The 143,863-nt window shown below is 47.3% G+C and overlaps 2 protein-coding genes across 7 annotated transcripts in view; one reads left to right on the forward strand and one right to left on the reverse strand.

Annotated features, from left to right (window-relative positions):
- The first annotated feature begins 429 nt into the window (after positions 1–429).
- On the forward strand, positions 430–114,176 carry rassf8b (Ras association domain family member 8b). Of its 6 annotated transcripts, XM_072562324.1 has the most exons (7): positions 430–913; positions 6,940–7,100; positions 8,279–8,365; positions 84,526–84,695; positions 102,476–103,347; positions 107,196–107,337; positions 112,362–114,176. In XM_072562324.1, the coding sequence occupies exons 4-7, from the start codon at positions 84,593–84,595 to the stop codon at positions 112,481–112,483; spliced, it is 1,239 nt and encodes a 412-aa protein (XP_072418425.1). In that variant the 5' UTR covers positions 430–913; positions 6,940–7,100; positions 8,279–8,365; positions 84,526–84,592; the 3' UTR covers positions 112,484–114,176. The 6 variants fall into 6 exon arrangements, with proteins under 6 accessions (XP_072418425.1, XP_072418423.1, XP_072418428.1 ...); XM_072562322.1 differs by lacking the exon at positions 6,940–7,100; XM_072562327.1 differs by lacking the exons at positions 6,940–7,100; positions 8,279–8,365.
- A 25,282-nt stretch (positions 114,177–139,458) lies between these two features.
- Positions 139,459–143,863, reverse strand: part of bhlhe41 (basic helix-loop-helix family, member e41) — a 4,883-nt gene continuing 478 nt past the window's right edge. The window contains exons 2-5 of the mRNA XM_072562328.1: positions 143,861–143,863; positions 143,515–143,622; positions 143,046–143,157; positions 139,459–141,576 (exon numbers count right to left, since the gene is read on the reverse strand). The exon at positions 143,861–143,863 is cut by the window's right edge and continues 52 nt beyond it. Of these exons, the coding sequence (XP_072418429.1) occupies positions 140,717–141,576; positions 143,046–143,157; positions 143,515–143,622; positions 143,861–143,863 (1,083 nt within the window). The 3' untranslated portion in view covers positions 139,459–140,716. The remainder of the gene's footprint in view (positions 141,577–143,045; positions 143,158–143,514; positions 143,623–143,860) is intronic.

Genomic DNA, 143,863 nt, shown 5'->3' on the forward strand with positions numbered 1-143,863 from the left:
TGTTTCCAGATAATCAATGGGAGGGGAAGAGTTTGTGTGCTGTGAACAAGGTGAACGTGTCATTGGATAGAAACATGTTAGAATTACGTCCAGAGACGGTTGGCAGAAATCTGAGCAAGGAATGTTGTTTTGCATCTCAGGCTCTTCCAAATGGTGTTTCCTCCCTTCCCTCCCTCCCTCCCCCGTACTGCCCTCCCTCCCACTTGCTTCCTGCAGTGATTTGTTTGTGTTTTCTACTGTGTTCCTGACTGGCCATCCTTCTTGTACTCAGAGTAACACATCTGCCTCACAATTCAGCAGAGAAGTTACCGATTTAAGAACTCCACATCCAAAACTCCCATTCCCATAAGGATTGCTGATCGAGATGTGCCCCTGGAGGATGGGGGGGGGGAGGGGGGTGGTCCTGACTTTGCAGGCATTCCTTCAGACTGCTGTCGATCAGCAGAGTCGTGGTGTTAGGAGTTCAAGGAGCTCACCTCGCTCCCACCACCAATAGATTTTGTAGACCTTGGCTGCAAAACAGGGGAGAATGTGAATCAAAGCCCGTAGTGGCTGAAGGGAGTTCAGAATGCACTATGTCGACATTTTGCTGCTGTAATAGTACTCTGGCACTCTGCACAAACTTCAGGGAGGAAGTTACTGCAACATGACACCCATGTACAATCCACCGTAGCAACTCAGGCAGCAGACAGAGCCAATAGAAGAGGCATGTCCGTTTGTTGTATAATGAGTCGTGTCGGGACAGGACACGCTGAACTTCACTTGGAGAGGAGACAAACGCGGGAAGGCAAACTTCATCCTTCTTAAGTGCAAAATCATTTCGAAAGCGTTTCCAAGGTTTGCTGAAGGACTGCTGAAGATTAATGTTGACTGCTGACCTGCTGAGCGAAATGGGATCACTCTGAATACACCGGTTAGTGCTGTGAAACAGAGAGAGTGTGTGTATATGTCATTCACTCCTGATGGGAAATAACTTCCTTGCGAAACCTCTGAGGGACATCAGAGAGCCAGCATTGCTGGTGTCAGCGTTTTGAGGACTGGAGCTTCCCTCACCCCCCCACCCCCCCACCTTGCCTCCTCTATGTGACACTTCCTGTCACCACTGCCAGTTATTTTGTGGCAGGAATGGTTTTTCCACCAGAATGACTCACAGCACTGGTGGGCGTTTGAATGGCCATGCTAAACGGATGTTTCCTTGGGAACTGGGGACAAGTGAGTGCCTTTGATACATAGGAGCAGGAGCTGGCCATTCGGCCCTTCAAGCCTGCTCTGCCATTCAATGAGACCATCGCTGGTCATCCCACTTTCCCCCCATACCCTTTGAATCTCTTTAGCGCTAAGAACTATATCTAACTCCTTCTTGAAAACATTCAATGTTTTGGCCTCGGGCACTTTTTTTTGTGGAAGAGAATTCCACAGCCTCTGGGTGAAGAAATTTCTCCTCAGCTCAGTCCTTACCCTGTATCCTTCGACTGTGATCCCCGGTCCTGGACTCCCCAGTCATGAGGAACATCCTTCCTGCATTTACCCTGTCTAGTCCTGTTAAAATGTCGTAAGTTTCTATGAGCTGTCCCCTCATTCTTCGAAACCCCACTGAATCTCGTCCTTATTGGTCTATTCTTTCTTCGTATGTCAATCCTACCATCCCATGAATCAGTCTGGGAAACCTTTGTTGCACTCCCTCCATAGCCAGACTATCATTCCTCAGGTAAGGAGACCAAAACTGCACACTGTACTCCAGGTGTGGTCTCACCAAGGCCCTGTACAACTGCAACAAGACATCCCAGCTCCTGTACTCAAATCCTGTCACCATGAAGGTTAATGTTCCACTGCCTTCTTCACTGCCTGCTGCTTCCTTTCAGCAACTGTTGTAATCTCTTTTCCAACCCATCACCATTCAGATGATGATCTGCCTTCCTGTTTTTGCTACTGAAATAGAACATCCACAGTATACTTCATCTGCCATGCATTTTCCTGCTTGTCCAACTTGGCTAACTCACACTGAAATTTCTCTGCATCATCAGCCACCCCCAGCTTTGTGAATGAGATGATTGAGATTGAGGACTGTGACTGTCTCTGCTGGCCAGAGAGTTGGTGACCAGATGGCACAAATTTAAGATAATTGACAAAAGAAGCAGAGGGGAGTTAAGAGGTTTTTTTTGGACATGGATGTGGTTGTGAACTGGAACATACTGCCTCTCAAGAACAGTGAAAGTAGATTCAGTCATTAAAAATGGAATTGGTTCAGTTTGAAAAGGAGTATGTTTCTATAAGACCATAAGACCATAAGACATAGGAGTGGAAATAAGGCCATTCGGCCCATCGGGTCCACTCCGCCATTCAATCATGGCTGATGGGCATTTCAACTCCACTTACCCGCATTCTCCCCATAGCCCTTAATTCCTCGAGACAACAAGAATCTATCAATCTCTGCCTTGAAGACATTTAGCTTCCGGCCTCCACTGCACTCTGTGGCAATGAATTCCACAGGCCCACCACTCTCTGGCTGAAGAAATGTCTCCGCATTTCTGTTCTGAATTGACCCCCTCTAATTCTAGGGCTGTGTCCACGGGTCCTAGTCTCCTCACCTAACGGAAACAATTTCCTAGCGTCCACCCTTTCCAAGCCATGTATTATCTTGTAAGTTTCTATTAGATCTCCCCTTAATCTTCTAAACTCCAATGAATACAATCCCAGGATCCTCAGCCGTTCCTCATATGTTAGACCTACCATTCCAGGGATCATCCGTGTGAATCTCCGCTGGACACGCTCCAGTGCCAGTGTGTCCTTCCTGAGGTGTGGGGACCAAAACTGGACACAGTACTCCAAAAGGGGCCTAACCAGAGCTTTATAAAGTCTCAGTAGCACATCGCTGCTTTTATATTCCAACCCTCTTGAGATAATTGACAACATTGCATTCGCTTTCTTAATCACGGACTCAACCTGCACGTTTACCTTTATCCTCAACTAGCACTCCCAGATCCCTCTGTACTTTGGCTTTACGAATTTTCTCACCGTTTAGAAAGTAGTCCATGCTTGTATTCTTTTTTTCCAAAGTGCAAGTCCTCGCATTTGCTCACATTGAACTTCATCAGCCATTTCCTGGACCACTCCCCCAAACTGTCTGGATCATTCTGCAGCCTCCCCACTTCCTCAGTACTACCTGCCTGTCCACCTAACTTTGTATCATTGGCAAACTTCGCTAAAATGCCCCCAGTCCCTTCATCCAGATCATTAATATATAACGTGAACAGCTGCAGCCCCAACACTGAACCCTGTGGGACACCGCTTGTCACCGGCTGCCATTCCGAAAAAGAACCTTTTATCCCAACTCTCTGCCTTCTGTCAGACATCCAATCCTCAATCCATATCAGTAGCTCACCTTGAACACTATGGGCCCTCACCTTGCTCAGCAGCCTCCCATGTGGCACCTTATCAAAGGCCTTTTGGAAGTCTAGGTAGATAACATCCACTGGGTTTCCCTGGTCTAACCTACTTGTCACCTCTTCAAAGAACTCCAACAGATTTGTCAGGCACGAACTCCCCTTACTAAATCCATGTTGACTTGTTCTAATCCGACCCTGCTCTTCCAAAAATTTAGAAACCTCATTCTTAATGATGGATTCTAGAATTTTACCAACAACCGAGGTTAGGCTAATTGGCCTATAATTTTCCATCTTTTGCCTTGAAGATATGAGACAGTGAGACTAATTAAATGGTTCCTTCAAAGAGTTGGCACAAACACCATGTTCCTTCTGTGCTGTCAATGCTTGTCAGTGCAGGCTAATATCCACCTGGGATTGTGAGATATATAAAGGTTCATGTGGTAGATTGGTTTGAAAACATCTTTCGTTGACTATGAAAATGAAATATTTCATATTGCCAACAGGAAGCAAGGGTAAAAGCCCCAGGTCTGGGCTCCAGCCCCCTTATAATTCTGTGACTTGAGTTTACAGTGAAATGCCTTTTCTGAATTTATCAATGCCCTTTCTTCCAATATCAGAAAGGCTCTGTCATTTCTTGTAGTTTGGGGGTACCACTCTCATCTTATTTCAAAAAATGTGCGTTTGACCCACAAAGGCAGCTTTAATATAATACTGAATGAGAGTTCAACTGTCGAAGATTGCATTTGTCAGTTGAAGTGTAGAGGTAAACCCCAGTCTGTCTCCCTCGTGGGCACATGTGAAGGATTCTGTGACACTGTTTTTAAAGACAGCCGGGCAAAATGGGAAGCCAGCTGAAACAGCAGTGTCACAACGACCAAATAATCTGTTTGTTCAATAATAGAGCATTAAATATTGGCCAGGTTGTTGTATGAATTCTCTGCCCTTCTTCAAATCAATGCAATAGAATCTTTTACATCAATTTAAAAACGGTTGTTGTTGGGACCGCATGGTGGCTTAGTGGTTAGCACTGCTGCCTCACAGAGCTGGGGACCTGGGTTCGATTCCAGCCTCAGGTGACTGTGTGGAGTTTGCACATTCTGTCCATGCCTGCGTGGGTTACCTCTGAGTGCTCTGGTTTCCTCCCACAGTCCAAAGATGTGCAGGTTAGGTGGATTGGCCTAATATAGGGTACAGTGGGTAATTGTAAACTCAATGGGCTTCAGCACTCTAGGGATCCTTTGAACATTGCAAGGCTCAAGAGAGTGCCTGTGATAGAGTAGCACTCACTCAGTCGTGTCCTTGAATGTCATTCAGTGGTGTGCTCTGGGATTTGAACCTGTGACCTTTTGATTTTGACTCAACTTTGCTGCTAATGAGACATGATTTCAATATTGTTGAGGTGTGTTTGAGCATAAGTTTGAAAATCCAATCTGCTTGTGGGAATAAAAATTCTACAAAACCAATAATGTCACCTTGCTCTCGTATTTGTCTATTGTTAGTGCTGGTTGCCACTCTAATCTCTTGATGACGAAATACTGTGTGTATCTTCAAGATGTGCTGTCCTTTGGAGATTCGTAAAACATTTGCACAGCACAAATTCACGCACCTACTTATCGAGATAGATGTTGAAACCTAAAGAAGTGAGGAATGGTTGAAGGTGCTCAGAAAGATTGTTTTGAAGACAGGAGACTATTGGCTTTTGAAATAGCTCTAAGGGAAGGCCAGGAACAGACCTTGGAGTACGACAGACTGCCTAACCCAGCTGTGATCTCTCTCCATAGTTGCCACTATTTCCTTAAAGCCACATGCTTAAATGCCCCTGTCAAGTTTCTGTCCTCTACAGCTATCAATGTGTGTAGGTCAAGCTGTTACAGTATATTGAGACTCACATTACTGGGTCCTCATAGGACCCAAGTACAAAATCATCTACTGGAAGTTGAAAGGGACATTTAATTTAGTTCATCTTGATGTAAATTTTCTTAGCCCTGACTCAGTGATTCATAGTCCGGAATTTTTGGAAGTTGGGAATACTGATGCCTTGGTTTGGTGGAAAGTTCAAGTGAACACTTTGCTCGCTTTGGCTGTTGGCTGAGTTTGTCAACTCTCCAGGATTGTGCTGGAGCCTCCTGGGATAAAAGGACATTGCCAGCAGCAAACAGGAAGAAACCCCAGCAGGGGGAGAGAAATATAGTGCAGTTTCTTTTTTTAAACATCATGGAATATATGGGCTCAGAATGGGTGACTGGCCAGGGCAGTTGGAGTGGAAAGTTGCTTGATAATACTTCAAGGAGTATATCCAACCAGAGGCGACAACGTACTGTTGGGATATGCTGGGTTGGCTTGGCCTGCTTGACTTTGATTTCTTTTTTAAGGCACAGCAAGCCGTGATTAGATGGGCCAAGGATCAGCAGATGAAGTTTAAATTAGATAAACATGAGGTGTTGCATTTTGATACAGCAAATCAGGACAGTTAACGGGAAGGTCCTGGGGAGCATTGCCAAACAAAGGGACCTTTGGGTGCAGGTTCATAACTCCTTGAAAGTGGAGTCGTGAGTAGACAGGGTGGTGAAGAAGGCTAGGAGAAAGCTGATGAAGAGCTTATGCTCGAGACGTCGACTCTCCTGCTCCTCGGAGCCTGACTGGCTGTGCTTTTCCAGCACCACACCTTTTGACTGATGAAGAAAACCATTGGTATGCTTTCCTTTATTGGTCAGTGCATTGAGTATAAGAGTTGGGAGGCTATGTTGTGGCTGTACAGGATACTGGTCAGGCTACTTTTGGAATACTCTGTTCAGTTCTTGTCTCCCTGTTATAGAAAAGATTTGCGAAACTTGAAAGGGTGCAGAAAAGATTTGCCAGGGTTGGAAGGTATGATCTATAGGGAGAGGCTGAATAGACTGGGACTGTTCTCCCTGGAGCATCAGATGCTGACGGGTGACCTTATAGAGGTTTATAAAATTGTGAAGGTCATGGATAGAGTGAATATTCAAGGTCTTTTCTCTGATGTAGGGGGGGGGGGTCTAAGACTAAAGGGCATAGGTTCAAGGTGAGGGGGAAAGACTTAAAAGGGACTTGGGCAACGTTTTCATGCAGAGGGTGGTGCGAGTATGGAACGAGCTGCTAAAGGAAGTGGTGGAGGTGTATACAAATACAATATTTAAAAGGCATCTGGATGGGTACATTAATAGGAAGGGTTTCGAGGAATATGGGCCAAATGCTGGCAAATGGGGACTAGGTTAATTTCAGATATCTGGTCAGCATGGACACGTTGGACTGATGGTTCTGTTTCTGTGCTGTACAGTGCCTCAATGACTGTAAGCATCCTGTGAATGAATGGGTTTAAATTGACATTTGAAACTTAGCTTTGCAATCCCAGTAACTTGAAACTGTAAGTCCATATCAATGGAATACAATGGGTGGTTGCCATTTTGAGCGTGATACTCTTAAAGCATCAGGAAGCAAGCAGTACATTTACCGCACAAAGATTTTAGTGTTGACAGGAAGCTCCTTCAGATATGAACTGATAATAGCCCTTTTTACAACTTCATTGCAGCTCAAAGCCCTTCAGCGCCAACGTGGCACTTTTGCTGAATTTATGGATTGGAAACCAAGCACCAAGGCTTGACCATTCTATCTGGAAGCATCACGGCTTGGTACGGCAACTGCTCTGCCCGGGACCATAAGAAACTGCAGAGAGTTGTAAACACACATCAGGCAAGCCAACCTTCTATCCATTGATTCCATCTACACTTCCCACTGCCTCAGGAAGGCAGCCAACATCATCAAAGACTCTTCCCACCCCAGTCATAATCCCTTCCAACCTCATCCGTCAGGCAGAACATACAAAAGCTTAAACACACATACAGACAGATTCAAGAACAGCTTCTTCCTTGCTGTTATTAGATTTCTGAGCAGACCTCTCAAATTTTAAATTGAATATTGATCTCACTCCCTGTACACCTTCTCTGCAGCCATAACATTGTATTCCTCATTCTGTCCTATGACCCGAATGCACTTTATATGGTGTGATCTGTCTGTACTGCATGCAAAACAGAACTTTTCACTGCAGAGAAAGTGAGGACTGCAAATGCTGGAGGTCAGAGTCGAGAGAGTGGTGCTGGAAAAACACAGTAGGTCAGGCAGCATCCGAAGAGTAGGAGAGTCAACGTTTTGGGTATAAACCCTTCATTAGGAATGAGGCTTGCAGGCCGGGACGGTGGGGGGGGATGCTGAGAGATAAATGGGAGGGGGCTGGGAATGTGATAGGTAGGTGAAGGTGGGGGAGAAGGTGATAGGTCGGAGGGGAGGGTGGAGCGGATAGATGGGAAAGGCAATGGACCAGTCAAGGAGGCAGTGCCGAGTTGGAGGCTTGGGACTGCTAGTAGGCACATGTGACATTAGTAAATCAAATCAATGACTGTAATATGAAATGGAGCGCTAAACCACCTGCCAGATATTTAGTTCCTCTGTGCTGTGACTGATCATGGCCTGACTCCAAAGTCCAGTTGTGTCCACCTCAAATCTCCAGCACCAATGACAAATGGAATCAAAATTAATTCTAGGTGCAGTGTAAGTTACCTTTTCCACTTACTTACCCATTCCTATTTAACAGTAGCTAGGAAGTCCCATTTTCCTTACGTCATTTCTCCCGCAATGTAGAAACTTTGCTGAAATTGAAGAAGACAAGGAATTAGTGTGAATTAATCAATCATGGCATCAAACAGCTTTGGAATAAGACTGGATTGATAGTTTGCTGTTATTCAGATGCACTGCATTGTTAAGACCCTCCCCCAACACAAACGTAATCACTGTCAATCTGTATTTAGTAAGGAATGTGAAACCTGTTTTACTGAAAAAAATTGTAATCATACACTATCTTATTTTACTTTTAGATGGTCTTGAAACTTCAGATCCAATAAATTATATGTTTTGTTGAGCCAGCACTATTCTTATGCACCTAAACATCACAACAGTATTATGTAAGTAATGTCTTGTATGTTTCAGCCTCTTGTACAGTTAATTTGCCTTGTCACACCAGTGGAAAATATTTCATTGTGGTATCAAATAGTATCAAATCTTTGCATTGACAGTAGGGATGGGATTGAGACTGAGGTATGTATTTTATCCAGTATCACAGGGAAGCAAGGGTTCTTATGTGGTACTGTCCCTACCTCTGGGTCTGAAGACCCGCTTTCAAGTCCCACCTGATCCAGAGGTGTGGCATAACCTGTTGGAACGGGTTGAATTAAAATGATCAAAGACATGGTTGTAATGTCACTGAGCCAGTAATCGAGCACCCATTTAAATATCAATTCCAACCACGCTATGGCAGATGGTGAAACTTGATTCAATAAAATGGAGAAGCTAGTCTGATTGTCATAAAAACCCATCTGGTTCACTAATGCCCTGTAGGCAGGGAAATGGCCATCCTTACCTGGTCTGGCCTACATTTGACTCTAGACCCACGGCAATGTAGTTGACTCTTAACTGCCCTGTGAAATGGACTACAGAGCCGATTAGTTTAGGGGCAGCTAAAGAAGTACAATAAAGGACGGCAACCCTCACTTCTCAGACAAAGAATTTAAAAAATACATGCACCTTTCTTCACATGAAATCCAAGTGGGTGTCAGAACTGAATACACAATTCACAAATCCATGGATATGGGGGAAAACAAAGAAAGACTTAAATTTATGTGGCACCTTTCACAACTTCAGAGAACTCCCTCTGTTCTTCAAACTGGCGTCGTTGAATCTTTGACATGGATTGAAAATGGCAGACAGAGCCTTGGCTGAAAGTGCCTTTTGAAGTGCAGTTGTTATTGTAAAGTAGGAAAGGAAGCAGCCGATTTGCGGATGGGCATTTTTAAACACGGGGTTTGGATACACCTCCAAGGCAGATGAGACTTGAAACCTGGACCTTATGGGACAGAGGCAGAGACGCTATCACTATACCGCAAGGTTCTTGTATAACTTCACGAGCCTAACATCATTTGAGTGAGTAGCTTTCTGACTGTGAGCCGCATGTGTTACCCTTTGCGCCTCAAACCCAGCCAGCCACTTTGCAGGTGACAAGGTCCTGTAAGTAATAATGTGACAATGACCAGGAACATTTCATAAAGCATAGAACATTACAGCGCAGTAAAGGCCCTTCGTCCCTTGATGTTGCACTGACCTATGAAACCAATCTGAAGCCCATCTATCCTACACTATTCCATTGTCATCCATATGTTTATCCAATGACCATGTAAATGCCCTTAAAGTTGGCGAGTCTACTACTGTTGCAGGCAGGGCGTTCCACATCCCTACTACTCTCTGAGTAAAGAACCTACCTCTGACATCTGTCCTATATCTATCACCCCCTCAATTTAAAGCTATGTCCCTCACCATCAGAGGAAAAAGGCTCTCACTGTCCACCCTATCTAACCCTCTGATTATCTTATATGCTCAATTAAGTCAGCTGTCAATCTTGTTCTCTCCAATGAAAACAGCCTCATGTCCTCCAGCCTTTCCTTGTAAGACCTTCCCTCCATAGCAGGCAACATCCTGGTAAATCTCCTCTGAACCCTTTCTGAAACATTTCTTTTAAGGGGATGCTAATTGGAGGATAAGTTGCTCCCTTTCATTTTATTTGAACTTGGGCCCTGGGACCTTGCCCATCTGACTGGGAAAGCAGACCAGTCCACGGTTTGACATCATATCCAAAAGCTGGCAGTTTCACGCATTCCCTCGATGCTGCACTCGTCTCAGCCAAAACGTTTTGTACCCCAGACTGTTGGCTGGGAGTTTTGCCTCTGAGTCAGACCGTTCCACAGCTTCCACCTGAACCCTGGCTCTCACTATTATCACCCCACTCTTTATCTGCAATCTTCTATCAATTCGGGATGATAGCTTACGGTCTGTCCCCTGCAATTTCAAATCCTCTGTTTAAAAATCAACATTGAAACTTTATTACAACAACTATCCAGTGTTCTGACTTGCATAAGATGCATGTTGCTGGGCTGTAGAGGAAGCATATTGGGGGTGTCACGTTTCTGCGTACACTGGACTGAGCTACAGATACTGATGCTTTTGAGGCAGGTGGAAGTTTTGAGTCATTAGGTTCCCGATTGTCCCCTTCAGACTGTTACAGAATGTCACAGGTGCTGTTATCTTGCCTGGCAAGTTTAAAAACCAGTCAGTCTTCAGCTTTGTAAGGAAATGCAGACATTGGAAATCTGAAACAAAACCGGAAATTGCTGGAGAAACTCAGCAGATCTGGCTTTGTGTCTGTGGAGAGAAAGCAAAGTCAATGCTTCAAGTCCAGTGACTCTTCCTCAGATTGGGTTCTGGACTCAAAGTGTTAACTCTGCTTTCTCCCCACTGATGCTGCCAAACCTGCAGATTTTCTCCAGCAATTTCTGTGTTTGATCTCGTAAATGTTGAGGGTGAAGGAGGGTGAAAGTGTTGTCTGCCTTTATTATTCAAGCCACTCCATCCCATCTGATAATACAAAAACAGAGTATGGATATGACAGAGTAAGGAAAGGATTCCCCTCTTTAGCTCAGCCTTACTCACCAAGTGGCTTTTTTCACCCTGACAAACTACAGTTTCCTTGTGTGATCAGTGGAGCACACATTCCTTCAGCCTTTCCGAATAGTTTTATTTTTAGTCAACTTGGCCAATTGTGTGGCAACTACAGAGGTCAGTGATTTGTAGCCAAAGAGAGTTAGACACTCCTACTGATTGGTGAGCAGTGAAGTTATTAACTTTATTTGGCTAACACTAAACATAATGCTGTAATTGTCCTGTCCTGTGCACTGCCCAAATGATTTGATCATTTCTTTTCCTGAGGACAGGGAGTTAGTGTTCCATAATAGACAGTGCAATCAGCAAAGAATGGTATTTTTAATGACTCACCATAACCCTTGATAACAATTCAATGAATCCAAGCAGCTGAAATAAAAATGAGTGTTTGTTTACTGCATCGGACTGAATTTTACCATTTTTAGTTGAAGCCATTTTCATAGCCTTGACTCTGCCCCAGCCTGGAGGGAAGTTTCCTGCACAGACTTTCAAGAAAATTTGCAGTGAGCAAGACCTCAACGCTCAGCACAGGCCAGGGCTCTGAGCAGCTCACATCTCAAACACCCTACACATAGTGCTGGTCCCTAATGTTTGAAGAAGGTTTCCTAAGAAAGGCAAGCTCATTGTGCCCTCCATGCCCATCACCATACCAACCAAGTCCCCTTCGCACATCCAGTGGTCCCTTGTACCTCCACACGCCCTTCTGCCCCCACCACCACCATCACCGTACCACCCAGCCTCATGCCCTTTCACTTGGTAGACACTATGTATTCAACCAATGAGCCACCTGATTACAATAGCAAGTCTTCCCACAATTTTGCCCATGGCTTTAATTACTGTTGTGAGGTTAACATCCTAGAATTCCACCTCCTAGGCAGTATTGTGGCTATCTCTACACCCCAGCAAGGACAACAGTTTAGACCCAGCACTTTCTCAAGGACATTGAGGAGTGAACAATAAATGCCTCCCTAGATGGCAGGAGCTTATTCACTTAATGGTAAGGTCTTGGGGAATGTTGCTGAACAAACAGACCTAGGAGTGTAGGTTCATAATTCATTGAAAGTACAATTGCAGTTAGACAGAGTAGTCAAGAAGGCATTTGGTTATCTTGCCTTTATTGGTCAGAGCATTGAGTATAGGAGTTGGGAGGCCATGTTGCAGCTGTGCAGGGCATTGGTTGGGCCACTTTTGGAATACTGCAGTCAATTCTGGGTTTCCCTTCTTAAAAAAAAGGATATTACGAACCTTGAAAAGGTGCAGAAAAGATTTACAAGGATGTTGCCAGGGTTGGAGGACTTGAGCTATGGAGAGAGGCCAAATAGCCTGGGGCTGTTTTCCCTGGAGCTTTAGAGTCTGAGGGGTGACCTTATGGAAGTTTATAAAATCATGAGGGGAATGGTTACAGTGAATAGGTCTCTTCCCAGGGTAGGGGAGTCCAAAGTTCGAGGATATAGTTTTAAGGTGAGAGGGGAAACATTTAAAAGGGAGCTGAGGGGCAAATTTGTCACGCAGAAGGTGGTGTGTATATGGATTGAGCTACCGGAGGAAGTGGTGGAGGCTAGTACAATTACAACATTTAACAGGCATCTGGCTAGGTACATGAATCGGAAGCGTTTAGAGGGATATGGGCCAAATCTTGGCAAATAGGACTAGCTTAGGTTGGGATATCGACAAGTTGGACCGAAGGGTCTGTTTCCGCGCTGTATAACTCTATGACTTTAGACCCCAATGCCCACATCCCATGAGCAATAAACAAGTGCCAATTGCTGCAGTGTATAAAACTATCCGTGCTGCAGCTATCCAAACATGCTATCACCAAAGGAAAGAGATTACATCTGTTAGAAGCACAAAAAGCTACCTCTGGAAACCCCAGATCCACTGACTTAAATTTTCCAGGGTAGTGTCTTCCAATTCTTGGCTAACACTGCATCCTAATACTTGCAGCTGGCAGTTTCCCTTGTTCCAGGCATTTGATCTCTAATGACCCTCAGACTCTTGAGGTAAGTCTGCCTGAAAAAATGGACAATAGGAGGCTGGAGGAACGTAGCAAGCCAGGCACCAGGAGGCGGAGAATCAATGTTTCGGGACTCACCCTTCTTCAGGAATGACAGTCAGTTCAAACACAAACCACGATCCTACACTGGGGTTCTCAGAGAGACATCTGTGCAGCACAGCAGTCCCTTTAGGTGCGGTCATGTAACCAAGCTCCTCCATGGAAAAGTCTTGCTTCCAAAAACTGGGAGGAATGTACAGTGCAGGGCGGCACAGTAGCTCAGTGGTTAGCACTACTGCCTCATAGTGCCAGGGACCCGGGTTCGATTCCAATTTTGGGTGACTGTCTGTGTGGAGTTTGCACATACTCCCTGTGTCTGGTTTCCTCCGTGTGCTCCGGTCTCCTTCCACAGTCCAAAGATGTGCAGATGAGGTAAATTGGCCATATTAAATTGCCCATAGTGTTCAGCGGTGTGTAGGTTAGATGATGCATTAGTCAGGGGGAATTGTAGGGGAATGGGTCTGGGTGGGTTACTCTTCGGAGGGTCGGTGTGGACTTGTTGGGCTGAATGGCCTGTTTCCACCCTGTAGGGATTCTAATTCTAAGAAAATACAGTCTGGCTGTCCTTTGTCAACCAATTAGCAGCTGTCTTTTTTTAACCCGTTGTCACACAGGAAGCAGGATGTGTTTTCCTGCTGACCTCATCTTGTACTTCCTTACTCCTCAAAACCTGGGGCCAAACTCCACGTTCCTGCCTTTTCCCCATAACTCTTGATTCTGTTACTGATTAAAGGTCTGCCCACCTCAGCCTTGAATGTACTGAATGACCCAGACTCAACAAAAATAGAGCTGAAAATGTGTTGCTGGAAAAGCGCAGCAGGTCAGGCAGCATCCAAGGAGCAGGAGAATCAATGTTTCGGACATAAGCCCTTCTTCGAAACATCGATTCTCCTGCTCCTTGGATGCTGCCTTCCTCTCAACAGAAATAGAATTAGAATTAGCTTTGTTGTAATATGTACTCACATGGAAAGTTAATAAGTCACCACTTACAGCGCCATCTCAGGTACAAAGGTACCTAGGTACAAATTCTTAAGTATAGACCCTTAGAGGAAAAGCAATGAGAAATATGAAGAAATAAAATGTCCAACATTACAGGTCGGACGAATAAATAAGAAAATAGGGAAATTAAATGTTCAGAGTAACAGTCCATCCGACCCAGACCACGCTGGGCCTTGACTCCAGACTACGTGGGCTTCACCTCAAGGCTCTTGAGGCCAGGAGACCCGTCTGCGACCATCTCAAGGGGGGACGTCCACGCTGAGCCCACACTGGACTGGGAGACCACCACACCGGGCCACACTCAGGCTGAGAATCTAAGTCCATGCTGAGGCCACGTGTTCAGGACATCGCCAAGAAGAAAGAAGGATTTTTAAAAAAACACACAAGGGGGGAAAAAGAAAGAAAAGAAATGACAGACTGGATGATCTCCAGCTGAGCAGTCTGATTCCACTGCCATCTTGGATCTCTAGCCCTGTCCAGTAACGAATTCACAGTTTCACTCCCCTCTGAGAGAGGAAATAGCTCCTCATCTGCTCTTGAGTGGGTGATCGCTTTTTTCTGAGATTACACCCTCTTTCTGCGCAAGGGGAAGCAACATTTTTCACAGAGTCATTGGGATATACAGCATGAAAACAGACTCTTTGGTCCAACTTGTCCATGCTGCCCAGATATTCTAACCTAATCTAGTCCCATTTACCAGCATTTGGCTCCTATCCCTCTAAACCCTTCCAATTTCTATACCCATCCAGGTGCCTTCTAAATGCTGTAACTGTATTAGCCTCTATCACTTCCTCTGGCAGATGATTCCATACAAGCACCACTCTGTGTGAAAAAGTTGCCTCTTAGGTTCCTTTTTATATCTTTCCTCTCTCGCCCTGAACCTATGCCCTCCACTTCTGGGCTCCCTCACCCCAGGGAAAAGATCTTGTCTGTTTATCCTATCCATGACCCTCATGATTTTGTAAACCTCTATAAGGTCACCCCTCAGCCTCCGACGCTCCAGGGAAAACAGCCCCAGCCTATTCAACCTCTCCCTGTAGCTCAAATTCTCCAAAACTGGCAACATCCTTGTAAATCTTTTCTGAACCCTTTCAAGTTTCACAACATCTTTCCGATAGGAAAGAGACCAGAACTGCGCACAATATTCCAAAAGTGGCCTAACCAATGTCCTGTACAGCCACAATATGACCTCCCAACTCCTGTACTCAATACTCTGACCAATAAAGGAAAGCATACCAAACGCCTTCTTCACTATCCTATCTACCTGCGACTCCACTTTCAAGGAGCTATGAACCTTCACTCCAAGGTCTCTTTGTTCAGTAACACTCCCGAAGATGTTACCATTAAATGTATAATTCCTGCTCTGATTTGCTTTCCAAAAATGCAGCACCAAACATTTATCTAAATTAAACTCCAGCTGCCACTCCTCAGCCCATTGGCCCATCTGATAAAGATCCCGTTGTAATCTGAGGTAACCTTCTTTGCTGTCCACTACACCTCCAATTTTGGTATCTTACCCTGTCAAGTCCTCTTTTAAAAAAAAATCTTGTGTATCTCAAAGAGGCTGTTTCTCATTCTGCTAAATTCCAGTGAGTACAAGCCAAATTTACTGAGCATCTCATCAGACAGACCCTCCATACGCAGGGCCAGCCTAGTGAACCTTTCTCTGGACTGTCTCCAATGCAAGTATATCTTTCCTTAGATAAAGGGCCCAAAACTGTTTGCAGTATTCCAGGTTTGGCCTGGCTCGTACCTTGTATAGTTTAAGCATATTTTTATACTCCAAGTATCTTGGGAAATTTCATTCTGTAAAGGCACTACATAAATACACAATGTTGTTCTTGTAGGAAATACATACATTAAAGAAATCCGGGAGATGGGTTAGGTGTTGGCAAATGTACAGATTTAGATTGGATTTAGATTTAGGTTTTATTATCACGTGCACTTGAGTATGGGGTGCAAGAATACAGTGAAAAGTGTACAGTGCTGCCACACATGGCCCCATCCTGGGTACAAAGGTTCCTCAGTACAAAATCTTACTCACAGAAGTAAAGAAATAAGTTAAAAAGTTCATCCTTCTTAGCATGAAAGTAGCAAAATAAAGAAATAAAGTTAAAATGACAATCATTTCAGTTCTTTCTTGAGCCAGAGACCCGCAGATGGTCCAAGCTGGCCTTCCCTAGGAGGGCTTGCTGTCCTCCACACTGGGTTAAGACCCACCCAACAAAGCACACCAGGCTTCTTCACTGCTCGCAAGGCCTCAGGCTCAACCGCCGCTGCAGCGGGGTGAATATCCTCCTGAGATTGCAGACGGGCCCCCACTTCAAGATATCACTGACATTTCCAGCTGTGTAGCACTCCATCAGCGATGAAGTGAAGAACGAGTGAGTGTGGAATTACTTTGGGATCCTGCGGTGGGAGAGTGCGACCAGTGCAGGATGTTTGGATAGATGGGACACAGGCTCTGCCCCAGCTAAATGCGCATTCCCCCAGCTCTCCATGTTCGGGATGCGGGCAAAACTGTATTCATTGGCCACCCTGAGAGACCCTGACCAGCTGCTGAGTTTTCAGGGAAATGCTGAAATCCCCAGGAATTCCGGGAATATTGACTCAGCGACGATAGAGAAACTGTGAAACACGACCAATACAGATGCATCACAGAAAACTTTGGAGTGTTTTTAATTATCATGGCTCTTCATGATGGGACATAATTACAGAGAGATTTTTTTCTAGTGCAAGTTGGTTATGTAATGAGGGGTTCCAACAGAGTAAGTAGAAAGGAACTGTCTCCACAGGCAGGGAAATTGGTGATAAGAAAACGCACATTGAAGATAATTGGTGAAAGAGGGTTGAGGAGTTTTTCTTTAATTGTTGTGATCTGGAAGACAGTGCCTGCAGGATGGTGAAAGCTGATTCCATGACTCTCAATGCTGAATGTTTCCAAGAAGGGGATAGTTATATTTCTTAGGGCCAATGGGGAGAAAGCGGGAACAGGACACTGAGTTGGGTGATCAGCCATGATAATATCGAAAGACGTAGGGGCTTGAAGGGCTGATTGGCCGACTCCTGCTCCTATTTTCTAGGTTTCTAAAAAAAGAATTGGAATACCATACTCTCCAGTTTTTATCTTGCATTGATGAGTGTAGCTCCAACAATGCTCAAGAAGCTTGACAACAAAGCAGCCCGTGTGACTGGCCTGACATCCACAAGCATCCACTCCCTCCATCACCGACGCTCAGTATCATCTACAAGATGCACTGCAGAAGTTCACCAAAGATCCTCAGACAGCACCTTCCAAACCCATAACCACTTCCATCTAGAAAGACAAGTGCAGCAACTACTTGGGAACACCACCCCCTTGCAAGCTTCCCTCTATGCCATTCACCATCCTGACTTGGAAAAGTATCAACCATTCCTTCACTGTCACTGGGTTAACATCCTGGAGCTTGCTCCAAAAGGGTACGGTGGGTCAACCTACACCACTTGGACAGCCGGGGTACAAAAAGGGAGATAAACAGTACCATCTCCAGGGCAGTTAGAGATGGGCAATAAAGACTTGCAACAATAACCAGCAACACCCAGATCCTGTGAATGAAAACAATAATTTGCAGGGCAGGGGAGAAAGGTTGGGTAAGTGGGCGTTATTGAATAGTATTTTCAAAGAGCAGGCACAGTGAGCTAAATGGTCTCCCTCTGTACTGTAAGAGTTTATTTTTTTCATACCTTTTCATAGTCACAGTCCTATCTCATGGGTCTGCTCAGTAGGTGTATATTTTCAAATCATCCTATTCCAAGATTTTATGACACACCTCTGGGGAGCAGGTGGGACTTGAACCCAGGCCTCCTGGCTCACATCATTTTACACTGACGAGAAAGATCTAACTGGCAGCTGTGAATAAGGCACTGTCATAACTGGGAGCTAAAGCAGGTCAATTCCTCATGGATGGTTGAGCATTATTTACACTCGGAATGCTGGCACCTGATGTGAAAGTCCTTGTGTGCTAGATCATTGCACTTTCGTGAGTGGTAAAAGTTGGCCTTGAGTTGAAGCCCACCCAGGAGGTTTTGGCTGTTAACTTGTCCAGAGCATTACAAAAGGCCTGATTTACACACAGTGCTGATATAAAAGTGTTTCAGTAATTAGCTTTAGTAGCATGACGAATATGCATCAAGGTTCAAAGGGCAGACTCTTGACTTGCTGTGTGCTTCTCAATGAACTTTAGCAAAAGGCATCCTCTTGGATACAGACTGTTCAGTTCCTGGAATCGCCAGTGTTTCGTTGATAATTTCACACATCAAGTGGATGCATCGCGCCTTGCAGCAGTTTGCAAGATGTGCTTGTCCCTTACAGAAGACTTAAGAAACCAGTTGCTGAAAAGGAGGGTTCTGGCAAATTATCCACCGTGGTATTCAAAACGCACAAGATAAGTGGGTTAGAATGTTTTCAGTATTTTATAATGCCTGACCTTGTGCAAGGGTTCCTGACAAAGTGGCTCTTTGTCTTGCGGTTGGACTTACATGCGAGGGTGCTAGTTTTGTAACTATTTTTAAAGATTTGGTCTCAGGATCAACTTTGGAAAAGAATTACTTCCGGAATTTTAAAAATGGCATTGAAATTGTCAATCAGTAGGGTTTGACCTTGTAATCTCTTGTATGGGACGTATACACTGCCGAACAAGTTTACTTCTTGGTTTTTGGGATGCACCATCTACTTGAGCTCCCCAGGAGTTAATTTTCTGAGCAGAGTCAGCTCGGTGTGCAGTAATAGGATTGATAGATGGCACACAGCAACAAAGAGCTTGGCTAGAGTCAAAGGTCAAGGCCTTGGGCTTCTGGTCCAGCCGGGAATCAATAAGGATAAAAGAACGCACTGTTCAGAGAGACAGTCTGGTGAGGGAGACGGATAGCAAGTGACAATCCGACTGCTGTCTTCGCTGGGAATACCGACCCATTTCTGAGGAATTACGGTTCAGTGGTTTTATAGTTAACTCTGCTAACAGGGATAGCATAGCAAACTTATTACTTTCTGCATTGTAACTCGTTTTACTGAATTAACAGCAAGCAAACAGTGCAGGGGTTACTGTCCTCAACTATTTACGGTTTGTGAAAGAAATCTGCTCTAATTTACAATTAGACCGCCAGTACTGGAAACACTCAGCAGATCTGACAGCGTCTATGGAGAGAGCAACAGTTAACTTTTATGGTTGATGATCTTTCATCAGAATCTACGACATTAATGTTGTTTCTCTCTCCACTCTTGTTCTGAGTATTTTCAGGATTGTCTATTTTTGTTTTAGATTTCCAGAATCCGTGGTATCCTACATATTTGTAGGTGTGTCACTGGATTTATAAAGTCTGCCTTTCAGTACATTTGAGAAAGACATGGGATGTCTTGGACAAAGTTTTCACTTCAGGGAATTTCCCTTGTGTCGTACTGTTGTAAACCTGGACAGTGCATGGTAATAGTGAACTCCTGGTAGTGAGGAATGTGAGGTCCTTTTAACAGGGAGCCCAGTGAACCAAACAGGACATTTTAGTGTCAATTTGAAACTTGCAAAACAAGAGGTCCAAAACCAGAGGTAGCAACAGATGGAGGGAATGGGAAGCAATGAAAAAGGAGTTGTTCAGAGGTCTGTTTTTAAAACAAAAGGCAACAGCTAGAGATAAGGAAAATGATTTTTCTCAGCCTCGAAAGATTGGTCCCAAGACACTGTTGAAGTCTTGAATTGATTATGCGCAGAAATTCGCCTCATTTAAAAATTGAGATAACAGATTGTACATTGCTTTTCCGATCAAATTGAAGGATCACTGAATGCTCCAGGAGGCTTTGGGCAGGTAGGTGACACTTAAGGCTCAAGGAAAGAAACTGATATGCAAGAAAGAACAAGGAGCTGAGATATCCTTTAAATGTTAATTCTTTTTCTTTATTTGGAGTCATAGAGCTTGGAAAAAGACCCTTTGGTCCAACTTGTCCATGCTGGCCAGGTATCACAGCCTAATCTAGTCCCATTTGCCAGTTTGTGGAATGTGGCATCACAGGCTGGACCAGCATTTATTCCCCGTCCCTAGTTGCCCCTGAGAAGGTGATGGTGAGCTGCCCTCTTGAACCGCTGCAGTCCACCTGCTGTGGGTTGGGCCAAAATACCGTTAAAGGAGGGAATTCCAGGATTTTGACAACAATTCTGAAGGAATGGTGATCTATTTCCAAGTCAAGATGGTGAGTGGCTAGGATGGGAACTCACAGGTGGTTGTGTTCCCATGTATCTGCTGTCCTTGTCCTACAAGATGGAAGTGGTCATGGGTTTGGATAAATCTTTATTTTGCGTAGAAGAGAAGTGGCTTTATTGTATAGGAGCTCAGTTTAATTAAGGATAATAAAAGAGGATGTAAGATGAGGTCAGTTGCTAGTGTTGCACTGAAAGAATCAAAGTAAGAAGTGGTTTTGAGCTCCTAAAACACTACTCTGTTTTAATAATATGTTGGTTGAAGGATAGATATTAGTTGGGACACTGGGGCATCTTTCCTGCTCTATGTGGTCATTTTTACATGAACTGAGGACAGGAGAAACCTTGAATTAATATAAGTCAGGAGTATGACGGAATACTCTCCACTTGCTTGGATGGGTGCAGCTCCAACAACACTCGAGAAGCTTGACACCATCCAGGACAAAGCCTCCCGCTTGATTGGTACCACATCCACAAGCATCCACTCCCTCCACCACCAATGCTCAGTAGCAGCGGTCTGTACCATCTACAAGCTACACTGCAGAAATTCACCAAAGATCCTTGGACAACACCTTCCAAACCCATGACAACTTCCATCTAGAAGGACAAGGGCAGCAGATACATGGGAACACCACCCCCTTGCAACTTCCCCTCCAAGCCACTCGCCATCCTGCCTTGGAAATACATCATCATTCCTTCAAAGTTGCTGAGTCTGGAATTCCCTCTTCAGGGTCGACCCACAGCAGGTGGACTGCAGCAGTTCAAGAAAGCAGTTCACCACCACCTTCTCGAGGGGCAATTAATGCTTGACGCAGCCAGCAACGCCCACGTCCTCTGAATGATTAAAAACCAGGGCCTCAATTGAAAGACTTTGCACCTACAGCAGTGTAGCATTCCCTCAGAAGTGGAATGTCAGTCTCGAGGATGTGCTTTAGGCTCTGTCGTGGGGTTGGAAGCTCTGATCTTTAGCTGATAATTTAACTGTTCATGCACAAGGAGAAACATTGATGCGCATTAGGTACGCTTGAGGAGAACATCCTGTAGTGGGTATGTTGAGATGTTTAGATCTCCTATTTATGAGTGCCCATAAATTCTGTGTGCATTGCTCATATAGGAAGTTGCTTGATGCCAGTTAGGTTTCGAACAGTTCATCCTCGGGTTTTATTTATAGTCCCAGCTCACAATTCATGGAGCCACATTCTCAATAACAGCAGGACTTTTAAAAGGGTCAGTATATCTTTCTGCTGACAGGTTTCAGGATCGTAGAATCCGAAATGTGAAGTGCTTACATTCTTTCAATCTGTCCTTTGTCCCAGTAAAATTGGACCCTGTTGGGTGTTGGCATTGCCACGCTAATGACTAAAGGTGGCTTTGGCTTGGTGCATGTTCATGCTGCTATGTGTTAACTGTGTTCATTGTCTTATTCAAGAAACTCCAACCACCCAGTGCATTACTTGGCAGTTGCTTCATGTGAGTTAAAAGTTGCAATGTTCAGTTGTTTGGAAATAGGAACGGTAGCATTTGTATTATTGGGCATCAACTATCAAGCTTCACTAACTCTGATTCTCTGATATCCCCCCCAACTCAGTATCACAGCTGCCAGATGAAACACTGATGTTGTCAGTCAGGCTTCAGCCTAACATCAGTACTCACACAGCTATAGAATCAGAGAGGTGGAGCATGGAAACAGACCCTTCAGTCCAACTCATCCATGCCGACCAGGATATCCTAACCTAATCTAGTCCCATTTGTTAGCACTTGGCAATTATCCCTCAAAAACCCTTCCTTATTCATATACCCATCCAGGTACCTTTTAAACGATGTAATTGTACCAGTCTCCACCACTTCCTCTGGCAGCTCATTCCTCAAGTGAAAGGCAGTATGCTTCTGGTGGATAGCAAGGGAGAGTCCATGGGGCAAGGTACCATCACCCTTATTCACAAGCGGAAAGGGAAGAGGGAGGGAATTAGACATTAGTGGCCAATTTATAGACTCATAGATTCATACAGAACAGAAAAGACCCTTCAGCCCATTGAGTCTGTACTGACATAACTGCCACTAAAAGTGCGCTAATCCCAATTTCCTGCACTTGTCCCATACCCTTGAATGCTGTGATATTTGAAATGCTCATCCAAATATTTTTTTTAAAGGTTGTAAGGTTTCCAGCATCCTCTACCTTCCCAGGCACTGCACTTCACACTTCTACCACCATTGAGTAAAAAAGGCTTTTCCCCAATTCCCCTCTCAATCTCCTGCCCCTTTAACCCAAAACAATGCCTTCTCATGGTTGACCCCCTCAACCAGCTGCTCTCTAATCACCCCGTCCTGAATCCTATACTCCTTAATCATGTCCCCCCTCAATGTGGTCTGCTCTAAAGTAAACAGTCCAAGCCTTTCTGGTTTCTAGAGCTCAGTTTCTCCATCCCTGGAAACATCCCGGTGAACTTCCTCTGTACCCCCCTTCAGAGAATGCTATCACATTGTTCCTGCAGTGAGGTGACCAGAACTGCACACCATACTCCAGCTGTGGCCTGACCAACGCTGTGTCCAACTCCATCATGACCTCCTTGCTCTTATACTCCGTGCTGTGACTGATGAAAGCAAGTATCCCACATGCCATCTTAACCATCCTATTCACGTGCTCTGCCGACATCAGGGATCTGTGAATAATTATACCCCAAGAAAGCTCTGTTCTTCCAAGCTACCCAGTGCCTTCGATTCATTAAATACACCTCATATAGTTTGTTCTTGCAAAGTGCATCACCTCATACTTATCAGGGTGAAATACCGTTTGCCACTGATTTGCCCATCTGACCCACCCATTGATATCTTCCTGTAACCTACAACCATCCACCTTGCTATTAACCACTCCTGGTGACATCTGCAAGTTTGCTTAACATTCCCCTATGTTTTCATCTATATCATTTATATATATAAAACCTACAATAAGGGTCCCAGTACTAATCCTCGTGGTACACCACTGGATACCAGCCTCCAGTAACTCAAAACAGCCTTCCACCACTAACCTTTGTGTTCTGTTACTAAACAGTTTCTGATCCATCTTGCCAAGTTTCCCTTATTTCCATGTGTTTGAACCTTCTGTCAGTCTCCCATGTGAGACTTTGTCAAAAGCTTTGCTAAATTCAGCACAGACCACATCAACTGAACTTCCCTCATCCACACACTTGATCACATTTTATAAAAAATTTTAACAAATTTGTTAGGCATGATCTGTCTCTGACAAAGCCATGTTGACTATCCTTAATTAACTAGGAGAAAGTGAGGACTGCAGATGCTGGAGATCAGAGCTGAAAAATGTGTTGCTGGAAAAACGCAGCGGGTCAGGCAGCATCCAAGGAGCAGGAAAATCAATGTTTCGGGCATAAGCCCTTCTTCAGGAATGAGGAAGGTGTGCCAAGCAGGCTAAGATAAAAGGTAGGGAGGAGGGACTTGGGGAGGGGCGTTGGGAATGCGATAGATGGAAGGAGGTTAAGGTGAGGGTGATAGGCCGGAGTGGGGGTGGGGGCAGAGAGGTCAGGAAGAAGATTGCAGGTCAAGAAGGCGGTGTTGAGTCCAAGGGTTGGGACTGAGATAAGGTGGGGGGAGGGGAAATGAGGAAGCTGGAGAAATCTGCATTCATCCCTTGTGGTTGGAGGGTCCCTAGGCGAAAGATGAGGCGGGCTCTTCCTCCAGGCGTCGTGTTGCCATGGTCAGGCGATGGAGGAGGCCAAGGACCTGCATGTCCTTGGTGGAGTGGGAGGGGGAGTTGAAGTGTTGAGCCACGGGGTGGTTGAATTGGTTGGTCCGGGTGTCCCAGAGGTGTTCTCTGAAACATTCCGCAAGTAGGAGGCCCGTCTCCCCAATTTAGAGGAGGCCATATCGGGTGCAGCAGATGCAGTAAATGATGTGTGTGGAGGTGCAGGTGAATTTGTGACAGATATGGAAGGATCCTTGGGGCCTTGGAGGGAAGTGAGCAGGGAGGTGTGGGCGCAAGTTTTGTATTTCTTGCGGTTGCAGGGGAAGGTGCTGGGAGTGGAGGCTGGGTTGGTGGGGGTTGGGGACCTGATGAGGGATTCGCGGAGGGAGTGGTCTTTCCAAAACGCTGATAGGGAAGGGGAGGGAAATATATCCCTGGTGGTCAGGTCTGTTTGGAGCTGGCAGAAATGATGAAGGATGATACAATGTATCTGGAGGTTAGTGGGGTGGTAGGTGAGGACCAGTGGGGTTCTGTCCTGGTGGCGATTGGAGGGGCGGAGCTCAAGGGTGGAGGAGCAGGAAGTGGAGGAGATGTGGTGGAGAGCATCATCAACCACGTCTGAGGGGAAATTGCGGTCTTTGAAGAAGGAGGCCATCTGGGTTGTTCGGTATTGGAATTGGTCCTCCTGGGAGCAGATGCGGCAGAGGCGAAGGAATTGGGAATATGGGATGGCGTTTTTACAGGGGGCAGGGTGGGACAAGGTGTAGTCTAGGTAGCTGTGGGAGTCGGTCGGTTTATAGTAAATGTCCGTGTTGAGTCGGTCGCCCGAGAAAGAAATGGAGAGGTCTAGGAAGGGGAGGGAGGAGTCTGAGATGGTCCAGTGTTAGTAAAATGGACTCCCTGTGCCTTTCCAAGTGGGTATTAATTTGCTCCTTCATAAATTTCTCCAATAGTTTTCATACCATTGACGTGAGACTCACTGGTCTGTAATCTCACTGCTGAATGCTGATTACAGAATCCTGCCTGAGGTCATCACCAACCTGGTCAGGTGTGCTCTGGGATTCACCCTGACCAGACCTGTGCTGTACCGAGCAGGATGATCTCTGAGAGCCTCCCCTTCCTCAGGGATATACGATGACCTATGTGCAGTACATGGGGGTGGGTGCCTGCATCAACATCCTGGATCAGGAGAAGGCCGTTGATGGGATATCTCACACCTACATGTCGGACGTACTCTCCAAAATGGGCTTTGGGGAGGGAAGGCCCAACTGGATCCAACTGCTCTACACCGACATCGTTAGTACAGTCTCAGTCAGTGAGTGGGAATCAGAAAGCTTCCCGGTCAGATCCAGAATCCGGCACGGCTCCCCACTCTCTCCTGTTGTGTGTGTGTGTGTGTGTGTGTGTGTGTGTGTGTGTGTGTGTGTGTGTTGTATAGAGCCTTTTGCTGAGTCCATCAGGAAGGATGTGAGCCTGAGAGGGGTGACTAATCCAGGCAGTGGGGACCTGCAGGTCAAAGCCCCCCTGTACATGGACGATGTCAGCATTTTCTATTCAGATCCGCTGTCAGTGCACAGACTCATGAGCATCTATGACCTGTTCAAACTAGCCTTGGGTAAATCAAGGTAAGAGTGAGGCCGCGTTCTTTGGGAGCTGGGCTGACCAATCCTTTATCCCCTTCACCGTCAGGACAGATTACCTGAAGGTGCTGGGAATATGGTTTGGAGGGGTTGGGGTGTGTGCAAAAACGTGGGAGGAGCACAGTGCCAAGGTGAGGCAGAAAGTGCTCTTTTAGGAGCACCACTCCCTCTGCATTGTGGGTAAAAACCTGGTCATTGGATGTGAGGCACTGTGTTGTACATGGCACAGGTCTGGCCCATTCCCTGAACCTGTGCCACTGCAGACACCTGAGCCATCTTCCACTTCACCTGGAGGTCTAAGGTGGACCATGTCCACAGGAACACCATGTACAAGGATAAGGGGGAGAGAAGAATGTACCCAGTGTCACCCTCACCCTGATGGCCACCTTTATGTGCGGCTGCATCAAGCTGTGTGTAGACCCTGGGTAGGCAAACACCAAATGTCACTACGTATTGTGGTTCCCCCTCTCCCTGGTGTTGCGAGGGATGGGTCTGGCCTCACTGCTGCGGAACGCTCAACATTGTTGGACTGTTCCGTATCACCTGTCCTTCAGGGAGAAATTTGCAAAGAGAAACACCTTTGACACCAGGAAGTGGTCAGCACATAGCGTCGTCGGGACTTTGCGGGAAAAGGAGAGGGTTGTTCCCAGAGCAGGCTGTCAAAGTCATTTGGCAGAATGCCTCATCGCCAGAACTTTCCAACAGGCACCAAGAGGCAGCTTGGATGGTGATGTGAAGGGCAGTACCCGTCAGATCCTTCATGCACACCCTGTCTCTGTGCACCACCACACACTCTGCCCTGTAAGCCACCGTGGAGGTGGGTAGAGACTGTCACACTGGAATGTGCCTTTGCAAGGGAAGTTTGGAGAGGGATGCAGTGGTTTTTATCAAGGTTCATTCTGAGCAGCTCCAGAATGCACACCGAGACAAACATCGACTGCACCTGGAGGACTATCAGGTCGGTGAAAGATGCTCTTGGGTCTGCCCAAAAGGTTTTGGTTTTCCAGTGCAAGGAGTTGACCCTGACTGAGTGTTGCAGACTGGCACATTCCAAGGTCCAGGACTACGTGCTGAGGGACGCACCAAAGTTTGGGGCAGCTGCCGCCAAGGCGCAATGGGGAAAGACCACCGTCTGAGGTTTGGCTGCCAAAGTATAACGAGAGTCCATTAAGTTGTGGGATCCTTTTGATGCCTCAACATTAAAATAAATAGTTTCCTGTATAAGTAGCAAATGGCCTTTGCCATTTCTCAGGTTTCTCTCTACAGTTGCAAAAAACAAAGTTCCAATATGCTTTTCTCTGCAAAGACTGTTCAGAACTGATTTAGAGCAATTGTATGTACTTATAGATGATTTTTATAAATAAAGAATATTTTTGAAATAAAAAAGTGTTGCCAGTCTGAAGAGATTGTAAAGGAACTAGCTGAAGTGTCTCTCTCAACATTGGTAAGAGTCAACGTTAAAGAGACTGTGAGTCTTTGCAAGTTGCAGCAAATGCATGGCTTAGCTTTGACCTTGACTCAATGACCACAAAGTGCAGTGGATTATTGGGGAGACTGTGGTGCAACAGTATTGCTATTGAGCTACTAATCCAAAAGCCTAGGTTAATGATCTGGAATGTGGGTTCAAATCCCATTATGGCAGAAGATGAAACTCGAAATTGGTGAATAAATGTGGTTCTAATTATCACTGATTTGTCGTATCTGGGTCACTAATGTCCTTTAGGGAAGGAAATCTGTTGTTCTTCCCCGGTCTGGCCTACATATGTCTCCAGCTCCACAGCAATGTGGTTGACTGTTAACTGTCCTCTGAAATGTCCCAGCCAGCCGTTCAGTTCAAGGGGCAATTATGGATGGTCAGCACATTCTGCCTTGCCAGCAAAGCCCATGTCCCATGAAAGAGTAAAGGAAGCCACATCCTTGATTTACTAATGCCCAGAGGATGGGGGATAACCAGAATCTTAATGTAATATTGCTCTGTTACTGGATTAATAATCCAGCGAACAAGAGTTCAGTTCCCAGGTTAAAATCAATCTGCAGGATTTGATAAAACAGGAGAAGCTATCAGCAAGGCTTATGACATCTCCCATAACATAAGAAATTGGTATTAGAGGCACACTGATTGCAATTGATTATTGTGTGCAAACATTACATTTCTCAGGCATATAAGTGTCTGGGTCAATATTCAGCTTTTAGGTTAGAACAGAGTGGCATTCTTCCAGTGATGCAAATTAAGATGGAGTATGATTAATGCCCTCAGGTTAGACAGTGATTCGGTGATGATATTAAGAGTCTGTCTCTTAAAGGCATCTTGATATACTGGCGCTAAGATATATTGTACCATTTGTATCAAATCAGTGCAAGCTCAGAGGAGGAACAATGCTGGCCTGTCAGTGATCTCCATATCCCAAGCATTAATCTAAAACTGTTCATTAGTTGAGGCTTTCGATTTGCTCCTATTGTTACGGTCCACCAATTTTGTAATAATGTTCTTGGCCTGATTGATTGTCCTATTGTGGGGAGTGAGTTTTTAAAAAATTAGAAACCTGTTTGTTTTTAGTGATTTGTTAGCTGTTATCAGTGTTAGCTCCATGTGGTGGAACATGGATTATCTTGCTGGCTTTTGAAATAGCCTTGAGGTGCCAAAAGTCATGTCCTTCAGCTTCTTGGTTGTTAAACACTAAATGTGTTACATGCCTCAACTCCTACTGAAAGTGAAATGAAGATGCTTTGAGTTAAAGAAGGGTCAGGAAAATTTTACGACATGGAATGTTGCAAACGTGAACAGTATCGCATTTGAGAGTGTTAGGCTGATGCTCCCAATCGTTTTGATGCCTTCTGCCGAATGCACATTAGAGAGTGGTAAAAGGATGCTTTATAACCAAGGTAAGTGTCTTAATGCAATCCTATATTCAATCCATCAAAATAATTGCGAGTGCTCTCAAATGCTGCTATCCCTGTTGTGTAGTTGTAGCCCCCAAGGCATTTTTCCACGTGATTTTCAAAAATTGTGTCATGTTGCGGAACGTCTCTTTTATTTTGTGTTCACAAGAGATTGAACTGTTTTGAACTGAAGACACTGGGCGAACAGGCTCAAATCTGTATTGTTTAGCAAATTGTAGCAATCACAAGATATTCTCATCTCCAGAGGCGGCTGGGCTTTCTCACAGGCATGTTGTTGAAAGATTCAGTTGGCTTTCGAATGCAGACTGTAATGCAGAGTTGCCGATTTCAGTGCGCACAGTCCAGCTGGTGCCAAATTTAGGTGATTGCTTCCAGATTGAATTTGTTCAATTACAGCGTGGTCTCATTTTGTCTGGAGAGGCTGGAAGGTTGGACGAGGGATTACTGTTGGATTGTGAAGCCGCTATCTGGGCAGAGGAATGAGAAAAGGAGAGAAATCAAGGCAGACACTGTGGCGTTCACTAACAGAACTTGGCGGGCTGTGGGTTGATTGAGCAAGACTGCTTCTCACCACAGAGGCTGGCTGACCACCCGATTTTTCCAGTATGTTTTATTCTTAGTTTAGATTTCTGGTATCTGCAGCAATTTTCTTCGATATTTGAGGTTGCCTGTCTTGTACTGGTCTGGAAATGTGGGGTTAATGTCATTACCAGTTCTGCCTGATTTTAGATTAGATTAGGTTACATTACATTACAGTGTGGAAACAGGCCCTTCGGCCCAACAAATCCACACCGACCCGCCGAAGCGCAACCCACCCATACCCCTACATTTACCCCTTACCTAACACTACGGGCAATTAAGCATGGCCAATTCACCTGCACATTTTTGGATTGTGGGAGGAAACCGGAGCACCCGGAGGAAACCCACGCAGACACGGGGAGAACGTGCAAACTCCACACAGTCAGTCGCCTGAGGCAGGAATTGAACCCGGGTCTCTGGCGCTGTGAGGCAGCAGTGCTAATCACTGTGCCACCGTGCCGCCCACTGATGTATTCAGATGGAACAACAATGAGGTACGGCCTTTGCTGCACTGCATATGCTCCTCCCAGTGATGTTCCATACACTTATTTTGATGATTTGCTGCTCTTACTCAGAAGACCAAAGACAGACTGGGTGACCACTTTGTGGAACAGCTCTGTCAAGTTCGCATGACCCCGTGCTTCCTTACTTTAACCAATCACGGGATGGGGGCATGGCTGGCAAGGCCAACATTTATTGCCCATCCCTAATTGCCCAGAGGGCAGTTAAGAGTCAACCCCATTGCTGTGGGTCTGGAGTCACATGTAGGCCAGACCAGATAAAGGAAGGCAGCTTCCTTCCCTGAAGGACATTAGTGAACCAGATGGGTTTTCCCGACAATGGATTTATTAGATTCTTAATGCTAGCTATTTACTGAATTCAAATGACACCATCTACCACAGCGGATTTTGAACCCAGGTCATTATCTATGTCTCCAGACTAACAGCCCTGCGATAATACCACCAGGCCATCACCTCTTCCTGTAATTTATGGTTTGAATTCGCCAACCTGTTCCCACACTGACTTCTCTGTCCTCGGTCTGCTGCATAGTCCCATTGCAACCAGAATCTCACCCTTCAGATGGGCACTTCATAGACCTCTGGACTAAACATAAGGTATCAGGATATCATGTCCATTATAATTTCTTTCCTTGTTCACTCGCTTCCGAATCTTCTTGTCGCTTCGGAGATCATGCCCGCAGGTAAGAGAGCCAGTGAGTGACCTGCTGCCTGTTTCTAGGGAGGGCCCTAACAAACCACATGCCAAGTGGGCAGTAACGAGGGCTGCCAATGAGATCTCCTGGGTCCCACCCTTAGTAAATCCACCCAAGGAATGGTCCCTCTTGTGCTCAGCAGTGCCACAGAGGCGGCTGTGGCTGCTCCGGGGAAAGCACCCAGTGGAATCCCAGAGTAACAAAGTGACGGGGGGCCCTAGGTGGGGAGGGGGTGCTGGTTGGAGGTCAGGTATGTCTCTATCCCACCTCATGAGGTGACTATCCCACCTTCAAACTAACCTCCAGCGGGAATGATTGATTCTCCACACACCCCCACCTCCAATGCCCTCTGCTTCTCTCTCTATACTCGCTGCCAGACCTAGTTGAGAGTCTGCAGCATTTTCTATCTCTTTTCTTATTTAGAGAGAATGGGACATGCATTTATGTAGCGTCCTTCATAAGTCCAGGATGGTCCACAGCGGTAAGACCAATGGATTTCTTGCAAAAAAAATGCAGCCACCCATTTGGATCCTGACAAGCATTTCTTTTACACAGCAAGATCCCAAAAGCATGTCATTTATTTAATATTGGCTCAGACACCAGCAGATCTCTCCAGCTCGGCGCCACCCGAGAGGGACCTTAGCTCAATGACTCATCTGAAAGAGGTGAGGTACAGCCCTCAGGCTCCAAAGTGATTCTTTAATCACTAATCTCCTGACTCTGATACCAGGGAGGTGCGGAGATGTCTGCTCATCAAGTCGCTCGTTCCTCGAGTGGACCTGCAACCTTCCCCTAAATATCTCCAAGAACCAGGTCAATACCAAATTGTGAAATCTGTCAGTTCTGTAACCAGATACATATGCTTCGTTAAAATAAGATGATTTGCGTTTCTAATCCCTCAAATCAATGTTAATCAAAAGGAGTAACCTTTTGAGGGTTGGATCTCAAAGATCAACGTTTGAGCTCAGACTTTCCCAAAGGACCTCACATCTGTGGAATTATTTAAGCTCCTGAACTGGCTTTTCCTGCCAGCCAGCTGGAGCAGAACAACAGCTGCCAGACAGCACGGTGATGAGGTTTGAGTCAGTCAGTCAGTCAGTCTTTCTGCTACTAGTGGGAGGTGGCCAAGAGGTTTCTCCTACAACAGCCTTATGAAATCTGACATGTAAAACTCTATCCTTCCTATGGTGACATGGTGGCTCAGTGGTTAGCACTGCTGCCTCACAGCACCAGGGACCCGAGTTTGATTCCAGCCTGAGGCAACTGTCTGTGTGGGGTTTGCACATTCTCCCTGTGTCTGCGTGGGTTTCCTCTGGATGCTCCTGTTTCCTCCCACAACCCAAAGATGTGCAGGTCAGGTGAGTTGGCCATGCTAAATTGCCCGTAGTGTTCAGAGTTGTATAGGTTAGGTGCATTAGTCAGGGGTAAATACAGGGTAGGGGAATGGATCTGGATGGGTTACTCTTCGGAGGGTCGGTGTGGGCTTGTTGGGCTGAAGGGCCTGTACTGCGCTGTTGTGTTCTACAGTGTGGATACAGGCCCTTCGGTCCTCCAAGTTGTGCCGACCTGTGAAACCAATCTGAAGCCCATCTAACCTACACTATTCCATTTTCATCCATATGCTTATCCAATGACCATTTAAATGTCTTAAAGTTGGCGATTCTACCACTGTTGCAGGCAGTGCGTTCTATGCCCCTACTACTCTCTGAGTAAAGAACCTACCTCTGACATCTGTCCTATATCTACCACCCCTCATTTTAAAGCTATGTCTCCATATGCAAGCCATCACCATCTGAGGAAAAAGGCTCTCATTGTCTACTTGATCTAAGCCTCTGATCATCTTGTATGTCTCTATTAAGTCACCTCTTAACCTTCTTCTCTCTAAAGAAAACAGCCTCAAGTCCCTCAAGCGTCTCCTCATAAAACCTTCCCTCCATACCAGAGTCGAGAGTGTGGTGCTGGACAAGCACAGCATCCGAGGAGCAGGATGCTGCCTGACCTACTGTGCTTTTCCAGCACCACACTCTCAACTCTGATCTCCAACATCTGCAGTCCCCACTTTCTCCTAGTTGATTTCTTCCTTCCATACCAGGTGACATTCTGGTAAACCTCCTCTGCACCCTTTCCAATGCTTCCGCATACTTCCTACAATACGGCGACCACATCTGTACGCAGTATTCCAAGTGCGGTCACACCAGAGTTTTGTACAGCTGCAGCATGACCTCATGGCTCCGAAACTCAATCCCTCTAACAATCAAAGCTAACATACCGTACACCTTCTTAACAACCCTATCAACATGAGTGGCAACTCTCAGGAATCTATGTACGTGGACACCGAGATCTCTCTGCTCATCTACACTACCAAGATTGATACCATTAGCCCAGTACTCTGTATTCCTGTTGCTCCTTTCAAAGTGAATCACCTCACACGTTTCTTCATTAAACTCCATTTGACACCTCTCAACCCAGCTCTGCAGCTTATCTTTGTTCCCCTGTAACCTACAACATCCTTCTGCACTGTCCACAACTCCACCAACCGTAGTGTCATCTGCAAAATTACTAACCCATCCCTCTACACCCTCATCCAGGTCATTTATGAAAATGGCAAATAGCAGTGGCCCCAAACCAGATCCTTGCAGTACTCTACTAGTAACTGAACTCCAGGATGAATCCTGGTAGGGATTCTATGATTCTATTCTATGATTCTGTGCAAGTCTCGACTCATCAAGATAAGGATCAAGGGGAGTTGTAGCCAAACCTGTTGCCCTGATGTTTCTCAAAATATTTTCATGCTGTGAATTACTATGGGACGAGACTGTGTGTTGAAATAATCTTCTGGGCAAGTTGTAGGTTGGTATGTCTTCTGAAGGTGATGTTCTACGAGCAGTTTGTTTAAGAAGGCATTCCAAAGGTGTCCTCTGTATACGATTGTACCTCAGCACTTAACTAAGACTGACACTGTGGAGTGCTGCATGACCCAACATGCCTTCGTTCAAATGGAGGCCTATTCTGCTGTCTCTGCTGGCACTATTCTGAAGAACAACATGGGGCCTTTTCCCCAGTGTCTTTTGTAATTTGACTCCTCAGTCAATGTCATTAAAGCAAGTTGTGTCATTGTTATCGTGTTGCTACTTGTGGGATCTTGCCGTGCACGATTTGGCCACCATGTTTCATACCTCGTGGCCGCAATTGCACATCAAAAGGTACTTCATTGGCTGGAAACAGGCTGTGAAATGTTGTGGGGGTGATGAAGGGTGCTATTTAAATGCAAACTTTTTTTTTGTTTTTGTTGGTTGTAGTGCAATCAAAAAGACCTCTAAATTTACATGCAAACATAAAAGTTAATTCACAAAACATTCTTGAGGCACTGCACACGAAGAATCAAGATCATAGAACATTAGAACATAGAACATTACAGAGCAGTACAGGCCCTTCAGTCCTCGATGGTTCCACAGGGCTGTACAACAATTTAAAGCCCATCTAACCCACAGTATTCCATTGTCATCCATATGTTTATCCAATGACCACTTAAATGTCCTTAATGTTAGTGAGTCTACTACTGTTGCAGGCAGGGAGTTCCACACTCTTACTACTCTCTGAGTAAAGAAACTATCTCTGACATCTGTCCTTTATCTATCACCCCTCAATTTAAAGCAACGTCCCCTCGTGCTAACCATCACCATCTGAGGAAAAAGGCTCTCACTGTCCACCCTATCTAATCCTCTGATTATTTTGTATGCCCATATTAAGTCACCTCTTAACCTTCTCTTTAAAGAAAACAGCCTCAAGTCCCTCAGCCTTTCCTCATAATACCTTCCCCCCAAACCAGGCAACATCCTAGTAAATCTCCTCTGAACCCTTTCCAATGCTTCCACATCCTTCCTGTAATGCGGTGAGCAGAACTGTACGCAATACTCCAAGTGCGGCCACACCAGAGTTTTGTACCACTGCAACATGACCTCATGGTTGCAAAACGCAATCCCTTTACCAATAAAAGCTAACACACTGTATGCCTTCTTAACAACCCTATCCACCTGGGTGGTAACTTTCAGGGATCTATGCACATGGACACCGAGATCTCTCTGCTCATCTACACTACCAAGAATCTTACCATGAGCCCAAATGACATCCTCAGGTGAGAGGGTAGATGAGGGTTGTTAACTGAGACTAGGGCACATGCACAGAATGCAAATTCCATTTTAAAGCCAACCCTGTTTTTATATTTGCATCAACATCAGGTGAATTGGCCATGCTAAATTGCCTGTAGTGTTAGGTAAGGGGTAAATGTAGGGGTATGGGTGGGTTGCGCTTCGGCGGGGCGGTGTGAACTTGTTGGGCCGAAGGGCCTGTTTCCACGCTGTAAGTAATCTAATCTAATCTAAAAACGTTGATATTGAAAACCTTTCACACTGTAATTACAACCTCCCATCTGTGATGGCGCCAGAGTTTGTAATCTCATGGAGAGTTGTAATCCAGGTAACAGGTTTCCATGGGCAATTCTGATTAATTTGTAGTAGTGCCTATAAGGTGTTTGCAAGCAGCAAATAAAATTTAGGATTTTAGACCTATTAATACCTCTTTGATCATTTTGTTAACTCTGAAACAAAGTGGGATTGGAACAAAACATGCAAATTCAACTATGATTAATTTCTTATTCAATATGGGTAACTAGGCAACGGAAAACCGCAAACGTGACCAACTCTTTAAAGGATCAAACATGGGCTTGATGACCTCGCCTCTGCACCTAGCTTTTTTGGCAGTTACACATTGCCATATCTTAGGGCATTTTTGATCAAAGTTTGAAACCAAGTTTGCACTGATTGGAAGTCAAGAGTAGTGTGGTGCAGGAAAAGCACAGGCGGTCAGGCAGCGTCCGAGGAGCAGGAGAATCAACATTTGGGCAAAAACTCTTCACAGGAATGAGGCTGGGAGCCTCAGGGGTGGAGAGATAAATGGGCTGATAGGAAGAGGGTCTCAGGACCTTTGGGTTTGGTCGGGGATCACTGAAATAACCTAGGATACTAACTGGAAGTGTGTGTGTGATTTGTATTAGGTTTACTCTACATTGACCTTGGATAGACAAGGTTTTCCATTCAAACCGCGTTAATGAAAGTCGCCAGTTGGTGTAACAAGGATGGGCGGAGTGATAGTGTGAAGCAGCTTCCATTTTCCTTCAAGGGCATAATGTAATTTGCCGAGTGTGAGCCCAATGTTACGATCAGGTGAGGAGGGTCCAGCTGGCTTACCCCTTTCCCTCTCATTATGACCGGGTCTTTAGTTTGCATGTAGATTTCTTTGCCAGTTTTCTGTTTAATACGTTCATGGGCTGCAGGTATTGCTGGCTATTATTGCCTGTCCCTTGTTGCCCATAGGGATGTTATGAGTAAACCACTTTACTGTGAGTCTGGAGTCTTATAGTGCACAAGGGAATGATGTGAAACTTGCATTAGGTGCTTGTCAGACCTCAGGGGCAGTACTGTACACCATTCTCAGAAGGATGTGAACACGTCAGAGGGTGTGCAGGAGTGGTTTGGAAGAATAGTTTCAGGGATGGAGAAATTCTTCAGTGATGAGGATAGGTTTAAGAGGTTGGCACTGTTCTTCTTGAAGGGAAGAAGGCTGGGAGGAAATCAAAATCAAAACAGCCACCATGCTGCTTTTGTAAACAATTACAAAAATAAGTGCATTTGAAAAAGACTGAGGAGATGACTGGACTTATGCTTCGTTTTTAAAAAAAGGTTACTGGAAGGACACTTTGGACCTTCCTTAAAATGTATTGGAAGAAACAATTAAGTTCTAAACAGCCAGATCCTTATATAGACTTTGCAACTGCTTGGATTTGTTTCCAGAGAAGTCACACATCTGGGTTCATGGCTGTCAGGAGTTCCTTGGATGTTTTCAGAAAGATTTATCTCTCCATTTTTATCTCTCCACCCTTGAGGCTTCCTGCCTCTATTCCTGGTGAGGGGCTTTTGCCTGAAACATCGATTTTCCTGCTCCTCAGATGTTGCCTGAACTGCTGTGCTTTTCCAGCACCACTCTGATCTAAACCCCTTCAGAAAGAACAGTTGAGGTGTGGCCTGCTCAGGGAAAAGCCAAACGACTCAAACTTTTCCTTCTTTTGGGAAAACCCATTTGAAAATTTGGTGTGAGAGCTGAAGAGAACTGATGCGGCAATTCTGAGAAGCTGCTGGAAGACTTCCTCTTGGTAACTCCTGAATAAATTGCTTCTGTAAAGATCCCAATGACTACTGCATGTGTCTAGTGAAACTCATCTACATAGAAGAGTAGAGAAGATCGAAAACCATCTGGAACAATGCATATCTTACCTTTTTACTTCAAGAAATAACAATGATTCACTTAGAGTCATAGAGTCCTGTAGAACAGAGACAGGCCCTTTGGCCCAAACTGGTCCACTGATACATTCTCCCTGCATCTGTGTGGGTTTCCTCCTGGTGCTCCGGTTTCGTCCCACAGTCCAAAGATGTGTGGGTTAGGTGAATTGGTCATGCTAAATTGTCCACAGGGTTAGGTGCATTAGTAGGGAGTAGGTGAATGGGTCTGGGTGGGTTACTCTCCGGAGGGTCAGTGTGGACTTGTTGGGCTGAAGGGCCTGTTTCCGCACGGTAGGGAATCTAATCTAAAAAAAATCCATCAACACTGACCCCATTTCTCTGCACTTTACCCATATCCTTCTAAACCTTTCATATCCATGTATTTGTCCAACTGTCTTTTAAATGTAGTTAATGTACCTGCCTAATAACTTCCACTGGCAGCTCACTCCACGTACATGCCACCCTCTGTGTAAAAATGTTGCCTCTCAGGTTCCCTTTTATTCTTTCCCCTCTAACCTTAAACTGATGCCTTCCAGTTCATGATTCCCCAACCCTGGGGAAAAGACTGAGTGCATTCACCTTATCCATGATCTTGAACCTTTCCCTATAACTCAGACTGTTGAGTCCTGGCAATATCCTTGTAAACTCCTTCTGCACTCTTTCCAGTTTAATAACATCCTTCTTATAGCAAGGTGACCAAAACTGAACACAGTACTCCAAGTGCGGCCTCACCAATGTCCTGTATAACTGCAATATAACTTCCCAACTTCTGTACTCAAAGCCCTGACTGATGAAGGCCAGTGTGCCAAAAGCCTTCTTCACTGCCCTGTCTACCTGTGAGGCCACTTTCAGAGAATTATGCACCTGAACCCCAAGGTCCCTCTGTTGAACTACACTCCTTAAAGCCCTATCATTCACCATGAAACTCCTACCTCGATTTGACTTTCCAAAATCCAAGCCCTCACACTTATCTATATTAAACTCCATTTGCCATTTCACAGCCCACTTCCCCAGCTGATCAAGGTCCTGCTGCAGTTTCTGATAACCTTCCTCACTGTCCACGATACCACCCATTTTAGTGCCATCTGCAAACTTACTAATCATGCCTTGCATATTCTCTTCCAAGTCATTGATACAGATAGCAAACAGCAATGGGCCCGGCACTGACTCCTGAAGCATTCCACTAGTCACAGGCCTCCAGTCCAACAAGCATCCTTCCACTAATACCCTCTGCTTCCTACCATCAAGCCAAATGTGCATCCAATTTGTCAGGTCCCCCTGGATTCCATGCGATCCAACCTTCCAGAACAGCCGACCATGTGGAACCTTATCAAAGGCCTTACTGAAAACCATATAGACTACGTCTACCACTCTGCCCCCATTAACCTTCCTGGTCACTTCATCAAAGAACTGTAACAAATTTGTGAGGCATGATCTCCCACGCACAAAGCCAGGCTGACTACTCCTAATCAAACCCTGTCTTTCCAAGTGCATGTATATCTTAACCCTCAGAATCTTCTCAAGTAACGTACCTACCACAGATATAAAGCTTACTGATCTATAACTCCCAGGTTTTTCTTTGTAGCCCTTCTTGAATATGAACACAATATTCACTCCCTCCAGTCTTGTGGGACCTCACCCGTGGCTAACGATGATGCAAGAATATCAGCCAGGGCCCCCACAATTTCTTCTCTAGCCTCTCGCAGGGTTCTTGGATATATCTGGTCAGGACCAGGAGATTTATCCACCTTTATGCATTCTCATACATTCAACACCTCCTCTACTGTGATATGGATTGTCTCCAAGATATCACTATTAACTTCCCCAAGGTCTTCATGTCTTTCTCTATGGTAAACATAGAGGAGAAATATTCATTGAGGACCTCACACATCTCCTGCGGTTCTACACATACATGTCCACTTTGGTCCTTGAGGGGTCCTATACTCTCTCTAGTTTTTTTTCCTTTAATATACTTAAAGGACTTCTTTGGATTGACCCTAATCTTCTCAGCCAAGGTTATCGTGTACCCCCTTTTCACCCTCCTGATATCCTTCTTCAGTATTCCTTGCCTACCTCCAGGGATTCCCTTGAACACAGATGTCTGTTACCTGAGCCAGGCCTCCTCCTCTTTTCTGGTCAAACCCTCAATATGTCTTGTTATCCAGGGTTCCCAACTCCTGCCAACCTTGCCTTTCACCCTCACAGGAACATATTGACCTTGAACTCTAGCTATCTCACTTTTAAAGGCCTCCCATTTTCCAGAGTGCCCTTTGCCTGCAAACAAACTACTCCAATCAACCTCTGTAAACAACTGTCTAACCCCATCAAAATTTGGCTTGCCCCAAGTTAGAACTTCAAACTGTGGACCAGTTTTGTCCCTCTCCATAAGTATTTCAAAATTAGTCGAGCTATGGTCACTGATCCCAAAGTGCTCCCTCACTCTCACCTCAGTCACCTGTCTTGCCCTATAGTAGGTCAGACTTTGCCCCTTCCTAAGTAGGGCCCTCTGTGTACTGCTTAAGGAAACTTTCCTGAATGCACTTAATAAATTCCACCCCATCTAGGCCATTAATGTTATGCTTCTCTGTTATTTAAAATTGCTAATATTTGTAATTTGACATGTCGCACAAGGTGTTAATCAGCTTTATTAAGTTTTATTAAGCCTTGTTATTATAAAACAAAATGGTGTTATTATAGAAACTCATTGACAGTTTTTTTTGTGTTCTGAAACCAAAATACATAAAGTATATAATTGTCTATATGGGTGACTGGGTAAAATATTCAATTATCTATTATGACCAGTGGAACTGGTGACAGATAGTTCACTTGTCCTACCTCCATTGTAACTAAACAAACACAACAGGACAGTGTTTGTGCCAGTCAGAACTTCTCGAGACCAATTCAACAATTGTTTGTCTAAATGTATCCCAAATAACTCTGTGACTTGCTGCTCAATTATGGGCCAGATTGTGTTAGCTGGGAGTTGGATTTGCAATGTCAGAACAACAATGGCTGCTACGAACTGAGGACTTAACTGGAGTTGGACTCCGATCTCAGACATGAAATGACAGTGTTCCGACCTCACACTATTCCCGGTTGCTTCTAACTTGCCAAAACAAAATTGACCTCTTTCCGCTGAATCAAATCATAGAGTCGTACAGCTTGGAAACAGACCCTTGGTCCAATTAGTCCATGCCAACCATGCTCCCAATAGTTCAAGATGCCATAAGAAACCTAAGGAACAACACGATTGCTGGTTCTGATGGAATTCCTGCAGAGATCCTAAAGCAGAGAGGCCCACAGCTCCATAAACACATATAAACTTTGCTCTTGATGACTTGTCTCAAAGCAGAACTCCCTTCGGATCCCAGGGATGCTCTGTTTGTGACCATATTCAAAAAGGGTGACAACACTGACAGTGAGAATTACAGAGGCATCTCCCCTCTGTCAACCACTGGCATGTGACCTTGCCATACACTTCTGCCATTATTTGAGGAAATACTCCCTGAATTGTAATGAGGCTTCTGCCTATCCAGAGGATCAACAGACATGATCTTCACATGTCAATTACAAGAAAAATGTCAGGAACAGAAACAACTGCTTTACACAACTTTCATCGGCCTACTTAAGGCCTTTGGCACCTTTTAGCTCCAGGCTCTCTGGTAAGTTCATCAGGATGCTGAGCCTGCTGTGTGATGACATGTTTGCGACAGTGCTTAGTAACTATGGATTGGAGTCTGAACTTTTCACTGCGGAGATAGGGGTCAAGCAAGGCTGCATCATCGCATCCACCCTGTTCACCATCTTCATTGCTGCCATCCTCCATCTCACTGGCCAAAACCTGTGCAAGGGGAATTCAGATCAATTACTGTATGCACAGCTGGCTGCTAAACCTTAATAGGTTCAAAGCCAAGGTCAAGGTCTCCACCACCTCCATCTTGGAGTCTCAATATGCTGATGACAATATTGTCGTAGCACACTCTGCAGTGCATTTTGATGGCTGTGCTAAGGCATAGAAGTTCCTAGGCCTTACCTTTGACATAAAAAAAAGACCCTAGCACACCAGCAACCACCAGCCAACAGTCCTTCCACCCCTCCTAGAACTGGGGTCAATAACTATCCCCCTGAAAATGGGGATCACTTCCCATACCTCGACAGCCTTCTCTCCTCCAAGGCCAATGTCGATGTAGAAATACAACACCATCTCAACTGAGCCAGTAGAGCCTACACCTGACTCAGAAGAAGTTTGAAGACCATGAGCTACAGACCCAGACAAAGCCATTGTCCTTCCCACGTTACTATTTGGAACTGAAACGTGGACTGCCTACAGTAGGCACCTTTCAAGCACCAGAGCACCACCACTGGAGATCCCTACGAAAAGTCCTGAGGGTCACCTGTCTGGATGCATCACAGCTTGGTATGGCAACTGCTTTACCCCGACAGTCCATCATGCAAACCAGCCTTCCTTCCTCTGACTCCATCTACCATTGCCACAGGAAAACAGCCAACATAATCAAAGACCCCGCCCACCCCAGTTATACGCTCTTCCACCCTCTTCCATTGGGACAATACAAAAGACAGTTTCTTCCTCAATGGACCTCTCATATATTAGAGCTGATCTTTCTCTGCAGCTTCTCTGTAGGTGTAACACTACATTCTGCGTTCTGTTCTGTTACCCTGATGTATTTATGTATGGTATGATTTGTCTGGTTAGCACACAACACAGTATTTTTCACTGTGCTCGGCATTTCTCTGCAGCTCTGTCCAGTAGACTGTGTATGAACTGGGCGCTTATCTGATCGATGCACAGATTTAGTACACAGATGATTTTGGTTACTATTGCAGGCTTCTACAGCTAGTTATCTTAAATAGATAATCATAGGGCTCACATTATCAACCCTCACAATGATGTTGCAGAAAGAGTGAGTCATAGTGCAGTGTAGAGTTTGGACTCTGGGGAGCTGGCCTGTGAGGAGTTGGTCTGCATTTTGATCTCTCTAGGGGATTTGATCTCCATTCACCTCAAATAAAGAATGTTTGATGTCATGATTAACTGGGAACTTCAATTAATTTGGAACCAAATCCTCAAAATGTCTTTCCAGGAGTTAACCCCTCTACCTGACTATCTTTCTATAGCAGCTGTGGGCTACAATAGCAGGGGATTCTGGGTAATCCAAGATGGAGGATGTGGGCTACAATAGCAGGGGATTCTGGGTAATCCAAGATGGAAGATGGGAAAACTTTGTGGCTGTAGGAGCTGCTCCTTTTTTGAAGTATTTTAGGTGTTGGAGGTGATTTCCTTGAATTCCAGGAGCAGCTATTACTGTTGTATAAGCTGTTGCATTGTTTTGGTACTTTGGGAGAGAAAAGATCAAAACAACGGCACTTTAAAAAGGAGGAAGACAGATAAAGGCAGCAACTGCATGGTCAGAGAAAGAAAGCTACACTGCTGTCTGGCACAGCAGTGAATCTGCACAGATATGGCCTTTGCAGTTTGAATTCAAGTATCTCTGGACATTGGAGTGTGAAAAGGAAAAATGAACAAATAGCAAAATTTACAGCTGACCTTGGAGTAAACTGTGTGGGAGAGCTCACAGCATGGGGGCAGATAAGGGCATAGTTTTTAAAGTTTTAACCTTGCTGTAAATCTACAATAGTGAGTAAAGTGGGTTCTTTCGTGATTAAATGTTTTGTTGAGATCTGTCCCTTGATTAAATTTTGAAAATATAAACCATAAGTACTAAGCTAGCCTGAAGTAGTGTGTTTTAGAGCAGTAAGACTTGCTGTTTTCCGGCTCTGTAGATTGTGAATGTGCAAAAATGGGCTTCAGTATAAGGATGTGCTCTTCCTGTCAGATATGGGAATGTAGGGAGAGTTTCCATGTTGCTGATGATTATTCTGCAGGAAGTGTGTTTGATTGCAAATCCTATCAGATCGCATGGATTGGTTGCAGGGACAGTTAGAGGCAATGAGGAATTTACAGGAGCTGGGGGTGTGATGGATGGCAGTTATAGGAAGGGAGAAAAACCGCAGATAGAGTCAGGTAGAGGGGTAGACTCCAGGAAAGGTAAGAGAGATAGGCAGGTCGGGCAGGAGTCTTCTGTGGCTAACCCCATTTCAAACAAGTATGCTGTTTTGGAAAATGTAAGAGGTGATGGTCCCTCAGGGGAATGTAGCATGAACAGCCAAGTTTTTGGTATCAAGACTGGCTCTAATGTAATGAGGGGTACGTCAAGTTCCAAGCAATCAATTGTGATAGGGGACTGTCTAGTCTAAGGTACAGACAAACATTACTTCAACCAGCAGCAAAAAATCAGAATGGTGTGTTGCCTCCATGGTGCTAGGATCAAAGATGTCTCAGAGAGGGTGCAGAATGTTCTCAAGGGGAGAGGGAAGTCATTGTACACATTGGAACTAATGACATAGGAAGGGAAAAGAATGAGATTCTGAAGGGATAAGATAGAAAATTAGGCAGGAATTTAAAAAGGAGGTCCTCACAGGCAGTAATATCTGGATTACTCCCAGTGCTACGAGCTGGGGAGGGTAGGAATAGAAGGGTAGAGCAGATGAATGCATGGCTGAGGAACTGGTGGGGTGGGGAACCCAAGTAAATAGTGAGGAAAGAGATCAATCTGAGACTGGTACAGTTGGGAAAAGGAGCGAGGCAAACAGTCCAGGGCAGGCAGGAACAAAGCAGAGAACAAGGGTAGGACTGGTAAATTAAACTGCATTTATTTCAGTGCAAGGGGCCTAACAGGGAAGGCAGATGAACTCAGGGCATGGTTAGGAACATGGGACTGGGATATCATAGCAATTACAGAGACATGGCTCAGGCATGAGCAGGACTGGCAGCTTAATGTTCCAGGTTATAAATGCTATAGGAGAGATAAAGAGGGGGCAAGAGAGGAGGGGGAGTGGCGTTTTTGATAAGGAACTGGATTGTGGCTGTACTTCGGGAGGATATTCCTGGGAGGACATCCAAGAACGTTATTTGGGTACAACTGAGAAATAAGGAAGGGATGGTCACCTTATTGGCATTGTGCTATAGACATCCCAATACTCAGCAGGAAATTGAAAAACAAATTTGTAAAGCGATCTCAGTTATCTCATTCCTGAAGAAGGGCTTATGCCCGAAACGTCGATTCTCCTGTTCCTTGGATGCTGCCTGACCTGCTGCGCTTTTCCAGCAACACATTTTCAGCTCGTATCTGTAAGAATAATAGGGTGGTTATGGTAGGGGACTATAACATTCCAAATTTAGACTGGGACTGCCATAGTGTTAAAGGTTTAGATGGAGAGGAATTTGTTAAGTGTGTACAAGACAATTTTCTGATTCAGTACGTGGATGTACCTACTAGAGACGGTGCAAAACTTGACCTACTCTTGGGAAATAAGGCAGGGCAGGTGACTGAGGTGTCAGTGGGGGAGCACTTTGGGGCCAGCGACCATAATTCTATTAGTTTTAAAATAGTGATGGAAAAGGCCAATTTTGACGATATTAAGTAAGAACGTTCAAAAGTTGATTTGGGGGCAGATGTTCGCAGGGAAAGGGACGGCTGGAAAATGGGAAGCCTTCAGAAATGAGATAACAAGAATCCAGACAGTATATTCCTGTTAGGGTGAAAGGGAAGGCTGGTAGGTATAGGGAATGCTAGATGACTAGAGAAATTGAGGGCCTGGTTAAAAAAAAAGGAAGCATATGTCAGGTATAGGCAGGATAGATTGAATGAATCCTTAGAAGAGTATAAAGGAATTAGGAGTATACTTAAGAGAGAAATCAGGAGGGCAAAAAGGGGATATGAGATAGCTTTGGAAAATAGAGTTAAGGAGAATTCAAAGGTATTTTATAAATACCTTAAGAATAAAAGGGTAACTAGGGAGAGAATAGGGCCCCTCAAAGATCAGCAAGGTGGCCTATGTGTGGAGCCACAGGAGTTGGGGGAGATACTAAACGAGTATTTTGCATCAGTGTTTTCTCTGGAGAAGGACATAGAAGATATAGAATGTAGGGAAATAGCTGGTGACATCTTGAAAAATGCCCATATTACAGAGGAAGAAGTGCTGGATGTCTTGAAATGCAAAAAAGTGGATAAATCTCCAGTACCTGATCAGGTGTACCTTAGAACTCTGTACGAAGCTAGGGAAGTGATTGCTGGGCCCCTTGCTGAGATATTTGTATCATCGATAGTCACAGGTGAGGTGCCGGAAGACTGGAGGTTGGCTAACCTGGTGCCACTACTAAAGAAAGGTGGCAAGGAAAAGCCAGGGAACTATAGACCAGTGAGCCTGAGGTCGGTGGTGTGAAAGTTGTTGGAGAGAATCCTGACGAACAGGACTTACATGTATTAGGAAAGGCAAGGACTGATTATGGATAGTCCACATGGCTTTGTGCGTGGGAAATCATGTCTCAAAAACTTGATTGAGCTTTTTTGAAGAAGTAAGGAAGGTGCTACAGGAAGGATGTTGTGAATCTTGAAAGGGTTCAGAAGAGATTTACAAGGATGTTGCCAGGGTTGGAGGATCTGAGCTACAGGCTGTTTTCCCTGGAGCATTGGAGGCTGAGGGGTGACTTTATAGAGGTTTATAAAATCATGAGGGGCATGGATAGGATAAATAGGTCTTTCTCTTGGGGTGGGAGAGTCCAGAACTAGAGGGCATAGGTTTGGGGTGAGAGGAGAAAAGATTAAAATGGACCGAGGGGCAACTTTTTCATCCAGAGGGTGGTGCATGTTTGGAATGAGCTGCCAGAGGAAGTGATGGAGGCTGGTACAATTACAACATTGTAAAAGGCATCTGGATGGGTTTATGAATAGGAAGGGTTTCGGGGGATATGGGCCACGTGCTGGTAAATGGGACTAGATTAAGTTCGTATGTCTGTTTGGCATGGGCAAGTTGGATTGAAGGGTCTGTTTCCGTGCTGTACATCTCAGTGACTATCTGACTGTATGACACATGAGGCAAACTTTGATTGTTCATATGTCTCTTCTGACTGAGATTTCTTCGTCAAATGTTGCAATTTTTCTGGGACAGTGGCCAGCCGTGATTGTAGTGTTTTTAAATACAAGTTTCAATTGGAGTTGTCGTACAGTACCTCAAGTTGGGTCCAATTGGTCTAAGTATGAAAGCTCCACAGGTTCGATTCTTTAAAAAAAATAATTTCCAGGCCGCATGTAATACTAACAAGACTGACATTGATTACCAATAGTGTCCAGGCTGGCTTGGTAGCAAATTTCGACTTTAAGCAACTTATGTGTGAAACTGAGGGTGAGGTAAATAATGTTTCACACACATCTCCAGTATGTATTTGATGGGCTGAGTGGCCTCCTACAGTAGCATGGTGGTTCTATGGCTTTATAAACTTGTAAAATGTTTTTGAAAAGAAGCATAACCCGGGGAAGCACTTGGAGTGTGCTGAAATCGTGAATACGTGTTTGTAAAATACAAAGTACTGAAGAAAACATATTATTTGGGCTTGTCTCTGTCTCTCTGTCCACTGCTGATTTTCTCCAGCACTTTCAGTTTTTATTTCAGATTTCCAGCAGCCACTGAACTTCGCTTTCTCTATCAATGGAAATCTTTCATTCTTTCCCAAAAAAAACAAAAGACAGGCAACTGCTTCAGAATCTCACTGGTACGGATTCCCTTGCCCCAAGTGATGAGCTGACGACGAGCTGGAGCTACATCCCAGGGATTTGTCTCTTAATCTCGTTTTTTAATCCTTTACTGTCGCAAACAGGCAAGGGATAATTTCAAACAAGCAGCTGAATTGCTTTGTAAGGACTGTGTAATACATTGGTGGCTGTGTCTTAAATTCGGCTGAGAATAGGCATCAGGTTGTGGGGGGAGTTCTGCATGTGGCTTCCTAGCGCCTGAGGCCAGTAGTGGGGCTGAGTCAGATGATCGTACGTTCAGGAGGGTGTGAGTGCTTAATCCAGGCTGACTTCATGAAGGCATTGACCCATCTTTGGAATGGCTGCTTTCTGGGCAAGACCCAGAAAGGGTCTTCATGAAGCCTTTGCAGACCCTCAGTTTAAGAGACGTCAAAAAATGTTCCTGTGGCACTCTATTTTGAAGAAGGCCGAGCGCTGTCCCCTGTTAATCTGGGCAGCATTCCTCCTGGCAAAGCAAATGATGTGGCCACGCATCCCATTGATGTTAGTTGGATCTTACCATGTCAAAAATGGCTGCTGCATTCCTGTACATAACAGTAAGTACACACTATCTTTAGCTCTGAAGAACTTTGGACCAGCCCAAGGATATTCAAGGCTTAAATAGGCATTTTGTTTGTGTTTGTTCTTGTATGTTTTTCTTAAAGTCGTAAAAGTATGCATTAAGCAATAACTGCAAATGTTATTGACCTGATTTTCCGATGGCTACCTAGTGGAGAAAGTTGCAGTTATAGATTGGAGTTGTGCATCAGAATCCTGTGGAATCCCTGGTGTATGGGGAATACACAGGAAAGTGGATGTGAGGCATGTCGGATCGGATCTGATCCTATTGAATAAAGGAGCATACTCAAGGGGCCTAATGACCTCTTCCTGTTCCTATTCCATATGGTCTGTGTTAGGCACTGCATATGGACTGCAGCAAGTAGAAAAGGAAGTTTACCACCCCTTCTTCAGGGCAGGTGATGGCCAAGAGGTATTATTGCTGGACTACTTGTCCGGAGAGCTAGATAATGTTCTAGGGACCCAGGTTCAAATCCTGCCACAGCAGATGGTAGAATTTTAATCAATTAAAAATCCGGGATTAAGAGTCTAATTATGACCATGAATCAATTGCTGATTGTGGGATAAGCCCATCTGGTTCATTAATATCTTTTAGGGAAGGAAATCTGCCATCCTTACCTCGTCTGGCCTACATGTGACTCCAGACCCACAGCAGCGTAGTTGACTCTTAACTACTCTCTGGGCGATTAGGGATGGGCAATGAATGGATGTAGCCAGTGATGCCCTCAACCCGTGAATGAATGAAAGAAAAATAAGGGACAGAGAGTAAGTGCTGGCCTGGTTAATGACACCCGCCCCCTGTGGACTAGAAATTCAATTTCAATAATCTTTCCATTTTTGATTTCACGCACTGGACTGCTGTACCCTGTATTTCTCCAGGATATCATTGGGAATCATTAGCAAATGATCTTTCTCATTTTAGTTAAAATAACAAGCCTTCTCTGGGGAGTGCTGTTTCCCTGGCGAGTGGCTGATGGGAGTCTCTGTGTCTCTGCTGGGATGAGCTGGTGCTGCTGGTTTGATTTGAGTGAAAGCACAATAGTCTGTGCCCCAATAGTTCCCCGCCCCACCCCAACACGTCCTTCGCAGCGAACATGCAGAGATATTCACGCACTGACACCCTCAGCAATAACTTTGGTTCACCAATCAACCAAGTCTTTGCAGTGTTGATGTGTCTGTTGGTCACTACAACTCTGAGCTTGTTAGGGTCCGAATGGAGACATTTCTCTGCCAGATTGTGACCAATGTCATTGACTCTTCCATTGCTTCATCGTCTTCTTGTTCCGCAATGGCTGAGATGTGGTATTATCATGCAGCTCTAAATCCAGAGACGTAGGTAATGTTCTGGGTTTAAATCCTGTCTTGGTAGATGGTAGCCATGATGTGGACTGAGGTGGACAGAGTTTTAAAAAATCACACAACACCAGATTATGGTCCAACAGGTTTATTTGGAATCACTGCTTAACGTGGTAGATGGTGGAATTTGAATTCAATAAAAATCTGGAATTAAAAATCGAATAGACAATTCTCAGTTGTTGTAAAATCCCATCTAGCTCACTAATGTCATCGATAGGAGGAAATTGCCCTACTTATCTGGTCTGGTCTACATGTGACTCCAGACCCACAGCAATATGGCTGACTCTTAACTGCCTTCAGGGCAATTAGGGATGGGCTATAAATGGTGGCCCAGACAGCGACTCACATCCTGTGAATGAATTAAAATGATAACAGCCTTTTTACTTTCTCTTGCTTATTATCTGCTACCAGCTACTCAAAGAACAAGGTTATGGCAATCCTGCCACAATCCTTCCTAGATTAGATTAAAATCTGATCAGGCACTCTCCTGGTCAGCATCCGGGTTCTCGGGTCCTGCAGGGTGAATGTCACACCTCTGGCCAGTCAGAGGCTGGCAGCTCTTCAGTGCCACTGGGAGCAGTGACCACTGCCGGTACTGCAAGGGAAGGACCAGAGACTGAGCATCACACCCAGAAACGTGGGAGGTGGTACCTGTCAGACTGGTGGCAGTGCAGAGTGGGAGAAAGGGCAAGGCCTGCATCTTCCTACAGGAGTGGTCCTTGCTGCTTGCTGTTAGCCACGTGATGCCCACTTCCATTCTCCTGGCAACCATTCCACATGGTGTAGGCACTGTGGTGTCCTTCACTGTTGCTCCCTTTGTAACAGCATGGTCTATATATCAACATTACTCAGAGTGCAGGGGCTCACCCAGGCAGCTTACCATCCATCATCTTCTCCATGGGCAACAAATGAAGGCCAGATCAGCAATGCCTTGGGGGGTGGCAGCAAGATTGTCCTTGACTCTTTGTGACCTGGACTTACTTGTGGGTAGCTGTGAGGATGGTGAGCTGTCCCCTCATGTTCCTGTCTCATATGTGTGCCAGTTCCCTCCCCAGAGGCACTGTGTTCCACCTACCCCATAACAAATTGTCCAATGGAACAATACCAGAGGGACCACCTGGCATTGATTGAGTTATTGGGCATGGTAAAGGTATACCCAGGCCAAACAACTTTGCAAGAGCCTCCTGACTAAACATCTGGCGATATGTGTCAAAACTGGGTGAGTTGTCCTATAGATCACCGATACACCAAGGCTGCTTTGGCACCCCATTCCAAGCCTGTGGCCTTCACTGTCTGGGAGGGCAAAGGCAACAGGAACACAGGTACCCTGCCACTCATGAGTCCTTCCAAGGCACAGAGCTTCCTGACTCTGAACAATATCGCCATTCCTTCACTGTGGCTCCCTCTGTAACAGCATGGTCTATATATCAACATTACTCAGAGTGCAGGGGCTCACCCAGGCAGCTTACCATCACCTTCTCCATGGGCCAACAAATGCAGGCCAGACCAGCAATGCCCACATCCTGTAAATGAATAAATAAAAATGGCACAATGTTCTTCTCTCTCAGCAGACATGCTCTTATGACAGGATCTCAAATGCCTAAGACAATCAATCTGTAATGAGGTGACTTTTTAGTTGTCCAAACTCTCAGGCATCAACAACTCGATATATCAATGTACTCCGATGCAGATCAATAGTCTCCCCCACCTTATCTCCGAGCTTTGATGGTGAACATTCACTGCAGATAAATTACATTCATAGAGCGTTCCGAATGTTGTTCTTTTATTCTTGCTTCTCACCAGCTGCCAGCTCCTCAAAGAACAATTCCTAGGCCACCTTCTCTTTCTTTATTTTTTGATTAGGACCTCCTCAGTCGAAAGTTGCTCTACCTGTCTTTCAGGGTGGATTTAGGTCAACCTAACCTCTCCCTGGCTTCAGAATTTCATTACTCTGACCTCTCTGTACAATCACAGTTGCAACTGAGTTTGGGGCACTCTTTCCCATTGCCGACAATACAAATGCTGTTCTTATTTGATCAGATTTCTTACTAAGGCCTGAAGCTCTCCCATAGCTTTTCCGAACACTGAGGTTAGAAGAAGCTCCAATTCTGTCTCGATATTGCTTTTTATGGCAATGTGGTTTAATGGCTCCTCATTCCAGTGAAAGCAAGGTTCAGCAGAGGTCACACAGCAGTGGTAAGCCACAAGTGTACAGTATGCAAATACGTTTCTCCAAAAACTGTGTACAAATGGAAGCCAAAGTTGGTTTAGATCAATCTGCAATCTGCATGAAGCTTTTATAAGCATTTTCCAGCCAGCATGTTCTCACAATAACTGCTTACGCTGCACCTCTCTCTGGATAGAATTTGCACAAAAGGCCAAAGAACCGAAATAAAGTGGCAACTTCGTCAACTGTGTGAAATCCTCCAAGTGTTAAAACATGATGTATCTGAACCAAGGGTGGAACATATGTTTTTAAACGATTCAATGATAGCTGCCCTGTGGATGAACTCAGGTAGTTCCTGTCAGAGGGAACCATCGTCTCTTGTCATCAACACCTCTGATCATGACCTGCTCACTTGCTGAAGCTGGTATATTCTTGTCTGTTTGTAAAGAGATTACTGCACTAGTCAGTTAAATCAGATTACCGTAACAAACCAGGCACCAATCAGCAGGTGGATTAAGTGGTCTTAAATCTCTCGAGTGACTTATTTCCATGTGGTGAATGCGAATTAATGGTGACCTACTTTTGTGAGTAATTATTTTGTTTACTAAATACCTAGAAGGATTGGCCCCTCATTTGTTCAGTTCCCAGAAATGCCAACTCTGTGGGTTAGTTTTGTTCTTTGTGATCCTTAGTTCATAGAATGGGAGCCAAAACTGATCAGTAGCATCAAACTGGAGTAGAGGAATATGGGGCCGGGGGTAAGTCTAAGTCTGTGGTTTCCCTGTGTTGGAGGTCAGTTCAGAGAACGTTTGCCTCAAATGGACAGGCGAGACCTGTATCTGCTGGAGTTTAGAAGAGTTAGAGGTGACTTGATTAAAACTTATAAGGTGGAATCATAGGATCCCTACAATGTGGAAGCAGGCCATTCGGCCTAGGGAGTCCACACTGATCATCTGAAGGCTATCCCGTGCAGACCCACTCCATCCCTGTAACCGTTCATTTCCCATGACTAATTCACCTAGCCTGCACATCCCTGAACACTTCGGGCAATTTAGCACAGCCGATCCACCTAAACTGCACATCTTTAGACTGTGGGAGGAAACCAGGGCACCTGGAGGAAACCCACGTAGACACAGGTAGAACGTGCAAACTCCACACAGACGTCACTTGAGGGTGGAATCGAACCCGGGTCCCTAGCGCTGTGAGGCAGCAGTGCTAACCACTGAGCCACCGTATCATTGAAGGAGCTTGACAGCATAAATGAGGTGAAGATATCTCCTCTTGTGGGAGAATCTAGAACGAGGGGTCACTGTTTTCAAAAATATGGTGACACCTATTTAAAACAGAAATTAGGTGGATTTTTTTCCTGCAAAGTCATGAACTCTGTTCATAAAACGTTGATGCCAACAAAGCCCTTGAATATTTCAAAGGCAGAGGTAGATGAGTTCTTGTTGAGCAAGATTTGGGTTATCAGGAGTTGAAGGGACTGCACATTTGAGGTTACAATCAGACCAGTCATGATCTGCAATGGTACAGTGGCTCAAGGGACTGAATGCCTACTGCTGCTTATTGTTCATATTTTCAGATGTTCCGAGCTTGAATTGGGGGAGGGAGCTGTAGCTGACATTGGGGTTAGCAAGTTGAAAAGGATTTGTTTTCAGTTTTCCTGCCTTGCATGTCCTCCTGTCCATCGATTGGGTGGCAAGGAAGCTCTCTGGCAACGAATAGGCCACCACTTCAGGCATCTCTTGTCCCCCAGTGTGGGCTCAAGACCTCAAAATGTGCCCACTCTTGGAGTCCTGACCCCAGGATACAAGATCTGCCTATGGTCTCTGGGTTACTCCCAACTACCGCAATTCCACAAGTGGACTGACCTTGTCACCCTAAGGAAAAATGGATTTGCACTATCTGTTTGTCTTTCTTCTTCGTGAATCTGCAGAAATGGTCATGCAACTGCTCAACAGTGGGTTTCTGGGCATTTAAACGTCTGCCTTGTGATTTTTTTTTCTTCCCTCCTCTCCTTTCATGTCTGGAACTAATTAGCTTTGGATCAGTTCATTAAAAGAGATTTCAGTGTGTTTCCACTTGAGCTGTGCTTAGCTAAAATGGTATTCGGTGTGCGCTGTAATCCCCAGGCCAATCACACAAGAGTACAGAAATGGGTTTACTGTACTTCTAAACCTTAACCTGGGTAGGGCCTCAGTTGGATTTAAATGTGGTGAGGTTTAAAGAATGTGTGTTCCAAGCAGTTGAAACTTCAGCTGGCCTGGAGTTTTCTTCCCTTTTTGTTGTCTGTTCATGCTTTCCAGCCTCCCCCCCCCCCCCCCGCAACTCATTGCTGACCACCCGTCCACACATCCAGATGTCAGCAGAGTCTGAGCAGCCGAGGTAAATGGAGACAGTGCACGGTTTTGTGAGCTAGTCGTTTTTGGCAGAGGCATCTATACGAAGCACATGTCAGGAGAAATACGAGGAGGGAAATGTCTACTGAAACATCTGGAGCTGTTGGGCTCCACCCTTCAATCCTCACCAGAACGGAGCAAGGCAAATCAATGAGGTTCTGACTGAATATTTTCAGAAAGGCTCACTCTGTACTTCAGGAACTGAGCATTTGCTGCACCTCTCAACAGAGTACAGGATGTTCCTGGTCATCTAAACTAGACGTCTACTTGAAGGTGAGTAGACCGATAATGTCATTGTGTTACTGACCTACTCCTCATTTTCCGTCAAAAACTTATAATCCCATCCGTTTAATTGTGAACAAACAATACTTCTTTTTTTAAAAAAAATGCCTGAGCAACCGTTTGTAACTGCCAGTAGCCTGCTGTGTATGTCTGTAATTACCTCATTTGAAAATATTTTTCAATGTTGGCAGATGTTAGGAGCGACCTTCCTATGTCCTGGTTTGGTCTTCTTTTGAAACGTTTGTCATAACTTGTTCCATTTTCAGCAGTAACACCTTGGAGCAGACTGCCGTGGCATTCTAGGGTCATTTTCAGATTTTCTCCATCACGTAGCCGCTGTTACAGTCTGGTTTGCAGTTCCTCTTGTAAAACTCTTGTGTACAGGCTTTTGAAAATTGCATCAAGCTGTTTGTTCCTTTCCAGCAGGTTTGCTGAGCTCGACATCAGGTTCAGGCCTAGGTATTTAAGCCTGTGAGGATTTCGGTCTATCTCCCTTTGCTATTCTTAACAGCTTTTCATAAACAAATAACCTGGTTTTAGTTAAGTGTGTTCACAAGGTTAATCCGTAATAGTTATCAATTCTGAACTCTGACTTGGAGCATCCACTAGCTGTCTCAGACCTTTCACATTACTCCGATGATCTACTTAATTATTCACCATCACTCATCAGTTACCCACACCTGGATTGGCATCAAGTCTTGCTCCCTGTTTACCTCTATGCTTACTGATCTATAATGGAGGTATCTAACTTTTAAATGTGTGGTTCCTTACGCTTTAATTCCTCTATGGTCTCACCTGCCCCTAACTTGTTCACCTGTGCCAAACGTACCATCCATTAACATGTCTGCAATCCTCTAATTGTGGCCCCTTGCAACATCCCCTCATCCTTCCCCCCCCACAACCCATCCACCCACCAGCCTTCATTCTAACTCTACCCTAAAGCACCCATTCTCTACCGTTGTTAGGTATCCTAATTACTGCAATTCCCTCCCTAATCAACTCCGTAGTCCCCATCTGATATAAAAACAGAAAGAGTTGGAGGAACTCAGCGTGTCTGAGAGTGTCTTTGGACAGAAGAACAGAATCAATGTTTGAGTCTGGTATGACTGTGACTTGGAACTTCTTCAGTACTTTCACAGAATCCCTACACTTTAGAAGCAGGCTATTCGACCCATCAAGTCCACACCAACCCTCCACCCCAATCCCTGTAACTCTGCATGTCCCAAGGCCAATCCACCAAACCTGCACAGCTTTGGACTGCAGGAGGAAACCGGAGCACCTAAAGGAAAGCAACGCAGACCCGGGGTGAACGTGCACCTCCACACAGACAGTCACCTGAGGCCGGAACCAAACCTGGGTCCCTGGCGCTGTGAGGTAGCAGTGCTGACCACTGAGCTGCGCGCCCCTCTTTCTGTTTTGTTTTTCATATTTTGCTTTACTCCACCTCTACTTGTTCTTGTTGTTATGTTAACTTCTTGAAACCTTGATTTTTGACCAAGCATTCAGTCGCCACTTGTAACACCTCCATTATGGCGGTCGATGACCTTGTCAGTCATTTTGGGACATGTTTACTAAGTGAAAGGCGCTATGTAAATGCACGCTGGTGTCTGTCCCATTTTCTACACATCATTTCTGGAGATAAAGCGCATGGCATTCTCCTCTGCCAGTGAAACTATCCTCCTTGGCGTTGGAGCAAAAGAAGCAACTTGCCTTTAATAGAGTGGCTGACCACATTCTGGGGATTTAGAACATAGAACAGTCCAGCACAGAACAGGCCCTTGGCCCACGATGTTGTGCCAAGGATTAGTCCTAATGTAAAATAAAATAACTTAACCTACGCACCCCTCAACTCACTGCTCTCCATGTGCCTGTCCAGCAGTTGCTTAAATGTCCCTAATGACTCTGCTCCCACCACCACCACCACTGGCAACACATTCCATGCATTCACATGGAAAGAACTTTTCTCGGACTTTCCCTCTATACCTTTCTCCTAATATCTTAAAACAATGACCCCTCATACCAGGCAATCCTGCCCTGGGGACGTGTCTCTGGCTTAGATTAGAGTGGTGCTGGAAAAGCACAGCAGGTCAGGCAGCATCCGAGGAGCAGGAAAATCGACGTCTTGGGCAAAAGCCCTTCCTAAGGAATGGAGGCAGGGAGTCTCCAGGGTGGAGAGATAAATGGGGGAGGTGGGGCTGGGGGGAAGGTAGCAAAGAGTACATTAGGTGAATGGGGGAGGGGATGGAGGTGATAGGTCAGGGAGGAGGGTGGGGGAAGGTAGCAAAGAGTACAATAGGTGAATGGGGGAGGGGATGAGGTGATAGGTCAGGGAGGAGGGTGGAGCGGGTAGGTGGGAAGGGAGATTGGCAGGTCGGACAGGTCATGAGGACAGTGCAGAGCTGGAAGGTTGGAACTGGGGTGAGGTGGGGGAAGGGGAAATGAAGATACTGGTGAAGTCCACATTGATGACCTGAGGTTGGAGTGTTCTGAGGGGCGTTCTTCCTCCAGGCGTCTGGTGGTGAGGGAGCAGCGGTGGAGGAGGCCCAGGACCTCCATGTCCTCGGCAGAGTGGGAGGGGGAGTTGAAATGTTGGGCCATGGGGCGGTGTGGTTGATTGGCGCGGGTGTCTCGGAGATGTTCCCTAAAGCGCTCTGCTAGGAGGTGTCCAGTCTCCCCAATGTAGAGGAGATCGCATCGGGAGCAACGGATACAATAAATGATATTAGTGGATGTGCAAGTAAAACTTTGGTGCATCATTTAGGGCCTTGGATGGAGGTGAGGGAGGAGGTGTGCGCACAGGTTTGCAATTCCTGCGGTGGCAGGGGAAGGTGCCAGGACGGGAGGGTGGGTTGTAGGGGGGACGTGGAGCTGACCAGGTAGTCACGGAGGGAACGGTCTTTGCGGAAGGTGGAAAGGGGTGGGGAGGGAAATATATCCCTGGTGGTGGGGTCCGTTTGGAGGTGGCAGAAATGTCGGCAGATGATATGGCTAATGTGAAGGTTGGTAGGGTGAAAGGTGAGCACCAGGGGCATTCTGTCCTTGTTACGGTTGGAGGGGTGGGGTCTGAGGGCGGAGGTGCGGGATATGGATGAGATGCGTTGGAGGGCATCTTCAACCACGTGGGAAGGGAAATTGCGGTCTCTAAAGAAGGAGGCCATCTGGTGTGTTCTGTGGTGGAACTGGTCCTCCTGGGAGCAGATATGGCGGAGGCGGAGGAATTAGGAATACGGAATGGCATTTTTGCAGGAGGTAAGGTGGGAGGAGGTGTAATCCAGGTAGCTGTGGGAGTTGGTGGGTTTGTAAAATATGTCAGTGTCAAGTCGGTCGTCATTAATGGAGATGGAGAGGTCCAGGAAGGGAAGGGAGGTGTCACAGATGGTCCAGGTAAATTTAAGGTCAGGGTGGAATGTGTTGGTGAAGTTGATGAATTGCTCAACCTCCTCGCGGGAGCATGAGGTGGTGACTATGCAGTCATCAATGTAGCGGAGGAAGAGGTGGGGAATGGTGCCGGTGTAATTACAGAAGATGGATTGTTCCAACAAAGAGGCAGGCATAGCTGGGGCCCATACGGGTGCTCATGGCTACCCTTTTGATCTGGAGGAAGTGGGAGGATTCAAAGGAGAAATTGTTAAGGGTGAGGACCAGTTCGGCCAAACGAATGAGTGTCAGTGGAAGGGTACTGTTGGGGACGTTGGGAGAGGAAGAAACAGAGGGCTTGGAGGCCCTGGTCATGGCGAATGGAGGTGTGGAGGGATTGGATGTCTACGATGAAGATGAGGTATTGGAGGCCAGGGAAACAGAAGTCTTGGAGGAGTTGGAGGGCGTGGGTGGTGTCTTGAACGTATGTGGGGAGTTCCTGGACTAGGGGGGATAGGACAGTATCAAGGTAGGTGGAGATGAGTTCGGTGGGGCAGGAGCATGCTGAGACAATGGGTCGGCCAGGGTGGTCAGGCTTGTGGATCTTGGGAAGGCGGTAGAACCGGGCAGGGCGGAGATCTCCTGAGGTGATGAGGTTGTGTATGGTCTGGGAGATCACGGTTTGGTGATGGGGATTGGGGTCATGGTCGAGGAAGCAGTAGTAGGAGGTGTCTTCGGGTTAGCGTCTGGCTTCAGCGGTGTAGAGGTCAATGCGCCAAACTGTCAGAGCTCTCTGCTTTATCTGCTGGTTTGATGGTGAAGTTGGGATTGGAGCAGTGGGATTGGAGGGCTGTGCGTTGTGAGGGTGAGAGGTTGGAGTGGGGGGGGAGGTAGACAGGTTGAGGCAGTTAATGTCCCAGCGGCAGTTGGAAATGAAGAGGTCGAGGGCAGGTAATAGGCCAGCGCGGGGTGTCCAGGTGGATGCAGTGTGTTGGAGGTGGGCGAAGGGGTCCTCGGAAGGTGGGCAGGAGTCCTGATTGTGAGAGTAAGCTCGGAGGCGGAGGCGACGGAAGAAGTGTTCAATGTCACGGCGTGTATTAAATTCATTGCTGCGTGGACGGAGGGGGATGAAGGTGAGGCCTTTGCTGAGGACTGATCGTTCGTCCTCAGGGAGTGGGAGGTCTGGAGGGATGGTGAAAACTCGGCAGGGCTGGGAGCTGGGACTGGGGGTGGAGCCTGTAACAATTGGGGGAGGTGGTGGTGGAGTCATGAGCAGGGGTGGTGTTCCCCTCAGAGTTCTGGGGGGGCGGGGATGGTGATAGTGGGACCTGTGATTGGGCCGGGGGGGGGAGGTGGAGCGTATTGGCAGAATGTAGGTGAGTGGCATTGGTGGGGGAGGAAGTGGTGACGAGCACGGCAGTAGTGGGGAGTGGGAGTCGCTGAGCGTGTACAATATTAGTTGCATCTAATGGTTAATTCCTGCACTGTCACATCGGCAGAGGAGCCTCATTCCTGATGAAGGGCTTCTGCCCGAAACATCGACTCTCCTGCTCCTCGGATGCTGCCTGACCTGCTGTGATTTTCCAGCACCACTCTCTTGACTGATCTGCAGCCCTCACTTTTTCTGCAGGAGCAAAGAATTCAGCACATGTCAGGTTCCCACAAACAGGAAGTTAAACTTTGGATGAAGTTGCTTGTGACTGTGCTTATTGCTGGGACATGGATAAGCTCTGTCCGAGCAAGGTCTTTAACATGGGAAGGCCCCGTCTGAGCAAGCACTTTAACATGGGTAGGCCTTCTCTGAGCAAGCTCTTTATCATGGGTAGGCCTTGTCCGGGCAAGCTCTTTAACCTGGGCAGGCCCTGTCTGAGTATTCTCTTTAACATGGGTAGGTCCCGTCTGAGCAAGTACTTTAACATGGTTAGGCCTTGTCCAAGCAAGCGCTTTATCATGTGTAGGCCCTCTCTGAGCAAGCTCTTTAACATGGTTAGGCCTTGTCCAAGCAAGCACTTTATCATATGTAGGCCCTCTCTGAGCAAGCTCTTTAACATGGGTAGGCCCCGTCTGAGCAAGCTCCTTAACATGGGTAGGCCCTGTCCAAGCAAGATCTTTAACATGTCTGAAGCAGTGGTGTCAAGAGGACTATGCCTCCTGCTTTACAAGGTATGATGTGTTCATGGACTAATATCTCCATTCCTTGATGTGGAGGAGCTGGTGTTGGACTGTGGTGTACAAAGTTAAAAATCACACAACACCAGGTTATACCAACAGGTTTGTTTGGAAGTACTAGCTTTCAGAGCGCTGCTCCTTCATTTGGTAGCTTTCCTGATGAAGGAGCAGTGTTCTGAAATTTAGTACCTCCCAATAAAGCTGTTCGACTATAACATGTTGCTGTGTTCGCTTTAAATCTATATTGCACTAACTTCTTTTATGTTAATCTGGATAGCAGCACGATAATCTGTTTTTTGTGATTTTGATTGATGGATAAATATTGACTAGGACACAGGATAACCCACATGCTCTTGTTGAGATATTGCCTTAACATCAGCTCAAACAGGCTACTCGGTTTAAAATCTCATCCAAAAGACAGTGCCTCCAACAGTTCCCCAGTTGTGCAATGGAGTATTCGCCTGGGTTCAGCCCTCAGTGATTCTTGAACCCAGGACCTTGCAGTTCAGAGAGCAAGAATGCTTCAAACTGTGCCACAACTGACAAGGAAATAAACCTCCACTTCCTGGCCTGGAATCCAGGTCACAGCAGTGAGAGCTTCGGATCCTAATCATCAGACCATTAGAAGTGCTGTATTGAGACTTGCAACAACGTTTGCAACCCAACTCCTCATTTTAAAAATAAATTGCATTCACAGAGCTTGTTTCACTCTCTCAGTACTGTGAACACAGGTTTGAGTCCTTTATCTCAGGAAAGATAAGCTGGCATTCCAGAGATTGTCTGTTGGGCTGATACTCGGTATGGAGGGACTGTTTCATGAGGAGATTTTGGATAGCTTGGGCCTGTACTCATTGAAATATAGAAGAATGAGAATATTGCAACCTACAAGATTCTGAGAGGACTTCGCATGGTTGACATGGAAATGTTGTTTCCTTTGGTGGAGAGTTGAAGACCAGAGGGCATCATCTTGGAGCATCCGAGGACCAGGAAAAATCGACGTTCCGGGCAAAAGCCTTTCATCAGAAATTGCTGAGCTTTTCCAGCACCACTGTAATCTTGACTCTAATCTCCAGCATTTGCAATACTCACTTCTGCCTGGCATCATCTTGGAGTTAGGGGTCACCCATTTAAGACAGAGATTAAGAAGAATTTCTTCTCTTGGGGAATTGTGAATCTGTGGAATGCTTTACCTCAGTCGAGGCTGGTTCATTAAGTAGATCCAAGGCTGAGCTGGACAGATTTTTAAACAGTAAGGGAATGAAGAGTGATGGGGAGAAGGCAGGACATTGGAGTTGAGGTCAGCCATGAATAGCAAAGCAGATGGACTAAATGGCCCACTCCTGTTCCTACGTTTTATGGTCTTATGGACTCCCAAAGCTTTGCTTTGCGGAGTACAATTGAAGTTGTAACAGACTGTACATCGGAAAACACTACAGGCAAGGTCACAACAACAGCCAATCCAGATAATGTTAATTGAGGGAGGACCATTGTTCAGAACACTGGGAGAAACTCTTTCCTCTATTTTATTTTATTTCAAAGTTTAAAGGGCTGATGTTGAGATTGACTTGGGTTTGTATGAAAGGTAGCAAGCAACAAGATATTTTAAGATGGAATCTGTCGGGGTGCAAGTCTTCGGTGGGAGTGCCCTAGGAATCAGTATTACTGTTCCACAGTCACATCACTCGGTATTGCAACAGGGTGTGAACCAAGGTTAAATAACCTCAAATAGACTTTAAAACTGCAGGACTGAGATGAGACTTACTTTATTTATTCACTCATGGGATGTGACATCACTAGCTGAGCCAACATTTATTACATGTCGCTAAATATCCTGGAGGAGGTGGTCTTGAACTGCTGCAGTGCTGCTTAAGGTCACCCACAACATCATTAGGGCGAGAGTTCCAGGATTTTGACCCACTGACAGCGGAGGAACGGTGAAGTATTTCCAAGTCAGGGCAGTGAGTGGCTTAGAGGAGACCTAGCAGGGGGTGGTGTTCCCATATATTTGCTGTCCTTGTCTTTCTAGATGGAAGTGGCTGCGGGTTTTGGAAGGCACAGTCTGAGGATCTTTGGTGAATTTCTGCAGTGCAGCTTGTGGATAATCCACGCTGCTACTACTGATTGTTGGTGGTGGAGGGAGTGGATTCTTGTGGATATGGTGCCAAACACATGGGCTGCTTTGTCCTGGGTGGTGTCAAGCTTCTTGAGTGTTGTTGGAGCTGCACCCATCGAGGCAAGTGGGGAGTATTCCATCCCACTCCTGACTTGTGCCTTGTAGTTGTTGGACAGGCTTTGGAGAGTCAGGAGGTGAGTAACTCATTGCAGGATTCTTAGCCACTGATCTACCCCTGCAAACACTGTATTTATGTGATGAATCTTAATCAGTTTTTAGTTAGTTATCCCCAGGATGTTGATAGTCAGAGATTCAGTAATGCCAGTACCTTTGCTACCCTCCTGGGACAGTGGTTCAACTCTCTTTTATTGGACATGGTCATTGTCTAGCACTTGTGTCATGCAAATGTCAGTTGCCAGTTATCAGCCCAAGCCTGGATATTGTCCAGACCTTGTTGCATTTGGATATGGACTGCTTCAGTATCTGAGGAGTCGCGATTGTGCAATCATCGGTGAACACCCTCACTTCTGACCTTATGTTGGAGGGAAGGTCGTTGAGGAAGCAGCTGAAGATGGTTGGGTTGAGGACACTACCCTGAGGGCCTCCTGCAGAAATGTCCTTGAGCTGAGATGTCTGACCCTCCACAACCTTAATGGGCGGCACGGTGGTAGTGGGCGGCACGGTGGCACAGTGGTTAGCACTGCTGCCTCACAGCGCCAGAGACCCGGGTTCAATTCCCACCTCAGGTGACTGACTGTGTGGAGTTTGCACATTCTCCCCATGTCTGCGTGGGTTTCCTCCGGGTGCTCCGGTTTCCTCCCACAGTCCAAAGATGTGCAGGTCAGGTGAATTGGCCATGCTAAATTGCCCGTAGTGTTAGGTATGGGGTAGATGTAGATGTAGATGTAGGGGTATGGGTGGGTTACGCTTCGGCGGGGCAGTGTAGACTTGTTGGGCCGAAGGGCCTGTTTCCACACTGTAAGTAATCTAATCTAACCACAACCACCTTCCAATGTGCCAGGTATATAAACTGAACTAAACCAAAATGATGTATTACACACACTACACTGATCAGATTGGTGATGTCCAATACGTGAGTTGCTCACCACAGGCACGTGACGCATTTCGGTTTATTAGGTGAGATTTTAATCCGATGGATATTAAGATCCTGTGGCAGCCTGTCTGCCTACAGACAAGTTTCCAGACTGTCTTATACAATCATCCACCAGAAGCAAGGAGTAAAAAACCACAGTGACCCTTAAAGTTGTAGGTGAGCTTTAAGGATCTGAAAACGTTAATACTGAGGAAAGCCGAATGCCCCGCCCACAGTGACAATGTTCCTGGACTTGTGGGCAGAGTAGGTTTAGATTCTCCAATGAGTTTGACCTAACCTCCAGGTCATCCTCACAATCTGTGCGACAGTGTTTTATAATATCAGTGCAACCCGTAATGAGTGGCCAACAATGCAGTGAGCTCCAATACGAGAACCTCTTTTTTTTATTTCAAAAATATACTTTATTCATAAATGATTTGATGATCTGTACATTGGATCATGCCATACATATGTCCATATTTACAAACACAGATTCGAATTTATCCTTGTCATTTACAATCCTGTGCATTTTTCAATCTTGTACATATATTTGGCTGAGGCATCAGCAAAGCCCAAAAAAACGTCCGCATGGGCCCCCTGTTCTTCTTTAGGCAGGCCGATCTTACACGGTGGTCTTTCCCCACCGCGCCTTGGCGGCAGCTGCCCCAAGCTTCAGCGCGTCCCTCAACACGTAGTCTTGGACCTTGGAATGTGCCAGTCTGCAACACTCAGTCGCGGTCAACTCCTTCAGCTGGAAGATCAACAGGTTTCGGACCGCCCAGAGAGCGTCCTTCACCGAGTTGATGATCCTCCAGGCACAGTTAATGTTCGTCTCGGTGTGAGTCCCAGGGAACAGGCCGTAGAGCACGGAGTCCCGCGTCACGGCGCTGCTCGGGACGAACCTCGACAAGCACCACTGCATTCCTCTCCAGACTTCTTCTGCATAGGCACATTCCAGAAGGAGGTGTGTGACAGTCTCGTCCCCACCGCAGCCACTTCGAGGGCAGCGTGCGGTGCGGCTGAGAGTCCAGGCGTACATAAAGGATCTCACAGGCAGAGCCCTTCTCACCACCAGCCAGGCCACGTCTTGGTGCTTGTTGGAAAGTTCTGGCGATGAGGCATTCTGCCAAATGACTTTGACAGTCTGCTCAGGGAACCGCTCGACAGGATCCGCCCTCTCCTTTTCCCGAAGGGTCTCAAGGACGCTACGTGCTGACCACTTCCTGATGGACTTGTGGTCAAAGGTGTTTTTCCTCATAAATTTCTCCACGAAGGACAGGTGATACGGAACGGTCCAACTACTCGGAGCGTTCCGCGGCAGCGAGGCCAGGCCCATCCTTCGCAACACCGGGGACAGGTAGAACCTCAGTACGTAGTGACACTTGGTGTTTGTGTACCGGGGATCCACGCACAGCTTGATGCAGCCACACACAAAGGTGGCCATCAGGGTGAGGGTGGCATTGGGCGTGTTTCTTCCCCCATTGCACCGGTCTTTGTACATTGAGTCTCTTCGGACCCGGTCCATCTTTGATCTCCAAATGAATTGGAAGATGGCCCGGGTGACTGCGGCGGCACAGGTCCTGGGGATAGGCCAGACCTGTGCCACATATAGCAATACTGAGAGTACCTCACACCTGATGACCAGGTTTTTTCCCGCGATGGAGAGCGACCGTTGCCCCCATCTGCCTAGTTTCTGTCTCATCTTCCTGATCCGTTCCTCCCAGGTCTTGGCGCATGCCCCAGCCCCCCCGAACCAAATACCCAGCACCTTCAGGTGGTCAGTCCTGACGGTGAAGGGGATAGAGGATTGGTCAGCCCAGTTCCCGAAGAGCATGGCCTCGCTCTTGCCTCGGTTTACCTTGGCCCCCGAGGCCCGTTCAAACTGGTCGCAGATGCACACGAGTCTGTGCACGGACAGCGGATCCGAGCAGAAAACAGCGACGTCATCCATGTACAGGGAGGCCTTAACCTGTAGGCCCCCGCTGCCAGGAATAGTCACCCCTCTCAGGCTCGCATCCTTCCTGATGGATTCGGCAAATGGCTCTATGCAACACACAAACAAGGCAGGAGAGAGAGGGCATCCCTGCCTGACTCCAGATCTTACAGGGAAGCTATCTGATTCCCACCCATTGATTGAGACTGCACTGACAATGTTGGTGTAGAGCAGTCTGATCCAATTTCCGATTCCCTCCCCAAAGCCCATTTTGGAGAGGACATCCCTCATATATGTATGCGATATCCTGTCAAAGGCTTTCTCCTGGTCCAGGCTGATGAGGCAGGTGTCCACCCCCCTGTCCTGCACGTAGGCGATCGTATCCCTGAGGAGTGCGAGACTCTCAGAGATCTTCCTGCCCAGTACAGCACAGGTTTGGTCAGGGTCAATCACCGACCCCAGAGCAGACCTGACCCGGTTGGCGATTACCTTTGACAAGATTTTGTTGTCTGCATTTAACAGTGAGATCGGTCTCCAATTTCTGATTTCCTCCCTATCCCCCTTCCGCTTGTAGACGAGGGTGATAATGCCTTTCCTCATGGATTCACTCATGGTACCTGCCCGAAGCATACTGACATACGCCTCCAGCAGGTCCTGGCCGATCAAGTCCCAAAGAGCGGAATAAACCTCGACTGGTAAGCCGTCGCTTCCGGGAGTTTTATTCTTTTCGAAGGACTCGAGGGCCTTGGTCAGTTCATCCAGAGATAGCGGCTGGTCCAGCCTCTCTCGTGTTCCGTCATCTAGGACCTCCGTGATAGAGGACAGGAACGACTGGGAGGCCGCGCTGTCGGTTGGCTTCGAGTCATACAGGCTGGCGTAGAAGGATTTGCTGATCCTCATGACGTCAGCCTGAGATGACGTTACCGAGCCATCTTCTTTCTTCAGGCTGCTGAGCACGGAGCTCTCTTTGTGCACCTTCTGGAAGAAGAAACGTGAGCACGTCTCGTCCTGCTCCACCGAGCGGACCCTGGACCGGAAGATTATCCTGGAGGCCTCCGAGGCAAAGAGCGAGGCTTGCTGGCCCTTCACCTCCTTGAGGTCCTCCGTGACATCGACCCCCATCGTCTGAAGCAGGAGCAGGTTCTACATACTTTCCTGGAGCTGGGACAGTTTTCCCCGCCTCTCTCTCGCCTCCTGGACACCTTTGAGGATAAAGAACCTCTTGATGTTCCCTTTTACCGTTTCCCACCAGTCCGCTGGAGACTCGAAGAGGGGCTTCACGGTTCTCCAACCTGCGTAATCCCTCTTCAGCTCTTCGATGTTTCCCGGGGTCAACAGCTTAGTGTTCAGTTTCCACGCTCCCTTGCCCGCCCACTGTTCGTCCTGTAGGTGACAGTCGGCCAGCAGGAGGCAGTGGTCAGAGAAGAACACCGGCTTGACGTCGGTGGATCTGACCGAGAGCGTTCGGGACACAAACAGGTAATCTATCCTTGAGCAGATAGACCCGTCTGCCCGTGACCAGGTGTCTCTCCTGTTTAACTAGTCTGTAGCTTGCCTCTACCATACTAAACAGGGACACCCTGTCACTCCCTACACTGCTACAAGGTGAGCTGCTAACTCAGTGTGACTGTGTGCACAACACAGTATATTTTTAAAAAACCCTCCAGTCCAGTGGTCAAGAGGATTGAAGGAAGTTGAAGCTGTTTAAAACATTTAAGTTGTAACACTGAATCTCGGTGCTGTGTAGTGGTGAGCAACTATTACAACACAATTGTTTGACCGATCTATTGTCACCGTGCAGTGGTCATACTCAGTGCTGTCCCTCAATCCCAGTAGAACATTTACCCCAACCATGGCATAGGTTTTCTATCACATGGTTAATATAGTGACCTGACCACTGCAAACAGTGAAATGCTATTGGACAACACTGATTTAAATGGCTCACTCTGATTGGCTGACAATGGATGGCACTGATCCCTGTTCTGTTATTAACTCATTGGGTGCAATATTTTTTGGTTGTTACGCTTTCCTTTAGGACACATGTTTTGCGAAGAATAGGGAAGAATAACAAAGATGCAGAAGAACCAATTAAAAAATAAAAATAAAAAGCACTTGACTGATGCACATGAGACTGACCACATTTTCAGTAGATTCTGAGCAGCTACCAGTGTCGTAGATCTAGCTGTATGAGGTACAATTCCAAAGCTTTGGACAGTACAAAACTTGTGAGCACTGTAAGCAATATTAGAACAATACAGCACTTCAAAAGGATATCCAATGAACTAGCGAGGTGCTCAGATAGGTGGCAGATGAAGGTCAATGCAGAGATGTTTGAGGTGATAGATTTTGACAAACAGAACATGGAGGGACAATATAAAATATAGGGCACAACCTGAAAGATGCAGAGACACCTGTGTGTATATGTGCACAGATGATTAAAGGAAGGACAGTCATAGAGTCATACAGCATGGAAACAGACCCTTATCCATGCTGACCAAACTAATCCCACTTGCCTGCATTTGGCCCCTATCCCTCTAAACCTGTAACAAAGTGTAGAGTATCCTGGATTTTGTTAATCAGGGTATGGAGTACAAGAGCAGGGAGGTGATGTTGAAGTTGCATAAGACACATATTGCATCTCAGCTGGAGTACTGTGTAAAGTTCTGCCTGCCGCATTTTAGGAAGGATGGGAAAGCATTGGAGAGAGTGCAGAAGAGGTTTACAAGAATGGTTCCAAGAATGAAACACTTAAATGATGATGATGGATTAGAGAATTTGGAACCTGTTTTCCTTGGAGAGGGCAAGGCTGAGGGAAGATTTGATTCAAGTTTTCAAAATCATGAGGGTATACACAGAGCAGGCAGGCAGAAATTGTTCCCACTTGGAGATGTACATCACGGAACAGACCTTTCTGTCCCAACTTGTCCATGCCTACCATAGAGTCATAGAGATATACCCACTACACCTCCAATTTTGGTGTCATCTGCAAACTTAGTAACTGTATCTCTTATGCTACCATCCAAATCATTTATGTAAATGACAAAAAGTAGAGGACCCAGATTTCCTAAATTAATCTAGTCCCATTCACCAGAACTTGGCCCATCTCCCTCTAAACCCTTCCTATTCGCATACCCATCCAGATGCCATTTAAATGTTGTAATTATATCAGCCTCTACCACTTCCTCTGACAGCTCATTCCATACACGCACCACCCTCTGTGTGAAAAAGTTGCCCCTTAGGTTCCTTTAAAATCTTTCCCCTCTCACCCTAAACCTATGCCCTCTAGTTCTGGACTCCCCGATCCCAGGGAAAAGACCGTGTCTATTTACCCTATTCATACCCCTCCGCTTGCTAAGTGATCAGTAATGAGACGGCATAGATTGAAGTTCTTGCAAAAGAAGCAGATGCAATGTAAGAAAACCCTTTATCACTCAGCGAGTAATCAGGGTTTGGAATGCCGTACTTGGAAATGTGGTGGAGGCTAGTCCAATTGAAGCACACAAGGGCATTGAATGGTTATTTGCATGGAGTAGCGGGCAGGAGATGGCAGTGAGTCATAGTACTTATTCGGAGAGCTCGTGCAGACACAATGGGCTGAATGGACTCCCTCTGCACTGTAACAATTCTGTAATTCAGTGAATTCAATAGACAAATGAATTACAAGCTAGGTCAGCGCTAGCAGCAGAAAGCATTGAGGTTCATAAATGTTCAGGGGATTCTATAGGAGCAGTGGGAGTGTCTGTACCTCTGAGCAAGAGGCTCTGGGTTCGAGTTCTAGGCCAAGATTTGTCTATTCAGAACATGGTCAAACAGGTCATTTATTGACCTTTAAGTCCTTACACTCAGTCTGATGGCAACTGGAGAGTGTGATAGAGTCTCCTGGCCAGCTATCCTACAGACAGTAATGGCAAACCACTGCAGCACGTTGCCCATTAGCCTGAACCAACCCATGGCCCGACTGTTGGAAACGAGACCAGGAGAAAAGTCAAGAAAGTAGACAGTCAGTGTTCATGATGGACACTGCAAAGAGCTTCACCCCTCAAGCAGCTACTGATGTCCATGAGGGGAAATGTGCTGAATGAGGAGAGCAGGACCATCTCCTTTTTTTGACCCGTGGTAATGAACTGTTCCTGTTAAGCCAGGTCTGTGCCATTCCAGGAGCTTACTGTGAAGAATGGGTGATTGTTTGAATTTTATGACCAGATCTGACTCTTGTTGTGAAAGTGGTACCATCATGCTGACAGCCTGTCTGGAGCCTTTGTCATTTGATACTTTGCATTCTGAGAAGAATGCAGAGTGCCGTTTACATTAACGGGGTATATTCTGTTGGTATGAGGTGTCTGTCACTGTTGACATTCTACAATGGTAGCTTTAATGTGACTTTAATGTTAAATCATTAACCAGTGTTGAACACCAATGCTATAAATCCTAAATCTATTTGTTGTGTATTCTGGTGATGGAAGATTGGAAAATGTCAAAATTGAATGATAGCCTTTGTGTTTTTGAGCTGTTTCCTCTTTTAGACTCACTCCTATAAGGATCTTCTCTAGACTGTCTGTTTTACAAATAGGCGACTTTATTTTGCAAATAAGATGGCCACATTAATAGAGGCGTGTTCGTCTGAAGGAAAATGCTGAAAATCAGAGCTCTTGCATTAGATTTTACTCTCCCATTATACAAGAGCCCTTTATCCTTGTTTAGAGCCAGTGCTGTGCCGATCTCCAACATCCTAATAACAGCTTTGACTCAGGAGCTGAAACATTCTGCAGCTAAACCAGCTTTATAATAGAAATTGGTGAAAATATTTGTGTACAATCTGGTTTCCCATCCCTCTTCCCCGTCATCTCACCCAACATCATTGAAAAGTGATTCTCAATTACCTTCAACTCAGTGATGTGCAGAGACAGAATGTTGGTGCCTCTGTTTTGGCCTTCACAACTTCGATTTGTATAATAGTGCAGAGGGATCTGTGAAAATGGCACAAGGTAATAGACACTTGCACTAGGTGATAGATTGATTGCAGGCATGATGGGCTGAAAGGCCTCCCCCTGTGATCATGGTGCACTTCAGTGGACCGGTTTGACTTGGCAATGGAATTTAGATCCTGCACCCATGACAGCAACAGCTGAAACTTAAGTAGTGCCTTTAATATATTAAGGCTCAGAGGAGGCAGCATAGTGGCTCAGTGATTAGCACTGCTGCCTCACAGCATCGGGGACCCGGGTTTGATTCCAGCCTCAGGCGACTGACAGTGTGGAGTTTGGACATTCTGTCTATGTGGGTTTCCTCCAGGTGCTCTGGTTTCCTCCCACACTCCAAAGATGAGTTGGTTAGATGGATTGGCCAGGCTGAATTGCCCACACTGTTCAGGGATGTGTAGGTTAGGTGCATTAGTCAGGGGAAGTGTAGAGTGATAGAGTTGGGGAATGGGTCAGGGTGGGTTACTCTTCGGAGTACTTTTTTCTTGGAATTGGTATTTGGTGTGTTCGTACAATACAGAAATGCTTCTTGCCATAGAGCCCTGAAGGGTTACACCCGAAACGTCGACTTCTCTGCCCTCCCGATGCTGCCCTGTGTTCTTCCAGCCTCCTGCTTGTCCACTTTGGATTCCAACATCCGCAGTTTTTTTTATCTCTTGCCAGGGAGGATCACTTATTATGAACAGGTATTTCACGGATCGGCTACAAGTGGATGGAATTCTGTTGACTTTCACAAAACTGTAGCCATTCCAAAGATGGCCCTCTCATCTTCGAAATCAGAGAAAGCTGTGTTTCCTCGGCTATTTCAGTGTAATTATTGAAGCATGGGGTCACTCCGCGTTCAGTTAACTCAAACTTCGTGATCAGCGTTTGTTTTGTTTATGAATGAAATAAAATAATGGCACACTTTTGCGGATAATAAGGTCTGCTTTGTCAAACCTTGCGATTTTGCCACATCCAACCTGTGACCAGTACTGCTGGCAAGAGCAGAATTCAGAAAGTGTTCCGAGAGCTAAGCAGCTGTCTTTTGGATTTGGGGCCTGTGTTCGAGTCAAGCTGAACTGCTGGGGAGAAAACCTCTTCGAAATACTTGACACAGCCTTCAGGAGGAATGGCTTTGAATCGGGTCCAGGTGATCGAGTCCTTGTCAGCTGCTTAACACAGAACTTCCCCTTGATTCAGGGACCAGCAGGTTGTTCACTCTGTGGCCAGGATTTCCACTCACTGTTGGCACCATGATTAGAGGCAAGCAGGAGTTAAACTGGCAGTCATGCCTCCATCAGGTCAATTTGTTAAATATGCTATTTTATGGGACATGGGCATCACTGGTTAGACCAGCATTTATTGCCCGTCCCTAGTTGCCCTTGAGAAGGTGGTGGTGAGCTGCCCTCTTGAACTGCTGCAGTCTGTAGGTTGACCCGCAATGCCCTTAGAGAGGGTGTTCCAGGACTTTGACCCAACGTCAGTGCAGGAAAGGTGATATATATACCAGTCAGGGTGGTGAGTGGCTGGGAGGTGAATTTGTCGGTGGTAATGTTCCCATCTATCAGCTGCCATTGAAGGAGCAGCAATGAGATTGGGGCTTAGCAGGCTGCACCATTAAGGCTTATTGATGGCCTAGGCATTTTCTAATCAACCTGTTCAGAGATGTTAGGACACACTTCTGGACTTGAACGTGGGCCTCCTGTCTCAGACATTAGGACACTACAACTGTGCCATAAGGACGTTTCCATTAAGAGCCTAATGAAGCAAAACTAAAGGAGGCCAGTTGGAATTTTCCAGTCAGGCACCAGGTTCCCTCAGCACCAGTTTAGACCACCCTGTAGCAGGGCAAGAAGCGAGTGCTCTAGGCAGGCCTGAATGTTCTCCCTCCTTCTGACCCTCCATCCCTGCTACAGGAGCAGCCAGAAACCTTCCTGGGGTGGCCTGGCTGTGGAATCTATATCTCAATGAAAGGTTTAAAAAGGTTTGAGAGAGGCATCACCAACTTGGAGTAAGCATCGTCCCTCTCACTTACCTTCCATTGCACAGTGTCTCCTTTGGGTGGTACAGTGGTTAGCACTGCTGCCTCACAGCGCCAGAGACCCGGGTTCAATTCCTGCCTCAGGCGACTGACTGTGTGGAGTTTGTACGTTCTCCCCGTGTCTGCGTGGGTTTCCTCCGGGTGCTCCGGTTTCCTCCCACAGTCCAAAGACGTGCAGGTCAGGTGAATTGGCCATGCTAAATTGCCCGTAGTGTTAGGTAAGGGGTAAATGTAGGGGTATGGGTGGGTTGCGCTTCAGCGGGTCGGTGTGGACTTGTTGGGCCGAAGGGCCTGTTTCCACACTGTAATGTAACCTAATCTAATCCTCCTCTGACTTTTGTAGAAGTCGCCTCCTAACCTTAAGTGTCTGCCCATTTACTCACTGTAACTAATCCGGGGGGAGGGAATAGTAAACAAAAAAACGCAATAATCCTGGGAAATGAATGTACTGGGCCCGCATTTTGAACTGAACAAGATGAGTCAGAGCAGTATGTGTCATTTGCTGGTTCTGTCTCATTGTTTGTTCTGGGATGTAACAGAAATGATCCCTGCTCCAGAGGGAAAATCTAACCTTCGTGTCTAAAACGTACTTGAAATGGAAATGTCTCATCGTTGGATTAGACTTGTTACCAATATTGATGTTGCTGGAGCTTTACTCTTTATTGACCATGTGCTGAACCTAACTCCGGGCTTGGGGGGGGGGAAGGGTTTGCAGTTGTAGGGATCAAAAAAAATGAGATGTGTTTCCTCCCTCACTTTGGTAAAGAATTTCATTCCTAAGAAATGACCTGGCCACTGGTATAGGGGTGACAAATGAGCAACTAGTATTGCTGAGGTCATCTCTTTGGAACAGCAAATTAAAATCAGGAACCTTTTTTTAAAAAAAATTGTTCATGGGAAGTGGGTATCACTGACTAGGCCCAACATTCATTGTCCATCCCTAATTGCCTCGAGGGCAGTTTAAGATTTAACCACATTGGCTGTGGGTCTGGAGCCAATTGTAGGCCAGACCAGGTCAGGATGGCTGTTTCCTTCCCTAAAGCTCAGGGCCTCTTATAAAGTAGAACCTTTAGGATTGTGACATCCATTTGGCCCGTCGTTTCGTTGCTGGCCCACTGAAGCAGCGGTTCACCTAATACCACTCTCCTACCTTCCTTCCCACACCCTTGTGGTCCTGCACCATCTTCCTTTACAGATAATGATCCAACTTCCTTTGAAAAGCCCCAACTGAACCTGCCTCTACAGGTATAGATGGCGACCACTCTCTACGTGAAAACCTGTTTTACTTGTGTCGCCATTGCTACGTTTGCCAGTTATCCTAAATCGGTGTCCTCTTGGTTCTCCATCCTTCCACTCCAGTGGAAACAGTTTCTGCTCTGTCCGGGCCCCTCATAAAAACAATCCCAACTTCTCAACCTCTTCTCTGTTCCCTTCCATTGTCCAGAGGTAGCCCAATAAGTTTAGAATGCCAACTCTGCCAGGAGGAATTGGGATCCATGACGGAATTTGGAGAGATTAGTGGTTCAGCATCGAATCAGTAAGGTTTCAACTACAGGGACTTCACCGGCAGAGATTCGGGTGAGACGCTATAATCCAGAGTTTGCTCAAACTGGGGTATTTGGTTCACACATGTACGCCATTAGAAAGTGCGACAAATGACTGTCATGTTGAGTCCCATAGGGCAGCTGGCTTGGAAAATCCTCCCAATCCGACAAGCTATTCCTTCGCCAGGCAGGGGAGCAGGGACACCAGGTCTGTGGGAGCACTAACAGTTCCTGGGCCGCCCCACAAGCCACACACCCACCATCCTGACTCGGAAAAGCGTTGCAGGTTCCCTCATCGTCGCTGGATCCAAACCCTGGCGGGTGAACTCTTACATGGGGTCACAGCCATTCAAAGAAACAGCCCAGCAACAGCATCTTCTCACGGAACAGACGAGCTTCACTGACTAGAGTCGAGAGTGTGGTGCTAGAAAAGCACAGGAGCTCAGGCAGCATCCGAGGAGCAGGAGAATCGACGATTCGGGAATGAGCCCTTCATTGCCCAGATGCTTCCAGAGAATTTTCTTTAAAAAAGTCAAAGTTTAGCTTTGCATAGATTTTAAGAATGGCACTTGTTCAAAAATAACTAAAATTCCTTAGTTATTCACTTCGGATACACCTTGCCATATACAACAGCCTGTCCATCTCCAAATCCCAAAGACACTCATACTGTCCTTGAAATACAAATGTCCCATCGATGGATGAAAATTGTTACCAGCATTGATGTTACTTTCTGTGTGGTTTGGAACTTGATTCTTTATTGACCATGTGCTGGACCTCACAGGGTTGGGGTGAAGGGAGCTGTCAGACAGTTGTAGAGATCAGCATCCAAGTAGCTTCGAAATCGACGTTTCGGGCAAAAGCCCTTCATCAGGAATAAAGCTTTATTCCCGATGAAGGGCTTTTGCCTGAAACGTCGATTTCGAAGCTACTTGGATGCTGCCTGAACTGCTGTGCTCTTCCAGCACCACTAATCCAGAATCTGGTTTCCAGCATCTGCAGTCATTGTTTTTACCTAGTTGTAGAGATCGAGCAAAACAAGCAAATCACATCTTTACTCTTGGCTTCAATGTGAAACAGTTAAGCCATTTCCACTCTCTCAACCTTGAATAAAAAGATCTCAGGTAAGTGGTTTAAAAGGGATTTCTGGAAGAATTTTTTCACCCAGAGAGTGGCGGGTATCTGGAACTCACTGCCTGAAAGGGTAGCAGAGATAGGAACTACCACAACATTTAAGAACTATTTAGTTCCATACTTTTAAGTGCCATAACGTCCAAGGCCAAATGCTGGAAGATGAAGTTGGAAGAGCTGGAGGCCCTAATGCATGAATCACAAAAAGGTAGATTAGATTCCCTACAGTATGGAAACAGGCCCTTCGGCCCAACAAGTCCACACCGACCCTCTGAAGATGAACCCAGCCCTACCCTATATTTACCCTGACTAATGCACCCAACACTATGGGCAATTTAGCATGACCAATTCACCTAACCTACACATCTTTTGGATTGTGGGAGGAAACCCGCACAGACACGGGGAGAATGTGCAAACTCCATACAGACAGTCACCCAAGGTGGGAATTGGTCCCTGGTGATGTGAGGCAGCAGTGCTAACCACTGAGCCACCGTGCCACCCCACAGGTAGCATCAAAGTTCACTAGGAGATAGGGAAAGCCAATGGAATCTGGGCATCTATTTTAATGGGGGGGTGTTAATAGAGAGGTCTTGCTAAAACTATACAAGATACGAGTCAAACCACAACTGGAATACTGTGAATAGTTTTGGGCCCCTTATCTAAGGAAAATTATTCAGTACTGGCATTAGAGGCAGTCCAGTGAGGATTCACTAGACAGACACCAGGGATGGAGGGATTTCCTTATACAGGGTTGACTAGATTGAATTTGTACTAGAGTTTGGATAAATGAGTGGACACCTAATCATAACACACATAAATTTCTTAGGGGACTTGACAATATAGATGCAGAAAAGTTGTTTCCCCTTATGGGAGAATCTAGGATGGAGGGGTGTAATCTCAGAATAAGGGGTCACCTCATTCGCACAGATTGGAGGAGGATTACAGCCTCTATCCATGCTGTAAACCCCTATGTCTCTGTGATGGGAAATAGGAAGCTCATAGAGAAACTGCTAAACTTTAGCAAAATAATTTCCTTCCCTTCTCAGTCTCTCCTCCTTGACCTACTGAGACATAATCTGGGTTGAAGTGTAATGTGTTATTAAAGCGACTGTGATTGTGAGCATGATAGAAACATATGGGAGTAAATGATTATTACCCCACCCCCAGCCCCTTCACTGATTAGTACTTAAGAAGCAGAGCTTTTATGTGTTTCTTTTTCTCATGTACTATAGGACTCTGTGACCCAGTATGTTTTATGATACAGCAGTAATCCTGCCTTGTCTTTTGTTGTATGCTTTTAGTAGCCTGCATTTTACTAACCAATGTACTGCTTAGGAATTGCCGGTATAGTCAGTCAAACTTTAAAGGAATATGTATATATTTGAGTTTGGAATTTGCTGACCATTCATTAGGCAGTAGCAATGTACAATCCAACAAACTGCCCTGGCACAAACTGCTGGTTACAAAATGATAGCTTGGCTCTTAGGCCCCAATCATGAGCTGACCACCCATCCACATCAGCACTCTTGCCTCCTCTACACCTACAGGCACTGTTTGTACTCACTGGAGATTAGAATGGCAGACTTTATGGACGGCAGTACCATCGTTATTCACAGTATCGTGTAACAGGCAAGATGTCCCCTGTGGGAGTCATTCTGAACCCCACAATCAGACCCAAATGGGTGATCAGAAGGCCGCCTTGTGTCACAGTCACTCCTAGTAACCTTCCCTAAATTGACCAATGAATGACCAGAGGACATGTCTGTCAACCAATCAGGTGAAGTAGGCCAACTCTTCAAATTGGAGGATAAACAGAGGCCTTAGTGCTTGATAGGAGCAGCTTGTTGCCATGGCAGTCGAGTGAGAGAAAACGGACCCTCCAATCTTTCCTGATTTTTAGTGGGTGGCACAGTGGTTAGCACTGCTGCCTCACAGCGCCAGAGACCCGGGTTCAATTCCCGCCTCAGGCGACTGACTGTGTGGAGTTTGCACATTCTCCCTGTGTCTGCGTGGGTTTCCTCCGGTTTCCTCCCACAGTCCAAAGATGTGCAGGTTGGGTGAATTGGCCATGCTAAATTGCCTGTAGTGTTAGGTAAGGGGTAAATGTAGGGGTATGGGTGGGTTGTGCTTCCGCGGGTTGGTGTGGACTTGTTGGGCCGAAGGGCCTGTTTCCACACTGTAAGTAATCTAAATTGAAAAATTGTCTTTGCGGCCAAACCATCACTGGAGGGTGTCTGGTGAGGGCTGGGCTAGCTGTGTTTGCTATCGAGGCCAGGTAGGCAGATGGTAACATTGCTGAAAGGAGCAGGTGAATTGACGTTTCGGGCAAAAGCCCTTCTTCAGGAAAACCTTCTTATGCCCGAAACGTCGATTCTCCTGCTGCCTAACCTGCTGCGCTTTTTGAGCTCTGATCTCCAGCATCTGCAGTCCTCACTTTCTCCCTGATTGTAACATTGGGCTTTGTAACTCTTCACCCCCAGCCCCATCCATTTCACTAAAGGGAGACAGGCCTCCAGGCAACTAAGCTGTAGAGACCAATAGGCCTCGGGCCTGTCATTGCATCACTTTCTCAAGAGCTGCTTTATCTCTGTCCAGAGCAAGAACAACTCAAAGGATTTGTCAACTTAATCCACTTTAGCGGTTTGTAGTCTGCAAAATGAAGTTTTGTGCGTTGTTTTTAATGGCCATGCAATTTATTTTAAATCAAGAATATTAACTTGCAAAACAAAAGATTTGCAGGCTTCAGAGAGGAAGTAACTGAAATTCTTATGCGATAGGTGGAAGGACACGGTTTGGTGGTGGGGAGGTGGGGTCATGGTCAAGGGGGCAGTAGGAGGAGGTGTCCGCAAGCTGGCGTTTAGCCTCAGCGGTGTAAAGGTCTTCTTCCTGACCTCTCCGCCCCTACCCCCACTCCGGCCTATCACCCTCACTTTGACCTCCTTCCACCTATCGCATTTCCAACGCCCCTCCCCCAAGTCCCTCCTCCCTACCTTTTATCTTAGCCTGCTGGACACACTTTCCTCATTCCTGAAGAAGGGCTCATGCCCGAAACGTCGATTCTCCTGCTCCTTGGATGCTGCCTGACCTGCTGCGCTTTTCCAGCAACACATTTTCAGCTCAGAGGGATATTGGCCAAACATTGGAAAATCTGACTATTTCAGTTTAGGAAACTTGATTTGTGTGGATGGGTTGGGCTGAAGGGTCTGTGACTCCCACCCCCATCATGTTTGCAAAAATAAAACAAAGACAGAGGGAAGAGGTAGGTCCCTGGCTCAGTCGCTGACAAACTGTTCTAGGGTACCCAATAAAAACCTGGCTATTAAAGCCATAAGGGACAGACCCTTCAGTTATGGGACGGTTGGTCACCATAGTGTCTGAATTGTTAGAATTTCCAATAGTTAGCATGCACTCTAAGTGACCCAGCTCGAATTAGTTTCCACAGTGGCCATAAGTGGGCTTCACTGTGGGATCGCCCTGTGCCTTTTAAATGATTGCAGCCTGGTTAGTGTCTTGTGAGAGACCTGGCTCCTTTTGTCCAGTAAATAAGAGGATGTCGGGGGTGGAAGGCGGGGAGGAGGGCTGTAGGCTTAATACAGTGTTCATCGCAGACTGCCACTTTCAATGAAAGAACGTTAATCATTGCTTCTGTTTATTTTGAAACAAAACGTTGAGAAGAGATTATGCTTCGTACTTAAAGGAAAGGTGGATTTGATTTGCTGAGGATTTGGGTGCTGTGGTACAAGAGACAGTCAATATGGCATTGGTTTCCAATGTGATTAGGGAGCAGACCGCTTTAAGGAGCAGAGTATTGTACTCCCTGTGAGGGCCCCTTTTAAGATCTATAGTACTGTCTCACTGCGTAAACATTTACATGCCAGGAACTGGTCAGTCTTACTCTAGGATCCAGCAGGTCTTTGTGCATTGTTTAATCCTTTTCCCACGGGCACCCCCCTTCCCATCCCACGCTAGTCCCTTCAAAAGAAAATTGAGTTTTTATTTAAAATAAAGAGGCATTAAAAGTTGTCCCATCTATTGGGAATAAAATTTGAAAACAGCGGGGGGTGGGGATAAAGAATGATCCTTTAAGCATGTTTACTGATGTCAGGACCTATAGGAACTTCCAGACAGGAGGGGAGAGAGAGAGAGAGAGAGAGAACCCCTTTTAAGAGTTGTCATATTTGTGAGAGCCACAGGAAGCTAACTTTATTTGGCTTGGAGCTTGGCTACATCTATCAAGCTGTGCTCTTGACACTATTAACATACGGGCAGGATCAGTTATCCCTTAACCAGCTGATGTCAGCTCTTCTGAAACACAGCAAACACGCTCGCTAAATAACCTGGCCCTGGATTTCAATAACTTGAAGTTCTTAACTTGCACGTTCCTGTTAACAACAAAACAAAATCCTGGACGGTGCCGAGGGGGAGGGAAGAAGCCGGAGAGTGATGCAGTCGGTGGGCTGGTTTCTGCCAAGCCCTACAAGGTAGGGTTTCTTTTCCTATCTTTAAAAATGTAGTTTTCACTGACCACACCAGAATGTTTAATTTCCCACCCCACCCCTCTCTCTACCCCACCCACTGATGTTTGAGTTAGTTCAGTGCAGTGTGAAGGACATATCGCCCTAAGGGATATGGAGACCGAGTGAAGCAGAAGCTAGCACAGAAAATCCAGACAATGGAATGCTTAACTCCAGAGAGCTGAATTACCCACAGTTATCCTGCAGCCTCTTTGCTGCCACTCAGTTGTAGCTGAACTGTATTCCTGGTAGGTAACTAGACTTGATAATGTCTTAACCAGTGTGTTAAATCTAGTGACTGCTGTCTAATCTCTGCTGATTTTTTTTATAAGTCAAATAAGAAGTAAAGCTTTACTTCTTTGATTTGTTAACATTAGAAGGTCCAGCTGGTAGATTAGACCTGTTATTCAGTCCCTGCTCAGTTATGTTCAGTCACTGCTCTTTCTGTGAGCTGGGTCTCCAATCAGCTTGTCAGAACATTAATGCTGAGTTTCCCCTCCCCAAACTGAATCCAGATTTTATTTCTTGATTTGAAAATATGTAAGGTCTGAAGAGTTTGAACCTGGTATCTGCTGTTATTTTGAAGATGAAGCTGCCAAGAAATGTCGGACACACATGTTGTGTGCATTAGTAGGTAATTTAGTAGCAATTTTCCAGTCCTTAGTGCCAATGATAAAGAGTGTCTGTTGACCATGTGAATACCGAACCTTTTTAAATAAAAACTCATTCAGCCCATATTGAGGCATCATTGTACAAACATACATTAAATCTTGTTTCATTTTGCCCTTTCAGCTGACCCTCGCAGCTTGTTCCAAACCGCTGTATGTCTATAAGAATCCAACAATGAGGGGATCGTGTCTGTAGTTTCCCCTTCCTGTCTGAATGTGTTCTTTTCCAGCACAATACAAAGTGATCTTGTGAGGCCAAGTACAGAGTGTTGCATAACGTGCTGTCAACAGCACGCTAGCTTCTCTCCAGAGTTTAACCTCATCTGCAGACTTTCTTTTCTGTCTTCTCTCTGAATTCTTGGAGTATTTTAATATCTATCTGTAGAGGATGGCTATCCAGTATCTCAAATTTTGTTAATATTTCAACTGGCTCAAGGTATATATTGTGGGGGAAGGGCATGGGATGGGGCTCTTAATACTGTCTCCCTTTGGGGATTGGATATTGCTCAATGTTGGTTTATTATTTGTGCAATTTGTTTACGATTTTGTAGCAGAGAAATTACAGTACTCTCGCATGGAGATAATACAACCTCAGGCAAGTGACGGGATTAACATAGAAACTAGGAGCAGGCCATTCAGCCTTCAAAGCTGCTCTGCCATTCAGGATTAACACAGAATCCCTCCAGTGTGGAAGCAGGCCATTCATCCCATCAAGGTCACACTAGACCCCCCAGCCTTATCACCCTGCATTTCCCATGGCTAACCCATTGTGCCTGCACAACCCTGAACACTACGGGCAGTTTAGCATGGCCAACCCACCTAACCTCCACATCTTTGGACTGTGGGAGGAAACCGGAGCACCCGGAGGAAACCCACACAGAGAGTGTGCAAACTCCACACAGCCAGAGCCTGGAGTCAGACCCAGGTCCTATCGCTGTGAGGTAGCAGTGCTGACCACAGAGCCACTGTGCTGTCCTTATGGTTGTTCACCCAACTGTTCACATTTTCTCCCTCTGTCCTTGAGGCCTATATACACCTCCTTCTTGAAGATGTTCAATGTTTTGGCCTCAACTGCTTTCGATGACAGACAATCCCACAGGCTCACCACTGTCTGGGTGAAGACATTTCTCTTCATCTCAGTCTGAAATGGTCGAACCCATGTCCTTAGACTGTAGGTTCTGGACTGCCTGGTCATCGGGAACATCTTTCTTGCGTTTACCCTGTCTAGTTCTGTCCGAAGGGCCAGTCTCCTTAGAGCCCATCACCTCCTCAATGCTCCCGAGTGGGATCTCGACACTTCCTTTATTCCACATCCACCAGTGTAAACTTTCTGAACTTTCAGGGCTACCTTTTCACCACTTGGAGCCATTTACACAGGTGCATGCAGTGTAAGGTTTGAAAGCATCCTTTTAGTGGGGAGACATGTAACTGTGCTTTCTTGCTAATGGACAGTGAAGGGTCAAGGCCTGAGGCATTTAGGTGTCTTTTTAAAACTGCTGGAACAGCTGTATTGATATGCTGAGCGTGCTAATATTTTTATAGAAAGCTAATCCCCATCCCTGATCGATCCGTTTAGTGTATTTCCAGGTTTCCATCAACTCCTCAGAGCCGTCTCCCTGACTTTTCTCGCAGTCCTTCCGCCTTGTTCTTAAAGCATCTTGAAGCAATTTCAAATCTGTCCCGTCACTGAAGAGATGTAACTTCTCAGTGATGTTAGTACCTGACAGTTCACTTTCTCTCTCTCTCATCTGTGTTGATGTAGCTGTTGGTTTTGCTGACCGGGGGATTCCAAGTAAAATTGAATTTGCTTCAAAAACAGTGCAGCCCTCAGCATGCCCTCACCTTCCTGTTAATTAATGTCACTCCAAGAATGTCCGCCTTGAAATTAACTGTTGGTATAACTAGCAGTTGGTCCTGGGAGCGAGAGCTTAAGCCGAGTTGATGGATGAGACCTGTTATTAAGTTGCAAGCAACAGTTAAAATTGGCTTGATGGTTCACTGTTAATTAGTGCTGACCGCTGCCCTTTTGTTCAGAATTGTGTTACCACCATTTTAATTGAAATATATCGAGTCCCTGAATTCCATAGAAAGGAATTTTAAAACTTCAGCATGTTTCATGTGTGTCGTCCTTTTCCAAGATAAAAACCTGCAATGAATCACCAGTAATGTGTGTGATCTTACTAATTGTTCTTTTCATGGGACTTGGTCATGGCTGGCTGGGCCAGCATTTATTGCTCGTCCCTAGTTGCCCTTGAGAAGGTGGTGGTAAGTTGCCTTTTTGCAGTCCATGTGCTGTAGGTTGACCCACAAGGTCCTTGAGGGAGAGAATTCCAGGATTTCGACCCAGTGACAGTGAAGGAATGGCGATATATTTCCAAGTCAGGATAGTGAGTATCTTAGAGGGGAACGGCAGTGCTCCTATGTACCTGCTGTCCTTGTGCTTCTAGATGGAAGTGGTCGTGTGTTTGGATGGGGATGTCGTAAAGGGGTGCAGGGGTGTCCTGGAGTGTGTATTGGGGGGGCGTCTGTTGGATCAGGAGTACAGAAATAGTCAAAGCTTCACCATGGCCCTAGGTATCTCAGAGCCCACAATCCCAGAATTCCGACTTGTGACCCCCATTTTGGTTGCTGGCCCCCCATTTTGAAAACCCCATTCCAAGAGAGCGTTAACACTCCAGCAATTGGTTTCCAGCAGGCTACTGGGACGCGGATTTGCAGTCAGCTATTTACACATGTTGTCAATTTGAATTTTAAGACCACGAAGAAGGAGGCCCCTTTAAGGCCTGGAATTGGTTTCCCAGGAGCTGTAGAAAGGCTAACCTGAGATTGAATTAGGAAGAAAGGTATTCGCAAGAACTTGATCTGAAACGGCTCTGTGGTCCCTCCATTCACTATTAGTATTCCTGCTCTTTCAATCAGGGTGGTGTTTGTATTTCTTTTCGTGTACATGCCCTATCTGGGCGGCACAGTGGCTCAGCAGTTAGCACTGCTGCCTCACAGCACCAGGGACCCGGGTTCAAACCACCCTTGGGTGAACTGTCTGAGTGGAGTTTGCACATGCTCCCCGTGTCTGCACAAAGACGTGCAGGTTAGGTGGATTGGTATTGCTGAATTGCCCCCTAGTGTCCAGGGATGTGTAGGCTAGGAGAACTAGCAATGGGAAATGCAGGATTACAGCATTTACAGGGGTGGGATGCTGTTCAGAGAGATGGTGTGGACTCGATGGGCTGAATGGCCTGCTTCCGTACTGTCGGGATTCTGTGATTCTATTGCACACTGTGCTGGTTACTATAGAGCCAACGAATTACAGTCAGCCTGGCTCAATGTTGAGCAGTCCTCACCCCCTCTCCTCTCCCAAGGCAGGAGTTTACGGGTTCAAGCCCCACTCCAGACACTTGAGCCTGGAATCCAGGCTGACCCTCCAAAGGGAGTGCTGCTCTGTCAGGGGGTGTAGTATTTCATGGAGACATTAAATGAAGCCCCCTTTCTGTCCCCTCAGGTGGCAATAAAAGGTAGTATTCAAATAGGGGCTCTCTTAAAGAGCAGAAGTTTTCAATTATCGACCCAGCAATGATGTAGAGCGAGACAATCGATAATCTCCATTCAAAAGCAATCACAACTTAAATTTCGGTGACACCTTAAATGTAATCAAACCTTCTAAAGCACTTCATAGAAGCACGAGGAAGCAAAGTAGAAGATTTGGAGTCACCTGGCTGACCATTTGACCAGGGGTGTAGGCTTTAAAGAAGGAAGTGAGGTAAAGCTGTGTGATGAGGGAGTTCCAGAGTTAGGTAACTGAAGATATGGCTGCCCCCCGCTGGAACAATTAAAATTGGGGCTGGACAAGTTTTGGAAGAGTGTCGATATCTCAGAGGATTTTGGAAACGGAAGGAGGTTTTAGGTTATTTTCCCTACAGTATGGGAACAGACCCTTCGGCCCAACAAGTCCACACTGACCCTCTGAAGAGTAACCCACCCAGACCCATTTCCCTCTGAAATTCACCTGACCTGCATATCTTTGGATTGTGGGAGGAAACCGGAGCACCCGGAGGAAACCCACACAGACATGGGGAGAATGTGCAAACTCCACCCGAGGGCAGGAATTGAACCCGGGTCCCTGGCACTGGGAGTAGCAGTGCTAACCACTGAGCCACCGAGTCACCCATCTTTTGAATGGGGCAAGGCCGTGAAGGGATTTGAAACCAAGGTTGAGTGTTCTGGAATCAACAACTTGCTTGACAGGGAGCAGACTTTGTTGTGAATGAAGGCAGGAGCAGCAGAGTTTTGGATTTCCTCCAGTTTACAGGGGTAGAGCGCAAGAGACCAGCGTCAGTGTGCTGAAACAGACTGCAAGAAGGGCAGCTCACCCCCGCAATTTCTCAAGAGGCAACTGGGTATAGGCAGTATGCTGGTCTAGCCAGCGACACCCACATCCCAGGAGTGAATTAAAAAGAAACCTAGCCTTCAGGGTAACCTGAAATACAAAGAGCTTTAGCTGCAGATGAGTTTTTTTGATTAGATTAGATTACTTACAGTGTGGAAACAGGCCCTTCGGCCCAACAAATCCACACCGACCCTCCGAAGAGCAACCCACCCAGACCCATTCCTCTACAATTACCCCTTCACTTAACACTACAGGCAATTTAGTGTGGTCAATTCACCTGACCTGCACATCTTTGGACTGTGGGAGGAAACCAGAGTATACCCACATAGACACGGGGACAATGTGCAAACTCCACACAGACAGTTGCCTGAGATGGGAATTGAACCCAGGTCTGTGGCACTGTGCCACCGTATCGCCCTAAGTTAAGGGTTACATCAGGCAATGTTACGGAGATGGAGTTAGGGTTCTTTGGGTTAGGGTAGTCATGATGTGAATGTGAGCAAGTTCAAATGCGACACCAGTTTGCAAACTCATTGATTTCATCTCGGGCTGTTGTCACGGGCTTCAGAATGGACTTCAGAGTGAGGACCAAAAACAAGGAGGTTTACTCTTCCCCAGATTTTATGGAAGGATTTACACAGAGCGAGGTGGGTGTGTGGAATGCACTGCCAGCGGTGGTAGTAGGGCCAGAGACGTTAGGGACATGGAAGTTAGTGCAATGAAGGGTATGTAGGTTAGTTCGATTTTGGAGTAGGATAAAAGGTCAGCACAGCATCAAGGGGCCGAAGGGTTCTACATTCTGTGATATTTCTGCTTGTCTAGCACAGGATGCCAGGTAAGCAGTCTGACAATTGAGTAGCAGTGGGAGGTGCAGGAGAGGCGGTGGGGCGTTCTCAGGATAAGTGTAAAAAACTAATGGTGTGCTTTTGGTTGATGTTGCCAAGAGACAGTTGGTAGGTGAAAAATACGAGGGGGTACGGAATAGATCCTTGGGAGAAGACACCCGCGGTACTGGAGTGGGAGCAGGAAGATGAGCCATTGGGCACAATACTGTGCCTGTGGTGAGATGGATAAAAATGGAAGCCAGTGAGAGCACTGTCGCCCAGTTGAAGAGGGTCTGGGAGGAGGATAGTGTGGCCGCTGTGTCCCAGGCTACTGACCGGCTTGATAAGGACAAGAAGGGAGAGTTTATCACAGTCAGAGGATGTCAGTTGTGATTCTGATAAGCACAGCCTCAGTAATGTGACAGGACTGAAACCCATTCAGAGAGACTCTTAACATGATATTCTGGGAGACTTGGGAACAAACTTAAGAAGTGGTAGTGTTCTCAAAGGGGTTGGAGAGGAGAAGGAGGTGTCAAGACGCTGCAGTCAAGGTTTTGTTTTCTCCAAAGAGTGGCGATGACAGCAGCTTTAAAGGAGCTTGAGGGAGCTGCAGCTTTTTTTTTCAGATTTGGATTGTATCTACCGGAGTACCGTTTATCCTTCATGGACAGCAGCCCCCCCCGCCCCCCCACCATTCCTGTGTACAGAGTTCTGATCGTTAATCTATACAGTCAATAAAGAAGTATTTCATAACTGGTGTTTTCCAATAGGTGAGTGCCAGTCTGCCAACTCCAACTCCACGGTCCCTGGGCAGCGACAATGAGCTGATGGTGTACAATGGAGCTGAAGGTATGGGTGGATGGAGTCCAGCGTATCGTGTGTGGGGTGACAGAGGTCACGACCTGCCAAGAGGTCGTCATTGCCCTAGCTCAAGCCATAGGTAAGAGGCTGTTAATTGATTGTGGAGTCATGCATGGATGGGTGGGCGCTGTCTTTCCCACTCTGGGATTGGAACCTGGCGCTTGTTTCCACCTACTCCCTGTGACCTGGCTGAGATATGGAGTAAGAGAGTGGAGAAGCTGAGGAATGTTGGGCAGGTCTCCATTAAACACCATCATGGAATGATTGATCATGTATGATGCTAGAATGACTTTTCCTGTGTTTGATATGGGCCTGATCATTAATGAGCTGGTCACCAGTGGTTGTGGTTTCTTTCTCCTTTGTATTTTGGATGTGGGTGGTGCTGGCAGGGTCAGCATTTATTGCCTATCCTGAATTACTGTTTGGTCTGAGTGACTAGCATTTCAGAGTCAACCGCATTACTGTGGGCCGGGAGTCGCGTGTACGTCAGACAAGACCAGGTAAGGAAGATAGATGCTCTTCCTAAAAGGCATTACTGAACAAGGTGTTTTTATTTACAATAATCAACATGCTCCCTATTAGCCCATCCTTCTTCATTCCACTGAATTCAAACTTCACCGTCTGCTGTGGTGAGATTCGAGCCCACGTCCCCACAGCATTGGCCTGGGCCTTTGGATTATTAACCCAGTGACAATCCGATACACCATCACATCAAAGGGAAGTTATCAACGTTCACTCTCCCTTTTCTTCGAGTCTTGCTCTTCCCTTCCCCTCTGTCCCTCAGGTTCTCACTCTCCCTACCCCTCCTTCCCTTACGTTCTCACTCTCCCTTTCTTCCTTCCCTCACATTCTCACTCTCCCTTCCACTCCTTCCCTCACATTCACACACTCTCCCTTTCCCATCAGTCCCTCACATTCTCACTCTCCCTTTCCCGTCTGTCCCTCACATTCTCACTCTCCTCTCCCCCTCCTTCCCTCACATTCTCACTCTCCCTTCCACTCCTTCCCTCACATTCACACACTCTCCCTTTCCCATCAGTCCCTCACATTCTCACTCTCCCTTTCCCGTCTGTCCCTCACATTCTCACTCTCCTCTCCCCCTCCTTCCCTCACGTTCTCGCTCTCCCTTTCCCGTCTGTCCCACATGTTCTCACTCTCCCTTTCTCGTCTGTTCCTCACGTTATAACTTTCCCTTTCCCTTCCTTCCCTCACGTGCTCTCTCTCCTTTTCCTCTCCTTCCCTCACATTCTCTCTCTCTCTTTTCCCTGTCCCTCACATTCTCACTCTCACTTACCCCTCTTTCCCTCATGTTCTCACTCTCCCTTTCCCCTCCATCCCTCACGTTCTCACTCTCCTTTTCCTCTCCTTCCCTCACGTGCTCACTCTCCCTTTCCTCTCTTTCCCTCATGTTCTCACTCTCCCTTTCCTCTCCTTCCCTTGCATTCTCATTCTCCCTTTCTTGTCTGTCCCTCACATTCTCACTCTCCCTTCCCCTCCTTCCCTCATGTTCTCACTCTCCCTTTCCCATCTGTCCCTTATGTTCTCACTCTCCCTTTCCCCTCCATCCCTCACGTTCTCACTCTCCTTTTCCTCTCCTTCCCTCACGTGCTCACTCTCTTCCCTCTGTCCCTCACGTTCTCACTCTCCCTTTCCTCTCCTTCCCTCGCATTCTCACTCTCCCTTTCTCCGCCGTCCCTCGCGTTCTCACTCTCCCTTTCCCCTCCATCCCTCATGTTCTCACTCTCCCTTTCCTCTCCTTCCCTCACGTTCTCACTCTCCCTTTCCTCTCCTTCCCTCACGTTCTCACTCTCCCTTTCCTCTCTTTCCCTCATGTTCTCACTCTCCCTTTCCTCTCCTTCCCTTGCATTCTCATTCTCCCTTTCTTGTCTGTCCCTCACATTCTCACTCTCCCTTCCCCTCCTTCCCTCATGTTCTCACTCTCCCTTTCCCATCTGTCCCTTATGTTCTCACTCTCCCTTTCCCCTCCCTCCTTCACGTCCTCACTCTCCCTTTCCCCTCTGTCCCTCACGTTCTCACTCTCCCTTTCCTCTCCTTCCCTCTCTCACGTTCTCACTCTCCCTTACCCCTCCCTCATGTCCTGACTCTCCCTTTCCCATCCGTCCCTCACATTCTCACTCTCCCTTTCCCCTCACATCCTCACTCTCCCTTTCCTCTCCCTCCCTCACATTCTCAGTCTCCCTTCCCCTCCGTCCTTCACGTTCTCAGTCTCCCTTTCCTCTTTGTCCCTCACATTCTCACTCTCCCTTACCCCTCCCTCCCTCACGTCCTGACTCTCCCTTTCCCCTCTGTCCCTCACATACTAACTCTCCCTTTCCCCTCCCTCCCTCACATTCTCAGTCTCCTTTCCCCTCCATCCCTCGCGTTCTCGCTCTCCTTTTTCCCTGCAGCTGATATCCTTTGCTGGTCCAGGTTTCTGTCAACTGACCCTACCCCTCATGTGCACCTCCTGGTGGTCAATGTAGGTACGGGTCTCACATGTGACTGAAGCCAAATGGGCCAATCTGCTGAAGATTTCACGGACATTGATGAACGTGGCTGGAAATGGGGACGTAGCAGAAGAAGGAAAGACTTGAGTTGATAGAGAACCTTTCATGTCCTCCAGATGTCCCATAGTGCTTTACAGATAGTGAATATCTACAAAGTGCAGCCACTAATTTACACTCTGCAAGCTCCCACACATGCCCATGATTGGGTGAGAAATATTGAGCAGGACTCTCAGCCAAAATCCCTTGCTACTTTTCCAAATAGTGGCATGGAATCTGTACAGCAATCTCCAAGTCAGACACGTCCTTGTTAGCTGTAAAATTGCAGCACTCCCTCGACCCTTTCACTCCAATCTCTGAGGTATGTGGATACTCACAACTTTTGGGTCAAAGAGCAGGGAACCGCCTTTGAGCTATGGCTGAGCATGTGAGGCAGGATGTTGGTTAGAAATTGTGGTCTGTCAGGCACTGAAGCAGCTGAGAGATTGGGCTGTGATTTCCTCAGTCTGAGCATCAGCCTGTGTGACCACATCCTTATCACTCACCAGCAGCCACATCACATCCTTTCTCCTCTGACACCCCTTCTCCATCTACGTCCATTTTTTTGGAATACTGTGTGCAGTTCTGGTCTCCCTGTTGTAGGAATGTTGTTGTCAAACTTGAAAGGGTTCAGAAAAGATTGACAAGGATGTTGCCAGGGATGGAGGGTTTGAACCTCAGGGAAAGGCTGAGGGGTGACCTTATAAGGGTTTATAAAATCACGAGGGACATGCATAGCCAAAGTCTTTTCTCCAGCCAAAACTGAAGGGCATAGGTTTAGGGTGAGAGGGAAAAGATATAACAGGGACCTAAGGGGCAACTTTTCACGCAGAGGGTGGTACGTGTATGGAATGAGCTGCCAGAGGAAGTGGTGGAGGCTGGTACAATTACAGCATTTAAAAGGCATCTGGATGGGTATATGAATAGGAAAGGATATGGGCCAAATGCTGACAAATGGAACTAGATTAATTGAGGATATTTGGTCAGCATGGACAAGTTGGACCGAAGGGTCTGTTTCCGTGCTGTAAGTCTCTATGCTTCTATGGCTCAATGTCCTTCTCTACTCCTCCTGAGCCCTGAAAGAAGGGCTGATGCCCGAAACGTCGATTCTCCTGCTCCTTGGATGCTGCCTGACCTGCTGCGCTTTTCCACAACACATTTTCAGCTCTGATACTCCAGCATCTGCAGTCCTCACTTTCTCCCTGAAACCCTCCCAACATTTAGACCCCCCCACGACCAACATCCCCCTCCTCAATCCTGCTCCCTGGAAATCCTCCTGGTTATTATGTTAAGACCATGTGTGTTACATTGAATGCATGTGGTGGACATTATCTGGCAACTCATTTCAGCCCCTTTGAATGGACCCAGACAGAAACAGTGGGGGATTTTTTTTGAGTTTGGAGGTGTATGTTTTGTAGAATGGACGTTTGTAAATAAAAGCTTCAAAAATGCGCAAAGTTTGGATCTAGTTCTATACTTCACCACTGGCCTTCTGGAACATAACCGTGCTTTGCAGAATGTGTTTCCCAGCCTCAGCTCATTGTAAGGCTTGAAAACAATTGATGCAACCCCACCCCAGTACCCGTACAGTGGGAACTGAGTGAGCAGGGAGTGGAGGACTGACAGAGTAGGGGGCCTGTTTGAACTGGAGTACAGTTGGGTTTACTCAGTCAGAATTTCATGGCAGCCATTGCACCCTTCAGAGTTCAAATGTTCAGCTCGTGACCCCCACTCGGTGACCACGCACCCACTTTCGGGATCTGTACATTGTCGGAGAGAGAGTCTGCTTCCCAGCCTTCCCACAGACGCTGGAGTCACTAGGGACCATCGAGGACTTGGATCCCAGTATCCCATGGGCCATCAGTCAGTGGTTAACTTCATTGACCGATGTTGAAGGGGAGCACAGCCAACACAGCAGTTCTGAAAGTGAAAAGCTGGGAGTCATAGAGTCATAGAGATGTACAGCATGGAAACAGACCCTTCGGTCCAACCCGTCCATGCTGACCAGATATCCCAACCCAATCTAGTCCCACCTGCCAGCACCCGGCCCATATCCCTCCAAACCCTTCCTATTCATATACCCATCCAAATGCCTCTTAAATGTTGCAATTGTACCAGCCTCCACCACATCCTCTGGCAGCTCATTCCATACACATACCACCCTCTGTGTAAAAAAAGTTGTTCCTTAGGTCTCTTTTATATCTTTCACCTCTCACCCTAAACCTATGCCCTCTAGTTCTGGACTCCCCAACCCCAGGGAAAGACTTTGTCTATTTATCCTATCCATGCCCCTCATGATTTTTTAAACCTCAATAAGGTCACCCCTCAGCCTCCGACGCTCCAGGGAAAACAGCCCCAGCCTGTTCAGCCTCTCCCTGTAGCTCAAATCCTCCAACCCTGGCAACATCCTTGTAAATCATTTCTGAACCCTTTCAAGTTTCACAACATCTTTCCAATAGGAAGGAGTCATTGAGGAGGGAGGGTCAGCCTAGTGAGGGAAGATTGGGAAGAGGCTAGCACCAAGTGCTTGGGAGGGTCAGCCAAGAAGCCAGTCAGCCCAATCTCTGGTCCATTGTTCTCCCCTCTCACCAATATGACACTTAATCTCATGATCCTTCAATGTGCACTCTTCTCACTGCTGATTGGTCTAATTCATAATCATGTGGGGTGTCTGATGGTACAGTGGGACAGGATGGCAGAGATGGAGGAGTGCAGTCTGTGCTCTCTCTGTGTATCGTGGGTTGATTGTGGATGATAGAATACTTCTTCAGCGGTGAGTGAGATCAGCGTCAGGAATCTGAATGGAATTGAAGTGTCAGTCTGGGCTGAGGAACCAGTTGGGGAGGTGAATGGTCAGTTTGCGTGAGCTGTCAAATTAGACCGAGGCTTCAGTCGTATGGGTGGGGGAGGGGTCAATGTGATTGGAAATCCAGGATGACAGTTCAGTTTGTTGGTAAGCAATCAGGTTGGGGCGAGGGTGCATGTTTGGGGTAATGGGTCCGAATGGGGTGATGACATGTCAGTGTCAATTTGGACTGAGAGGTAGGAGTTTGGTTGATGGGTTAGGTTTGGGGTGTGGGAATGTTCTGTCAGTCTGGTTAGTTTGGGGAGGGAGGTAACTCTGAGATGTGTAGTTACTTTAGGGTGTGGGTCTGTTTGGAGTCAGAGTGAGGCTGGGTCGGTTTAAGCTGGGGATAATTTTGGGATGAGATTTAAGTTCAGGATGAGGATGGGTTTGGGCTGAGGACATGGTTGACAATGAGTGTCAGGTTGGGGTGAGGGTTGTTTTGGGATATGGGATTAATTAGAGATTAGTGTACAGTTTGGAGAGAGGGATTACTGTAGTGATGGGACCTGAGTTATAGGGTTGTCTTCCCTTAAAGGTGATGGGCGGCAGTGGCTCATTCGGAGAGCTAATCCAGACAGAATGGGCCGAATGGTCTCCTATTGCACTGTAACAACTTTCTGGGAACATCACTGCAAGTCCTCCTTCAGAATGTAATCTTGTGTTCAGTTTAAATGAGAGGTCAGAGATAAAATTCAGAACATGAATAGAGTAGTGTGAAATAATAATCAAGGTCACCGATTTGCAGTTTCCACAAACATGATCAACATTGTTTATCAAATCTGAACTGTAAAGAAATTCCAGTCACACTTCCTGGATAATCTTTAATTAAAATGCTTTTTGATTGTCCAAGCGCCAAAGCTCTGATATATTGTAACAGAAATAAAGATGTGTTTAGATAGTGTTTTGTGACTTCAAGATGTCCCGAACCACATTCTAACCAAATGAAATAATCTTGAAGTGTAGGACTAGGCCATTCGGCCCCTCAAGCATGCTGCACCCTTCTAGATCAGGGCTGGTTATCTACAACAATGCCATAGAGCCACACATTCCTCATATCTATTAATGAGATTGGTATCTAAAAATCCCTGTCTTGAATATACACAGTGACTATTAATGTTGTAATGTAGAGAACACAGTAGTCAATTCACACACAGCATAATGTGTTTTCAGAATGTTTTCAAAGGATGTGGTGCCAGTGTCTAGGCCAGCATTTATTGTCCATCCCTAGTTGTCCTTGAGAAACCGGTGGTGAGCTGCCTTCTCGAACTGCTACTGTGTCTGTGGTCTAGGTAGCCTAGAATGCTGGTGTTCCAGGGTTTTGACCCAGTGACCCTGGAGGAACAACAATATATTTCCAAGTCAGAAAGGTGTGTGCCTTGGAGAGGATCTTGCAGGCATTGGTATCCTGTGTATATGCTGCCGTTTGTCCTTCTAGATGGGAGTGGACATGGAAATAGAAAGTGCTGTCAAAGGAGTCTTGAAGAGTGACTGCAGTGCATCGTGTAGCTGGTACTCTCTGCTGCTAATGAGGGTTTGGGGTGGAGGGAGTGAATGTTGAAGGTGGTTTGTGGGGTGCCAGTCCCAGCAGACAGCTTTGTCCAGAATGGTGTTGAGCTTCTTGAGTGTTGTTGGAGTTGCACTTATTTCGACCCATGGGGAGTATTCCTTCACACTCCTGACTTGAACGTTGTTAATGCGGATCAGAAGGTGAATTACTCATTGCAGGCTTCCTAGCCTCTAACCTGATCAGTTATGTGACTAATTCAGTCCAGTTCCTGCTCAATGCTCACTCTATCAATGTTGATCATGGGGCGAATCAGTGATGATCATGCCAAAGGCAATGGTTAGATTCTCTCTTATGGGAGATATTCATTACCTGATATTTAAGAAGAATAAATATTATTTGCCATTTATTAGCCCAAACCTGGGTATTGTCCAAGACTTGCTGCATAGGGACATTGGCTTCTTCATTACCTGAGGAGTGGCACATTTGCACTTCATCCTCCCCACTTCTGACCTTACGATTGAGGGAAGGTCATTGACGAAGCATCTTCAGCTGGTTGGGCCTCAGCCGTACCCTGAGGTATGCTAGAGCTGAGATGACTGACCTCCGACAGGGTTCTTCCTATGTGCCAGGTATGACTCCAACCAGTGGAGAGTTCTCCCCCTGATATCCATTCATTCCAGTTTTGCTAGGGCTGCGTGATGCCACACTGAGTCAAATGTGGCCTTGATGTCAAGGGCTCTCTCTCGCCCACCTCCCCTCTGGATTCAGCTCTTTTTGTCCATGTTTGAACCAAGGCTGTAATGAGTGGCCCTGGCAGAACCCAAACTGGGCATCACTGAGCAGGTTATTGCTAAGCGGGTGCTGCTTGATAGCCCTGTTGTTGACTCCTTCGATCAAGTTACTGAGGATCAACAGTACACTGACGGGGTGCTAATTAACCAGATTAGATTTGTCCTGCCTTTTATGTACAGGACATAACTGGCAAATTTCCACATTGTTGGATCGATGCCAATATTGTAATTGCACTGGAACAGCTTAGCTAGGACAGTGGCAAGTTCTGGAGCACAGGTTTTAAGTACTATTATCAGAATATTGTCGGGTTCCATCACTTTTGCAGTATCCAGTGTCTCCAACTTTTTCTTGATATCACATGGAGTCAATCGAGTTGACGGAAGGCTGCTATCTGTGATGCTGGGCACCACTGGAGGAGGCCGAGATGGTTCATCCACTCAGCACTTCTGACTGAGGATTGTTTATAATGTTTCAGCCTTCTCTTTTGCACTGAGGTGTTGGGCTCTTCCATCATTGAGGATGGGGATATTTGTACAGCCTCTTCCTCCAGTGAGTTGTTTAATTGCCCACCACCATTCACGACCGGATGTGGCAGGACTGCAGAGTTTCGAATTAATCCGTTGATTGTGAGCTCACTTCGCTCTGTCACCTGCTGCTCATGTTGTTTGACATGGTAGTAGTCCTCATTTTTGGGTATGTCTGGTGCTGCTCCTGGCATGCCCTCCTGCCCTCTCCATTGAACCAGGGTTGACCCCCCTGGCTTGATGGTAATGATTGAGTGGGGGATATGCCGGGCCATGAGGTTACAGATTGGGCTGGAGTACAGTTCTGCTGCTGTTGATGGCCCACAGCGCCCCCTGGATGGCCAGTCTTGAGTTGCCAGAACAGTTCTGAGTCTATCCTACATAGCATAGTAATGTCACACAACATGAGGGATGGTTTCCTCAGTGTGAAGGTGGGACTTTGCCCTGGTCTGGTTTCTCCTGCCAGTACTCTCATGGACACATCCACCTACAACAGGAATGTTGGCCCACGCCTGCTGCAGGCCCAGGTCCCCAGCTATGTCCTTTTGGACTTGGTCAGTTTGGTCAATCGTGACTTCTGCATTTAGACGTTGATAGACTTCTCCTGAACTGCATTCTGGGTACTTAGCGGTCTCAGTGCTTCCTCCAAGAACTGTTCAACGTGAAGAAGTACTGATTCCTCAAGCGAGGGGTAATCCGCAACAAGTATCCTTACTCAGAGTGCCATGAGCCTTCATGGATTCTGGAAGAATGAGGGGGGGTGAAATCTCATATAAACATATAAAACCCTAATGGGAGTGAACAGGTTGGATGTGGGAAAAATATTCCCAATGTTGGGGAAGTCTAGAACTATGGGTGACAGCCATTCAGGACTGAGCTGAGGTAAGATTTCTTCACTCAGAGAGTTGTGAACCTGTGGAATTCTCTCCCAAAAGAGGCTGTTAGGGCCAGTTCATTGGATATATTCAAAAGGGGGCTGGACATGGCCCTTGTGGTGAAAGGAATCAAGGAGTATGGGGAGAGGGTGGGAATAGGGTATTGAGATTGCATTGTCAGCCATGATCATACTCAATGGTGGAGCAGGCTGGAAGGGCCGAATGGCCTACTCCTGCTCCCATTTTCTATGTTCTATTTTTTCTATTCTGCTCAATTTTCTGTGCACCCTCTAATGCCTTCACATCCATCCTAAAATGAATTGGAAGCAATACACCCAACTGAGACCAAAAAATACATGTTTGATACAACTTCCTTGCCTTTATATACCACCCCGCGGCTCAACACTTCAACTCCCCCTCCCACTCCACCAAGGACATGCAGGTCCTTGGACTCCTCCATCGCCAGACCATAGCAACACGACGGCTGGAGGAAGAGCCCGCCTCATCTTCCGCCTAGGAACCCTCCAACCACAAGGGGTGAACTCAGATTTCTCCAGCTTCCTCATTTCCCCTCCCCCCACCTTGTCTCAGTCAAATCCCTCGAATTCAGCACCGCCTTCCTAACCTGCAATCTTCTTCCTGACCTCTCCGCCCCCACCCACACTCCGGCCTATCACCCTCACCTTGACCTCCTTCCACCTATCGCATTCCCAATGCCCCTTCCCCCAAGTCCCTCCTCCCTATCTTTTATCTTAGTCTGCTGGACACACTTTCCTCATTCCTGAAGAAGGGCTTATGCCCGAAACGTCGATTCTCCTGCTCCTTGGATGCTGCCTGACCTGCTGCGCTTTTCCAGCAACACATTATCGGCTCTGATCTCCAGCATCTGCAGACCTCACTTTCTCCTCTTTGTATATTCTATCTCCACTTATAAAGGTAACGCTCCCTATGCTTTATTAAGAGCCCTCTGAACTTGTCTCTATCAATGGTTGCCCAGTTCCTCCTTCTCTGCCCTATCCTCTTAGAGTTTTACCCCTTTTTTTCTTGTCTTACCACGATCTTCCCAGCAAATCTCTGGACATTTCTCTACACCGGATTTCATCTGCTACCAACTAGTCTATTTCTGACATTCTACAGAAGGCTGCTGACAGTTCACAATACCCCAAAATGTTGTATTGTCCACACATCCTGAAACTGAACCATGTACACCAAGGTTTCAGCCATTAGCATAGTCAGCTATAGCAACTGTAAGGTTTGATCCATGATCTTATCCCTCTCGGATGTTAATCTGACGTAGCTACGATGCTGGAATCTCTTTATTCTCAGGTAGATGGGAGGTACCCGGGCAGAATCCCCATTGTAGCAGACTCCGAGGAACTGTAAAGGAGATTGAAGACTCCACAGGAACCTTCCGAAAGTAAATCAGAAAAGTCTGGAATTAAGTCAATAATGCTGAGGAAAGCTTACCCTGTTAGGGATATGGAGAAAATGAGGACTGCAGATGCTGGGGAGTCAGAGTTGAAAAACGTGGTGCTGGAAAAGCACAGCTGGTCAGGCAGCATCTGAGGAGCAGGAGGGTCGACACTTCAGGCAAAAGCCCTTCATCAGGAATGTGGGCCAAAAGTAGGTGTATGGAGCTAGGCCGCATCCTGGTCACACTCTTGATGAATGGTGGAACAGCCTCAAGGGGTTGAATGGCCTACTGCTGTTAACTGGTCCAGATCCTGAGTAACTGTTAAACTGATCACATATTCCCAGCTAACCACTCCCTTGCACCTTCTAAATACCAAGCCTGAATTCTCCTCCCTACTACATTCCTGTGAATCTGATTTCTTCCACCTTCTCTAACATTGTACAACTTACCTGGCATCCTAGCCAGCTGGCACCTTATTAACTTGGCACTTTACGCCCCTCCTCGCCAGCCCCTAATCTCCCACCTGCCTTAGGTACTTTCTGTTTGACAGCAAAGCGGCTATGACTCAGGACCTTTGCATTTCAGAAGATGGCAGTGGTCTGTGTGAAAAGGGACAATGGTTTTCCTTGCTCTCACACAGTCCCACATTACGAAAGGACTGTTAGAATGGAGGCGAAAGTGAGGACTGCAGATGCTGGAGATTAGAGTCAAGATTAGAGGGGTGCTGGAAAAACACAGCAGGTCAGGCAGCATCTGAGGAGCTGGATAAATCGACGTTTCGGGCAGGAGCCCTTCCTGATTAATCCTGTCAGAATGGAGAGACAGCTGTGTGTTTCTGAGGGAGCAAGCCCTGAGCAGTACCTTCTCTCACAAATGCAGAGCTCCCTTTTTCCATTCAGTGACAAGAGTGGCAATCTGGACAAGATTGTCGCAGCTCGGAACATCTTTGTTCCTTGTGGTTTCTCTTAACGGGAGTCTGTTTGCGAACTCGTCATGAAAGTGCTTCTTGTACTGTTCATTATTTTTCAGGTGAAAGTGTGCACTGCAGATGCTGACGATCAGAGTCTAAGAGTGTGGTGCTAGAAAAGCACAGCCGGTCAGGCAGCTTATCCCCGAAATGTCGACTCTCCTGCTCCTGGGATGCTGCCTGACCAGTTGTGTTTTTCCAACACCGCACTCTTCGACCCATTATTTTTCAGTTCACCACAGTGAGCACCCTGCCACTTCCAATCCACTGGCAAGTAACCTGTTCTGACAAAAGTCACCAGTAAAAACTGACGTTGCCTCAGTGTAGAAGGTGCTGATTACAATGTGAGAATGATGTGTCCTTTTGTACAGCCTAAGACCAGGGTTTAAATCACAGCTTGACAGTACATTTCATGTCGAATATATTTGCTGAAGGCGAATTGATGCATGAACCTACATTAAACAACTTAAAATCTTGATTTGAATTGATTAGATTAGATTACTTAGTGTGGAAACAGACCCTTCGGCCCAACAAGTCCACACCGACCCGTCGAAGAGCAACCCACCCAGACCCGTTCCCCTACATTTGCCCCTTCACCTAACACTAGGGGCAATTTAGCATGGCTAATTCACCTAACCTGCACATCTTTGGACTGTGGGAGGAAACCGGAGCAAACCCACGCAGACACGGGGAGAATGTGCAAACTCCACACAGACAGTCGCCTGAGGTGGGAATTGAACCCGGGTCTCTGGCGCTGTGAGGCAGCAGTGCTAACCACTGTGCCACCGTCCCACCCAATTGTGTGAACCAAAACCAGAACTTGCTGGAAAAGCTCAGCAGGTCTGGCAGCATCTGTGGAGAAAAATCAGTGTTAATGTTTCGGGTCGAGTCATCCTGCCTCAGAACTGATAGCAGCTAGGTAAAAGTTTTTTTATATATATTATATATATATATATGTATATGCAGAAGATGGGGTGGGGGGAGGGCTTAAGGAGAAAATGATAAGTGGAAATAGAGCCCAAAAAAAGAGAATTGTTGGGGCAGACAAACGTGGAAATAATGTCCAGCCTGGGAGAATGAATTGCGGCTAATGGGGACTGTTAGTGTCTAATAATGGGGTGTGTGTAAAGCAGACCATGTGATAACAAGAGTTTTGACTCTGATGTGGAGCATCTGCAGTCCTCACTCTCTCCATGTGATAACAAGGCCTAGTGTGTGGGAGCTGGGGTAAGGACGTGGGGAAAAAGTGCATCAACCCGTAAAATTATTGAACTCGGTATTTAGTGCAGAAGGCTGCTGGGCTCCCAAGCGGAAAATGAGGTGCTGTTCTTCCATCTGGCTCTGAGCTTCACTGGAGCACTCCAGCAAACCTGACCGAGAGATGCCAGCCAGGGAGCAGGGTGGGGTGTTAAAGTGGTATTTTAAATGGTCTGACTCTGTGCTAATTGGTTTCCATGTAATTATTTGTGCGATGGGGTGACTTCCATTTGCAAACGTAACTGATCTCACTTTTGACCAAATTGAGGTTTTTATTGAAGATTGTAAAATTTGAGGGGATTGCGGGGGCGAGCGTGTGGGGGTGGAAATAAGGGGTTAGAACTGGGGATGGGAGGGTGCTTCAGAACACACAATCTCCCATTTAAGATGGAGATGAGGAGGAATTTGTTCTCTCTGAGGGCTATACGTTTTGGGAATCCTTTTCCCCAAAGAGCAGTGGACATTGAATAAACTCAAAGCAGAGTGAGACTGATTTTGATTGACGAGGGAGTGATGGGCTAATTGAGGGAGGGGGCATGTTGCAGGAGAGTGGAGTTAAGGTCAGGAATCCTCTCAGCTGTGATCAGATGAAATGGCAGAATAGGCGCATGGGGCAAAATGGCTCACTTCTAGACCTTATGTTATCAGTTTGTTTGTTAAAAAGTGATTTTAAAGAAATCCCATTATTTAGATACCACCAATCAAAATGTCCCAAACTGCTTTACAGCCAATTAGGTACTTTGGGTGTAACCCGAAACATCAATTTCTCCAGCTCCTGATGCTGCCTGCCTTGCTGTGCTCCCCCAGCCTCCTGCCTGTCCCTCCTGATGCTGCCTGCCTTGCTGTGTTCCCCCAGCCTCCCCCCTGTCCCTCCTGATGCTGCCTGCCTTGCTGTGTTCCTCCAGCCTCCTGCCTGTCCCTCCTGATGCTGCCTGGCCTTGCTGTGCTCCCCCAGCCTCCTGCCTGTCCCTCCTGATGCTGCCTGCCTTGCTGTGCTCCCCCAGCCTCCTGCCTGTCCCTCCTGATGCTGCCTGCCTTGCTGTGTTCCCCCAGCCTCCCACCTGTCCCTCCTGATGCTGCCTGCCTTGCTGTGTTCCTCCAGCCTCCTGCCTGTCCCTCCTGATGCTGCCTGCCTTGCTGTGTTCCCCAGCCTCCTGCCTTTCCCTCCTGATGCTGCCTGCCTTGCTGTGTTCCCCCAGCCTCCTGCCTGTCCTTCCTAATGCTGCCTGCCTTGCTGTATTCCCCAGCCTCTTGCCTGTCCCTCCTGATGCTGCCTGCCTTGCTGCCTTCCTCCAGGCTCCTGCCTGTCCCTCCAGATGCTGCCTGCCTTGCTGTATTCCTCCAGCCTCCTGCCTGTCCCTCCTGATGCTGCCTGCCTTGCTGTGTTCCCCCAGCCTCCTGCCAGTCTCTCCTGATGCTGCCTGCCTTGCTGTGTTCCTCCAGCCTCCTCCCTGTCCCTCCTGATGCTGCCTGCCTTGCTGTGTTCCCCCAGCCTCCTGCCTGTCACTCCTGATGCTGCCTGTATGCTGTGTTCCTCCAGACTCCTGCATGTCACTCCTGATGCTGCCTGCTTCGCTGTGTTCCCCCAGCCTCCTGCCTGTCCTTCCTAATGCTGCCTGCCTTGCTGTATTCCCCAGCCTCTTGCCTGTCACTCCTGATGCTGCCTGCCTTGCTGTGTTCCCCCAGCCTCCTGCCTGTTCCTCCTAATGCTGCCTGTATGCTGTGTTCCTCCAGCCTCCTGCCTATCCTTCCTAATGCTGCCTGCCTTGCTGTGTTCTCCCAGCCTCCTGCCTGTCCCTCCTGATGCTGCCTGCCTTGCTGTGTTCCTCCAGCCTCCTCCCTGTCCCTCCTGATGCAGCCTGCCTTGCTGTGTTCCTCCAGCCTCCTGCCTGTCCCTCCTGATGCTGCCTGCCTTGCTGTGTTCCTCCAGCCTCCTGCCTGTCCCTCCTGATGCTGCCTGCCTTGCTGTGTTCCTCCAGCCTCCTGCCTGTCCCTCCTGATGCTCCCTGCCTTGCTGTGTTCCTCCAGCCTCCTCCCTGTCCCTCCTGATGCAGCCTGCCTTGCCGTGTTCCTCCAGCCTCCTGCCTGTCCCTCCTGATGCTGCCTGCCTTGCTGTGTTCCTCCAGCCTCCTGCCTGTCCCTCCTGATGCTGCCTGCCTTGCTGTGTTCCCCCAGCCTCCTGCCAGTCCCTCCTGATGCTGCCTGCCTTGCTGTGTTCCCCCAGCCTCCTGCCTGTTCCTCCTAATGCTGCCTGTATGCTGTGTTCCTCCAGCCTCCTGCCTATCCTTCCTAATGCTGCCTGCCTTGCTGTGTTCTCCCAGCCTCCTGCCTGTCCCTCCTGATGCTGCCTGCCTTGCTGTGTTCCTCCAGCCTCCTGCCTGTCCTTCCTAATGCTGCCTGCCTTGCTGTATTCCCCAGCCTCCTGCCTGTCCTTCCTAATGCTGCCTGCCTTGCTGTGTTCCTCCAGCCTCTTGCCTGTCACTCCTGATGCTGCCTGCCTTGCTGTGTTCCCCCATCCTCCTGCCTGTCCCTCCTGATGCTGCCTGCCTTGCTGTGTTCCTCCAGCCTCCTGCCTGTCCCTCCTGATGCTGCCTGCCTTGCTGTGTTCCTCCAGCCTCCTGCCTGTCCCTCCTGATGCTGCCTGCCTTGCTGTGTTCTCCCAGCCTCCTGCCTGTCCCTCCTGATGCTGCCTGCCTTGCTGTGTTCCCCCAGCCTCCTGCCTGTCCCTCCTGATGCTGCCTGCCTTGCTGTGTTCCCCCAGCCTCCTGCCTGTCCCTCCTGGTGCTGCCTGCCTTGCTGTGTTCCTCCAGCCTCCTGCCTGTCCCTCCTGATGCTGCCTGCTTTGCTGTGTTCCTCCAGCCTCCTGCCTGTCCCTCCTGATGCTGCCTGCCTTGCTGTGTTCCTCCAGCCTCCTGCCTGTCCCTCCTGATGCTGCCTGCCTTGCTGTGTTCCTCCAGCCTCCTGCCTGTCCCTCCTGATGCTGCCTGCCTTGCTGTGTTCCCCCAGCCTCCTGCCTGTCCCTCCTGATGCTGCCTGCTTTGCTGTGTTCCTCCAGCCTCCTGCCTGTCCCTCCTGATGCTGCCTGCCTTGCTGTGTTCCTCCAGCCTCCTGCTTGTCCCTCCTGATGCTGCCTGGCTTACAGTGTTCCTCCAGCCTCCTGCCTGTCCCTCCTGATGCTGCCTGCCTTGCGGTGTACCCCAGCCCTCCTGCCTGTCCCTCCTGATGCTGCCTGCCTTGCTGTGTTCCTCCAGCCTCCTGCCTGTCCCTCCTGATGCTGCCTGCCTTGCGGTGTACCCCAGCCTCCTGCCTGTCCCTCCTGATGCTGCCTGCCTTGCTGTGTTCCTCCAGCCTCCTGCCTGTCCCTCCTGATGCTGCCTGCCTTGCTGTGTTCCCCCAGCCTCCTGCCTGTCCCTCCTGATGCTGCCTGCCTTGCTGTGTTCCTCCAGCCTCCTGCCTGTCCCTCCTGATGCTGCCTGCCTTGCTGTGTTCCTCCAGCCTCCTGCCTGTCCCTCCTGATGCTGCCTGCCTTGCTGTGTTCCTCCAGCCTCCTGCCTGTCCCTCCTGATGCTGCCTGCCTTGCTGTGTACCCCAGCCTCCTGCCTGTCCTGTCTACAAATCTACGTAAAGGTTTCCCCAGCACGCTGACCCTACCATGGTTCATAGCTCCGTCCTCCACCTGCTCTCATCCCCCCCGTCCTGATACCAGTAACCCAAAAACCTGAATCCATTTACCCCTGCCAGTCTTTGTGCCACGCATTTGCTCCTCTCATCTTATTAACTCTTCCCTCACTTTGCACGTGGCCCAGTCGTCATCAGGTGGTAATTAGATGCAAGATGGCGCCGGATTTGTTTGACTCCTTGCAAGCTCCTGTGTGCAGATCTAAGTTTCCTATTTCCTACTGTTGTTCTACACTCTTTAAACTTAATAGCATACTTTTAAAAATTACTAATAAATATGTTTTATCTAAACTCACAGGTTTGCGCCTGTCCCTGTGTTTTTGTTTTTGCCACTGTTTACTTATTATTTGCTTATCTATGCTATTTACAATTAGATTAGATTACTTAGTGTGGAAACAGGCCCTTCCAGCCAACTAGTCCACATCAACCCTCCGAAGAGCAGCCCACCCAGACCCATTCCCCTACATTTACCCCTGCCCCTAACACTACGGGCAATTGAGCATGGTCAATTCACCTAACCTGCACATTTTTGGACTGTGGGAGGAAACCGGAGCAAACCCACGCAGACACAGGGAGAATGTGCAAACTCCACACAGTCAGTCGCCTGAGGCGGGAATTGAACCCGGGTCTCAGGCGCTGTGAGGCAGCAGTGCTAACCACTGTGCCACCGTGCTGCCCAAACTCTGTGATCTGCCTGTATTGCTCACAAGACAAAGCTTTTCACTGTGCCTCAGTACATGAGACAATAAATTCAAATCAGTTAGTTGTGTGGTTCTGCTTTTTAATTTAATTCTGAGCTGCACATCTCATTTCACAGAAGGTACCTCTGGCAGTGCTGCACCCCTTTGTTAATGCACCATAATGTCAGCTTTTCTGGGGGGTTTTTTTGTCCTTACATTTCTGGTGTGGGACTTCAAGTCACTGCTTCCTTGGAAGACAGTAAATCAAATCCTAGACTTCCTGCAGTGTGGAAGCAGGCCATTCGGTCTATTGAGTCCACATCAACCTTTCGAAGAGTATCCCACTCAGACCTACTCCCCTGACACCCACCCTCACCCTATCCTGCATTTCCCACCTGGCCTGTACATCCCTGCACCCTACAGAGTAATTTAGCATGGCCAATCCACCCTAACCTGCAAATGTTTGGACTGTGGGAGGAAACCCATGCAGACAGGGGGAGACCGCACAAACTCCACACAGACGGTCGCCTGAGGGTGGAATCGAACCCAGGTCCCTGGCACTGTGAGGCAGCCGTGCTAACCACTGTGCCACAGCTGATTCATTTGTGGTGACCAAAGAGTTCCTAACTGTGTTTCTGATTTTAAAAACGTTGCTGTCTTTTGCCTGTGTGAGCAAAGACGCATACCTGTGTAATTGTCAAGGAGTTTAAAATGCCCCAGAGCAACTTTATTCCACCTTTAACACTTACTTTCTGACTCCTTTGTGCTTCTTAGGAAGAACTGGCCGCTACACGCTCATCGAGAAATGGAGGGAGACAGAGCGACACCTAGCGCCGCATGACAACCCACTCGCTGCCCTGAATAAATGGGGTCAGTACGCCAGTGATGTGCAGCTGATATTACGACGCACTGGCCCTTCGCTGAGTGAGCGACCCACATCAGACAGCTCTGGCCGGGGCCCGGAGCGAACGCTGTATCGGCAGAGCCTTCCCCCGCTGGCGAAGCTACGCCCCCAATATGACGGATCATTAAAAAGGAAAGAACCGAAAAGGAAGTCATTGACTTTCACGGCGGGCCCGAAAGGGTTTGTCGACGTTTTCGGAAAGGCCAAGGACCAAGCTCTGGCCTCCAGAGGCCCAGTCAAAGAGTTGAAGAGGCTCGTTCTCCTACAAAGGGACAAGCTGCACACTCTTCAGAGCCAACTGGAATCCAATCAGCTGGAGACGAGGTACTGGGAGGGCAAGGCAAATCCCAGGATCGACGAGGAAATTCTGAGACTGGGCCAGAGGATCAAAAAGAATGAAATCGAGATCGAGGAGGAGGAGTTCTGGGAGAACGAGTGGCAGATTGAGCAGGAAAACGAAAGCCAGCTGAAGGAGCAGCTGAAAGAGGTGAAGCAGAGGATCAGGGACTGTGAGGAGAAGCTAAAGGACTACACACAGAAAATTCAGGAGATGGAGAGCGGCATTGAAGCAGAGAAGCTGGAGCAGGAGCTGCGGGGGGCTCATGTCAATGAGGACGAAGTCACGGAGAACCTGATCAAAGTCCGAAACGATATCGAGCTCAAGTGCCAGCAGAGTGCGAGGCTGAAGAACAGCCTGAGAGCTGTGGAAAGGACTTTGGGACAAGCCAATAAAAAGTTTCAGGTAACAGAACTCAATGACCTTACAGTCAGCGCCCACAACAGTAGCACACTTAAGGAACACTTCTGTTATTTTGAAGAACTTGGAGAACTCTCTCCACTCTTATTCCAAAAGATAATATATTTTAACTCCTGTTTCTGACCTCAGTCCTTGCCACCTGTTAAGGGAGAGGGAGAATGAGAAATGGGGTATTAGAACCCAATAGAGCAGACCTGCCTTAGCTGCTGATGGTCCAGTGTCCTGAAATTCTTTAAACCAGTTCTCAGTACGTTTCCCTTCCCATCTCTTGACCATCCGGGTGTCTTCTTCAATTAGCATTGAGAACCAATCTCACGGTGTCAGTGCAGTTTTTCTGAGAACATGTTAAATTTTTAAGCAATCTCTCTTTTTTAAAATGTTACTTCACGAGATGGAAATGTTGCTGACTCGGCAGCATTTATTGCCCCTCTCTAATTGCCCACAGGGCAGTTGAGAGTCAACCAGATTGCTGTGGGTTTGGAGTCATATGTAGGCCAGACCAGATAAGCTTGGCAGATTTCCTTTCCATTTGTGAACCAGATGAGCTTTTACAACAATTGACAATGGTCACATGGTCAACATTAACTGATGAGACCTTTTGGAGCATTGATACACAGAGGGATCTTGGGGTCCAAGTCCATGGCTCCCTGAAAGTGGCAACACAGTTGGATGAGGTGGTAGAGGAAGCGTACAGCATGCTTGCCTTCATCAGATGGGGCATCGAGTAGAAATATTGGCAAGTCATGTTGCAACTGTACAATCTTTAATTGGGCCATATTTGGAGTATTGTGTGCAGTTCTGGTTGCCACACTAGAAGGATCTGAAGGCTTTGTAGAGGGTGCAAAGGATGTTGCCTGAATTGGAGTGTATTAGCTATAAATAGAGATTGGACACACTTGGATTGTTTTCAGTAGAGCGACAGAGGCTGTGGAGTGATCTGTTAGAAGCATATAATTTGAGAGGTGTGGAGAGGGTGGATAGTCAGTCCTTTTCCCAGGGTGGAAATGTCAGACTAGGGGGCATAGTTTAAAGGAGATGTGCAAAGCAAGTTTTTTTTATGTAGAGTGTGGTAGGTACCTGGAGAAGTGGTAGAAGCAGATACGATAGCAAGGTTTAAGAGACAATTAGACACATGAACAGACAGACAAGAGAGAGGTATGGACCATGTGTCAGCAAATGGGATTAGTTTAGATAATCAGCGTGGTCAGCACAGACATGGTGGGCTGAAAGGCCTGTTCCTGTGCTACGCTGTTACTTTGAGTTCTATTAGTTTAATCCGTTATTCAAGATATTTATTGATTGTATATTGGCCATGGTGAGATGCGAAATCAAGTCCCCAGAACATTAGCTGGTTGGATTGCTAGTGCATTGACAGTGTCACTTATTCTTTCCATTGCTAGCCCACAAATTTACTGAATTGCAAGACTCCACCCTGAGGAGCAGATGAACCTATTGTGCCAGTTCCACCATTCCGTTAGGTTGATCTGTATCCTAACTCTAATTATCCATTTACGTTCTCTTACCCTGGCCTTACAAATAAAATCAATTGGTCTTTGTTTTTATCCTTTTTTTTCTTGAAACCATCGTACGTTGCCTTTTTTAGCGAGAGAGTTCCAAATTTCTGCTACCTTTTTGTGAAGATGTTAGCTTGGAAGGGCCTAGCTCTAAGTTTAAAGTCCTACCAGCTTACTCTGGGCTCCACCAGCAGAACAAATCCTTTAATCGTCTTAAACCATTCTAAACTGAAAAGAACAATGCAAGTCATGGTGGGATTTGAACTCATAACCTCTGGGTTATTCTATTTGTAGCCGAACCATGAAGCTTCCGCATATCATTCAGTGGTTGCCATGTTTGTGGCAACTTTCAAGTAAAAGAATTTAATTCATCTTCACAATTTGTTTTTGAGTCGGATTAAAATTTGAGCTGCCTGTTTTACTGTGACAAATGTTTCAAAGTAATTAATTTAAAGTTGCCTTTTTGTCTGAAAGAAGCTGAATTAACCAAACATTTTTAAAATGTAAAGAGAAAGTGAAAAATGTTACTCAAATTAACAGAGAATTTGAAAAAAAATCTATTTTAAATCAAGAGGCTGTTTACCTTTAACTACTTCACATTCCTAATGAATTAAGAAACACAATTAAAGACTTTTGTTTCTATAAACCTGAACAAGAGCTTTAAATATAAGGTAGTCCTTACAAGATCCAACCCGATACAGAATTGAAAAGGAACCTTTTTACTCAAAGAGCAAAGGGAATGCAGAACTCACCTACACATGGAGTGGTTGATGTGAATAGTGCAGATGTACTTAAATGGAAACTGGATAAGTAAAGTGAGGGACAGATCTGAGACAGAGAGATAAGCTAAGGTGGGAGGTGGCCCAAGCAAAGTTCTAACACTGGCATTGAGCAGTTGAGCTCACAATGCCAGTTTCTGCACTGTATATCCTTGGCCCAGCGATTAGCACTGCTGCCTCACAGCACCAGGTACCTGGTTTGGTACCAGCTTCAGGTCACTTCCGTGTGGAGTTTGCACATTCTTCCCATGTCCATGTGGGTTTCCTCCGGGTGCTCCGGTTTCCTCCTACAGTCCAACGATGTGCAGGTCAGGTGGATTGGCCGTGCTAAATTGGCCCATAGTTTCACAGGTATGTGAAGGCTGTGTGGATGAGCCATGGGGAATGCAGGGTTACAGGGATAGGGTAGGGGAGTGGATCTGGGTGGGATGCATTTTGGAGGATTGGTATAGACTTAATGGGCTGAATGGCCTCTATCAACAGATTCTATGATTCTCTGTAATTCTGTACTATTAGTTAGTTAAAATGCTGTTTGCAAAAGTATGTGTGATGGTTAGATTAGATTAGATTACTTTACAGTGTGGAAACAGGCCCTTCAGCCCAACAAGTCCACACCACCCCGCCGAAGCGCAACCCACCCATAACCCTACATTTACCCCTTACCTACACTACGGGCAATTTAGCATGGCCAATTTACCTGACCTGCACATCTTTGGACTGTGGGAGGAAACCAGAGCATCTGGAGGAAACCCACATAGACATGGGGAGAATGTGCAAACTCCACACAGTCAGTCGCCTGAGGCGGTTAAATGATCTCTAAAATCCAATAAAACAATTTAGTACAGTCATGTTCTAGTCAGGAATCAGGCGTAGTGAGCATCAGTGATGTTATCCAAACCATTCAGTTCCACCTTTTGATATAATTTGTAAAGTAATTTCCATCTTTGCACATTATAAAGCAAAGACTTGAAACATTCGACTTGTGCTCTTAATCATAACTCGGCCTGACCTTCCTTTGTGCAGTCTGTAATCACTCAGCCTTCCTCCAGTATCCTGTGTGGAAACACTGAACACAACCTCAAGAAAGAATTTGAAGGTCTTTCGTATCCCTTGCGCGTTTTCCAGAATAATTTGATACAGTCTTTATCAGAGGCCTACAGAGCTGAAAGAGTGCTGCCTAGTGGCCAGAATTTATAACTACACTGAGTCACTGAGAGCACACTGTGAGGACATTGACGGAACAATTCCAGATTACAGCAAATTTTAACACAGAAATAGTAGCAATGGAATGGAAGGTTTGTGGACAAAATGTGTGAAATATCTACCATATGTAAACCAGAGTGCAATCCTAAAAATTTGTAAAGCATCAATTGAATTGTACTCCTTTGTCGTTTAAACTTCAGAATAATAGTGTTTGATATTCTGGCAGTATTTAATTGAGCTTGTGAGTAAGGCTAATCGCTGGGGTTTGTGATTTGTTAAGATGGTTGATTTGTGTCCATATGTTGCAAAACTTTACAATCTCCCCCCGTCCCCACAGGAGAGAGAACTAGAGCTGGAGCAGCTAACGAAGGAGCTAAGGCAAGTGAACCTCCAACAGTTCATCCAACAGACAGGAACGAAGGTTTCCGTACTGCCTGCTGAACCGACTGATGACGAACTGCCTGCATCACAAGAGCAAGGTGATGTTCTGTCTGCTATTTTCTATTTTGCTGTTTTCCATTTATTCGCACTGTGGTTTATTACACTGGGACAGTCCACTCGTATTGTGGGGATGCTGGTGTTGGACTGGGGTGGACAAAGTTAAAAATCACACAACGCCAGGTTATAGTCCAACAGGTTTAATTGGAGCGCTGCTCCTTCATCAGGTGGTTGTGGAGTATAAGGCTGTAGGACATAGAATTTATAGCCAAAGTTTACAGTGCGATGTAGCTGATGTATTTTGAAAAAGACCTGGATTGTTTGTTGAGTCTCTCATTTTTTTTTAAATCGGCCTGTGTTCCTGGCTGGTTTTTATCTCAGTCATATTCTAATCCTGTGCACTCGTCCCATTCCCAATGTCCTTTCATCCTCTTTCTTCAACCTTTCTCTGACTGACTGTGTCATGTTGGAAGAGTATGGTGCTGGAAAAGCACAGCAGGCGAGGCAGCATCCGAGGAGCAGGAGAATCGACGTTTCAGGCATGAGCCCTTCATAGTGATTCCTGACGAAGGGCATATGCTCGAAGCGTCGACTCTCCTGCCCCTCTGATGCTGCCTGAGCTGCCGTGCTTTTCCAGCGCCACACTTTTCAACTCTTGACTGTCCAGCATCTGCAGTCCTCACTTTCTCCATGTTGCTTCATGTTGACTCACTCTCTGTGTCAGGTTGTGACCTTCGGTGTGTAAAAACACAACACTGTTGTCCTTTAACTTACACCTTTTACACTCAATCTTCAAATTACATCCTATTGTTCTTCTCTTTCTTTCTATCCTGTCCCACCATTTTGTAATTTTAAGTGTCTTTATCAAATTCCCTCTAAGCATCCTCGGTTGTTAAGAAGGCGGTACAATTGATTTGAACTATCTTGCTAAGGTTTTGGAGCTCTGTTTCCTGCCAACCAGTCTTCCATCCATGTGGCTTACACCATGTGCATTTCCTTTCCACAATAACCCCGGACTGGAACCTCTACAAAGGCCTCCGGGAAATCCAAATACAGACCATGAGTCGGGGCTTTTGTGGGACAGTGGTAGTATCCTTACCTCTGAGCCAGGAGCTCAAGTCCCAACTCTCCCAGAGGCATGTCATTGCATGCCTGAAGAGATTGGTTAAAAATACAGGAGAAAGTGGGGACTGCAGATGCTGGAGAGTCAGAGTCGAAGATTGTGGCGTTGGAAAAGCACAGCCAGTCAGGCAGCATCCGAGCAGCAGGAGAAGCGATGTTTCGGGCATAAGCTCTTCATCAGGAATGGGGGGAGGCAGGGGTCTGAAAAATAAATAGGAGGGTGGGTCTGGTGGGGGAAGGTAGGGGCAAGGCGATAGGTAGAGGGAGGCGGGAGCTAATTGTGATAGGTGGGTGGAGAGGGTGGAGCAGGAAGATAGACAGCTCAAGAGGGCGGTGTTGAGTTGGAGGGTTGGATGCGGGGCAGGGGGAAATATGGAAACTAGTGAAGTCGATGTTGGTGCCTTGTGGTTGAAGGGTCCCAAGGCAGATGATGAGGTGTTCTTCCTCCAGTTGGCGGATTTGGTGGTGGAGGAAGCTCAGGACCCAGCTCCTCCCGTGCATGCTATTCCTTTGTGGAATCCAATAAATTGTTTGAAAATGATTTCCTTTGACAAATTCCCTCTTCCTAATGCCCTTGAGCTTTTCTAAGTGCATAGCTATAATTTTTTTATTTACACAGGGGATGAGGATGAGGCTAGGTCAGCATTTATTGCCCACCTCTAATTGCCCAAGGGGAGGTTTAAGAGTTAACCACATTGGCTGAGGGTCTGGAGTCACATGTAGGTCCGACTGGGTAAAGATGGCAGTTTCCTTCCCTAAAAGACAGATAGGGTTTTTCCCAACAATCAGCAATAATTGTACGGTCACTATTGGACCCTTAATTCTGGATTCTTTATTGAATTCAAATTCCACCATATGCAATGATGGGATTTGAACCCAGGTCCCCAGAAGATTAGCTGAGTTTCTGAATTAATAGTCCAGCAATAAGGCCACTAGCTCCTCAAATAATTTCTTTAAAGATTCAATCTAACACCTTCCTGGAGACCCACATCAACAGGTCTATAGTTCTCTGCTTACTATCTATCTACCTTGTTGAATGGAGGTGTAAGCTTTCTGGGATTAGCAGGGGTATCAAGGGGGTAAGATAAAAGGGCAGACAGGAAGCTTTCAGAACCTACCCCCTTACCTGCGAGCTTGGGGCAATTGGAGGCCCCTCAATGAAGTAGACAACATCCAATACCATATTCTTAAATTATAGCACCATGCTGTTTTTAATTCCTCTGGAACCCAAGCCCTAAAATAACTTTATTCCATCACCTTAACCAGCCTTCCCTTGTTTCTAACCAATACATAACACCTTATATTAACTAATACTAAAGGGGCAAGTGAGAGGTGATTCTATTTGACTCTTGATCCTGGGGCCAATGTTCACTCCCACCACGATGTGCAGGAGCCAGTGTCGGACTGCGGTGGACAGGGTCAGAAGTCAAGTGAGCTTGTGATTTCAAATAAACCTGTTTGACTATAACCTGTGTGACTTCTGACCCAATCCCACCACAGCAGTTGGCTTGCTGAAGCTCGGCAGGGAAGGAAATCTGCCATCTTTACCTGGCCTGGCCTACATGTGACTCCAGACCCATGGCATTGGGGCTGACTCTATTATCAAATCTGGAATTGAAAGCTCGGTCAACATTTTCTCTTGTTTTTAAACTTAAAAGTGGAGGTGTGGGCAGCTTTAAAGCTCATCCCCTGCCCAATAAGAAGTTCTGCCAAAAATAAGGAGTGTCAGATCAGCCATGATTGTATTGAGTATTGGAACAGGCTGGAGGAGCAGAATGGCTTACTCCTGTTCCTTTTTTCTAATGGTATTATCAAGTGCCAATCAGGCAGTTAAGTGGTGAGACGGTGGGCATCTTGACCTATCGGATGAGGTAGCCGAGAGGCCCTGCTGTGTCCAAAGCCCCACTGGGAGTGGCAGAGCCTTGTTCTAGGCCCAGGTTGTTCGACCATGAAGACCATCACTGACGACAGGACAAAGGTGTATTCAATGGAGATTGTGAGGAGAGGGTGGGGTTGCGCTGGTAGGGGATTGCAGTCAAGCACAGGGGACATAGCTTCTCGGAGCCACTGGCCTTCTGCTCTGCTTCCCCGCCCCCTCCCCCAACACACACACACACACACACACACTGTCTCTCTCTTGCACACACACAGTGTGGGCAGTCCGTGTCCCTGCTGTCTGGGATGCCTCAGAGTCAGGCGAGACATTAATTGACCATTTAATTGGTGATGGGTCAGGAAGTCAACAGCAATCCCTCCCGCCCAATACTTGATCTGTTGGAAAGGGGACAAATATTTCAGCGATACCAACCCTTCCTGCCACTTCTAGGAGGTGAGTCTCGCTGATGGTGACCATGACCACCCTTGCGTAAGGAACCACCTGGCTTGCTGAAGCCCGGATGGGAAGAAAGGCTGCCATCTTTACCTGGCGTGGCCTACATGTGACTCCAGACCCACAGCATTGGGGCTGACGCAGAGCTGGTCTTTGAAATGACCAAGCAAGTCACTCAGTTGTGGCAACAAATGATCCTTTCACTAGCAATGCCCAGATCTGGCGAAGAAATAAATGTTAAAACAAAATCTGCTATGCTACACATTAGTCCATTTTACTGAAGTATTGTCCCCATTTAGCTCCTTACGCTGCTCTGTTTTTCATACAAAATATTATCATTTAAATTTCATATGTCGGGTCCTCGAGTAACACCATCTTCTCTACATCCACCCTATCCAACCCTTTGATTATCTTGAAGACCCCCAGCAGATCATGCTTATAACCTTCTTGTTTTTTTCAGATCTTAATGCTTTACAAGCTTTTCTGTAATTACTTACACCATGATTTGTGTGTCTTGCACACATTTCTCACAAAGAGTGCTTGTGGCAATCATTGGTTCAAAACATTTGTCTCAGGATACAAAATTACACTTAGATTAATGCGTTTATTTCTGGTCACCACATTACAGGAAGGATGTGGAAGCTTTGGAGAGGGTGCAGAAGAGGTTTTACCAAGATACTGCCTGGATTACTGGGTATGAGAGGCTGGACACACGTGAATTCTTTTCTCTGGAATGGCGGAGGCTGAGGGAAGACTTGATAGAAGTCGATAAAATTTTGAGAGGCATAGATAGGGTTGAGTCAGAATCTTTTTCCCAGAGTTGAAATGTCTAATGCTAGGGCAGTGTGCATTTAAGGTGAGGTGGGGGGGGGGTGGGGGGGAATGTTCACAGGAAATGTGAGGGGCAGGTTTTTACACAGAGAGTGGTAGGAGTCTGGAGGGGCTGGGGGTGCCAGCAGGTATGGTGGGGCTGTTTAAGGATCTTTTAGATAAGCACATGAATATGCTAAGAATGGAGGGATATGGACCAAAGGTAGGCAGGAGGGATTAGGTTAATTTGGCACAATATCGTGGGCCAAAGGGCCCGATCCAGCATTGTGCAGTTCTATGTCCGACAATACAATGACAATAATGTGAACAGTAATGCAAAAAATAAATTGACCTGTATCTCATCTTACCTAGGCTTCTTCCTTTAGCAATTTCCAAGTTCTATAAACCTGTAGCGTAATATCTTGGTGCTTCACTGCAGGTCTTGAATGTTTAAAACTCTTTGGTTTGAAAGGTGTGTTTGTACATAAATTGCTGGGTTAAAACCTGAGAATGTTTCGATGCAGTAATCCCTTTGTACCACAAGAGGCTGCCTCGGGTCAGATTGCTCAGGGAATGACTGGTGACAGACAGGAATCATTTGCAACATTTGGGAAGCATCCTGGGAATGCAGACGTCCAAACCTGCAGCAATTAACGCTGGACTTCTTTTTAAAATTGTGACTGTGTTTTATGCCGAGTTGATCTGTGCGCTGCAATTTCTCCTGGCTGGAGGCCGGATGTTATTTGTCGTAACGTGACTCTACTAATACAACTTCTCTTTGTTGTATCTCCCCCCACCCCCCAGGATCACTGACCTCGACTGCTTCACTGAAATGGCCCAGTCCTGCCAGGCAGCTTCCCAGCAACTTGAGACTTCTGCAGAACCCTCTGATTTCAGGCTTTAATCCAGAGGGTATCTATGTATAACTAGATATACCTCCCACTGGTGAAACCATCTGGAGTGGCTCAAAGGGATCTTCCCCCATCCTCCTTGCTTTCTGCAAGAGAATGACCGATAAGCACTTGATGCAATGAGTTTGTCAACCGTGAGTGCCTTGGATAGTGGCTGCCCGCACGCCAAAGGTCAAACCATTTCACTATCGAGCCACTGATGCTGTTGGAGGGGAGGGAGAGAGATGTGCAAATGCAGCGGTGGCTGGACAATGAACAGCAAGCATTCCTGTGCAAAAATTATTGTACTTTTGTATAAATCCTCCATGAGCAGTCACAACAGGGCTGCCTTCCAAAGGCACGCTGGTTCAAGGTTGCAAAATCTCGAAAAGGGGTTCTGATGGAGATTGGGAAACGTCCCACAAGGCACACTGCAGGATCCGTGTATCCGCCAGCAGGTTACTTCAAGTTAAAAATCACCCAACACCAGGTTACAGTCCAACCGGTTTATTTGGAAGCACTGCTCCTTCACTAGGCGGTTGTGGAGGTTTGTTTAAAATCTTGGTTCGTTTGGTTTCTCACCGGGACTCTCCAGCTCATGTGAGGAACTCGCTCAGAATGCAAAGGTTAAAACTTCCTGTCTGTGTTCGCCAACTGGACCTGATTTCTTTCTCCCTGAGGTCCACGTGTGTGCATTACAGAAAAAAAGAAAATTGCTGTGTTTGTCATCTGGGATGCTTTTAAACTCAAGCTTCCTTCTTGTGTAGCCAGTTGTTCCTGTGAAATGTGTTTTTGAAGAAGGAGTTTCAAAAAAATGAAAAATTAACCCGAGTTCCAGAATACCGACTAAAGTTGATGGGTTTTGAACGTGGGGCTTGCATTCTGCATCATTTAGCTCCCTCAAGCTGATTGCTGCAGTTGTCCTGGAATTATTTTAACACACACCGCATTGTTTTGCCACATTCAGCCCCTCACAAGGAGGCCCTTCTGTAGACAGTGGGAATTAGTTTGTGTCAAAGTCACTGTGTGAACTCTCAGCAAGCACATTAAAAGCTGTCTGTGGAAAGCCCAGCTTGTAATGTTTGCAAAGTTCGGTAAACAAGTCAGGCGCCCACAGACCGTGCTGGTTAACAAACATTGACACAGAACAAAAAGAAATCCATATTTGATGGATCTCCAGCAGGGTGTGGCTGCTGGATTTGGGGAATTGAGGTGAAGGAGATTTGCCCGATTCCTGCTGTATTATGTATAATAAACAAATATTAAGATGGTATTTTTGGCTACACTTCAGTATATATTGGTATGTATAATTAATATAAGAATCTCTTTAATAATGTCACCTTTATATTATGCCAAGTGATCAAATGGACAAGTGCACAGACTGAATACATGAGCTGCTTCCACTGTTTGGGAGAACCATGCCTTTGGCTGGCAAAACAATCATTCTGTAAATCCTATTTATTACTTACTGTTGCTCTGAATTATTCAAAAGACTCATGGCACACCATATAGTTTCAATGGCAAGCATGCAACTCCTGCTAAATCAATGCAAAGTGTTAATATTTCAGTATTATGAGGTGCAATGAAATGTACTGTAAGATGATTTTTATCATGTTTTCTTGTTTCACTGCTTTAAGTTGTAACATTTTGAATATTAAATAGCCTTGTGCTGATATCCTGCTAATATGAAATGCAGAGAACAATAAAGTTCACGCTAATTGGTTGATGATGGAGTGGGTCGATCTGTATAACTTGGATTAAGTATCGTCCACACCTTAAATCTGCAGCTCAATGTTTAGTACAAATATCACACCTCGAATATTGCATATTTATTGGTTGGTTTAATACCCCATTCAACACAATGATGTGCTTCAACATTCAGCAGGTGGGGAAAGGTATCAGAAAGCATCACAACAAGATCTTATGGAAACATATAAAATTGCTATCGTAATAGAATCCCTACAGTGTGGAGACGAGCTATGTTATGAAAGGAATAGATAGGTTAGAAGCAGGGAGCTTGTTTCCACCGGTGTATAAAACTGGAACCAGGGGCATAGCCTCAAAGCAAGGGGGAGCAGATTTAGGACAGAGTTGAGGAGGAAATTCTTCACCCAAAGGGATGTGAATCTGTGGAATTCCCTGCCCAGTGAAGCAATTGAAACAAAGATAGATAGTTTTTGAACAGTAAAGGTTACGGTGAAAGGTGGATACATGGAGCTGAGGCCATGATCTGATTGAATGGCAGAGCAGGCTGGAAGGGCCAGATGGTTAAAGACAATGACTGCAGACGCTGAAAACCAAATACTGGATTAGTGGTGCTGGAAGAGCACAGCAGTTCAGGCAGCATCCAAGGAGCTTCGAAATTGACGTTTCGGGCAAAAGCCCTTCGAAGGGCCAGCTGGCCTACTCCTGCTCCTGGTTCTCATGTTCTTGTGTAACAGAGGGACCTGGGAAGATACAGAAATGGATTACCTGTCCAAATGCTTCAGTGGTTTCTGCACTAATAATTCCGAGAACAAATTCAAGTCTCCACCGTGGCTGATTGAGAATTTTCCTTTGGGTTTTAAGAAGCAAGAAGTTTTACATAAGAGACCAAAATTTAACTATGAGTAATCTGTTGGATTGGCATAAAAACCCTTCCAATACCCTAAGCTCACTCAAAAGAAGTTTGCCATACTTGTCCATTTTGGTTTAAAGTGTGACCTTTGGTAAGGAACTAATGTGGAGAAAGTGAGGTCTGCCGATGCTGGAGATCAGAGTCGAGGGTGTGCTGCTGGAAAAGCACAGCTAGTCAGGCAGCATCTGAGGAGCAGGAAAATCAACATTTCAGGCATAAGCCCTTCATTCCGAGTTACTCACCTCCAGCCTTCCCAAAACCTGTCTCCACTGTCTAGAAGGCACAAGTCAGGAGTGTGATGGAATACTCTCCATTTGCCTGGAGGAGTGCAGCCCCAACAACATGCAAGAAGCTTGACACCATCCAGGCCAAAGGAGCCCACTTGATTGACACCACATCCACAAACATTCACTCCACCACCGATGCTCAGTTGCAGCAGTGAGCATTATCTTTTTTAAAATTCATTGACGGGATTAGAAATTCGCTGGCTAGGGGATCATTTATTGCTCAGAATGCACTGCAGGAATTCACCAAAAATCTTTAGACGGCCCAAGTCCAATTCCTGAACCACTTCCATTTAGAAGGACAAGGGCAGTAGATACATGGGAACACAACCCCCTGCAAGTTCCCCTCCAGGCCACTCACCATCCTGACTTGGAAATATGCTGTCATTCCTTCACTGTCACTGGGTCAGAGTGCTGGAACTCTCTCCCTAACAGCATTGTGGATGTATTGTTTCTCCTGGACTGCACTGAGGGGTAAGAAATGTAGGACGGCCACATTAATTGATAAATTGAAAAGAGGAACACAGTTGGGTCATCATGCAATGCCAGCACTAAGTATCCAATTCAGCTGACATCCCCTTGCTTTTTCTCCAAATCCTGAAAGTTTTATCCTTTCAGATACATATGTAATTTCATTTTGGATGTTGCTGTTCAATTTTCCTGCACTATCATTCCAGTGAGTGCACCCCCGAGTGTATAAATCATCTGTCTCCTATAAACTAATACCATAGATCAGTCATCTTACTAACAACAGCCTGTGACCGATAATGGCAGCAGATGATTGATATGATTCTGCTGTCTGATGGGGTGGGCTGCTTTCCGTTAAAAACACAAGGACTCAGCACATCACTGACAGCGACCCAGCCTATCAGAGAGCAGAATAATATTAACAGCAGTTGTGTCTCTGTGATTGTTGCTGAAAATGTGTTGCTGGAAAAGCGCAGCAGGTCAGGCAGCATCCAAGGAGCAGGAGAATCGACGTTTCGGGCATGAGCCCGAATTCCTGAAGAAGGGCTCATGCCCGAAACGTCGATTCTCCTGCTCCTTGGATGCTGCCCTGACCTGCTGCGCTTTTCCAGCAACACATTTTCAGCTCTGATCTCCAGCATCTGCAGTCCTCACTTTCTCCTCTCTGTGATTGTTGGTCACCTCCAAGAGATGTGAAAGCATTACATCAGAAGGAAGAGCAAAAGGAACTAAAACCAGGTGTTAAGAGTCATAGCTACTTTGCAATAACTTTCATGGACTTGCTCATGATATCATCACCATATTGTAGCAGGCAAACCAGAAACCTGCCATGCACACTGCAGGTGCCCCTCCTCACAAGGGGACAGGGCTGTGGCAGGAGGAACCACACTGAGGCCTGTCCTGTCAGGACAGACTAGAGGTGACTATGCCTGCCCCTGAGGGAAGCTCCCCTCTGTCTGACACACAGGCCCTGGACCAAACCCTCTCAAGGGCCAGGGAGGGCTGCAGCTGGAGAGCAGGCTCCCTGCTGACACACAGCAGCACAGACAGGAGAAAGAAATCCTACTGCAGGCCCTTTGATGGTGCAGGATTACAGCTACACTTCCCACTGCCTCGGGAATACAACCAACAGAATCAAAGACCCCTCCCACCCCATTATACTCTCTTCCACCTTCTTCCGTTGGGCTGAAGATATAAAAGCTTGAATACACATATGAATAGGTTCAAGAACAGCTTCTTTCCCGCTGTTATTGGACTTCTGAATGGACCTGTCAAATTTTAAATGTAATGTTGATCTCACTGTGCACCTTCTCTGCAGCTGTAACATTGTATTCTTCTCTCTGTTCTATGACCCTAATGCACTTTGTGTGGTATGATCCGCCCATACTGCACACAAAACAAAACTTTTCACTTTACCCAGGTACATGTGACAATAATAAATCAAATCAGGTGACCTTGGAATGTAAGGGAGACCACACGCTGTTATCAGACTCAGACATTGTACAGTCCACCTAGATGTTTGAGTCCCTGTGTAGCCTTGAGTGTAACTATGGCATTGCCTCCCCATTCAACAGTTTCCACTCCCAGCATGATGTACAGGCGAGGTGGATTAACAGTGAATTCTCTGTGTATCTGTTCCAGTTGCCACGTTGAGAATTCTTGATGTCTAGCTTCTTCACTATGTTTTGGCAAGACAGGAAGCTGAGGATGGACAAGGAAAGGTGTGGTGCTAATAAGATAAATTAGCAACTTGCCCCTGCCTAGAGAGCAACTTGCTCCTCCACCTGTCAGATACATAAAAGATGCAGTGACCTACTCCTGATGTTGAGAGCTCTGGCCTGTTTCTGCCACCAATCTCTGCCATGCCCATAGACCACCTTTCTCAGGTCCCTATAGGATTTTGCCCCAAAGTGTCTGTGATAGTCGTGTGCATATGTATCTGCCAGGAACTGAAACAAATTCTCCTGAGATGTTTCAGTGCCGTGTTATCTATAACTATCCCTGTTCCAATGCTATAAGCAGCTTCATTATCTCCACATGTCCTCTGATGCAACAGGGACTAGGCTAGTACTTCATTGACTATAAAGCAGTTTGGGATGTCCTGGGGTCATGGAAGATATATATAAATGCAGGTCTCTTCTTCTAGCAAAGCACAGTGGAAGTATTTCAACGTCCGCCAGAAATTGTGAATAGAATCTCATTCTTAATTCACACTCAGGATATGGGTCCCAGTGATAAACCTATCCATAGTTAACCCTGAACCAGCCCACTAGGAGGCTATCAGCTGTGGACCAAGTCAGAAGTCACATGGCACCAGGTTACAGTCCAACAAGTTTATTTGAGATCACAAGATTTTGGAGCGCTGCTCCTTCATCAAATGAAGTCGGCTGGTGTCATGTGAATTCTGACTTTGTCCACCCCAGTCCAACACCACCATAACATTGCAGTGGGACAAGGAAGCCAGGTTCCCTTCATTTTAGGGACATGTGTGATTTTCTAACGACAATCTGATGGCTTTATGACCATTCTTACTGACACCAACTTTATTTTCAGGTTTTGAAAAACACTGAGTTTGAATTCTGAGGTGGTATTGAGGATGGGAAACTGCATTGTCTCGGTTATTAACCTAGACTCCTGGCTTACAAATCTACTGAGATGCACCTGTAGTTCTGGACGATTTATTCCTTTATTTTTCTGTTTTATTCCTATGATTTTGCACTTTTATTATTAAAAGACTCTGTACTTAAAAATCTATACCTAAGACGTACACCTTTGTGCCTGGGATGGTACTGTAAGTGGTGACTTGTAAACCCTACTGTGAGTACATGTTCAATAAAGCTAATTGCTTAGCCTTTTTCAAGAGACCAAAACAGAAGGAGCAGAATTTACTGCACAATCTTGGTTCAACATTAGGTGGCAGTAACAAACTAAACTCTCATCATGTTTCAAAGCTAAATACTACTGGTGGAAAAACATGCTTTTTTTCACATGCAGGTGACACTCAAAATGAGGCTTTAATTATATTTCAATATAACTCGTCCGGATGCAAAAACATCTTCTCAATCTCAGCACTATCAGAACAGGTGGTAGGGCACATTGATCAGACAAAAGCAAATGTGATCCTTGCCTTTAAAAATAGAAGCTTAATGTACAAAAACAGGTTATGTTAAGAAGGTTATGCTTGAGCTTCATAAAACATTTGCTAGGTCTCAGCTGGAGTATCAGATCCAGATCTGGGCATCCCACTTTAGAAAGAAAGTCAACACATTGGTGAGGGTACAGAGAAGATTATATATGAATACACAGGGTTCTGATCTTTGTAGATAGATGAACTTGTACACGCACTGCACCTGGTTCAACTTGACAAAACATGTGACAGCCATTCTTTGATTTATTTCCCTGGGTAACGCCCAAGCAGTGTCAAACTGCCTGGTTTAAACTGCAAACGAAACTTGGCAGTTAACTGTCAGCCATCACCTAACTAGTGCAATCTCCATCACAACGCCTCCACCATTCAATGTCCACTTGACAAGTATGTGGAGGTGCCAGTATTGGACTGAGGTGGACAAAGTCAGAAATCACATGACCCCAGGTTATAGACCAAAAGGTTTATTTGAAATCGCAAGCTTTCGATGAGTTGGTGAAGGAGCTGTACTCCAAAAGCTTGCATTTTCAAATAAACCTGTTGGTCTTTAACCTGGTGTCATGTGACTTCTGACTTGGCGCTAATCAACATGCTCCTCTTGTGCAGTGCAAACGTTGTTTTCCCTTTATATTTGCATTCTTGCAAATTGTCCTGATGGCTGCAAGATGAAAAGCTTTGACCAAAATGTGTCTTTTGTCAACAAACAGGGCCTTATTAGGATATAATTGTTCCTCTAAGTTGGCTTCTTGACCCTCCCTGATTTTAACCATTTGGCCAGTTGTGCATAATGTTCTCGAATTCCCTCCCTGCACCTCTCCTCCTCAATTCCTTTCTGTCAGACGGTCCTTAATATCAACCCCGTTGACTAAGCTTTTGGTCATCCACTCTAACGAGACTCTGTGTCATATTCCATTGGACGTTTGATGATATCAGAACTGGGTTAAGTTGTTTTGATGATTATATTACATTCAATTATATCAGAATTGGGCTAAGTTGTTCCGATGATACTATGGATGAGGAACTTGGGTTGTGCAGAGAAGTGGGAGTTGTCCACCTTCAGGTTGAAGGGGCATATAACTGAGGTGGTTAAGAATCATAGTGTGGAAGCAGACCATTCAGCCCATCAAGTCCACACCAACCCTCCAAAGAGCATGCCACCCACTCCCACTCCCTCAACCCGCATTTCCTACAACTAATACAACCACCCTGCACATCCCTGGGCACTTTAGCATGACCAATCCACCTTAACCTGCACAACTTTGGACTGTGGGAGGAAACTGGAGCACCTGGAGCAAACCCACGCAGACACGGGGAGGATGTGCAAACTCCACACAGAGTCGCCCGAGAGTGAAATCCCAGCCAGGACCCTGGAATTGTGAGGCAGCAGCGCTGACCACTGAGCCACTGTGCTGCCCACATAGTCACAGAACTAGAGAAACCTGCCATTGATAGGATTGGTGGGGAGGGTAGGCTATGGTGGGGGGTTTGGGGGAGAGGTGTTGGAGTAAGCAGACTTTGAAGGAACTAAAATAAGAAAGGGAGAACTCATCTGACATAGTCAGTTGTTAGGGTCAAAAACGTATTACCTGAAAGAATGAAAACTTTCAAAAAGTAATGGTGCAATGAAATTCTAAGGTTCTAATAAAAGAGGACAGTATGGCCAATTGAGTAGAGGAGAAGCCAAGATGCAATGGGCCTAATGGCCTCCAGTCCTGATATTCAAAAATGGTTGCTTGTTGCAGTTTGATTAATTTAGCCAGAATGTCCTTTTGGTTTTATGAACGGTAAGCATTTTAATCCAATGCTGATCCATCACTTTACTTCTAAACATGACTTAGAAATGTATACAATGATTTGTTCTGGGTGCGCAGTAGTCAGTTTCTTAGTAAACAGAGAATAGATCATTATTCAAAAAGCTTTAAAAATCCGTCTATTACACCCTTACACTCCTAAAATCTTTATTATCAAAAACGAAGTATTGGGGACGCTAAAAATCTCTAATGAAAAGAGAACATGCTGCACATGCAGGATTAGTAGAAAACGATGGGCCAAATAGCCTAGCAATAACAATCCTATCATTCTGTGAGACTCTGGTAAGGACTGAGTAAATCACCAGTTTGGCTCCAATTTATTCCAATCCGACAAGCTTCGTCCTTCAAGATTAAAACATTAACGCAGCCTAATCTCTTGCCTTATGCTGAACAGACATGGTTAAGTTATCAATAGTAGCTCCTTCAAAATGGACTTGCAATAACATCAGGTACAGTGGAAACTTTCAAAGAAATACTCTTCTAGAAAAAGTTGGCAGGTATGTTTGTTAGAAAATGCTGTTAAACATCAACAGAATCCTTTAGTAATGCAAACATGGAAACGTTAAATATTTTAGTTGCCTGCATGTACTGTTAAATCTATGATTCAGTGAAGGCATTAAGTAAAGCTTGAAGATTCTCTTCCGAGAGAACAAAGGTGACTTTGTCATCCACAGGCTGAAGTTCCACAAGCGAGATCTGTGTCACTTACTTCTTGGATTCAACTGGTCGAGGTTGAGAAATTTTCCATCCATCCTGTAGACAATGTCCACAGCATTGGGAAGCTTGTTCTTGACAAAGTGAAGAACGGTGGCCATGAAGATGGAGAATAGGGTGGAGTTGGTAAGCCCTGTTTTGACCACAGAGGTTTCTGTCATGTGACCATCAGTGAGGACCATCGTTGACATCTTGTCATGGAGGTCGCTGGTGAATTGTTCTGGACAGCTGCCCTTTGACATTGCAATTTATTGGTATTCCATTTCATTCCCAACTGACTGAGTCAAAAGCTTTGGTTCGATTGATGAAGGCTATGTGGTTCGGGCAGTGTTGTTCCTCGCATTTCTCTTGGAGTTGCCGAGCAGTGAAAATTATGTCCGTGGTTCCACGGTTATGTTGGAAGCCACACTGACATTCAGGAAGGGTGTCCTCAGAGATGGGAGAAGGTGCATAGTGAGGATTCGGGTGCTGATCATCCTGGTGATGGAGAGTATGGAGAGTTCCAACAGTCCATTCACCTCCTTCCTGGGAGACGTTGGCGACAACAGCATTCCTGAAATTGGCAGGGATTTCCACTTTGTCCCAGATTTTATAAAGCAAGGAAGGGTCACTGGACCTGAAGTGTTAACTCTGATTTTTCTCCAGGGATGCTGCCAGAGCTGCTGAGCTTTTCCAGCATCCACGGTTTCACATTCCAAAGGAATGACCCATTCCCAACTCCCACAAACACCCATTAATTGTGTGATTGGGAACGTGGCGCAAGGATCAGGTTCAGCCGCTGAGCTCAGGGCTCATCTGCCCTGCTTTATGTTTGATTTCTTTATTTTCCATCTTGTCTTGTTTTTTCTCTTCTTCCACTTTCACTGGACTTACTGACTGTGAAGGGTTCGTACGGCAAAGGCAGCGGCAAGTTATCCCCCTGCAGACTCAAGGTGAAGGAGAGCAGGGCTCAGAGCAGGGGGAGAGAGAGCCCAGGGCAAGGGGGGGATGGAGAGTGAGCCCAGGGCAAGGGGGGGATGGATAGTGAGCCCAGTGTGGGGGGGGGATGGAGAGTGAGCCCAGTGTGGGGGGGGGATGGAGAGTGAGCTCAGTGTCGGGGGGGGATGGAGAGTGAGCTCAGTGTGGGGGGGGGATGGAGAGTGAGCCCAGTGTGGGGGGGGGATGGAGAGTGAGCCCAGTGGAGGGGGGGATGGAGAGTGAGCTCAGTGGAGGGGGGGGATGGATAGTGAGCCCAGTGTGGGGGGGGTATGGAGAGTGAGCTCAGTGTGGGGGGGGGATGGAGAGTGAGCTCAGTGTGGGGGGGGGATGGAGAGTGAGCCCAGTGTGGGGGGGGATGGAGAGTGAGCTCAGTGTGGGGGGGGGATGGAGAGTGAGCTCAGTGTGGGGGGGGGGATGGAGAGTGAGCTCAGTGTGGGGGGGGGGATGGAGAGTGAGCTCAGTGTCGGGGGGGGATGGAGAGTGAGCCCAGTGTGGGGGTGGGACGGAGAGTGAGCCCAGTGGAGGGGGGGATGGAGAGTGAGCTCAGTGGAGGGGGGGATGGAGAGTGAGCCCAGTGGAGGGGGGGATGGAGAGTGAGCCCAGTGTGGGGGGGGGATGGAGAGTGAGCCCAGTGGAGGGGGGGATGGAGAGTGAGCCCAGTGGAGGGGGGGGATGGATAGTGAGCCCAGTGTGGGGGGGGTATGGAGAGTGAGCTCAGTGTCGGGGGGGGATGGAGAGTGAGCTCAGTGTGGGGGGGGGATGGAGAGTGAGCTCAGTGTCGGGGGGGGATGGAGAGTGAGCTCAGTGTGGGGGGGGGATGGAGAGTGAGCTCAGTGTCGGGGGGGGATGGAGAGTGAGCTCAGTGTCGGGGGGGGATGGAGAGTGAGCTCAGTGTGGGGGGGGGATGGAGAGTGAGCTCAGTGTCGGGGGGGGATGGAGAGTGAGCTCAGTGTGGGGGGAGGATGGAGAGTGAGCTCAGTGTCGGGGGGGGATGGAGAGTGAGCTCAGTGTGGGGGGGGGGATGGAGAGTGAGCTCAGTGTGGGGGGGGGATGGAGAGTGAGCCCAGTGTGGGGGGGGGATGGAGAGTGAGCTCAGTGTCGGGGGGGGATGGAGAGTGAGCTCAGTGTGGGGGGGGGATGGAGAGTGAGCCCAGTGTGGGGGGGGGATGGAGAGTGAGCTCAGTGTGGGGGGGGGATGGAGAGTGAGCCCAGTGCAGGGGGACGGACGGAGAGTGAGCTCAGTGTGGGGGGGGGATGGAGAGTGAGCTCAGTGTGGGGGGGGGATGGAGAGTGAGCCTAGTGCAGGGGGGGGGACAGAGAGTGAGCTCAGTGTGGGGGGGGGATGGAGAGTGAGCCCAGTGGAGGGGGGGATGGAGAGTGAGCCCAGTGGAGGGGGGGATGGAGAGTGAGCACAGTGGAGGGGGGGGATGGAGAGTGAGCTCAGTGTGGGGGGGGATGGAGAGTGAGCTCAGTGTGGGGGGGGGATGGAGAGTGAGCCCAGTGTGGGGGGGGGATGGAGAGTGAGCCCAGTGGAGGGGGGGATGGAGAGTGAGCTCAGTGCAGGGGGGGATGGAGAGTGAGCTCAGTGTGGGGGGGGGATGGAGAGTGAGCCCAGTGTGGGGGGGGGATGGAGAGTGAGCTCAGTGGAGGGGGGGATGGAGAGTGAGCCCAGTGCAGGGGGGGGGATGGAGAGTGAGCTCAGTGGAGGGGGGGATGGAGAGTGAGCTCAATGGAGGGGGGGATGGAGAGTGAGCCCAGTGGAGGGGGGGATGGAGAGTGAGCTCAGTGCAGGGGGACGGACGGAGAGTGAGCCCAGTGCAGGGGGACGGACGGAGAGTGAGCCCAGTGTGGGGGGGGGGATGGATAGTGAGCCCAGTGTCGGGGGGGGATGGAGAGTGAGCTCAGTGTCGGGGGGGGATGGAGAGTGAGCTCAGTGCAGGGGGACAGACGGAGAGTGAGCCCAGTGTGGGGGGGGGATGGAGAGTGAGCTCAGTGTGGGGGGGGGATGGAGAGTGAGCCCAGTGGAGGGGGGGATGGAGAGTGAGCCCAGTGTGGGGGGGGGGATGGAGAGTGAGCCCAGTGGAGGGGGGGGATGGAGAGTGAGCCCAGTGTGGGGGGGGGACGGAGAGTGAGCCCAGTGGAGGGGGGGATGGAGAGTGAGCCCAGTGGAGGGGGGGATGGAGAGTGAGCCCAGTGGAGGGGGGGATGGAGAGTGAGCCCAGTGGAGGGGGGGATGGAGAGTGAGCCCAGTGGAGGGGGGGATGGAGAGTGAGCTCAGTGCAGGGGGGGATGGAGAGTGAGCCCAGTGGAGGGGGGGATGGAGAGTGAGCTCAGTGTGGGGGGGGGATGGAGAGTGAGCTCAGTGCAGGGGGACGGACGGAGAGTGAGCTCAGTGCAGGGGGGACTATGGAGAGTGAGCTCAGTGCAGGGGGGACTATGGAGAGTGAGCCTAGTGCAGTGGGGACGGAGAGTGATCCCAGTGTGGGGGTGAATAAGCTCAGGTGCCATCTTGCCAAGATAGGCCAAGCGGCAAAAGATATCGCCTGAGGATTGGCGAGTTTGTCATTGGTCGGGTCCATGGTTACCAGCAGTGTATCATTGTCGGAAGGCCATGACAGTAATATCGAGAAGGTGGGCCAATGTTGGTGGATCTGCTGTAGGCTGTGACAGAGGTGAATTGGCCCAGTGGCGAAAGATTGTATCTGAGGATCGGTTGTAGTTGGGTTTGCTGTAAACAGAGGTGAAACAATGGTGATTCTGAGCTGGCTCAGAACTCTAATGTTGATGGACTTCTCTACATTTTTTCATTTTTCTCTTATTCTTAAAACTACCAAAATGTGCAGTATTGTTGCAAAGAATGAAAGTATTTCAGCGTATTGTATTTCTCACTATAATTACATGTAAAATCATCCATTCGATCTCAGACACGGAATTTCCAAGATGGACAATCATACTTGTTAGGCAATGATAGCCAACGATGACTTTTCAGTGATGAATTGTTAAAAACAGACAAGATGTGTCTTGATGCTGAACAAAATTCCTGAGTAAAGAAGTTTAAGGCAGCTGGTTAGAGAATGCCTTCTAAAATGGAACAGAGACATGATGGGCCAAATGGCCTCCTATTGTAATGTCGCCCATTTTCTATCAACCACACCTTGGAGCAGTATCGCCTGCAATAAGTGGGAGATTGTCTGAAACGTTAGCACATTAAAAGATTAGATTAGATTCCCTACAGTGTCGAAACAGGCCCTTCAGCCCAACAAGCCCTTACCAACCCTCCGAAGAGTAACCCACCCAGACCCATTTCCCTCTGACGAACGCACCTAACATTATGGGCAATTTAGCATGGCCAATTCACCTGACCTGCACATCTTTGGACTGCAGGAGGAAACCAGAGCACCCGGAGAAAACATTCACAGACACAGGGAGAATGTGCAAACTCCACACAGACATTTACGTGAGGCGGGAATTGAACCCGGGTCTCTAGCAGTGTGAAGCAGCACGGTGGCTCAGTGGTTAGCACTGCTGCGTCTCAGTACCAGGGTCCCAGGTTCGATTCCGGCCTCGGGCGACTGTCTGTGTGGAGTTTGCACATTCTCCCTGTGTCTGTGTGGGTTTCCTCTGGGTGCTCTGGTTTCCTCTCTCAGTCCAAAGATGTGCAGGTCAGGTGAATTGGCCATGCGAAATTGCCCGTAGTGTTAGGTGCATTAGTCAGAGGGAAATGGGTCTGAGTGGGTTACTTTTCGGAGGGTTGGCATGGATTGGTTGGGCCGAAGGGCCTGTTTCCACACTGTAGGGAATCTAATGTAAAAGCCACCCATCTGCATTCACTGATGTGAAAACTAAGGGTTTAACAAGAAACTCCGCCATTTTCGGCCCCTCATGGATATGTACCAATCAGGCTGCCCCAACTCTCCTGGTTCCCACTCCATGTGACCTCAGGGGGTGGAGAATGAGCCCTGTGCAAGGGGGAGAGTTAGCCCAGCGCTGGGGAAGAGTGTGCCCTGTGCGAGGGGGGAGAGTTGCCCAGAGCTGGGGAAGAGTGTGTCCTGTGCGGGGGGGAGAGTTGCCCAGAGCTGGGGAAGAGTGTGCCCTGTGCGAGGGGGGAGAGTTAGCCCCACACTGGGGAAGAGTGAGCGCTGTGAGGGGGGGAGAGTTAGCACCCACTGCTGGGGAAGAGTGAGCCCTGTGAGGGGGGGAGAGTTAGCCCACTGGTGGGGAAGAGTGAGCCCTGTGAGGGGGGGAGAGTTAGGCCACTGGTGGGGAAGAGTGAGCAATGTGCACAGGAGGAGAGTTAGCCCAGCAGTGGGGAAGAGTGAGGCCGGTGTTGGGGGAGATTTAGCCCAGCGCTGGGGAAGAGTGAGCGCTGTGCAGCGGGGAGAGTTACCCCAGCGCTGGGGAAGAGTGAGTGCTGTGCGGGGGGGAGAGTTACCCCAGCGCTGGGGAAGAGTGAGTGCTGTGCAGTGTGAGAGTTCGCCCACTGCTGGGGAAGAGTGAGCGATGTGCGGGGGGGAGAGTTAATCCAGCGCTGGGGAAATGTGAGCCCTGCGTGGGGGGGAGAATTAGCCCAGCGCTGGGGAAGAGTGAGCACTGTGCGGGAGGGCGAGTTCACCCAGCACTGGGGAAGAGAGAACGTGTGTTCTTGGGGGAGAAATGGCATAGCGCTGGGGAAGAGTGAGCACTATGCATGGGGGAGAGTTAGCCCAGCCCTGGGGAAGAGTGAGCACTGTGCATGGGGGAGAGTTAGCCCAGCCCTGGGGAAGAGTGAGCGCTGTGCAGGGGGGGAGAATAAGCCCAGCGCTGGGGAAGAGTGAGCCCTGTGTGAGGGGGAGAGTTAGCCCAGCGCTGGGAAAGAGTGTGCGCTGTGCAGGGGGGAGAGTTAGCCCAGCGCTGGGGAAGAGAAACGCGTGTTCTTGGGGGAGAGCTGGCAGAGCGCTGGGGAAGAGTGAGCGCTGTGCATGGGGGAGAGTTACCCCAGCGCTGGGGAAGGATGAGGCCGGTGTTGGGGGAGATATAGCCCAGCGCTGGGGAAGAGTGAGCGATGTGCAGGAGGGAGAGTTAGCCCAGCGCTGGGGAAGAGTGAGCCCTGTGTGAGGGGGAGAGTTAGCCCAGCGCTGGGGAAGAGTGAGTGCTGTGTGGGGGGGAGAGTTAGCCCAGCACTGGGGAAGAGTGAGTGCTGTGTGGGGGGGAGAGTTAGCCCAGCACTGGGGAAGAGTGAGCGCTGTGCGGGGGGTAGAGTTCACCCAGCGCTGGGGAAGAGTGTGCGCTGTGCGGGGGGAGAGTTAGCCCACTGTTGGGGAAGAGTGAGCGCTGTGCGGTGCGAGAGTTAGCCCACTGCTGGGGAAGAGGGAACGCGTGTTCTTGGGGGAGAGTTAGCCCAGCGCTGGGGAAGAGTGAGTGCTGTGCGGGGGGGAGAGTTAGCCTAGCACTGGGGAAAAGTGAGCGCTGTGTGGGGGGGAGAGTTAGCCTAGCACTGGGGAAAAGTGAGTGCTGTGTGGGGGGGAGAGTTAGCCCAGCACTGGGGAAGAGTGAGCGCTGTGTGGGGGGGGAGAGTTAGCCCAGCGCTGGGGAAGAGTGAGTGCTGTGCGGGGGGGAGAGTTACCCCAGCACTGGGGAAGAGTGAGTGCTGTGTGGGGGGGAGAGTTAGCCCAGCGCTGGGGCAGAGTGAGCCCTGTGCAAGGGGGAGAGTTAGCCCAGCACTGGGGAAAAGTGAGCACTGTGCGGGGGGGGAGGGGGGGGAGTTAGCCCAGCGCTGGGGAAGAGTGAGCGCTGTGCGGGGGGGAGAATTAACAAAGTAAAAACAATGACTGCAGATGCTGAAAACCAAATACTGGATTAGTGGTACTGGAAGAGCACAGCAGTTCAGGCAGCATCCAACGAGCAGCGAAATCGACGTTTCGGACAAAAGCCCTTCATCAGGAATAAAGGCAGTGAGCCTGAAGCGTGGAGAGATAAGCTAGAGGAGGGTGGGGGTGGGGAGAGAGTAGCATAGAGTACAATGGGTGAGTGGGGGAGGAGATGAAGGTGATAGGTCAAGGAGGAGAGGGTGGAGTGGATAGGTGGAAAAGGAGATAGGCAGGTCGGACAAGTCAAGGAGACAGTAACTGAGCTGGAAGTTTGAAACTAGGATGAGGTGGGGGAAGGGGAAATGAGGAAGCTGTTGAAGTCCACATTGATGCCCTGGGGTTGAAGTGTTCCGAGGCAGAAGATGAGGCGTTCTTCCTCCAGGCGTCTGGTGGTGAGGGAGCGGCGGTGAAGGAGGCCCAGGACCTCCATGTCCTCGGCAGAGTGGGAGGGGGAGTTGAAATGTTGGGCCACGGGGCGGTTTGGTTGATTGGTGCGGGTGTCTCGGAGATGTTCCCTAAAACACTCTGCTAGGAGGCGCCCAGTCTCCCCAATGTAGAGGAGACCACATCGGGAGCAACGGATACAATAAATGATATTGGTGGATGTGCAGGTGAAACTTTGATGGATGTGGAAGGCTCCTTTAGGGCCTTGGATAGAGGTGAGGGAGGAGGTGTGGGCACAGGTTTTACAGTTCCTGCGGTGGCAGGGGAAAGTGCCAGAATGGGAGGGTGGGTCGTAGGGGGGTGTGGACCTGACCAGGTAGTCACGGATGGAACAGTCTTTGCGGAAGGCGGAAAGGGTTGGGGAGGGAAATATATCCCTGGTGGTGGGGTCTTTTTGGAGGTGGCGGAAATGTCGGTGGATGATTTGGTTGATGCGAAGGTTTGTAGGGTGGAAGGTGAGCACCAGGGGCGTTCTGTCCTTGTTACGGTTGGAGGGGTGGGGTCTGAGGGCGGAGGTGCGGGATGTGGACGAGATGCGTTGGAGGGCATCTTTAACCACGTGGGAAGGGAAATTGCGGTCTCTAAAGAAGGAGGCCATCTGGTGTGTTCTATGGTGGAACTGGCCCTCCTGGGAGCAGATACGGCGGAGGCGGAGAAATTGGGAATACGGGATGGCATTTTTGCAAGAGGTAGGGTGGGAAGAGGTGTAATTCAGGTAGCTGTGGGAGTCAGTGGGTTTGTAAAAAATGTCAGTGTCAAGTCGGTCGTCACTAATGGAGATGGAGAGGTCCAGGAAGGGGAGCGAGGTGTCAGAGATGGTCCAGGTAAATTTAAGGTCAGGGTGGAATGTGTTGGTGAAGTTGATGAATTGCTCAACCTCCTCGCGGGAGCACGAGGTGGCGCCAATGCAGTCATCAATGTAGTGGAGGAAGAGGTGGGGAGTGGTGCCGGTGTAATTACGGAAGATCAACTGTTCTACATAGCCAACAAAGAGACAGGCATAGCTGGGGCCCATACGTGTGCCCATGGCTACCCCTTTGGTCTGGAGGAAGTGGGAGGATTCAAAGGAGAATTTATTAAGGGTGAGGACCAGTTCGGCCAAACGAATGAGAGTGTCAGTGGAAGGGTACTGTTGGGGACGTCTGGAGAGGAAAAAACGGAGGGCTTAGAGGCCCTGGTCATGGTGGATGGAGGTGTAGAGGGATTGGATATCCATGGTGAAGATAAGGCGTTGGGGGCCGGGGAAACGGAAGTCTTGGAGGAGGTGGAGGGCATGGGTGGTGTCTCGAACGTATGTGGGGAGTTCCTGGACTAGGGGGGGTAGGACAGTGTCAAGGTAGGTAGAGATGAGTTCAGTGGGGCAGGAGCATGCTGAGACAATGGGTCGGCCAGGGTGGTCAGGCTTGTGGATCTTGGGAAGGAGGTAGAACTGGACAGTGCGGGGTTCCCGGACTATGAGGTTGGAAGCTGTTGGTGGGAGATCTCCTGAGGTGATGAGGTTCTGTATGGTCTGGTAGATGATGGTTTGGTGATGGGGGGTGGGGTCATGGTCGAGGGAGCAGTAGGAAGAGGTGTCCTCGAGTTGGTGTTTGGCTTCAGCGATGTAGAGGTCAGTGCGCCAGACTACCACTGCGCCCCCTTTATCCGCTGGCTTGATGGTGAGGTTGGGATTGGAGCAGAGGGATTGGAGGGCTGCGCGTTGTGAGGGTGAGAGGTTGGAGTGGGGGAGGGGGGTTGATAGGTTGAGGCGGTTAATGTCCCGGCGGCAGTTGGAAATGAAGAGGTCGAGGGCAGGTAATAGGCCAGCGCGGGGTGTCCAGGTGGATGCAGTGTGTTGGAGGTGGGCGAAGGGGTCCTCGGAAGGTGGGTGGGAGTCCTGATTGTGAAAGTAAGCTCGGAGGCGGAGGCGACGGAAGAATTGTTCGATGTCACGTCGTGTATTAAATTCATTGATGCGTGGACGGAGGGGGATGAAGGGGAGTCCTTTGCTGAGGACTGATCTTTCATCCTCAGTGAGGGGGAGGTCTGGAGGGATGGTGAAAACTCGGCAGGGCTGGGAGCTGGGATCTGGTGCGGGTGTGGAGCTGGGAGTGGGGTCGGAGCCAGTACCTGGAGTGGGTGTGGTGGTGGGGGGAATGGGGGTGGAGGCATGAGCAGGGGTAATGTTGCCCTCGGGGTTCTGGGGGGTGGGGATAGTGACAGTGGGGTCTGTGGGGGGGCGTGTCAGCAGAATGCAGGTGAGTGGCGCTGGTGGGGATGGAAGTGGTGGTGATCATGGCAGTAGGGGTGGCGGGAGTCACTGAGCATGTGGCATCAGCGATGATGTGAGGGCCGGAAGTGGCTGTGGGAGTGGCCATGATGTGGGCGGAAGTGACATCATCACTCAGCGTGGGGGTGGTAGCTGCGTCAGCCGCATGGCTAATGACGTTTCCGAGGCCAGGGGAATCTTCTGGAATGTTTGAGGAGCGCTGGTTAGAGAATTAGCCCAGTGCTGGGGAAGAGTGAGCGCTGTACAGGGGAGAGAGTTAGCCCAACGCTGGGGAAGAGTGAGGCCGGTGTTGGGGGAGATTTAGCCCAGCGCTGGGGTAGAGTGAGCTCTGTGCAGTGGGGAGAGGTAGCCCAGCGCTGGGGAAGAGTGAGCCCTGCGTGGGAGGGACAATTAGCCCAGCGCTGGGGAAGAGTGAGCCCTGTGCAAGGGGAAGAGTTAGCCCAGCGCTGGGGAAGAGTGAGCGCTGTGCGGGGGGGAGAGTTGCCCAGCGCTGGGGAAGACTGAGTGATGGGCAGGGGGGAGTGTTAGCCCAGTACTTGGGAAGAGTGAGCCCTGTGTAGCAGGGAGAGTTAGCCCAGCGCTGGGGAAGAGTGAGCCCTGTGTTGCGGGGGAGAGATAGCCCAGTGCTGGGGAAGAGTGAGCGCTGTGTGGGGGGGAGAGTTAGCCCAGCGCTGGGGAAGAGTGAGCGCTGTGTGGGGGGGAGAGTTAGCCCAGCGCTGGGGAAGAGTGAGCCCTGTGTTGCGGGGGAGAGTGAGCCCAGTGCTGGGGAAGAGTGAGCGCTGTGCAGGGGGGAGAGTTAGCCCAGCGCTGGGGAAGAGTGTGCCCAGTGCAGGGGGGAGAGTTAGCCCAGTGCTGGGGAAGAGTGAGCCCTGTGTTGCGGGGGAGAGTTAGCCCAGCGCTGGGGAAGAGTGAGCGCTGTGTGGGGGGGAGAGTTAGCCCAGTGCTGGGGAAGAGTGAGCGATGTGCGGGGGGTAGAGTTAGCCCAGCACTGGGGAAGAGTGAGCGCTGTGGGGGGGGGGAGAGTTAGCCCAGCGCTGGGGAAGAGTGAGCGCTGTGTGGGGGGTAGAGTTAGCCCAGCACTGGGGAAGAGTGAGCGCTGTGCGGGGGGGGGGTAGAGTTAGCCCAGCGCTGGGGAAGAGTGAGCGCTGTGCGGGGGGGCGTAGAGTTAGCCCAGCGCTGGGGAAGAGTGAGCGCTGTGCAGGGGGGGGTAGAGTTAGCCCAGCGCTGGGGGAGAGTGAGCCCAGTGTCGCGGGGAGAGTTAACGCAGCGCTGGGGAAGAGTGAGCATTGTGCCGGGAGGGAAGAGTGAACCCTGTGCAGGGGGGAGAATGAGATTAGTAGGGGATGATTTGGATGAGTATGGGATGAGGGGGAGAATGAGCCCTGTCCTTGGGGTGAGAGTGAGTCCTGTGCTGGGCGCAGTGAGCCCCGCCCCTGGGGGGAGAATGAGCCCTGTCCTTGGGGGGAGAATGAGCCCTGCCCTTGGGGGGAGGGTGAGCCCTGTGCTGGGGGGGGGGAGGGGGGGAGAATGAGCCCTGTCCTGAGCTGGGGCGGGTAGAATGGGCCATGTGGTGGGAGCAGAGTGAGCCCTGTCCTGGGGGGGAGAGTGAGCCCTGTGCTGAGGGGGAGAGTGAGCCCTGTGCTAGGAACAGAGTGAGCCCAGTGCCGGAGGAGCCCCCGGGCTGTGGCCATGTATGGCTGCTGTCACATGACAATTCCAAAACAGTTCCACCACCACCACCACAAAGAGGCTTGACCCAGGCAAAATGAAGTTGCTTTATGACCCATCACAGTCACATGGCTGTTGAGCAGCAAGACTCTTTAGTGCTTGAGGCTGGGCACATTGACTCATGGTTAACTCAAGTCAAGAGCTCACTCGGGTCTGCGCAAAAGAAGGGCTTTTAATTCTCGCAAGGAATTCAGAACTGAAAAGGAAATCTCTTGCTTTCTCTCTGTCCCTGTCTCTCTCACGAACATGAACCAGCCCTCCTTCACAATGTCAATCTCCTGCTTTGGTACCAGAGCAATTGAAATCTTTCTTTGCAGATGGTGAGGGAGATAACAAGGCCATTCCATGGACACACTGATGAACACCTAACGGCAGAAAAACTTGCATTTTCCCAACATCCAGCTGTAGCTTCCCATCGCCTGTTAGAATTCCAGAAGGAATCAGAATGTTCCAACACACAAACAAGATCCACAAATAGTTGTGCAAATCTGGAAAGCTCCCACAAAGGAGGATATCGCAGTTGGAATTTTCAGAATTGAGGTTTCAGGAATAACTAAGGGAAGACCGGAGTAGGAACGATCTAATGGAATGGCAGGTTAGGCTTGAGGGCTAAGTGGTCTCCTCCTATTCTTCTGCTCTACCAGACCCCTCAGTCCAGCCACAGTCTTTCTCAGCTTCAGTTACTGAGTCCAATAGCCCCAGTTGTTGGGAAACCTTTTGGAAAAAGTGATGAGCACTGGTGCTGGAGAATTCCTGTTCTTGCTTTCTTTTCTCGTGTGTGATTATCTTCAATTCGGAGCATCACATGTTTGTTTTTATCCCAAAGGGCTCTTGTGGTACAGTGGTATTGTCCCTACCACTGAGCCGTAAGGTCTAGGTTCAAGTCCCTCCAGCTCCAGAAGTATGCCATAACACCACTTGACTTGAAGCAATTTATTTCAATATTTTTAATCAGTCATTCAGACATATATGATCAACATAAGTGGGATCTGACCTCTCAATCTTCTGGCCCAGTGACAGGGACACGACTGCTCTGTCACAAGATCCTCAAAAAAAAAGTGTTTTTTAAATTATTCTGCCAGCTACTGGGAGAAAACAAAATTTATTGATAGAGAAATAGAGTTGTACAGCTTGGAAATAGATCCTTTGGTCCAACTCAGCCCACGCCAGTCAGGTATCCTAAATTAATAGTCCCATTTGCCGGCACCCGGCCCATATCCCTCCAAACCCTTCCTATTCATATACCCATCCAGATGCCTCTTAAATGTACCAGCCCCCATCACTTCCTCTGGCAGCTCATTCCACACACGGACCACCCTCTGCTTGTAAACGTTGCCCCTTAGGTCACTTATATATCTTTCCCCTCTCACCTTAAACCCACTAGTTTTGGACTCCCCTATCCTGGGAAAAAGACCTTGTCTGTTCACCCTATCCATGTCCTTCATGATTTTATAAGCCTGTATAAAGTCACCTCTCAGCCTCCGACGCTCCAGGGAAATTAGCCCCGGCCTATTCAGCCTCTCCCTATAGTTCAAACCCTCCAACTCCGGCAACATCCTTATAAGTCTTTTCTGAACACTTTCAAGTTTAATAGCACCTTTCCTGTAGCAGGAAAAGCAGAATTGAATGCACTGTTCTAAAAGTGGCCTAATCAATGTCCTGTACAGCTGCAACATGACCTCCCAACTGCCATACTCAAAGCACTGACCAATAGAGGCAGGTGTACCAAACATCTTCGTCACTGCCCTGTCAACATGTGACTCCATCTTCAAGGATCTATGCACCTGCACCTCAAGGTGTCTGTGTTCGGCAACATTCCCCAGGACCCTACCATTAAGTGTAGAAGTCCTATCCTGGTTTGCCTTAGCAAAATGCAGTACCTTGCAGTTATCTAAATTAAACTCTGTCTGCTCCTCCTCAGCCCATCGGCCCATCGGCACATCTGATCAACCTTCTTCGCTCTCCACCAAGTCACCAGTGTTGGTGTCCTCTGCAAACATACGAACCTATACATTTTCTCATTTATCCTAACTGTTGCTTGTGGCATGACTGAGACCTCTTCGTTTAACCACTGCTCTGGTCACACAATGGGAAATATCTTCCATCTTTTTGACTCATCTGGGCTTTCTTTGATTATAGGCAAAGCTATAATTTTCACTCCTGCCAAATCATTCCCCAGCCGTAAGTCAATACCATCTGTACCTCTTATATTTTTTATTGTCCAGATCCAGTTCCCTCAGAGTCAGCTCTCAGAGTGAACAGGGTGCCTGACATTTCTGTTTTTTTTAACCCCCACACTACCGCCTAACTGCGATAGTTCTGTACCTCTTATATTCACATCCAAATCGTTTATCAATTATCGTTGACAACCTCAATCAGCTCATCAATGAATTACAACCCAGTTATTTTTTTTGAATAGCCTAAACCTCACTCAGCTGCATCTGATGACAGTCAATAACAATTTCTGGAACATTCTCAATAGCAATAACCAGGGGACAAAAGCTCCCTCAGCCTCCTGGACTGTCACACTCTTTGCATTGTAGAGACGTCGCAGTCAAGTCACAGAAAGTATCTCCAGACAATGTGTCTTCCCAGTTAGAGTGATATGAAAGAAAACTCGTTATGTTAAAAATGGTGGGAACAATTTTTTTGTTATCTTCAAAATACAGTTTGGGTTCAGATGAGGGGTCACCGAGGAATTTTGTTCACTGAGATGGCTCACTCTAAATGGTTCTCCTGCTCCTCGGATGCTGCCTGACCTGCTGTGCTTTTCCAGCACCACACCCTTGGCTCAATCTAAACCCCTGTCATGATTTGGAGATGCCGGTGTTGGACTGGGGTGGACAAAGTTAAAAATCACACAACACCAGGTTATAGTCCAACAGGTTTATTTGGAAGCACACTAGCTTTCAGAGCGACGCTCCTTCATCAGGTGGTTCATCAGGTGGCACGTGTAGGAACCATCTGAAGAAGCAGCACTCCAAAAGCTAGTGTTTCCAAATAAACCTGTTGGACTATAACCTGGGGTTGGGTGATTTTTAACTAAACCCCTGTCATGAGACTGAACCTGCTAGTTTATTTGAACTGCCCTATGTAATCATATAGTTTTGGACTTCTCTCTGTAGTTTTCATGTAACACCAGAAGAGAAAACAGCAGCAAAGCAGCTCCAAGTTTAACTCACACCTGCCTTAATTCATCTCAAAAGTCTGATTTCAAGAAAGCATCTGTATCTTGACTGCAAAGTTAACCGATTTTAGGTTACGACTATTGCAGTTTCCACAAGTCACAGGAGAGATCATAACGCACCAACCAGTTGAAAGGACATTAATTTATTGGACTCTAGTTCATATAAACAAATATCTCTGCTTTGAAGTATTTTGTAATTTAAAACTTATTTTCTTTCCCTTCCTTCCTTGAATGCATTTGTGTGCAGAGATGTATTGCAAACCATTCCACCCCCTCCCCAACCTCATTGTTGAATGCACTAAATCCTACTTTGTTTTACCCTAAAGGATTTTGCTGTGGGTGTTTTTTAAACATTGAATCTTACAAAAAATTTGGGGAAGCAGACCACTGTGATTTTGAAATAAATTAATTAAAAACCTGTTCTGTCATTGACAGATAAGAGAACAATTAAAATAATGCAATACACTTTTTTCCTCATGTCTGTGATAATTTACATATTAATGTAAATAAGTCTAATCTATTAGATTTTCAGGTATAGCGCCGAATTGTTCCATAAATCTCTGCCTTTTTATCTCATTGGTGTGAAGTAGGTAGCTGTTCAAATCTTTTTCACTCTTCGTATTCTTGTTTTGCACAACATAGGTATCAAGAAATGACCGTTTCCAACAAGACAGAATCTAACCATCACCCAATGCTATTCAATGGCATCAAGGAGCATAAGATGTATCCCTTATTCTCAACATCCTGAACAGCAACTATATGGTATATATGCTTATCGTTCCTTGTCTGTCCAAAAAAAAAAGTGGGCGGCACGGTGGCACAGTGGTTAGCACTGCTGCCTCACAGCGCCAGAGACCCGGGTTCAATTCCCGCCTCAGGCGACTGACTGTGTGGAGTTTGCACATTCTCCCCGTGTCTGCGTGGGTTTCCTCCGGGTGCTCCGGTTTCCTCCCACAGTCCAAAAATGTGCAGGTCAGGTGAATTGGCCATGCTAAATTGCCCGTAGTGTTAGGTAAGGGGTAGATGTAGGGGTATGGGTGGGTTGCGCTTCGGCGGGGCGGTGTGGACTTGTTGGGCCGAAGGGCCTGTTTCCACACTGTAAGTAATCTAATCTAATCTAATCTAATACAATGGCCACAACAGTGGGTCAGAGACTGGAAATTGGGTGATGAGTAGCTAATTCTTGTCTCTCCAAAGACTGTCCACCAACTACAAGGCACAAGTCAGGAGTGTGATGGAATACTCCCCACTTGCCCTGATGAGTGGAGTTCCAACAACATTCGTGTCATTGGTCAAAATTCTGGATCTGCCTGCTTAACATTACTGCAGGTGCCCCATACCACATGAACTGCAGTGGTTCAAGAAGGCACCACCTCCAGCATTAGTTAGGGATTGACAATAATTGGTGATTACAATAATTCCATTTTCCAGCTCTTGGTGCAGAGATTGGGGCAATGCAAGTGAACATTTACATATTGTTTAACTGTTACTAAAGTTTCAAATCAAATGCCCTTTCAGATAGAGGACTCCACACTCCCACCCTCTCATTGTTAAACTTTCTCTAAAATTCTTAGCCATCTGCCTCTTAGGTCTACGTTTCCTGGTTAGTGGCTCTTCTGCTAATAGTAAAAGTGCCTCCTTTGTCCCTGATAATCTCATACACCTCAATAATATTTCTTCTTAACCTCTGCTCCTCCAAGGAAAACAATCTCAACCCATCCAATCTTTCTTCAAAGCACCGACTCTTCAGCCCAGGCATAATCCTGGCAAATTTCCTTTCCAGCCTCTCTAACACAATCACATTCTTGCTATGACCACCAAACTGATATCTGTGGATGGCAGGACTGTGTTTTTTCTTAGGTAAAAACAATGACTGCAGATGCTGGAAACCAGATTCTGGATTAGTGGTGCTGGAAAAGCACAGCAGTTCAGGCAGCATCCGAGGAGCAGCAAAATTGAGGGGATCATCAGGAATAGAGGCAGAGAGCCTGAAGGGTGGAGAGATAAATGAGAGGAGGGTGGGGGTGGGGAGAAGGTAGCATAGAGTACAATAGGTGAGTGGGGGAGGGGATGAAGGTGATAGGTCAGGGAGGAGGGTGGAGTGGATAGGTGGAAAAGAAGATAGGCAGGTAGGACAAGTCATAGGGACAGTGCTGAGCTGGAAGTTTGGAGCTGGGGTGAGGTGGGGGAAGGGGAAATGAGGAAACTGTTGAAGTCCACATTGATGCCCTGGGGTTGAAGTGTTCCGAGGCGGAAGATGAGGCGTTCTTCCTCCAGGCGTGGGGTGGTGAGGGAGCGGCGGTGAAGGAGGCCCAGGACCTCCATGTCCTCGGCAGAGTGGGAGGGGGAGTTGAAATGTTGGGCCATGGAGCGGTTTGGTTGATTGGTGCGGGTGTCTCGGAGATGTTCCCTAAAGCGCTCTGCTAGGAGGCGCCCAGTCTCCCCAATGTAGAGGAGACCGCATCGGGAGCAACGGATACAATAAATGATATTAGTGGATGTGCAAGTAAAACTTTGATGGATGTAGAAGGCTCCTTTAGGGCCTTGGATAGAGGTGAGGGAGGAGGTGTGGGCACAGGTTTTACAGTTCCTGCGGTGGCAGGGGAAAGTGCCAGGATTGGAGGGTGGGTCGTAGGGGGGGTGTGGACCTGACCAGGTAGTCACGGAGGGAACGATCTTTGTGGAAGGTGGAAAGGGGTGGGGAAGGAAATATATCCCTGGTGGTGGGGTCCATTTGGAGGTGGCGGAAATGTCGGCGGATGATTTGGTTTATGTTGGTAGGGTGGAAGGTGAGCACCAGGGGCGTTCTATCCTTGTTACGGTTGGAGGGGTGGTGTCTGAGGGCAGAGGTGCGGGATGTGGACGAGATGCATTGGAGGGGATCTTTAACCCCGTGGGAAGGGAAATTGCGGTCTCTAAAGAAGGAGGCCATCTGGTGTGTTCTGTGGTGGAACTGGTCCTCCTGGGAGCAGATACGTTTTTATTCATTCTTGGGACATGGATGTCGCTGGGTGGCCAGCATTTATTGCCTGTCCCTAGTTGCCCTTGAGAAGGTGGGGGGGTAAGCTGCCTCCTTGAACCATTGCAGTACCGCTGTGGGGTGACCCACAATGCTCTTAGGGAGGGAACTCCAGGAGTTTGACCCAGCGACAGTGAAGTAATGGTCATATATTTCCAAGTCAGGATGGTGAATGGCTTGGAGGGGAACTTGCAAGGAGTGGTGTTCCCAAGAATCTGCTGCCCTTGCCCTTCCAGACGGAAGTGGTCTTGGCTTTGGAAGGTGCAGTCTGAGGACCTTTGATGAACCTTTGCAGTGCATCTTGTAGACAGTACACACTACTGCTACTGAGCATAAGTGGTAGTGGGAGTGGGTGGCTGTGGACTGATGAATGAAGACAAAACTGCCCCTTCTAGATCCTTTAGTATCTCTCCCACCCCACCCTAATTATCTTTGCAAGGAATAAAAACCACATTTTTCTGAAAGGCATAACGAATCACAATTTTTCTTTTAAAATGCAGGCAATATTTATTATAATAACTTAAGATCGCATAAGCAATAAAGCACTAACAAGAAGTGCAAACATAATTGATCAATTCTTCATAAAATTCAGTTCACTCAAAACATAAAATATTCAGTGGTTATCATGTTTCGTTATACCCCTACAAAAATAGCATATCAGACAATATTCATCATTATTCACAAACTATTTACAGTACACAAACAAAAGCTACTTGAGGCAATATATGTATTTCACAATATTGTTGAACACAGCGAGTTAGGCATTCAGCAGCAGCTCTGTAACCAGGGTGAGTTGGATCATGCTCAGGTAGGAATGTCGCTCAGCTGTTACATAACCCTACAGAGCATCACCAAATCAGCTGCCTTGGCAACAACTAAAAATAGGTTTCACTGAGGCCACCGTCTCCTCAGTCTGGGTGATGAGGTTCTCAACTGTGACTTGCAATTCTCCGACAACAGAGCACGGAGAGGGCTGTGGGAGAGAAACAGCATTAAATGAAACCAGCAACTTTCATCTCTTAATGCGTAATTCAGAGCGGGACTGAGAATGGGCAGTCAGCCTTGAATTGACAGGCACGAGGCAATGATCTCTCTAAAAGCCGCACTTTTTAAAAAAAAAGTACGGTTTGCATCTGAGAAATCCCCTCTGCTCACTCCATCTTCCTATTCTAACCATAGGTAGGAGGGAAACGCAGAACATGATTTTTTAAAGAATTTTCACTCAGATTGTGAAATCTTTAACTGTAAGCGGGCATCAAACTCAAGCTAATTAAGAGAGAGCTGTAGAAAAAAATGATGATATTTTTTCCCCAACGTTTTCACAGGTGGACATTAACCCAAGTGCTGGAAGGTGGATGGGGTTAATCTGCAAAGTGGCAGCTGGAAAATTACTCCGCGCAACTGAGAGTTTACACCCAATTCAAAATGAGTACATGACTCTCTTGTGGGAAAATGGAACTGGTACTATATTTTTCGCAGTACAGACTTAATGGGCCAAAAGGCCTCTTCTGTACTGTACGATTCCGTGAGACTGGTAGCTTAGAAGGGTCTGAGTTGATCTTTGTCCACCCTCAGAACAGAGATTGCTAACTTACGTAGCCTCAAACTGTATGTTCTGCATGGAGTTAATTTAGTTTTGGACCTCACTTCCTTCCATCTCTAGGACTCTGTGGAGAATTGCTGCTCGGTTCCACAGTTGGGTACCTGGGGAGTGAAGGTGGAGGGGTGTACAGCTGGCAATGGGAATGCGGTGACTGCTTCAGGACTTGCTGTCTGGTGACCCCAGTGGCTCCAGATCTGGGCTCAAAGCTACTTCGGCCCCAAGGAGGGGTCCAGCTGCCTCAGACTCGCACATGCGGAGCACCAAACCCGGGCCGGAGCCTGGGGAGGGCTCCTGGCAGAGTAGTCTATCAGGTGCCAAGGCCGAGATGGTGGGAATGCCAGGGTAAAGAACCGGAATGGGAGCCGGGCACCAGCATCTCTCCAGGTTAGCCCTGTCCAGGAGGGACACGTATGGAGCAGCTGCCGAGGGGTTAAGGAGATAGAAGGGCACACAGAAGGGGGGTTGCTGGCCAAGCGTGGGCATCATGCCAATCCCCATCATGGGATGGGTAGCAGGCTCGTGGCCTTCCTCAGAGCTGGTCACATGACCCGCCAGATCAACTTTGACCCTTTTAGCCGGCGAGTCATCGGGCTCCTGTTTAATGTCACACGTCCATGTGGAGCCGTCACAGGGAGTGAACTCCTTCTCACTCTTCCCCTCGCCCCTCTCCCCTTCGCCTCCGTAACCGCTGTCAGTATCCGTGTCACTCCCGGTGTGCTCCGCCACTTGTGTCCTCTGGATGACTGGGACGCAGTTGTCACCGGAGCGAGCCTGATCTGGTGCCGCCGCCACCTGGGCACCAGCTTGCCCCACACCAGAGGCCTGTGTCTCACCATTGGCTCGGAGCTGGGTGATGGCTTGGTGCAAGTGGCCAATCAGCTGGGCACACCGCTGCTCCTTCGGAGTCCAGCTTTCGAACCTGGTCAGGTGCTGCAGCACTTCCCTGGCACACGTCTGAAATCCCGAATGGAAGGCATCCAGATCCGAGTACCTGGCATCTTTCAGGGCACAATCCCCTCAAAAAAAAACAAAGGCAATTCAAGCGCAAATCCTGACTCTGTGCAACTGTTATCCAAACGGAGTTGGGAGGTCATGTTGCGGCTGTACAGGACATTGGTTAGGCCACTTTTGGAATATTGCGTGCAATTCTGGTCTCCTTCCTATCAGTAGGATGTTGTAAAACTTGAAAATGGTTCAGAAAGGATTTACAAGGGTTGGAGAGTTTAAGCTATAGGGAGAGGTTGAATAGGCTGGGACTGTTTTCCCTACAGCATCAGAAGCTTGGGGTGACCTTACTGAGGTTAAAATATCATGAGGGGCATGGATAGGATAAATAGACAAGATTTTTTCCCTGGGGGGGAGGGGCGGGGGGGAAGAGTCCAGAACTATGGGGGCATAGGTTTAGGGTGAGAGGGGAAAGATATAAAAGGGACCTAAAGGGCAACTTTTTCACGCAGAGAGTGGTGTGTGTATGGAATCACCTGCCAGAGGAAGTGGTCGGGGCTGGTACAATTACAGCCTTTAAAAGGCATCTGAATGGGTATATGAATAGGAAGGGTTTAGAAGGATATGGGCCAAGTGCTGGCAAATGGGACTAGATTAGGTTAGGATATCTGGTCGGCATAGATGAGTTGGATCAAAGGGTCTGTTTCCGTGCTGTACATCTCTATGACTCTGCTTCAAAATCATGACAAACAAATCCAGGGTCAGAAGTGAAACTATGCATTTGTCTATCCTCCTAACTGGGCATAAATCTCACATCACACTCATCACAAGTTATAAACTATCAATTTTCAATTTCCATCAAATTTAATACCAGAGACCTTTGTGGACCAAAACAAAATTTTGCTTTTGGAGAGAACGTTGACTTAAAATGGTCACAGCGTCTCCTGACCAGATCGAATCAAGCTCATGAAACCACAGCAATCTGAGCCAAATTTAACATTTTACCGAAGAGGCACTGGGTCTCCTACTTTTGATTTGCTTCTTTCTGGAAGTTACACCTATCGGGCGAAAGTTGCCAGATTATTCAGCTTGAACAATGATGTCAGACATGGGAATACACAAGCAAACTGTGTTTCAGGAAATCAGTTTATGGGCACAGCCGTGAGAAAACAAAACTGTTTCAAAACAGCAAAACATGCAAGTCTTGCTCTCCAGCTTTCCTCCTGTTTTTCCCTCAATCTCTCCGGAAGCCAAAACCAATGATTAAGCAAATCGGAGAAATAAAAATTACCAAGATCTCAACAATTCTACAAATAAAACTATGCTGGGGATAAGAGATACTAACTTGGAAACACATGGTCTCAGGTTCAACGCCTGACAACACGAAGACTCTGAAGAGCTTTTATCATGCCTATTCTTTACTCTTCCTCATTTTTCCAACAAGGACTATTGACAAAGGCTGTAAAGCTCTCTGGAATGTCACAAAGACAATATGAAAATGAGAAGAGTGCCTGTTTAAAAACACTGTCCTGTCACTTACCACTTTGCAAAGCAGTTATCTTCTGCTGCTGTTGCTCTGTTAAAGTTGTCAATGCCTTTAAGTGCTTCAGTGTTAATTCCAGTACCACAGCTTTCTCCAGATGCCCCAGAGTCTTAGGTAGAACGAGGGTGGGGCGGAGGAAAGGGACAATGTAAATTTTATTTCTTCAATTATAAATAAAAACAGTTAAGACAACATCAAAGTTATCAGTATTATTTGCAATCTTGGCAATTATGTCTTCGGTTATACTTAAACAACAGTTCAGGCAACACCAAAATTATTGATATTATTTGCAATGATGGCATTAAGTATACTTTGTAAATCTGCCTGCACCCCACGGTTCCCTGAGCTGCAGATAACAAATAGCCCACGGGTTACAGGTGGGAATATCTGGCTCCCCACTGCTCCGGGGTTAAACTCATGCATTACTGCATTAGCAGACAGGGCACAGATTTCATTCATAGCTTACCGTCAGTTTCAGGTGCTCAGGCAGCAGGTCCTTAAGCTGCGCAATGCATTCGTTAATCCTATCCCGTCTTTTCTTCTCGATCAGTCTGTGTGGTAGTTTATAAGCCTCCTGAAAATGTGAAGGCAAGAAACACCATTTCGGAACACACTAAACAAAAACTGGGGGGGGGGGGGGGGAGAGGCAACGCTGTTGCTACGCATTTTATTCACCGCAGTTTAAACTGTGACAATTTTACAGTGAAATACGGTTCTAAGTGCATTAACTAACGGGTGGATGGAAATCAGAAGTGGTTAGAAGTTTGGATAAAGGTGGCGCACATCTTTGATGAGACAGACAGCCGGCTTACCTT

Source organism: Chiloscyllium punctatum, chromosome 44 (assembly GCF_047496795.1).
Source record: "Chiloscyllium punctatum isolate Juve2018m chromosome 44, sChiPun1.3, whole genome shotgun sequence".
NCBI classification, from domain to species: domain Eukaryota; kingdom Metazoa; phylum Chordata; class Chondrichthyes; order Orectolobiformes; family Hemiscylliidae; genus Chiloscyllium; species Chiloscyllium punctatum.

What these genes read in the sequence shown, in the direction of transcription:
- rassf8b (XM_072562324.1), top strand. Translation starts at nt 84,593, where the DNA reads ATGGAGCTGAAGGTATGGGTGGATGGAGTCCAGCGTATCGTGTGTGGG. An exon ending in AAGCCAATAAAAAGTTTCAG is followed by an intron (nt 103,348 to 107,195) that starts GTAACAGAACTC and finishes CCGTCCCCACAG; the next exon opens with GAGAGAGAACTAGAGCTGGA. An exon ending in GCCTGCATCACAAGAGCAAG is followed by an intron (nt 107,338 to 112,361) that starts GTGATGTTCTGT and finishes CCCACCCCCCAG; the next exon opens with GATCACTGACCTCGACTGCT.